Source organism: Streptopelia decaocto, assembly GCF_964273445.1.
Source record: "Streptopelia decaocto genome assembly, chromosome: 1".
Lineage (NCBI taxonomy): Eukaryota > Metazoa > Chordata > Aves > Columbiformes > Columbidae > Streptopelia > Streptopelia decaocto.
The window spans coordinates 24,155,562-24,299,740 of NC_138663.1; the positions used below are offsets into that span (position 1 = coordinate 24,155,562).

The 144,179-nt window shown below is 39.0% G+C and overlaps 5 protein-coding genes across 8 annotated transcripts in view; 3 read left to right on the forward strand and 2 right to left on the reverse strand.

The window, feature by feature from the left end:
• Positions 1 to 18,281: 18,281 nt before the first annotated feature.
• Positions 18,282 to 24,639, reverse strand: LMOD2 (leiomodin 2). Its single transcript, XM_082071459.1, has 3 exons — positions 24,292 to 24,639; positions 19,067 to 20,419; positions 18,282 to 18,718 (listed from the first exon to the last, which is right to left on the reverse strand). The coding sequence occupies exons 1-3, from the start codon at positions 24,562 to 24,564 to the stop codon at positions 18,692 to 18,694; spliced, it is 1,653 nt and encodes a 550-aa protein (XP_081927585.1). The 5' UTR covers positions 24,565 to 24,639; the 3' UTR covers positions 18,282 to 18,691.
• A 7,743-nt stretch (positions 24,640 to 32,382) lies between these two features.
• On the reverse strand, positions 32,383 to 47,071 carry ASB15 (ankyrin repeat and SOCS box containing 15). 4 transcript variants are annotated; one of them, XM_082061194.1, is made up of 11 exons: positions 46,983 to 47,071; positions 43,977 to 44,081; positions 41,758 to 41,898; positions 41,242 to 41,294; positions 41,014 to 41,145; positions 40,437 to 40,595; positions 38,112 to 38,357; positions 37,319 to 37,490; positions 36,377 to 36,947; positions 35,666 to 35,819; positions 32,386 to 34,205 (listed from the first exon to the last, which is right to left on the reverse strand). In XM_082061194.1, exons 3-11 carry the CDS (start codon positions 41,871 to 41,873, stop codon positions 34,033 to 34,035), a joined length of 1,776 nt encoding a protein of 591 aa, XP_081917320.1. In that variant the 5' UTR covers positions 41,874 to 41,898; positions 43,977 to 44,081; positions 46,983 to 47,071; the 3' UTR covers positions 32,386 to 34,032. The 4 variants fall into 4 exon arrangements, with proteins under 4 accessions (XP_081917323.1, XP_081917322.1, XP_081917321.1 ...); XM_082061197.1 differs by lacking the exon at positions 38,112 to 38,357 and having other exon boundaries at positions 32,383 to 34,205; XM_082061195.1 differs by lacking the exon at positions 41,242 to 41,294 and having other exon boundaries at positions 32,384 to 34,205.
• A 4,421-nt stretch (positions 47,072 to 51,492) lies between these two features.
• On the forward strand, positions 51,493 to 54,861 carry NDUFA5 (NADH:ubiquinone oxidoreductase subunit A5). Its single transcript, XM_082043559.1, has 5 exons — positions 51,493 to 51,646; positions 52,136 to 52,180; positions 53,217 to 53,333; positions 54,046 to 54,111; positions 54,666 to 54,861. Exons 1-5 carry the CDS (start codon positions 51,626 to 51,628, stop codon positions 54,765 to 54,767), a joined length of 351 nt encoding a protein of 116 aa, XP_081899685.1. The 5' UTR covers positions 51,493 to 51,625; the 3' UTR covers positions 54,768 to 54,861.
• A 5,054-nt stretch (positions 54,862 to 59,915) lies between these two features.
• On the forward strand, positions 59,916 to 82,333 carry IQUB (IQ motif and ubiquitin domain containing). Its single transcript, XM_082043088.1, is given in 12 exon segments — positions 59,916 to 60,437; positions 61,895 to 62,056; positions 62,161 to 62,336; positions 62,581 to 62,736; positions 64,627 to 64,837; positions 68,460 to 68,635; positions 72,469 to 72,639; positions 73,742 to 73,918; positions 75,482 to 75,730; positions 79,558 to 79,743; positions 82,055 to 82,162; positions 82,166 to 82,333. Coding segments are annotated over 12 exon segments (2,271 nt in total). The 5' UTR covers positions 59,916 to 59,995; the 3' UTR covers positions 82,223 to 82,333.
• Positions 82,334 to 91,287: 8,954 nt separating this feature from the next.
• The window catches only part of ATP6AP1 (ATPase H+ transporting accessory protein 1), a 54,756-nt gene continuing 1,864 nt past the window's right edge, over positions 91,288 to 144,179 (forward strand). The window contains exons 1-9 of the mRNA XM_082075978.1: positions 91,288 to 91,553; positions 98,649 to 98,775; positions 98,881 to 98,949; positions 105,589 to 105,782; positions 106,997 to 107,040; positions 112,044 to 112,129; positions 132,661 to 132,902; positions 133,497 to 133,550; positions 139,938 to 140,175. Coding sequence (XP_081932104.1) covers positions 91,441 to 91,553; positions 98,649 to 98,775; positions 98,881 to 98,949; positions 105,589 to 105,782; positions 106,997 to 107,040; positions 112,044 to 112,129; positions 132,661 to 132,902; positions 133,497 to 133,550; positions 139,938 to 140,175 — 1,167 coding nt within the window. The 5' untranslated portion in view covers positions 91,288 to 91,440. The remainder of the gene's footprint in view (positions 91,554 to 98,648; positions 98,776 to 98,880; positions 98,950 to 105,588; positions 105,783 to 106,996; positions 107,041 to 112,043; positions 112,130 to 132,660; positions 132,903 to 133,496; positions 133,551 to 139,937; positions 140,176 to 144,179) is intronic.

Below are 144,179 nucleotides of genomic sequence, written 5' to 3' on the forward strand. Positions count from 1 at the left end.
CTTTGACTGTAGTCAAGCTATCAAACTAAATTTAAGTTATCGGACTTGTATTGACTGAAACCCAGTGTTGACCTGATCTTGACAGGCTGGACCTGCATGATGCGGCTTGGATTTCTAACCCAGTTATAACCTAGTCTTTAGCGAATTAATTTAGTCATATGAGAAGAAAGGAAAGTTGCTGAAAAGTAGTGGGGGAGGTAAGGTTGTAGTTAAATTATTCAGAGGATGCTAACTTCCTTCCAAGACTAATTTAAGCACATTACTTGAGGAAAATATTTCCAAGTGGTCTCATTGTCTTGCAGTAAGTTTCGCCTTGCCCTCTGCTGCTGGAAACACTTCTGCTCGCTTTGCTGCTGGAATGGCTTGAGTGTTGGATCAAGTGCAAGGGCAGCCTGGGGCAGCTAATAGCAGTGGAGTTAAGAACTTGTGTATAGGGAAAATATTTGTATGGCTTTCATATAACTTCTGGCACTGCTCCCTTATTTTTTTTATTGCATATAGGGCATTTTAAAATTAAGCAGATGAGGCCTAGAGGTTTTCCTAACATGCTACTTACTGGGTATGTTTAGCTGTTATGTTCCCAGAATTGGAATTTCTGTAATATAGTTAATAATTAAGCATCACAGCTCAGAATTCAAAATTCTGTTCCAGGTTTTGGAAGCTCTGAAGTTACCTTATTAAATAAAACTTTGATTTGTAGATACTGGCCAAAGAAAGCTTTTGGGTTTTCTATTTCTTTTACTTCATACGAATAGTACACTCACGTTCTGTGGTGTCCAGGTTAATATTTACTTTAAAGTAGTGTTTTTGTACATGATAAAATTCAGGCATAACAACTGCAGTGGCAGTTAAGTTAGTCAGAACTGCATGCTTCAGCACTCCGCCACATGCACTATGAGCAGAAGATAGCAGCGTTTCATGATACTGGTGCATTGTTGCTAAACATTGTAATGAAGGCCTCTCTTATATATTCTGGTTAAATGACTGTCCAGATAGCCTTAGCAATTAAAAAGCTAGCATGAGGCTTTTGTATCTCAACACTCTATGTGCATAGACAATATCAGGTAGCCACTTGTACGTATGAAATCCGTAAGAACTTCTCAATCATTCAGTTTTCCATTTACTGAAATTTTTAGTATGTGAATTTTTGAAATGTACAGTGAATAGGATGTTGCACTGGTGGCAATTCATCATGGAGCATAATAAAATTAATTTGACCCAACTAGTGTAAAACTGTGTGGTTTTTAAGTGCTAATCGTGGCACAGCTCTTAAAATAGATCTGTATATTGATTGCACATTTTAAAAGTAATGTTGGTCGCATAGCCAAGTTCACAAAGCGGTAAATAGCTGCTGTCAAATCGCAGTAGTTTTCTTGACTCTGGAAAGTTGGATTGTGCTGGTGAACAAACACAATGAGTAAGAATGTGACACCCCGTCCCTCTGGCAGATGTCACAGCTGCTCAGCGGCTCCTCTGGAAACAGCTACTGCTGCAGGCAGCGCGGGGATCCGAACAGTTCAAGGTCAGACAAACACGGCTTTGCTCTTCAACGCTCCTGCACGAGTCCTAAATAGTTAGCTCTTGTTGATGAAGGCTGTAACCTAGGAGGTTTTTACAGATGTAAATCTTTGTCTTGCATGTTGTAATGTTTGAGCTCAGGACACTTTAGACATCAGCTTTCCTTCTCTAAAGCAGCTGAAGAGTCCAGCATTTCAGATTTTTATCTGGTGTATGCTTTCTTTTGGAGTTTAGTGCTTCTGTGATTATTTAGGCCTTAAGTGCAAGGCGAAGTTGCAATTGTTACTTGCAGGGTGTGCTGAGGTATGTAATTATTTCCTCTCCACTTAGTGAGCAGAAGCCTGACACATGCTTCTGAAAGCGGGCTTGTCTGTCTTCATTTGACAACGATTACTTTCTCAAGTAAGATGCATGTAAAATGGAAAAAGCAGGAGAGATCCTCTTGTTTTTGTTTAAGGCTGTTGCAACAGCCTTTATCTAATCACTAGAGGAATTCCTGGTCTAATTAAAGTTCCTGAAGCTTAAGTACAGTGATAAGCAGCTTTATTTATAGAAAAGTGAAAATGGTTTAGGGAAGCTTAGAAGATACTAAAGCTCTGTCTCTCAAAGGACCAGTGTTATCCTCTGGCACTGCCGTGGGGGCTCCTGTTGCTATGGAATTGTTTACTGCCTGGAGTCTTCTTGTGGGCGAGGAGAAGGAAAGGGCAGAGTAGTATGAACTAGAATGTGAGCTGTGTAGGTTTAATGCCCTTGTTTAAGCCTGACACTCCTCTCTAAGGTAGCATTTGAAAGTTTGAGGATGTTTATACAGTTGTGGAAGAGACTTTTTCTCTCTTTCTAGTCACTGAACTGCTATGGCATGTCTGCTATTTTCTGCTTGAAGAAATAAACCATTGGTTGTTTGAAACCACAGATTGGAAATTCATGCAGGTACATGTTGAGAAGTAGAAGCATTGCATCAATATCAAAATATTAAATTGCTTTCTGACATTTTATTTCTTGCTGAATTTTACAGTATTTTTGGAGCAGCCTGCTAAAATGAACTAGAGGAGTAATTTATCAGCTATTCAAATTTTTCTCTAGCATAGTTTTGTATAACAACTCCAGGAGTTACCCATCTGGAAACAGCTTAATACCCACTTGAAATTCTGAAGCTTGATATTTTACATTTATTGTGGTTCTTAGTACTGACAATCATACTCAAAGGCCTTTTTGCTAGTGCTCTGAAGTGTTTTTGGAGTCTCTTTGGAGTTAAATTCTTGAGCCATTACTTCATGTGTGGTTTTTTCCCTCCCTGAAGCTTAATCATCTTTTCTGAGTTTTGTTACTCGAGCAGTGTGAAATTTAAACTTGTTACTTGAGGATCAGATTAGGGGTGCAAGGTTTTCTGAGGGAAAAAGTCTTCAGATAATCTTTAAAATACAGAACAAGTTTGGAAACAGCCATCACTGGCATTATATTTTTGTATGTGCCAGCCAGGGGACACAATACAATCCAGAGTTTAAAGCTTTAGAAATATGATAATGCTTGTATCATATATCAGACACAAAGTATTTGCTCAAATGACATTGGCAGGCATGCAAAATCAACAATCAGCTCTTCTGGATGTTGATACCAAAAAACAGGGAACAGCCGGAGCAGCCGAGCTGGATCTGGAGCCCTTTGTCAGTAGATGGCGCTTTCCCTGGTGCCCGGGATACAAGGTGCACAGACTGACAAGCTGCTGAGAAATCTGTATCCGTTGGTTTGTTTAGTTGGGGTTCTGTTCATTCGTTTGTTTTTGTTGGTTTGTTGTTTTTGTTGTTTGTTTGGGGTTTTTTGGGTAGATGCTTCTGTGGAATTTTTCTGGTTAAAATAGTCTTTTGGACCAAGGGAATAAATGATCCTCAGCATATAGCCCTTTTTCAGGGTTGTGACTGTTCAACTGTTAGCAGAGAACATGTCTTTATATTTAAATTCAAAATGAAATGGAAAAAGCAGTCTAGACCCAGTTAACTTAAAACAGGGTTTCTGTGGTTAGCCTCCTGAGGGTAATGTGTGTAAGCGTGAAGAGCAATGCAGAAATCTGCTAGGTAGTATTAGTAGCATTCTCTTTCCAGGTCCTACATCAAGAATTGAAAGTTTTCACCAGTAATAGCTTTAGCACCTAATCCTTCGAGGATATATTATTGCAACTTACCTACTGTCCCCAAGACAGATAAGAGGAGGATGAGCTCTGGAGAACAGGTGAGCCCCGCTGCTGTCAGTTGCGTTAAAAAGCGCTCAGGCCTGTGGTTTATGTTTTAGACCATGTTAATAGCGGGTTATCTGGAACAAAAACAAATAGAAAACTCATTGTATCAAAGTTGGTGCCAAGAGCATGACAGGGAAGGTGCAGACCATGACACTGGGGGGGTTGTTTTTGAAGTGGGGATGCTGCTGCTGAGTTCTCAGCATCCCACCTGACTCCTGTCTGGGTTCTGTGCTGCCCTTTTCGTTTGTGAGTCAATATAATTCTGGATGAAAAGCACAGCGGGATGGTACCTGGACCTTTTAGTTTATTCGCCATGTCTACAATTTGCCAAACAGAAATAATACTTCTTTAGAAGTATTTCTAGATGACTTTTCCAAAACTGCTGTCCGAACGGTATACTGTGGTTTGGAGAGGGAAATACTGATTTTCGCGGCAGGAGGTCTCCCCGCAGACTCTGTTCTTAGAAAAGCGTTTGAATATGGCACATTACATTGCTAATGTGCTCCTCAGCCGGGCAACCTGTCACATGTGCATTACTCTTATGGAGAAAGTAGTTATTAAAAACCTACTGCATGTTCCTTATGAATTACTCTGATTTTAATGCAAGCTATCAGATAAAGCAGAATTCTTATCAGACCAGGAAAAAGGAAAGTTACCAACAGAATTGAAGACCTTGGCCAGCAAGATGCCTGATAAGAAGGCACAGCCCAAATAGGGTTTTTTAGTGGCCAAAACTGAAACAAATACATGCCAAGAGTGTATTGTAAGTCTGTAGAAGGGCCAAAAGAGTGCAATAAAGCAAGATGAAACAAAGTAAAAGTGTGTGATAAACATTCCGTAATGTTTAAAAGGTCCTTTTTAGGGAAGTGGTGAGTCACCATCCCTATAATATGTGTAGAATCATAAGATCATTTTGATTGTGAGAGACCCTCAGAGTAGAGTCCAACCATAACCTACCCTAACTCTAGCACTAAACCACATCCCTGAGAACCTCATCTAAATGCCTTTTAAACACCTCTGGGGATGGTGACTCCACCACTTCCCTGGGCAGCCTGTTCCACTGTATCACAACCATTTCTGTGAGGAATTTTTTCCTAATATCCAATCTAAACCTCCCCTGGCACAACTTGAGGCCATTTCCTCTTGTCCTATCACTTGCTACTTGGGAGAAGAGATCAACACCCACCTCGCTACAACCTCCTTTCAGGTAGTTGTAGAGAACAATAAGTTCTCCCCTCAGCCTGCATTTCTCTTTCTAAACAGATCTCTCAACTGCTCCTCATAAGGCTTGTGCTCTAGACCCTTCACCAACCCCTCGCCCTCCTCTGCGCTCTTTCTAGTACCTCAATGTCCTTAAGATGAGGGGCCCAACACTGAACAGAGTATTCAAGGTGGGGCTTCATGAGTGTCGAGTACAAGGGGATGATCACTGCCCTAGTCCTGCTGGCCATGCTGTTCCTGATACAAGCCAGGATGCTGTTGGCCTTTTTGGCCACCTGAGCCATGCTGGCTCATGTTCAGCTACTGTCAATCAACACACCCAGATCCTTTTCCATCAAGCAGCTTTCCAGCCACTCTTCCCTGAGCCTGTAGCGTTGCATGGGGTTGTTGTGACCCAAGTGCAAGACCCGGCACTTGGCCTTGTTGAACCTCATACAATTGGTCTTGGCCCAATGATCCAGCCTGTCCCGATCCCTCTGTATGGCCTTCCTACCCTCCAGCAGATCAACACTCCCACACAATTTAGTTTCATCTGCAAACTTATGAAGGGTGCACTCAATCCCCTCATCCAGATCATTGATAAAGAGATTAAACAGAACCAGCCCCAGTACTGAGCTCTGGGGAACACCACTCATGACTGGCTACCAACTGGACTTGGCTCCGTTCACCACAACTCTTTGGGCCCAGCCATCCAGCAGAGTACACCCATCCAGGCCATGAGCTGCCAGCTTCTCCAGGAGAATGCTGTGGGATACGGTGTCAAAGGTTTTCTGAAGTCTTAAGTACACAACATCCACAGCCTTTCCCTCATCTACTAGTTGGGTCACCTTGTCATAGAAGATATAGATGTGGTGCCTAGAGACATGGTTTGGCGGTGGACTTGGCAGTACTGGGTAACAGTTAGACTTGATGATCTTAAAGGTCTTTTCCAACCTAAATGATTCTATAACACCCTCCATGCATAACTGTCAGTGAACAATTGAACTGTCAGAGACAGTTCCCCAAGAAACACATGTGCAAATGCAGCTCGTCACATCTGACCTGTTTTATTACTGTGAAGACTGGCTGCTTGGCCCAACTGGAGGTCATTAGCAATTGTATTGAGTATCACTTATTTTATATACATATATACACATATAAAACTGTTAGTAGTGATTGTTTATGGTTATGATTATTATGTCTTGTTAAACTGTTCTTAACCCATGAGTTTCTCCCTTCTTTATCAATTCTCTCCCCCATCCCATGCGGGGAGGGTGAGTGAGTGGATACCATGGTCCTAGTTGCAGGCTGGGGTTAAACCACAAGAGTGCAGATGTCCACTGGGCAGGTATGCATCCATACTTCAGACACTTAGATGTAGGTGTCTTATCTGAAACCACATCTCATCCCAGCTTGACTTGCGCCTCAGTTGTCCATCTGTGTAACGGTGGTAACAGCATATCAAAAGTAATGCACATAAATACATATAGACCATGACACTGCAGTCTGGACATGTGATACTTAAAATACTCTTAAATGACATTTTACTTGTTAAAATATCGTTATCTCGATTCTCAGAACAAAAACATTAAGACTTTTTTATTTCTACTAGGCCTGGTTTTCAGAACCAGCAGCCATGTTTAAGCTCTCAGAGAGAAAAACAAAACCCACCAGAATCATGTCTGTAAACCACAGTTAATCCGAGCAGTTCAGTTATCTTTGTGTGCAAATATCGGGTCATATTCTAGCATTGCCTTAAACTGTGCTTTTGAATTTAATATCTCCTGTGTGACCAGAACACTGGAAACCCAGCTGCATCATGCCGTTCTGCGTGGATTTAGTTTTAATAAACTGAAAAAAAGTTTTAATAAACTATCTGAAAGACATGAGTTTTGAGACTTATAGAGCCATTGCTAACCTCGTGGTTCACAAGCCAGGTTTGCAGCACACCCTCTCACCCATCAGGAGCTCTTCACTGTGACTGACGGTGTCAGCAGCTTAACTGATCCTGAACAGGGAGTCCTGGCCAGGGCAGTCACCCGAGCCCAGCGCGGGATTCCTGCGGGCAGCGCTTGTACGAGCGGCAGCAGCAATGTATGGCCCTATCGTATGGCCACCCAGCTCCGCCTGCTTAACGCACCAGACTTCCCTGCTGATTGACCATGAACAGTCACGCATTTCTCCCTAACGATGTAACGATCATGCGTTTCAGGGGTGTAAATCATTACAAAATCACAGGAATTGTTGCCTCTTCTGAATCCCTGCAAGTGTGCAAGCCCAAGGGGTGCAGCAGTGCGGCTGCCACACTGTCAGAAAGCTCAGGAGCCTTGGAAGATTGTACATAGAGGAGGCATTCTGTTTATGGCTTGGATTTAGTGCTGTTCTGTCAGGGCTGGCTGCTGCTGGTTTCATCTTACTGCCTCGTCTGTGTCTGTCATCTCGGTTTGAAAGGGGCCATCCTGTGTCCATCAGGGTGCACATTAAAGCTCTGGCTTTATCTGAGGAAAGACAGCCAATAGCTTTGAAGTGTGTGATAATATTTTTGCTGCAGAATGACAGTCATGCTCTGTAACCCCCAGCCTCTTGGATCATTGTGGGACATGGGGAGGAATTGTGACTGGACACAGATGAAGTCAGATTGATTTATTTTCCTCTATTAAATTTCTTTTTTACTATTTGCACTTGATAAATACTGCAGCCACAGGATTAAAATGTGTCACCTATTTCAGCTTAACAATGTGATCCTTACTTACTTAAAACTGTTGGACTTGCCATATAATTTAAGATCCCAACTAAGATTTCATTAATTTTTCTGCATAATTTTCGGTGAACAGCTGCACTGTCAACTTAGAGAGGTCTTCCAAGAAACACATGTGCAAATGTAGCTCTTTAAATGTGACCTCCTGCTTTGTTACTATGAGTACAGTTGGATTCTAATTCAGCAGCATCTATTTTGCAGCATTAAAGAAGGGAGAAAAAGAAGCAAAACCTTTGTCTTTCGTGTTGCTAACTAGACTGAAACTAGCAAAATGTTTCTGCTCAGGGCAACTACTGAAGGTCCTGCTAAATGGCAGCTTGTAGACATACTAACCCCAAAGTTTTTCATTCAGTTTAAATATTGGTTGTTCTCTTCACGTGTATGCCAGTGTTTTTTTCAGGACCTCTCAGCATTTTCTGAACACTAACCAGGCTGGCCTGTAAGAGGTACTGTAAAGGGTTCAGGCAATGAGATGCTAACTGCTCAAGTTGCAAATGGGGAAGGCTCATTGCACCACGGCTTTTGCAGAAGTTCGTGATAAAGGTACATGCTCTACTCATTTCTCCTTATTTCCAGCAGTATTACATTTATTTTATCCAGTCATGAAGTCTTTCCACCAAGCCGTATTTAGAACTACCAAACTGGATTGAAGTCACGGTATGGACTCAATCAGTCACACTGTTGGTATGTTATGGAAATGGGAGGGTTGGGAGCTCTGCAACAGCAAATGCAGGGGTACAGCACTGCTTAACTAGCAATAGTCTCTGTCTCAGAGAAGAATAGTGCCTACTTGTTGTGATACTTCAACCACAGATGTGCTGAGGAACAGAGATACTAGTTTGCAGAGAGTGAGTCCCTAGAGGTTTGGTTTTTATTGCGTTCATTGAGTTGCCCTCTTGTACCATAGCTACCTGCTGGGGACACATGGTGTGGGGTTGTCTCTGCATTGCGTTGCTGCTTCCTCTTAAATGTGTGCTGTATCAGAGAAGAATGCAGCTGATGTACAAAATCCAAAGTTACACTGGAGATGGGAGCATCTGAAGCAATCTGCACGGTATTTGTGACCAAAGCCCCCAGACTTCTCTCTGGGGCACGTGAGGGTTTGGCAGAACTCATAGGGCAGAAACAAAGGCTGGAATTACAGGCTCGAGATGGGATTTGTTAGGCTATCTGAGGCAGTGACCCATTACACAGAAAGACTGTACGAAAATATATCAAGAGATCCACAAGTTCATATTACAGTTTTGGCAATTCTTGCCTTTGTAACAGGGGTAATTGTTTGGCTGTCTGGAGGCTGGAGCCACATGAAGGACGTACCCTCCTGGTAGTGGAGAAGGCTTTTAAAATAAAAATCAGGCTGACTCTGCATACTGCATTATATTTAGAAAATTCTTCCAATAGAGAGTTTTAAATACCAGAACAAGCTTATTTTCTTCTCAAAGTTGTAATTACACATTTTATATGTGGTGCAGGTGATTATGCAGCTGCTTTCCAATAAAAATCTGTAAAAGGTATTTTTTGAACACAGAAGAGCAGCAAATCTATATTAAGAATGCTTTGTGGTTTTTTTTTCTTTAGAAAAATTGGTGCCGAACGACATTAATTTGGATTCATAGTGTAAGTTTCAGTTTTATCTTTCTTTATCTACCAGAGAAATCTCTCCATTCATGTTTATCAGACTTCCAGCCACCAGGACAGGACCCTCTACCTGAAACACATTCAGAGATTTAAAAGCCAGGAAGAACTTTCTTCATTGGTAGGGAGACAAAAAGCTGTCTTGTTCTTTGTTCTTGTTCAGAGTCAATGAGAAGGAAAAAGCAGCTTGCTGGAACTTTGATTCATACTGTCTTCCTGGGTTAGTCTTGGCTTTTCCTTACCTGCTGTACTTACATCTCCCATGACGTGAGCAATGCTAGATGACAATTTAAAGGAGAAAGAAAATGTTGCAAGGTGTCTTTTGAGATGACAATGTAGAACCCAGCACAGAGGTATGATGAAAGGATTGACATTGATGAGAGCACCCTGAGCTGGTAACACTTGGATCACACTGAGTACGTCTCTGAGGGAGTTATTAGACAGACAAATGTCCCAAAGCAAACAGGGAGAAAAGCAAGCCTCTTCTATGCAAAACACTGAAACGAAGGGGAGCAGAAGAAAACAGAAGTGATGGGGCATGCTTCATCCGTAATTTTGGAAGTGGTAATTGGAGGAATGGGGAAAAGACATAGAAAGAAAAAGAAAAACTGATCATAGTTAAACCTTTCTTGGTGCTGTGCAGTGTGGAGACCAAGCTGGTGAGAAAGCCCTTCAGGTGAGAAGTCAGATCACAGGCAGCGTGGTGCCCACCTCCACGTCACAGCAAGGTGACCCCTCACACACCACCCGGTGGGAAGGCACATAAAGGGATATACCATCCTTAGTTCTTCATAGATCTTTATGCAGCCGTCCCCTGTGTGCTGCCCTGGATCCTGCTCACAGGCAGCCGTACAGGAAATTCTGCCGCTGGTCAGCTCAGTGTTTGTGTTTTGAAGCATTATGGAATGTCTGTTTTAAGAGGCGGGAAATCAGAATAGAGCTACAGCTTCAACAGCATTTCCACACTAAATCCTTAATTTCACTTAAAAGCTGACTGTAATAGATTATGTAACTCCTGATCCACCTTCATGTCATTCCCAGCCAGTTTCAACTAAATCAGATGTGCTGCTTTTAAAGTATGACGTTCTGTGTCAGAAATACCATACCTAAGTCCATTGCTTACTTCCAAATGTCAGCAATGCCCCTGAAGACCTCCCGTGACCTCAGGGCAGCAGGCAGCATCTCTTGCTGGCAGAAAGACTCTCCCAGCCCCAGCAAGAGGACTGAATGGTCCTGTGGAGGTTTACCATTCCATGGCTTGTTGAAGAACTGAACGGTTTCATCATTTGCCCCAGGAAGAAATGAACCCTAAAGACTTTTTAATGAAAAACAAATGGGAGAGAGAGAGCGAGAGAGACACTCTGAATCTGCCCAAGAGATACATTAACTTTGAATTTCAAATATGGAAATATCCTATAAACAAAGCTACAGTCAAACTGAGTTTCTCTCGAGACCACCAGTCCACTTGGAGGTGGGTATAAATACTTATCATCTCAGAAAGAGGCTGATTTGGAAAGCAGGTGTTTAAGCATTCATTGGAATATGACAGTGAAGTTCAGGTCTTCATTTTGAGTGATCTCAGGCATGTGAGTCCCACCACAACAGCAGCACTTGAGATGCCGAGGCTCAGGCTGGTTCTCTCACTCTGATCAGAAATTCCACCCTGGAAGTATCAATTGGCCCATCCCTGATGAAAGAACAACCTCTACATCTATCACACCATTGCCACTTTCTCCCAGGTGGCACTAATAGTGTCAACATGATGAAACAGCATCAGAAAACTGACAGGCAAAGCAAGTGATGTGAGAGCAATATTGGGTCATGCAGATCCTCAAATGTGATAACAACCCCATATTCCCAGTTACTCACCACTGTGTTTCTTCTGGTGGGAATACAGCTGAGGAGCTGCAGAGCAACACACTTCAGGGGCAATGGGTGACTGCTTCAGAATTAAGCATGCTTTTGGTGGGATCACAGATAACATGTGCAGTGAGCTATGGGTCCTCTTAGTTTTCAAATGTATGACCATTAGAGGACACAGTACCCTTAGCACTCAACAGGTCTGGTCACCCTGTGTTTAATTAAGTGGTAGAATAAGATACAGCGTTTTGTAGTATTAACATGCTATACAGGCACTCACAGATGAGGCTACACACCACCACTGTGAGGAAGCCAAAGGAAAAATACCCAGTGTGAATGGTCCTGCATGTCCAGAGTGGTTGATACAAAAAGTAATGGGCTTACTTTCCACCTGAGAAGATGACAAAGCACTAAGGAAGACTTTCCAGAGGATGGATGTTTTAGGGGGAGTAGGAGCTCCATCTATTATGTATTTTTAAGGACCGTTTTAATTATGTTTGACCTTCTCTTGGAGCAAAGGCCACTCTGGAAGCGCTTTCTATAATTAATTGTTATGCTCTACAGAGATAGGAAGCTAACAGGACTCACTCAGTGCCCTTGAGGCACACGATGCCTCATAGCACAGAGCTGGCAAAGTGGGATTAGAGCCCAGGATTGTCTGACATCCAGCTGTGAGCTCAGTTCTCCATGTGACCTGTGGGATTCATCTCAGTGGGAATATGAGAGCAGGAGCCCGTGCGTGCAGGGGTGATGTGGCCTGCTCAGCTGTGCTGGGCTATCAACATCCATGGTTCTGTCGTCACAAAGAGGTTAGGGTACAGACATTTAAGCCAAGACAAACCCATGCTGCTCTATGCTGTCCTCCCTCTGTCCCTGGCCAGAGGTTCCTACCACCTCCCCAGCACCAGTGAGAGGTCTGGGGAACCAAACCAGGACACTCCTCCTTTTTGTTTGGCTGTGTTTATTTGTTTGTTTGTTTGTTTGTTTGTTTTTCAGTGCTAGTTTACCCCAACCTGAACTGACTGATTTCAGGTTTAGTGCAAGGGAGGGGTCAGCAACGCACAGATAGGCAGGTATGAAGGGGGCAATAGGGACCACAGCAGTGCTCTTCCAGAGCTGCAAAATCATCCTGGAGCTACTCTGACTGGTGTTGCACCTGAAATCTGGCTATAGGCATGTTTGGAGTGATGGGATCTCACTTTGACTAGTTTTGCTCACCCTAAACTATAGCAGAGGCTGAAAAGTTTAGCTCATGACTGGCTAAACAGAAGATAAGCCTGACATGAGTTGTCAAAAGTCATGTAACAGGGGCTAGTGATGCACCCAAATCTGTGTGCTAAACTGGGATGAAAGGCAGGAATATTTGCCCTGTCTGAGTGCTGTCTGGACATCAACACACCATGGAGACTGGCGTTGGTGCCCATCTCATCAGCTCTCAATACCAGCAGAGTTTGTTTGTACCTGCCCACCCTACACAGCGGAGACAGGGCAGCCGTGGTGAAGAGCTGGAATTCATCCTAAGTGTTCAAGAGCACATGAAACATGATCACTGTTGCCTTGCAGCTTGTTTGTGGAACACAGCAACACGTTCACGCATTGCTGATTGAAAGAGCAGTATAAGCTGAAACCCAGCAAAAGGAGTGGCCCCCTCTGTGTACACATAAACACTTCCTCCAGGTGCCTCTGAAATTCACTGCTCCCACTGAGGCTCATTGACAGCCCTGGAGAACATTCATGAGTATGCTAATAAAAAAACAAAGCTGTGGCTCTGAAAGTTTATCAGGAAAAGCCTTGTAAAGAAAAGTTCAGGTAATATTTAGCCCTTTATGGGTGAATTGACCTAATGCTCTCAGCAGAAATGCATAACAGGGTGCAGAAGGGACAAGCTTCTTAACTGTGGAATTCAAACTTCAGATATCTCCCACACAAGAAAAATAATCTGATGGATACAGATTGTACTTGGTTAGTCTTGTGAAACTGTCTCCTAGGCCTCTCCTGGGAAACAGCCCCAGTTTATCCTCCTCTATGTGCATGAGGTGTCCTTTCAGTTCCTTAAATGCTTGTTTCTTAGGTGACTGACTACATGACAGAAATGGCACGTCTTCCTTTCGATGGCATCATTGCACAACCCAGTCAGCCTTGGGATTCCTGCCCTCGTGGCTTGCTGCTTCTGCATTGACAAAATTTCCTGCACTGGGTCGTGGGCTGTGCTTCTCTTACCACTTAGAAATATGCTGACACTCGTCATATCCACTCAGCTATTCAGCCAGGCAAAACAGTCCCATTAGCTTAATTAAAAAAAAAAAAAAAAGCATCTAATAGTGCATCTAATAGCTCTTGATATCCGAGTATCTCAAGAGTACATTTGAGTCCATGTGAAAGTAGCCCTGAAGTATGGTGAGGAAGATCAGTCCTATATCTCCAAGGCAAAGCAGAGGCACAAGAAATTAAGCCATTCACTCAAAAGTACACATATAGCAGAAGCACAGCCTCAGACATAACCTCCAGTTTTGGCTCTGGGATACATGTTCTGGCTTTTGCTAGAAACTGCAATCCAGAATAATATTGAAAGCTGTAAAAATCTCCTACAATTTGTAAGATGCTGGGCTTATCAAGATGTGAACCAAATTCTGCTCACTCTTGTAAGTATTTGGTTCCTGCTGGTATCAAGCATAAATGGTATTAAGCCATCATCTAGTAGAAGACTTTGGCTTCCATGCGAGTCTTTTTCTAAAGTTATATCTGACTTGCATGGGTTTGAAAATAAAGTGTTACCAGTTTCAGGCTTCTGCTGCTGAAAGCTCTACACCATACAATCCTTTTCATAAGATTCTTGCATTCTTTTAACAGTAAGTTGATGAATTTGCTCATTCCTTTTTAATGGGAACCTTCTTGTTCTATGAGTTAGGAAATTTATTCTAATTTCTGATCCAAGTGCAGTAATGGATGGTTTCTGTCCTTTCTTTTTTTCTACTGCAAACAGTGTCCTGTAGCTGAATGGCTCTCTCCCTTTTTCAGTATTTATAGACATGAGCTGAAATCCTTTTGTGATTTTGTTTGGCTAGATTGATCCCACCACTTGCTCTTGTCTCTCTCCTAGGGCAGCCTCTCCAGTCGCCCAGTTATCCCCATCATTTTTTGCCCCTCTTCCAACCCAAAACAATTTTTCTGGCCGTTAGTTACCAGAATTGTACACACTCTTCCAGATGCTCTTTCTCTTGGGCCTGAACCTCGGAACAGTTCTTGGTGCTATCTCTTCCCTTTGATCCAAGCATTGCAGGTACCCCCTTTCATAGCTAACTCATGGTAGTTAGGATGTGCTACTCTCTAAACAACCTACAGACAAGTTCTGTTTTGGCTGTGGAGCTGCTCTTCCTTAATCATTACTTCCATGTATCTGATGAGCTTCTGAGGAAACTATGAGCAGTGGTGTGGAGGTCTTAAAAACTCAAAGCCTCTCCTCTGTGCTGGGAGGGTTGTGCCTGTATTGTGCTGGTGTGTGGGCAAGGAGAGGCCTTGGCCATAACCTCCCGCTCCCCTTCGCCTCACAGCCCAGGGCCCAGGACATCCTCATCCCATCACGCCATGCTGGGACTGAGCTGCACCTCAGCCAGCTCTTCTGGCTTCCCAGCTGCGTGCAGAACACCTGACCTCCAGAAATGCATGTGGCTTCACCTGGAAGAAGCCATGTTGGCCACCTGCCCTGTCTGGTGGGAAGGAAGCACCTCTGCAGGGCTGCCAGACCAGCACCTCCACCCCAAGTAAGCCTCCAGTTGCAGAGCAACGTGGGTCACTGTCCAGAACATCTAACAGGGGGCTCAACATGTGGCAGGAAACTTCCAGAACACATGGAAATAAAAATCTATTGGGCTTTTATGAGCTCCCGCTCTTTCTATAAACTCAGACACTTCCCTGGGTGACAAGGCACAAAATAAATGGCCAAATACTGGAATTATAGGTAACAAACTCTGATATTTCTGGTGCTTCAGTAGGTCAGCTCTTTCACACTGTGTTATCCAGCTTGGGTGCTCACATGGATGGGTGTTATGGGGAAGGGCCGCAGCGGCACACGGGGCAGGGCAGCTGGGGGCCGACAGGACAACCCCCTGTCAGTCTCAACCACGGTGTGAGGCTTGTGTGATCTGCGCAGTACCCATTCCCCCCCACCCTGAATTTGGGGGAACACTCATGGGAGAGAGTTGACTGAGTGTAAACATGGAGTCAGGCTTTGCTGGTTTTCTTCCTCGAGAAGATACAGTATTTCTGCTCTTCAATGGGCTGGTCATTTCTGCAACTCGTGAGGAAATAAATAATGTTCTAAGGACATACAGACTGTTCCTAAAGAGGTTATAACCTGTTGTTCTCTCCTGTCCATTTTCCTCTTCAGTGACAGCAAGCACTGGCTTATCCTGGCAGCTCTTTTGTTGCTGACCAATTCATTGTGACAGATTTTGGTGTGCTTGTTTCTCTGACTGGTGTCTGGGAGAAGGTGGATGGCCACCCACTGCAGGGAGCCCTGTGAGTCCAAACAAGGACCATACCTGCATCCCTCGCTCCCTTGCCCAGACTCCACATCCAGCACTGATGGGGACATAGCACTGGATGTGCAGGAGCTGACCCAGGGGCCACCTTCCTTACAGGTCAAACAAGAGGCAGCCAGGCCTTCCAAAGAGGTGTTTTGCCTCCCTGTGACTCAAGGGTAGGGTACGGAAAGTAAATTGAGCTTACAGGCAGGCCCTGGGCCCCCGGGAAAATGCACAGTTGCAGGTCTTTGTTCCCCAGGTAGGAACCTGGAGCACCTCCTGGCTCCTGCTAAACCATCCTCCAGTCTGGGAAGGTGGCACAGTATCTCCCAGAGGGGTTTCATATTGTTGTCATACAGAGCTTTCTTGCCTATTTGAGAGGAAAGGAGATTGGTCCTCAGAAGCATCCTGGAGGGAGCTCGGTGCTGTTGGCAGCAGGGCTGACCCCCACCTGAGGAGGGAAGGAGCTGCCTTTTCCTTCAGCAGGGCATCAAAACCTTGACAAGGTGTTTCCTAGGACTCTTCCTCGTGGCTCTGCAAATAGGAGACAGGCCTTGGAATGTCTCCAAGTGAAACCGCTGTGAAATTTATGTAGGCAGAAGGTAATTACCCAGATTAGACTTTGGCTAAGGTGCAGGACTGATGTTTCGTGTGTGCTGCGGGACCTTAAATAACCACACAGGACCACTGCTTCCATGACTTTACATTTTAGCTGAAATACTAATCTCCACCAGCACCAGAGAGGACCCATCAGCCACTTGTCAGCAATTGCAATCAGCTGCTCCAGCCGAGCCTTCACAAAGGCTGTGCCCATTGCTCCTTCTGCAAAACAGTAACTACAGAAGCTCCTACTGACCTGAAAGATGAATCTTACCTTCTTTTTTTTTCTTTTTCTAGGTTTTCTTCTTCCACATTCTCCTATTTTCTCATCTGCCACTTTTCAGTATTCATTTTCTTCATTCACCTCTTTCAATATCAATTTTCACCTCCCATACAGATAGTTTCTTCACTTCTCACTCTCTCTCTTTCCTTAAAGGCTTGCTTTTGGTATTTTTAAACATTTACTTGTCTTCCTCCAAATCCTCTCCGTTGTGCTTTCCTTGAGTTCTCTCCATATCTTTCATTTTCCCTTGTAATTGCTCAGCTGCTTCTGGCATTTGATTAAACATTTTGCTGTTTCTCATCCTTCACAGAGCTATCGGGGACAAGGTCACAGGTCTCTTGACTGCAGTCTGGATTCCAGCATTACTTCCATCCTCAGAACATTCCAAGCTCCAGCTTCCATTTGGTCATGGGAGACTGACCACAGGTTGATTTTTATGCTATGGGAGTCTATGCAATTATAAAATCAGCTAAAGACTAATTGTACATACCACATGTCCTGTGATACTGGGCCTAGAAACACTCATGAGTTGTTGGGATCCTGAGGCAAGAGGAAAAAATGTTGCAAAGTGTCCCCATTAGTTATAAATTGGTTTAGGTAAGTTCTAGTCAATAAATACTAAAGCAAAAACAGTATCTTCACCACTTACTTGCCGTAACAGTAACCTCCCTGACAATTCACTAATGGATCCCCTCTCCATTACGCTTCAATTCCCTCCAGTAATTCATTCCTCTTTCTAGGGAAATCTGTCTCATTAACATCTCTAGCTACAAGCTTACCTGTATTTTTTCAGTACCACTGCAGTGTTGGGTAACCTTAAGTAATTCTCTTTGATGTGGTTTTATGGAAAAGAAATACTAATTCTGTTCTTTATTGTTGGAATGAGCAAACTAATATTTTTAGTAGCGCTTCAAAACATGTGTCTCCTCTTGCCTTTCAACATTTTGGCCACCGATCAGTTTTCTTCACGTTGTCGCTGCCTTTGCACTAGCTGAAGCACCCAGAACCACAGCTGATGTGACGAGAGGGAGATGTCTGGTACTACACGAAGAAGGGCTATTCGTGCCATCGCCTGTGATGTGATACCTCCAGCCATGCAGCTCCAAATGATATTGGCTCTGCTTCCACCATATCATATTGACAGTTCACACCCTGCTTGTTGTTCAACTGATATCATATGAAAGTCTTTTTCCACCTGAATGCTAAACTGTTCTTCAGGTTTCTCTGTCTGACTGAATGTCTGCACAGGGGTTAGCTCTGCCTAAATACAGCAGCGTGCACTTGTGCTGAATGGATCTCAGTTGAATAATTCTGCTGCATCCTTAAAATATCCACAGTAATTTTTAACCTTTAAGTCAACATGAACTGCAGCTCTATTCATCACCCATGTCCCCTTCTGTTAGACCAAGGTTTAGGACCTGATATGCAACACCAGTGACCTGACACAGCCCACAGCTTAATTTTACTTGTACATAGCCTTATGAACCATTTTTTTCCATGTTAGTATGAAACTTCAGTAACATACAGGCTCAGGTACTACCCTACATGCAGACTTGACAATTGCAGCTGAGAAAGATCTCAGGTTCTTTCACGGGAGACTTCCCTGATGCTCATTAACTTGACACAAAAATCTGGTCGGTTTTCACTCACAGAACCCCAGGACTATGTGTCTGCTTGAAAGCTTCAAACCACATTTATTGTAAATTCATGGAAAAAAAAAGAAAAAAATAAGAAGAAACCACAGGCTGGTAAACTATTACATCTCAGAGTGAAGAACTTGTCCAGTGATGTGCAATCAGATATTGAAAAGAATATCTCAATAAGCAGCAATTTCTCAATAGAAATCTCATTAAATAAAAAAGAAAATTGTTTCCATATTTACAGATTATAAGGTAAATGTATCCTTAAAGCATTCTTTTGTATTTAGCAGGTTTATTTCTTTGAAATAAAAGAGAAATTGTTTGAAACTAAGAATGCACTTTGGCAGCAGCTTGCTATACAGTCTATGTTACCAGCAGTGACCAGACGAGTAGCCTCCGCTCGACCACCGCAGCGCTCTGCTCCTCCTGCTGTCCAGGCCTTCACCGAAGGGCTTCTGGCACCTCAACCTATGAAAGGGGAGTGGGGAGGGGGTTCATTACATTTGCTGTACAGTCTGGATGGCAAAACTACCAGGGACACGCCTCCAAGAGCCCCCCCACTACACACCATCTCCCGCAACCAGCCTGAACCTGGGAAAGTTCCCCACTTTCTGTCAAAATCACAGTTGAACAGATATCAGCGTGCTGAGAAAAGCCCACTCAGAGGAAACCCTCCTCCCAAGTGCTTTCTTATGCTCACCTTTCTAAGAACTCTTTTTTTTTTTTTTATTAATAAAATATATATGTACTACAATTGATTAAGCTTGTGCTGTATCTGAGCCACCATCATTTACTGAAATAGGATCCCTTGCTTACCCGCCTTAACTGCTTTATGCTGCTTGCCCGAATTGCTTCCATAAGGTTATCATGGAGAGACCTTTGTGGGGTGGAGGGACGGGTGGAGGGTCGTGAACCTTCCTCTGATTTTCTGTCAGAGACCGATTTGAGAGAATCTTTAATTTCTTTCAATATGCTGTTCTCATGTTTTTTGCTTTTTTTGCCTTTTTTCTTTTTCTGTCCATTCTGTAAGGCTTTTTTTGAGCTTTCCTGCTGTTTGATGACTTCGGCTATATTCCTGGTTGGTGCCTTCTTCTCTGGAATAACTGGGGGAGGAGGTGGAGGAGGTGGGGGCGGGGGCGGAGGTGGGGGTGCAGGAGCTGGAGGTTGACTTTTCACTGGTGGTGCTTTCTTAGGGAGCTTTGGAGAGGACCAAGGTGAGCTCTTTGGTGACACATAAGGTGAGGACCGAGGTGTCCCTTTCTGCAAGACTTTGGTCTTTGGATTGGTGGCTCCATCACAACCAAAATCTTGTTGTCGCTGCTCCTGCATGCGCTTTTGTCTTTGTTTATCCATATTTCTTGTCAGGATACTTGTCATGCTTATTCTTGGGCCAGCAAGGTCAAAGTGATAGCCAAGCTTGACCAGAGTGGTGTTCTCTTTCAACAGTTTAACTATGTCCATTTCCACCTGGCTGCCCATGATGTGCCTTTGATTGTGGAACCGCAGTTCTGTCAGAACCTTGTTGTTCTGCAAAGCTCTCATGATGGCCAGCACTCCTTTGCCTGTGATAAAATTTGACTCAATATTCAAACTAGTTATGTGCTGATTTACCTTTAGCATACCAGCAATAGCTATTGCAACATTGTCATCAGCGTGCGTGTTAGCCAAGCTGAATGACTTAACCACTGTGTTGTCCCTCAGGGCTTGAGCAAAATGTATAAGCATCTGTGAAGTGATGTTTTCAATGTTGTTCAAATTAACCTCTGTGGTGTCAGGGTCATTGCTCCTAACTTTTTCCAAAGCATCCTCAATAACTGTGGGATTTCCACAAGGGTGGATGGCACTGCTTTTTAAGCTCAGATTATCAGTGTCTTTTCCATCATGGCCATTGAGTAAGTTTTCATTATCCTTTGCACCATTGCACTTTTTGCGTCTGGTGTGGTCACAGCTCCTGCCATCCTCAGATCTTTCACCAGCTGCAGCATTTTCCTTTTCCTCATCATCGTCATCGCTGTCTTCTTCATCTTCATCCTCATTTTCTTCTTCTGCTTCTTCTTCTTCTTCTTCATCATCCTCCTCAGTACACGCCTCCTCAGACACTTCACTATTGCTTTCTGTGAAATATTCTTCTTGAATGTCTTCTGAATTGTCGTCTTCTTGCTCAGAGTCCTGAACAGGAATGTAGGTGTGGGTGTTAAACATGATTGCAGTAATGTAGCTACTGCTTTTTTACACAAAAACAATTATCTTGAAACTATATAAGTTAATACTGAAAGCTAAAAATAAATCCCCAGAAACAGAGAAACTTAGAACAGAAAATGTTTCAGCACCTAACACTTTTTAAAAAGCATTTCTTTCATATTCCTTAGAAGACAAATGCTTAGCATAAATTGCAACAGCTTTACTGATGTCAATGATTTCTACCATGAGAAAATTTGATACAAGATATTGCAACATGGACATACTTCATGTTTTCTGTGTGTTCACCTCTCCACAAGGAGATGTTATCTGGATCCTTGCCAGCAGAAACCTAAGACTGCACTTTCAGAATGGACGTGATCTGCGAGCAGCAAGTTTCTTGATTTCATAAGGATTAGACGTCTGTGTCAATGTTCAGACTCCCTTGCATATTTAGTACATCTAAAAAGGCTAAAGTCTGCCATAATTTAGAATACAAATAGTGTTTGCACAGGTAAACAGTCATATGGACATGCAAAATAATATAGAATTGCAGGAGTAATGTTGAGAAGACTCTGGATGTACTGTATGGGCTATACGCACTTGGAAGCTCTTTGTGAAGTAAAGATTCAGACACATTCCCACAGGTAACAATCATGTCAATAGTTCACAAATGTTTGCCAAGAGCTAGGACTGTGCTCACTGGCAGCCGTCACAGATAGCTATCATACGGTAACTTGCTATAACTTATTGCCTGCAGAGTAAACTGGCTGTTTTTCTAAACCCCAAGGTTATTTTAGTATGTTTGATGGGTCCCAAAATAGCAAATTTGGATCTGCTTCTCAAAGCTCTGCCCAGTGCCCTCAGCAGTTATGGTGGCAGAGGACAATTCTCTGTGCAGGAACAGCAAAAGATCTGTGCCTCAGGGAAGTCTGCCTCCATCTGGAGGACTCCAGAAGCCAGGCTGCATTGTATAGGCCATGACTGAACCCACATGCTATGAACAACCCAAAAAGATCTCCCATGTCCTGTTTTGTCTACTGGCCAAGATATAGTGTATGCCTTTTTGTTTACATTTGTAAATGTTTCTAAAATTTTGGATTAAATATACTTGTTCTGTATCCACAACTTTAGCAACGTTCATATTTTAGTCTTTGTAAAATACTAGAAGGTATTTTGCAAAGCGCGTACACTCTGCAGAGACACAGCAATCCTGTTTTGTGCTTCTGGAAAATGAAAGTGTTACAAACGTGACAGCCTATTTTTAGCAAACCGGTGCAGTTTCAGGTTTGCTTAATTATCTGGCTCTAAAAATTCAGGGAAAGGTTAAAATAATTGTAAAGACAGATTGCACAGTACTGTTTCACAATCTTAAGCAGACTTCTGTGTTGGGACACGTGCAAAACAGATGGTAATTGTAATGTTTGCAGAAGAAGGACTGCAAATGAAAAAGGACATCAAGCTGTTCCAGCCTGTCGTTCCTGATTGTTCCATGCTTGGAGGGCTTGCAGGGACTGTCCCCATAGCCCTGCACACAGAGGGCTTGTGAGGACTGTCCCCATTGTCCTGCGCATGGAGGGCTTGCAGGGTCCAGCCCCATTGCTTCTCCCATGGATCATGTGCGGGAAGGACCTTACCCTGAGAGATGCTGTGCTACATACAGAATCAGGCCTGTGTTTAAGTCAGCTTTGTTGTGGGACTAAGATTTACAGCTGTAGGTTACACACACACACACACACACACACACACATATATATATAAATGCAGACTTTTACAAGCTGAAAACACCCCGCATTCAGGAGCCCACCATCATGGTTATGCTTTTACCTATCCAGGAATACATACTATGGCCTTCAACAGAGCTGCAGATAGAACAAGTTGTTGTCTCTAAATGGACTGCTAATATGCTTGATGACACTAGGTTAATTAAAAAAAAAAAATACTTGATTTTATATTTTGAATGGCATTTCTGGGGTTAAAAGGGGAATTCAGTTTCCTGTCACATACATTGTAGTACTGCTTTGTAGTAGTAACTTGATGAAAAATTAGGACTAAGATAGTCAATGCAGAGAAGTAAATATCTCTGGAGGGCAAGTCATTCACCCTAAAAGGCTATCGGTAGGATGTTTGCCTTCTGGAGGGGCTGATCTCTCACCACTAACTATAGAAGGAGCACAAATAACCACCTTAAATAAGGTGTCTAACTTTCTGACAGTTCAGGGCAAGAAGAAAATTACATTCAAGAAACTCAGAAGGAGTATTCTTACTGCCTCCAGTGGAGAGAGACTCTGTGCCCACTACATCAGTGTGTCAGCATTTTCATACTTACAGAGGCATTTAGGAAGTTTCTTCTCAAATCAAAAATTATAGAGACTCTTTCTAGCACTTTGATTTTTAGCCTGTACCCATTGTTAATGCTGCATAGACATGGAAAAGGAAAAAAAGAATCCTGCCTTTACATAAGACACCAACCAGACCTGTTCAGAGGAGTTTTTGGAAGTGTCCAGGTTTTGAGTTCCAGGATCAGCTGGAAATAAACATTAATCTTGCCATTGCCTCCCTAGGACTTGACAAACAGGGAGTGAAGTCAACGTCTGCAAGCCGATACTAATGGTCTGATGACAGCTAGTGGTCTGTGCGCCTGCCTACAAAGACATTACACCACCATTCACGAGCAGGAGAGAACACTTCAGTGTCAAGAAATCCTGGATATTATTAGTACAGGCTAATTTAATCCAGGTGATTTTTCTTAAAGAGCGTATTTAATCTATGTACAAACTGCAATTATTGCCTTGCAAATGACTCAAGCTCCTGAAACAAGGCTGTTAGAAGTTCTGAGTCCAGTTTTGCTGTCTTTACCTTTTTTGCATTATTTTCTACTTAAACATGGGAAAATTTGCCCTTTCAAGGAGAGCCAGAGCTTGAAGCAGTTCTTGGAAATCAAAAAGTTACTCACATCCCCAGCTCCCCACTTTGCCTTGAAATAATATGGAGCCAATGTGAAAACAGAAGTTGCTTTTTGATAGAGCTCAGTCTCACAAATTGTTTTAGCAAGGCCCTGGGGGTGCCGATGTGTATGTGAGCTTGGGCTGGGAGCGCTCATCACCTGGGGGGACTGAGCCCTTCCATCCTGCCCAGCCGTCCTGTTCATCTGCACTTCAGGGAACAGCTTTTCTTATTAAAATTGTTACTTGGGGGGACAAATTGTGTAACAAGCACTATCAGTTGGGGTTTTTTTTGCATTACAGATAAATGTTTTGGTTGATCACTCTACCCCAGGCCACTTTTTAAATAATTTACAGTGCACCTCTGACAGCAGTTTCCAGAAGGCTCCCGAGCCGTGCCAGGGATCCTCAGCAGGAACAAAGCAACATCAGCTGCCCGCTGCAATGCAGGTCCTTCCAGCGAGCACCAAGCCAGGCAGCTGCTGTCTGACTTCTGACACAACATGTATTCAAAATTATCTTCCTGACATGCTTCTCAGCAGTCAATACTGTGTGGGTTTTTTTTTTGAAGAAAAGGAAAAGTCGATTTTTTAGCTTTTAAACAAAATCAAAAGTTACCCCAAAGTCTGCATCACTACCTGGCAAAAATTTCTAATGTGCCTGTTAAAATTCATTCCTATTTTAATTGCTAGCAAGAGTTTTTATAGTTTTCTGTTCTCAACTAAGCTTTTAAGGTACCTCCAGAGAGAGACCAAAACCTCCCTGAGCTAGCAGAAAGCGCTTTAGCAGACACAAAAGGATGGCTAACAGTGTTCTTACAAATGCTACTGAAAGAAAATGAAAGCAGTGAGCAAGATTATGCCAGGAAAGAACAAGCCCAAATATTTCTAGGGAACTGTGAATGCCTCAGCATCCTACCTTGTCGCACGCACCCAATCTCTCTTTTTCTAAGAGTTTCTTGGTCTCCCTCTCCCAATAGGCCATCAGCGCTTCCCGGCTGAAAGTCCCTGTCGGTGTTTTCTCTGTCAGGCTCTTCTGCCGTTGTCCCACTGGAAGGTTTCGGTCGGGCTCTATGTCCTCCAGCTCTCGCTCCAGCTCCTTCAGCTCCTCTTCAGTGAGAGAAGCCAGGAGTTCATCTTCATCAATGTCTTCATATTTACTGAGCTCTCTTCGGTAGCCAAAGGTAGACATGGTCCCTCTCGGTCAGGCTGGTACAAACCTGAAGTGACTGGGCATTCAAGAAGGCTGAAGCAAGCAAGCGGTGTCTCGTTTGGTCAGCAGCTGTTTCCCTGTGTAGCAGAGGCACCCTTTTAAGAGTAATCATCGGGGGCTTACGACAATGCACGGAGGGATGAAAGCATGCTCCGTTTTAAGCATCAGACGTCAGCTAGACATCTGAACAGCAAGAATGTCCCAACACTAGTGTTTGCAGGTCCCTTAAAGAGGGGGATTATTGACACACTGGCCATGGCCATATTTAGAGCAGGCGGCTCGCAGGAGAATACCAGCCTCGCGGCTGGGGGAACAGCAGCAAATAAAACCCCGGGCGCATTTACACCGACTTCGTGTCCAAACTGCAGTAGAGAAAGAACATTGCAAATCCATTTAATCCTGAGCTGCCACAGGGGCTGGAAATAAATCACCCTCCCTGTTGTTCAGTGGACTTCCTCTCATTTTCACGGTTTTTGAGTGGAACCGCGCTGTGATCCCGCTGAGGTGTCGGAAGGCAGGAGGCTGGGGTTGGTGGGAAGGCAGGAGGTCAGTCTGCTGGTACCTGTCATGCTTCGCCTGTAACAAATCACACAACTGGATTATTTATTAATTCCCCCTTTTATTTATTTTTTTTTTTTTTTCTGAGGATGATCAGAGGAAGACTCAGTTTGACATGTCCATCTGGAGCTCCTGTGAGGTTTATTTTCAAGTGGAGAATTGTGCTTTGCTGGGGGAGTGAGCAGAGAACCCAGAGCTGCTGGGGAACCAGCCCTGGGTGGGCTGTGAGGCTCCGTCTTCATCACTCCGGACAGCCCCTGGCAAATGAAGGCCTCTAGTGGCTATTTTAGATAATGGCTGTTGCTTGCTGTAGCTGAGTGATGTGCAGCTGGAGGGTGTCCTTCAATGCCTAATTTTAAACGTACATCTATATTACCATGCCCACTAATAAATGAGATATTATTCTGATATTATTTTTATAGACAGATTATCTTCCAGTGTAAGAAACCACAGAATAAAAGGTTAAACTTCACACTGGTTTGGGTTTTTTAACTTTTTTTTTTCTATTAGCACCAAATGATGGTGAACTAGTGATGCTTTCTGAAATGTACAGGCCAAAAATATTTGCAAACTTGTGTCATGAGAGAGAGAGAGGCAGGAAGAGAGAAAAACAGAGAAAAGGTTTGTTTTGGTACAGGGAGGTAACTACACATCTGTGGTGATCAATGTCAACCTTATTAAATTACAAGACACAGCGGTTTTATTTTTTAGTTAGTCAAGTCAGTATTTAATGAAAAATGTAAGTGGAAATAATTTCAACTATTGTTCTTGTCCAGCACCATCTCTTTTTGGTTAGTATGGACTCAACACTAGAACTCATGTGTGATGCTTAGTCAAATTGCTAATTTAGTTTTATTATTATGCATATTGCTTTACTGGCAATGGGGAAAGGAGACAGTGTGATTTTCATGAACAGATTGGGCAAATAAATGTATTTTTCATTTGATCATTTTTCTATATGAATTTCACACAGTTTACCTTGCTCAAGAGGTGGGACGAAAGCTTAAAAACTTAAGCTTTCCTAATACATGAAGCATATTAATAAAGCAGACTGAGGAATATTTTGCATATGTAATGAAATTAAATAAATATTTGCAGGCCATTTACATTGATCAAATTTGCATAAAATAAAAAGGAAGAATATGCAACACAGTTTGGCTTATGGAGCTAAGAGCGTTACTTTCATGGTATGAGACACTGTGATAAGTTAAAAAAAAATGTGGGTTACCTGTGTCTGGACAAGTCAGTGTGTGAGTACAAGTTCTGTTCACTCTTTCAGCTGCACTCGAAGAAATGATGCTTGGGCCAAATTCTGTAAAATGTGAAACAGCAGGAAGAAATAAATATGTTTCTTCTTTTAACTTTGCATTGTGAATGCTGATGTTGGCATTAATTAAATGTATATAACAATGTATATAGCAATTTTATTTCTTCGGTGTGTCTAGGACAATGTTTCCCTGTGTTATCATTCAAATTAGCTGGAAAAGCAGCATGATAAAATTATCTTTCTTGAGCGCATTTTTGCAGACAATATTTTGTTGCACACATTTTTGGGTGGAGTTGGTTAGAAAATGTGTACTGGACAGATTTTGTGTTGAAAATGCCAATTGAAAATGAAATGCTTTTAGAAATGTGCTACATTTTATTAGTACAATGTTGACATGTACGGCATTGAGATATACAATATTAAAACTGAAAGTATGCTGATAAAAATGAAATCTATTCAAGTATAATATTTTCCAGACAATTCTGAGCAGTCTGTTGGCCCAATTGCTGAAATGGCGCGAGCGACACCTGTGGGGTGGTGTTTACCCCCCCAGCGCAGCAAACCCCACAGCTTAGATTTTACTTCCACTTGGGTGAGAGCAGAGAAAATTAAAGGCGAGCAAAGAGAGGGCTGCACAACCTTGTCCTCAGGGGTGGGACACAGCCGGCCCCAGCATGGTGGCTATTTCAGTCACGGCTCCTGAGGACAGCCTGTCAGACAGATGCGTTGGCTCGTACCGAGCTGCAGTCCCACACTGCAGCAACAGGTTTAATTTCCATAGAGCAGGTTAAAAACAATGCACCACAGCATGCCCGGGCTTTCCCCACCTCTCCTGCTGCCCTTCTGCCTGCAGCCCTCGCTCCCGCCTCCCCCCATGGCTTCTGCACCCCTCATTCCTCAACCAGCCCCTTCCCTCCCACTGCCCCCTCTCGCAGCCCCTGAGCTCTCCCACCTGCCCCTTCCCCACCTCCCTGCTGCTGCGCTGCCTTTGCCATCCCGGGCCCTGCAGGACCCCTCACCTGCCCCTGCACAGCCCCTCGCCGCCCTCTCCCCCACCTGGTTCCTCGCCTCTCCTGCCCTCCCCTCCTCACACATCCCCTGTCCTGCCCCATGCTCCCCGCTGCCTACCTTCCCCCTTCTGCCTCTGTCAATGTTTATAGACATATATACACACGCACATTACATATATAACTACTATATGTAATTATAGATGTAATAATTATACATAGCACATATAGACATTCTATTTACAATTTGAATATATATATATATATATATATATATATACACATGTATCTCAATTTCTGTATGCTCCTTCTACAGGCCCAGGTGGAATGCAGAGCACAAACTGGCCTGAAGAGACAAAGGGTCAGCAACCTGGCATTGAAGCAGGACCATGAGGAAGACTGATGGAACAAGCTGGAGCTCTTTCCCCCAGGGAGACTAGCGTAACTTGTGAAAATTGTGGACACCATACTGTTCCTGAAAAGGATGTGTCATCACCTACATTTAACAGTGGTATCAGCAGAGCAAACGGGATAAAGCATGCACTGAAGGCATTTGAAGGAACAATTTTTCAGCTGCTTTTCCCTACGCCAGATGATTCTGTTGTCCAGCCCATGTGTCCTGGTGATGCCATAAACAGGGAGTCACAAGAGAGAAAGAGATCCTTCACTTCATCCATGCTGGGGAAACAAAAAGTGGGGAAAATTTAAAGATGACCCTGATCCAAAATCAGTCTTCACTTGGGAATTGGATTCAGTTTTCCAACTCAAAGATGGATTTTTCCTGCTGATCCCCTGCAGCAGACCCAGGCTACTGGGAGGGAAGATTCCAGGTCCAGATTGTAGCTTAACGACTCTGACCCATCACAAACAGTGATCAGATTTCACAGAAAAACATGTGCATGTCGGTTGCCTTATTACTCAGATTAGTTTTGAAAACAGGATTCCCAACAGCTGCTGGGGACATCACCACAAGACTATATACATTACTGTATACCAACAAGCCATGGGTAACAGCTAATCTAACATATTTTGACGGCCTGGGTGTTTGGGTTGCCTTGCTTATCAAGAAGACAGAAGAGTCACACGCAGTGAAGAACTGAATGGGCTCTGACAGTGCTTGCTGGTGGGAAAAGCGTTAGGATGCTTCTTGGGAGGCAAGAGGTTGACCTGGCTGCAGGGAAGCAGCGAGGAAAACATTATCTGGGTGCAAATGAGAACATTTCTGGACTACCAAATTCCTCAGTCTTTGAATAAAAGAAGGAAAACTCACTGTGCACATTGCACAGACACCCAGTGTGCCTTTCATCCATGAATCCTGAAGGTCTGTTTGGTTATAGAGAGACATGCAGCTGGGTGCCAAGGGTGCACCAGGCTCGGGTTTATTGCTCCTTTTGCCTACCTGAGTCACATTAAAATAGTGAAGGTGAGGGAGACAAATACATTTTACTGAACAAATGTCACTCCTATCCCCAGTTTTCTTTCTTTCCTACACAGCTGGTACTTTTTAATCATCTTGTGCCTGTACAGTGTCATATTCTGTAAAAAGAGCACGAAATGAACCTGCCTATCTTAGCATGAGCTAATCCTGCCCGGGTTTTGCTCAGAGCAAGTGCTTCTGCACATCCCTGCAGGTCGCCCGTTTCCTCACTACCAGTTTCTGCCGCACCAAAAAGATAAACTGCTTTGTATGCAGTGATCATCCTAATGCTCTTGCTTTCATATAGCTGCTCTTATCCCTCAGGAAGAATCTCAGTGTGCTTTACAAATGTTGCCAACAGATTTCCAAGCTATATATAGAAATCATTTCACCCGCTACTGATGTACAGACATAGGGTGACCACAGCAGCTGTTTGGAATTACACCACAATATTGCTCAACAGATTCGGACAGGAAGTATAGAGTCCACAGTATTGAGAAGAAAGTGGCAGAAGAACTGCTGCATGCATAAAAAATGTGGGGTTTGGTAGTGAAGTTCGAATGGGATGAGATTCAGGAATCTGCAGTTAGCCTATTCTTTCCCTAAAAAGCATAACAAAATAGGTAACATCTGCCCATGTAAGCATTATATTATTTGTGGTGGTATTTGCAAATACATTATAATTTGCATGTCCAGGTCAGGTACTTATTAAATTATAAGTGGTTCTAAAAATTTAATCCCTGGTTAATGCGTTAGTCCCAGACAGTGCTCTCATGCAGCTTAGCCAAACCTACAGTTTGTCATTCAGACTTAAAAAACGTTCTATTTCTTTATACACAGACAGCAATAGAGGTATTACTTCTATACTTAGCATTTTGCTGGTTTTTGTCAAGTTTTTTAAACAGGGTGTGTTTATTAAGATTTTTTTTTTAAGTAGATCCCAGAAGTGTAAAAAAGTGATGTAATTCATAGGGAATTAAATAAAAGCAGCAGTACTAAGTATATTCTCAGCTTTATTGTCTACATGTCTATTTTTCAAATAGCCCATATTCATGGCAATGGGAGTTCTGGGCACCATATCTACCATGAGCAGAATATGCAGATGAAGACAACGATTTTGCCCAAAGACTCAATCAAGTGTAAAGATTTCTACTGAAAATGTGGATTTTGATAATTAAGTGTAACTACTTTGTACATGTCACCAGAACTACAATGTTCTATCAATCTTATAACTACTAACGATTTACTAATATATCTTCTGCAGCTTTTCAGGAGAACCACAAAACACAGCTTCCTTGGAGAATATTTCTGCTGATCTAAGTACCTATTTTGCTGGTGTGAGTGAGAGAAAATGCTTCCCATTGCAATATACACTTTTAAATATTTATACAGTTATTTGGTGCACTTACCCATGTACTTATTTTTTATTTATCCAGCAATTGTCCTGGTAAAGAATCGGGGTGGGTTTCTATGAAGACTGTTCCATGCATTTGGAGACACACAGTGTATTTTTGAACCAAGATCATTATCTGCAGGGTGCAGAAGAAGACTCTGAAGGATAGACACCTTGGGTGGCAAGGTGTTAGTTTTAATTGTTGCAGCTTAAACAAATGATTTCCAGTGGAAAGGTCAGGGAGAGAATAAACCAGAATAGGGCTGCTAAGGGTGTTCCACTTTGGCTGGAATTACTTTTCTTCATAGCATTTTCCTGAGCAGAGATCTATCCATCCTAAGACTGATAGGAAAAAAAAGTGGGGAGGAGGCTTTAAAGGGCCTGATTTATGGGGCAGAGAACAGCAGGGAGGCAAAGCTGGCTGCAGGGGAGAGGCGGGGACAAGAGAGAGGTGATCAGCTGCGCATTAACAGGAGGGATGGAAAAGCAGAAGAGATGAGATCTGTTCTCCAGAGATAAGCGACCATGAATTTATGCAACTTTTCTTCATGCAAACTATAACTACACAGCTGGATATTTCAGAAGCCTTTTTCTGCCCCAAGTAAGGGTCAGGAAAAATCCCTTTGCCCTACCCCAAGGTAGAGATAAAAGAGTCTGTGTCTTTGCAACTGTTATTCCATGCATGACTCCCATGCTATCAGCAACAGTCTGAGAAAGGGCAGCTCAGGCACAAAGAGCCCAAGCCAGAACACTGACTGCTGCAGGGAAACAGTAGAATCGTCCCTTCTTGATATCCAAAACAAGAATCTGCTGTGCCAGCCCCCAAGATCAGATGGTAGCCAGTGTATTGAAGTTTTATGGATGGCACACATGACTTTATGGCCCCTACAGGGAACAGGTGCTCAAATACAGAACTGATGGCTACACTTCGGTCCTTCACTGAGCTATGAAAACACAGCTACAAAGTCCATCTCACTGGTGCTGCGAAGGCTGATGTAACCACTGTTGAATGTCTGGCTCCTCGGAGAGCTCATCAGGCTGGTGCAGCTGCTTGTGTCAGATTTTATGAGAAACGGAGACCAAATGATACCTCTGCTTTCAAGTATTGTCCCCAAACCAATAGGAGTTCCTACCCCAGAGCATGCCTGAATCGCTGCCAGGGCATTTAATTACTTTTAGCCAAAGTTGCCCATGGGGTGGACATGCCATGGAATTGGGTTGTGGTGGAACACCCCAGGGGTCACACCCAAATAGCAGAGTAAATTAAATCCCAGTGTTGCAAGGGTTCAATCATAGTCCAAGCAGGGCAAAAAAGGTGTAGTTTTTCCCTACCAATTTCATCTTCCAGCTGGGGCTGTTGCCTTTGCCTCTTTTCACACAACCACCAGTCCTGGACCAGTTACATTTCCTGCTCCCACCGGCACATACTCAGCTCCATAAAAGTAGTTTTCAGTGGTCTGTCTGCCAAACACAGCAGTTGAAAGACTTGTGTTCAATTCCTAGCTGTGCCATAAGCATGACATGGGGGAAACAGCTCACTTTCCCTGTCTATCTTGCCTTATCTTCCATTTAAAACAAAATCTTTTCCCTCTTGCCTCTATTCAGTTCACGTGTCTTGCAAGCATTAAAGATGCTTTCTCATGGTGTTGTACTTTCTTTAGCATCTGGGGAACGGGGGAAAATTCTTCAATAAATAAACAACTTGAATGATGAAGGACAGAAAAGCTTTAAAACAGAATAAGGCCACCTTCTGTAACAGGTTACCAAACAACAAAAAGAGCCCAGATGTATTGTTTAAAAGATAAACACAATAATATAATGCCTTTTCAGTTTACCTAATGATATTTTAAGGACTAGTCTACAGTATTTTAAACACGTGTGGCAATGGTCTGTCCTAGAGCTGCATGCTTTGATGCCACAGGCAATGTAACTATTGCCTGAGGCGTGTATAAAGTCCTAAATATAAACCTTGGCCCATGAACTAAAATTACTAATGGAATTTGGCTCTAGCCACAGAAAGGGTTTAAAATCTCCTGTCTAAAGCCCTGTTTGATCATGTTTCCTTTGGTGGTTGCAGCCTGCTGTATCAGATATGTGACCACTCAGATTCTTGTGTTGTGCTCACTGTATTCATTAAAATTTCCACTATTTAAGTCTTTTTATTATTAAGCTCACATTTCTGTTCAGGAATTCCCACACAGAAATATCAGTTCATAGGTTATGCAGCATACATGCATTTAGCCTGGTATGTCCAGGGTGTTTTGATCAGTGGAGCCTTGACTGTGGGCAACCGTGTTGAGCTGATGCCTGGAGTCACCAGTCACCCAGGACATCCTCCTGTCAGGGACCCAGCCCAGATGCCAGATACCTAGAAACTTTGCGCAAATGAATAAATTCTTCTTTTTCATCCTGGTCAAAATTTCTGGCAAGAAAACAGAGACCATGCCTTGGAAAGCTGCATAAATAGTAGCCCTAGCAAGAGCAGAAGCAGCAGTTAAGCCTTCTGCTCAACCCTTTACGTGTCCCAGACCAGTAATTCTCACTCCTTCCATTTGCTCCTGTAAATCTGTTGTGAGGAAGGACAGATGTACAAAAGACTGATACAGCTGCCATCACAGTGGAATCTACATTCCTGATTGAGGTGTTAGTAAGTTATATATGACAATGACATCCAGCAAATAAGGAGAAATTCAGAAGAACAGGGAGAGCCAGTGTAGGGAGCAGGGCAAAGGATGCTTGAGCTGACTTTTAGTTTGTGTGTGTATGTGTGTGATAAGCAGCATATCTCTTATATCATGTTTAGCTAAACTCTTGACTATGCACTACATAGTTCTGACATCCACCAACTGAAATATTTTCTTAGTTTAGGGGGTCTGGATTATTATTTTTTTTTTCTTTTTCCCCGCAAGATGAAAGGATGGAACAGCAAAAGGTGTAAGTGCAATTCACTTTTAACAGAATAATTTAAGGAATATTTAATCAGATGTGCTTTTCTCTAGATGTGCAGAAGCATACTGCCAAGTGCATCACGGCATGACTGAGGATGTTGCTCAGTCTGGTCGAGAAGTGATCTGCCAAATGTCTACAAGAACCATAATTCAATTTATCACCTTGCAATGTTTCTCAACCAAGGGGATATGCTGCTTGATTTTCTGGTTTCTTTGTCCGTCCAAATCTACTCTTTCTTCAAAATAGCCTACTTAAAGTCCTGCAAATTTTGCCAACCCTTGAAACGTGCAGTACAGGCATCCACAGCAGTCAAACCTGGTAGCAAACACTTTGCCAAAATAGCTAAAAAGAATCTTTTAAGTGTTTTGAGAATTTTATAATAGGGCCATGATCTTCAATGTGCTACATTTCAGGCCAATTACCTGAAAGAGATGTGCATCTAGTAGTTTAATTTTCTTTGCCAAGCTAAATTACACATGTATTGTCTTTTACAGATAAACTAATGCCACAAACCAAGAACAGCAATTGTACTTATCATCTTCTTTAGGAAGTCCGCCATGAAAATTTTTATTTTATCCTTTATTCATCTGAATTTCCATTTCGAGTGCACTGTTCTACATAATTATTATAGTGTCATTATTCTGATTTTAGCCTATATTTGGATAGCACAATGTTGTGTTAAAACATAAGCTTTAACATACTAGTTTTGAAGAAATGTTTGTTCCCATAAAAGAGCTATTAACAACACATATCAGAATGTTGTGAATGCACAGGAAACAATAAGCAGCTCTTTAGCTAGTAAGAAATAGTGAGGAAATTAGTCAAATTACAGACTGTACAGAGTTATTTTTAAAATCTATTCTAAACGTATCCCTTCTCCATACAGATCATACTCTTTATATAGGATATAATTCTTGAGAACTGGTGGAAGTGGAAACTTCTTCAGAGACGAGAGGTTCTGGAGTCTCCTTAACCCCAAGAGTTTACGTATTTTCAGACGACACAGATGTTTCAATGGGCGAGGATTATCTGAAAAATAACAGTGAGAGATAAATAGTGGAAAAATCAGTGTCATTAACAATGATCATAAGCCAGTTCACAGCCTCAAAACATGCTCTACTAAAATAAATGTCAAAATCTATTACCTTGGGGCATTATTTTGCCATTTCTGAATAAAATACCATTCTTTTCACTTCAGAATTGTGACGATACACAATGCTGATATCAATTAAACTCCTTCTGTCAGATATCTGTGTAACATTATTGTCTCACTTTTGGAAACAGGCACACTGTACTCTGTATCCAAAGCAGTCATCTGAACACCTAAATTAGGACTTTATTTAGCATAATCAATGGTAATCAGATAATGATATCTGTGCACCTTATAAAAATTGCATGCTGAGGTCAGCTACAGCACCTTCCATTTCTGCTGTAGAATAAGGCACAAGGACCAGACTTTGCCATCTTAGGCCTGCCGAGTCTTCTGAACAAACACTTTTTATCAGAATGGATGTCAATCAAAGAGCTCAGTTTAATTTAGCCTTCCTGAACATAACAGAAACTTTCAACATACTTGAAATATCAGTAGTAAAGACTACCAAATTATTTGGATGTTCCTGTGACACGAAAAAAAGGAGTTCCTCTGCATGCCCATGTAAAATAATGAAGCAAAATTAAACATAAGGTACCAGTTTTAAACCTGTTTTTTTAACATAGTATGTTAAATCAAACTCCAGTTAAAATTTTAAAAATCAAAAGTAAAACAAAAATAATTAGTGCAAATAGAACATTTAATACACTCCCCAACACCTTTTTTTAAGTTAAGGTGGGTGAAACCTATCTCTGGTGCCAATGGTGGTGAAAGGTCCAGGCTAAAGTGCAGAACTTCAGAAGTAAAGCATACAAAAGAAATATTATTCAGTTATTAGCCATGGCAACTCTAGATGTCTATCATGTGAATTAGAGGTAGGAAATGATGGTACACGGATTGTGATGGCACACTCATTGTCGCTGCCCACTGCCTTGAACATAATGGGATCTAAAATGTGCTCTTACGATAATCCTTGAATGCTTAATAGACTTCAGAGATCAAGGGAACAAAAAGAAGGAGGGAAATGTGAGCAATATTGCTCAATGAAAAAAGTTGTGTGCCAATGCTGTGCAATGACTGGAGTCACAGGGGTTAACAAGGCGTTTGAGACGTACCTCAGAGGGTGCTTAACTAAAAGGGCTTCCCATACCACAATGACATTCCTTATGGGATTAATTCTCACCAGGTGCATGTTTGCCATATTCTAGTCCAATTGACTCATTTTTGATGAGTGGCAATACATAAAGATCTGTCTCAACCTGAGGACTGAATGACAAGTACAGCTTGGTTCTTAGCTAGTATGCATTTGCACTGCTGAAACACTTTGGATCTTACCTGACACAAGCAATTAAATTATCATATAATAAATCATAACATTAACTGGAAGTTAGATATTTACCCAATATCTGACGTATTTCTGTCCATTCTTTCTGTGTCTCTAAGACAAGCTTAATTTTTGTGCATAAAGGAACGTAGTCCATGTAATCTATAAAAACACGAACCACTTTTCCTGCTAAATGTTTCAACCAAGGAACAGAAATAAAGTCACAGAACTGAAAGGGAAAACACATCAAGTCATCATTTCAAAATCTGTGCAGAGGAACAACACATTTTAAAGCAATTACTCAAGATCATTTAAACAAAGAATTAGCAACTACCTTTAACACTCATAAATTAATGCCTAGGTAGGTTACTTTAAAAACCATTTTCTTCCATGTTTAACTTTTGTCATCCCTTAATTTGTCTGGACAGGCCCGAAGGCCAATAATTGTTATACTATTGCTATAATTTGCAGCACTATTTTGTTTTACAGCGATATCTCTTTGGACACACATCTATTCCGTCAGTTAGGATAGGAACAGAAATTCCAGAATCCTGCTTTATGATTTCTTAAAACTTCCTTCCTAAATCTCTAATATATGAACCCCAAACTAAAACAACTCTATGTACATAATTTTCGCTATCTCAGAGTAGAAAATGAAAAATGGCTGCTTTATTTTTAGGGTGTTCTAAAAAAGGACTTTGCCAGTGTGTTAATCTTAATTCTGCACGATAATCTGGCTAATGAAAAGAAAACAGTGAAGAGAAGGAAGGAAGGTTATGTATTTACTGGATTGTCCTTTATTACAGAAGAAGTCCACCCAGGGAGAATGTCTTCCTCTGGAGTTGACCACACAAAAGAATTTCCAAAGATATCTTGATGCATACAGTCAAAACACATCTCCACGTTATATCCATGATTGAGCAACAGCCTCAGCATCACCTCATCATTCAAAGCGTACTGAATGGCGCTGGGGAAATGTGTGTCATTAACCAACATGAAGTAGCAATTGACGTTTGCTCCATAGGATAGGAGCAGCCTTACAATTTCATGGTTGCCAGCTCTCACTGCCACAAGCAGGCAGTTTAAAGGATCCTTGTTCGGATTTGCCCCTGCTTTGAGCAATATCTCAGTACAAAGAATGTCATTGTTAGAGACAGCAAAATAAAGTGCAGTTTTCCTTTCGTCATCGTAACTGTCTGACATGTGTTCAGCCAAGAGAGTATTGACATCAAAGCCATTTTCAATGAGGAGCTCTAGACACTGTGAATTCTGGCCCTCTGCTGCTGAGTGAACAGGGCTTAACCCACTTTTCTCGATTGCAGTTTGGGATGTGACCGGAATGAGATACTTCAGGGCCCTAAAAAAAGAGTGAATAAGACTAATTAGGCAGTGCTTCCCTCCATGAAGAAAATGACCCTCATACAACTCTATGCTAAATTACCAGCCAGACACTTTACACAACAAGATCAAACACAAAACACCAGTTTTGAGCACTGTTAAATAGGATCTTGTGTTTAAGTTGTTTCAGTGGTTTTCACTAAGGAGTATGTTTTGCATTTTGCTTTGTTTATGATAAAAATACTCAGAAGTTAATTCAAACTAATGTAACATAGGCACTTCTGAAATAGAAGTGATCTATACATTCGCAAGTTTACCACAAACTTCTTCAACGTGACATTGTACCACACTATGTCTTAATGAAAAAGTGAAGTCTGAGCTCATACTCACAGGTAATGCCCCTCAAAAGCAGCTTTGTGTATGGGAAGCAGTCCTGCCCTGTTAGGCACGTTGCCACTTCCTCCATATTCCAAGAGAAGGGCGATGCAGTCTGGATTACCTCCTCCTGCTGCATCAAACAGGATCGATGAACCATCATCTGCTACGGCCTGGACATCTCCACCTTGGAGGAAGATATAGAGTTTATAAATTATATGCAAAGTGATTTGCAGATCACCCTAAAAACTTTCCTCTTAATTTTCAAATGTATATAAGTTAAAACTCTACTAAAACAGTAGATACTTCTTGTGGAAAATTTAAAACTCAAAGGCAAAACAAGAGTCGTACAGATACAAGTTCACATGCTCAACTGTGCAAGGTCTGCTTTTACCATGTTATAACTGAGGATTTTTTAAATTCTGGTATATTATAAAAATACTAAATTTCACTAATTAATACCAATATAATTCTGTCCATGGGAGAAAGGGAAGAAGGGAGGGAGGAGAGGGGAGAAAAGAGAAATAAAGAAGGGCAAGAAAGGCATGTCTAGCAGTAAGTCCCTTCTTGATTGAAATGGCTTGGTATAAATTCTGCCGCTCCTCTCACATGCATAATGGAAACATGTAACCATCACTCCAATCTAGCAGGAACACCCATATATGCTTCCTTGTCTTATGAGAAACCAAATCTTCTAATTCATCACTATTCTTTCTTTCCTTTTACATGATTACCCTAAACAACCTCAGCAAGCAGGCAAGATGTATGCCAGGGCAGAGGTATACTTCCCTTTTACCCCAGTATATACCTTTATGAATAAGATGCTCCAGCACTTCACAGTGGCCATACTCAGCAGCAACACCTAATGGTGTTACTCCATATCCATCCTTAAGGTTCACATTTCCACCATTCTTCAGAAGAAGAGCAACAAGGTCTTTGCGTCCCTTTTTTGCAGCTTCATGCATTGCTGACCAACGTTTTACACACGGCTGGTTGATAATACAGTTATGTTTAATCAGAATGGACGCCATTTCAAAAGAGCCCCTTTTTACAGCTTGAAGATATTTTAAAAAGGAAGAGAATAATATGATTACATTTTCAGGTATGTTATCTTGAAATTTAGAGGCATCTAGTAAGTTTAGAAAAGCTTTTCCTTGTGTACTGATATGAGGAAATTAAAAATATTTGCAGTCCTAGAAATCTGGGAATCCAATGTAGTGGTAAATAAATAGTAATGTCAGCTGCTCAGGAAAACAAGGTAAACCAACACAAGTTCGAAAATATGTCAGTCTGGAGCACGGATCACAAAAGCAGCACTGCTTTGATTCTGAGAAAGCAGAAGCAGGTGTATCACAATGAAAAGCAACAATAAAAGCATAGTATTTGAATAATGGTCCTTACTTCTAAAGTTGCTGCAAACATTACAGTGTCCCCAGAAAATTCCACTTGTGACTTTGTCACCTGGTAACACTAATCCAGGCATGTACTCAGTGGCTGCTGTTAGCCAAAGTGCAGTTGACATCTGTCACACTTAAAGGCCATGTTCTGCCCTTTTGAGGTTCCAGGCTAGAAATTTTCATGGGTAACTATGCCTGCAAATTATTTACATCTAAAATAGTGATCCTGAGCAAGAGTCTAATTTTACTTCTGAACGGCCCTTTGGAATAGCAGATCCCTCCACTGACTCAAGGGGCAGATGAGAGATATCATTGTTATAGGATTAGCAAATTTAATTTTCGTGAATGTCCCATTATACAAGTAAGAAGATTTTTAAGATGCAACAGTCTTCATAATTATCCAAAATTGCTTTGAAGCAGAGTATTACCAACTGTACCTGGAAGCAGAAATCATCCCACTAGCTAGATACTTCTTCAGCATTTACCTTTGTACTGAAGAGCTCTTTGCTCCAGAGCAACTAAATCATGAGCATCACCTATTAAGTGTCAGGCACTTGATCCTCTACTTCACTGAGACTAAGATGGAAATGTATGATGCACAGCAGCACCTACATCCACATTTTCAGTGTCAAGTGACACAAAAACATAAAAAGCATCACAATACATACACAATACGTAACTGACAAACCTCATTTTCAGGAGTTTGTTTAGAGAAATATTTAGGAAAACAAATTGTCATTATAAGGGGTAAATACCCTTTTCATAAGCTCTAGTTACTCTTTGCAGGATTCATTAAAAGCAAAGCCTGAAAATGGCTTAAAAGTTTCCCAGACTTACAATTATTGAAAAGAGCTGAAACAACACAAATCAAGACATCGCAGAGGAACCCTCTAGAAATGCCTCAGGGCCTTAAAATGTTAATACAGTAATTGCATCTGATGAAAGTTAACAAAAATTCAGAGAACTGAATATTTTAATACTGATAATTTTATTATATATTGCTTTTTCTTATATGGTATTTTCTTGTATTAATTTCACAGATTGTTTCCCTTCAGAAGAATGGAGATGTTTTCACATTTGGCAGAAATTAAAAGCTGATATAGCTGAATAACTCATGTATAGAAAAGCTCATTTAAGTCTACCAATAGCATAAAATCTTCCAAAGGAATTATCTTTCTTTAGATTGGTGTATTACTGAAAAACACCGTTGAAGTTTATTTTCAATGCCAGAGGGGAACCAAATGAGATGGGCGATTTTGAAATTGAAAATACCTGCCTACTCCTGAAGAAATAACCTGATAAAACTAAAAATGTCCAATGATCTCCAGATTTCTGGAAAAGGTACATTCAAGTTAAAGCAACAGCTTATTCTTGTACCATAGTTTTACCTTAAGATGGTAAAAAAGGACCAGGTTACTAAAGGTCTTGCAGCACCTGAAGATACCAAGAAGGTACCTTGAACAAAATAGGTCCCATGGTTTTTTAGGAGCAGCTCAACAATCACCTAAAGCACAAGGAGCATCTTTAACAGCAGCTCAGTGATGACCTAAAGCAAAATGAGAGCTGAGCTGAACAGAATGCTGGGTACATTTCACCATGTGCTTGGCACTTAGTTTCATCTAAAAAGATGACCAGCATCTAAACCACACAACCAACAGGAGCACTCAGGTGAGCACTCAGTGGAGATGAAGCGCTGCCATTCACTTTGCTTAAACCCAGGGAGAGGAGGCAATTACCAATGAGAAGTGGAGTTTCTCCTTTATCATTTGTAGTATTTGGCCAAACACCCTTTTCCAGTAACGTTCGTACATTTTCCACAAAGCCAGCTTTTGCTGCTAAAGTTAATGGTGTTTCTCCATCGGATGTTTTGTATTCCCACATTGTCTTATAAGATGCTAGAGATAAGAAAGTGAGAAAAGATAAAATTAAAGCACAAGGCTGTTAACAGATGCACATATATTAGAAATCCTTAAATGCTACGTCTTTACAAAAATTACTTGCAATTATGTTTAACGTAACCTAACTAGCACTGTCAAACACACTGAATACTCAACAGTAATTTTTGCTCTGTCTGTAGGTTTCTGAATAAAACGTTATAAATGGTCCAAGTTCTTTGCTGGTGTAAATTGACACAACTTTTCCAAAAAGAAAATTTGCCTGAATATTTATGCAAGATAAACAAGATGCTCCATGGAGGATTTGATCCTACTTTTTTCAGTAAGCAGTTCTAGCCTGCTGTCGCAGACAGCTGTTTATTGTTCTATGTTTCTTTGCTGCTCCCCTTATCTTGTGGGATATTTTTACTTTACTCACCATCTAAAATTATTTCAAGTATTTGCTGAATTGGTTGAGCTGCAGCCTCATGCAGTGGAAACCACCCTCTTTCATCAGCTTCATCCAAAGCATACTTTTGTTTCACAAGTTCTTGGAGCCCAAATACTTGACCTTAAAAAATGCAGTAGATACATAAGATGCAGTTGGAAAAATAATATAAGGGAAGGCCAGTTTTGCAAAGGGACTGTTTTATTTTAGGGTTTTTACCTTGCTTTATGGCTGTTACAATTTTCCTATTTTCCTCACTAGGTGGTAAAAAACTACCCAAAAAAGAGCAGAAAATAGTAAATATAAACAAAAAGTAGATGCATTATATTATTTATTCAATATTTTCCATTAGGTTCTCATCTGAGCCAACTTTTCTTTGAATACATCAGCTACAATCTTGATGAGCCTTTTGACCTCCTAAGTTATCCCTGTACTCTGCACATTCAGAGTATGCAAAGTTATCAAGCAAGATGGAATTTCTGCTGCAGGTTGACCTGATAAATCTCCTAATTTAGTGAAGACTTCTGACGTGGACTAAAAAACTGTATTTGCCCCACACTACAGAAATGAGCCCTTCAGATTCAGAAACCTTAGACAGTGAATGAGAATGTAATGTGCTTCACTGAGAAAGAGGTATAATAGCCAAACTAAGAACTGCTTTAAGCATAAGGCACTAAACATCAATGTTAAACACTGTTAAGGCATAATCTCTAACACCTATTGAATTGAGAGTACCTGTCATTATAGCTGGAAGATGTTGGTGCTTTGGCTCCATTTGATTCTTGAATGCTAAGCTGTATGGCATACTCAGTGAGCAGATCTTCAACCAAGTCTTCCCTTTCATCCATCATTTTTTATGGTGAACTATAACATAACCTATTTTGAAATGCACACAAAAATATACTGTGAAGGATCATGTCCCACTTAAGGTATTTTTTATAATTAAAATCAGGTGTTTCCATCAATTTTGCCTAATTCAATAACATTTCTGTGAGTTTATTCCTATTTAAAAATTATAAAATTGCTGTTGAATGGTGACAGAAAACAATGTTGGAAACATTTAGTACTACACATACCGTTTAGGAAAAGTTCTTTTTATTGTTCACACGCTATGTTTGTCATCTACAGACAAATACTGGACAATTTGTGAACCATAAAAAGAGACGTTGCTGCATTAGAAAGCTGTGGTCATCAAGTCAGTGAATATATGATTTCCACACAAACATGAACAATGAACAGTTATCACCTCATGAATGATTCCTAATCAAACACAGGCATTCATAATGATTTTATGAATGTAAACACAAACACACACATATACATCCAAATAATTATAGAAACATAAAACACTCAAATTGTTTGAGAATTATTTACAGAGAGGGTTTGAAGTTTAGAAGGGAACACATGATCAGTTCTAAGGGTGATCACACATCGTGCTTATACAGTATTTAAAGAAGCATCAAATTATTTCAGAGAAGCTATGAACTAAGTTGACTCTTGCATGGGGAAAGAGCATTTTTTCCCCACTTTCTTCACCCACTAGGGCACTGGGAGCAGATATAGGACGGATCCACCAACTAGCACCATTTGGACACAAGATTTCAGCAAGGCAAATCCCACGGCATGTCACTATGGTTTAGGTGGTGACACAACATTCAGTTCTGAATTACAAAAAAGACGCTACTAACAAAGTTTCCAGCTGTAACCTGTATCCATCCCTCCTCTCCTGGAGCTGAACCCAGCATAGGTGGGTGGGTTAAATAAGGGATGTGAGACGATACCAAATGCAAATCCTATTTTATGTTAATATAATAATGTACAAGATTTTGTACTTTTTGGATAGGTAGTTGTACAACAAAACACTACAACGGTCCTGTGTCATTATCACTTTTAGTCAGCATTAATATATTAAAAGCAAACCAAACCAAACAAACCCAACCAAACAAAAAAAACCCGAAACCTCCTTGCAAATCTTGGTTTTGCACTGCTAAGGCCTGGTCTATCAAAGCAGACTAAAGACTTTGAGTCTCTGCTGCTTCTGCAGTCACAAGGTTTAATGGCCACTCACAGGAGCTCGGTGCACAAGCCCAGGTGACGGTCAAGCTGTGCCAGTTACAGTTCTCAAGGGGTAAGAGTAGTTAGGATCAGTGCATCAACAACAGAATATGTCCAACCTTTTAATAATAGTCACCAGCTTAAATTCAGACTGCTCATATCACCAACTTTAACTGTGGCTTAGGTTCTCTAGGCTTTTTGCTAGAGACCTCCCATCAACGCAATGCCTTGCCAGTAAATTATAACTGTAATTGGAAAGTCAGGAATGTTGCTTTTTAAACCATCTTCCTGCAGGTTCTTGAAGAGTGAAATGTGGTATTTATCTATCACAAAAGTTATATAAGTAATAAAAACTTAAGTTAATATATGTATAACTGTACCTACCTAACTTTTTCCAGGTGAGCTTTGGATTTTGCCAGAATTTCTCTGTTTGATTCAATCTCAGTAGCCTAACACATGTGGCTTTCATGACTGTGAATACCAGATGCTGAATTTTTTTCTGACAATTAAACTAGTATTCCCACAGTTTATGCAGTAAGTTACTGTATCTACCACACAGAACACTTTGTCATTGTCAAAGTATTGCAGAAATACTAAACAATTATATAATACTAAGCACCTCTTTTATGTTTCTCACAGAACAATCATTGTGGGGTCTCCTAGTAAATTTGCAAATAGACAAGGAACATTGTAGAAATCATTTGGAGGCCATTTGCTGAAAATCATCTTCAAAGGAAAGTGTTAACCAGATTTCTTTTTGGACTAATTTCTGCATCATTCCAGTAAATAATAAATCAATCAAAGTACCATAGCCTACATTATAATCACATTCACAAATCCTTTACTACTTATTAAAAAAATAAAACTTGCAAACCAAAATTAAATTAGTAAGGGCTTACAGTCAGATTGACTCAGAAGCTCAAGGTCTCTTGGATTCAGTTTCCCACATAATGCAGATTCCCACCTCTTTCAGTATGTACTGGAACCATGGCCCAGGTGTTTATCTGCAAGGAAGGACAAGGAAAGGAAAGTGGAAAAAATCCCCACTTCAGTTTCATTTTCATCAAAGGAAAAAATACACAACTTTGGTCTTGACTGCAACCTCTGACTGCCAAAAATCTTCCACAAATAATTAAAATTTAAAAAAATAACTGATACATTTTCTTTTTTGGCATAGAACAACAGACCTTTATACTGTTCAAAACAAACTGCTTTTCTCAAAGGTTCTCTGTTCCTTCCTTTTGAGTCTCTAATCAAGGCTTCAGCATAACACTACAAAATCAGATTTCATACACAAGCTACACTGATGAACTGGTCAGCGCAATGCAGACACATGTACCAAAATCTTTCACATACTACCTAATATTAAATCTGCTGTGCATCATATTAAAGCTCAGAAGTTTGGGAAGTCATGTTTTGGCATACTGTGGTTTAGGTTGAACTTCTCATGCAAAAAAGGATTTCGGAAATGACTGAGAATATTGAGTGACTGACATCCTGTTGGACATGATGGACAATAAAAACTTCCCCATAATTTTAAAAAACAATGATAATGATGTTCTGACACTCTTATGATCAAAACAAGCTTATGAAAGCCTATCAAGTTTGTTGTAGCAAAAAAAACAAATTAATAAGAAGTGGGGGGGGTTTAAATATAGTTTGTCTTATGCAGAAAGGAAAGCATCCCACATCAAACTTCCAAGGTATAATACAAACCATAGAAACTTCAAAGAGCTAAACAAAACAAAGCAGCTGACCATATGTTTATCTAAAAGCTGCCACAAGTTTCTTATTAACCAGAATGTAAGATTTTCCTTATCAGCAGTAAGGCTGTGAAACTGAGCTTCTCTTCCTCCTCTCTTGTTGGTACTCAGTTGACAGGTGGGGAAATTCTGAGTCAAGGTGCATTTATCTTCCCATTTTCATAAACATTTTTCTAATTTTGATGGCACCTTAAAGTTTCCATCATTTAACCCACAAATATACACTGTTCTGAAGACTGACAAATCTTCTAAACAGCAGAGACAAAATCTCTCTTGGACTGGCAGTTTTAGAAGTATATCTCAATTAAAATATCTACTGTATTCCTGCTATTAGCTAAAAGGAAAGTATATTTTAGAATATATTAACTCTTCACTGGCAGATGAGAGGTGCTCCTAATGAGACCAAATAGTTCATTTACACAAAATAATCTATTAAGGAAAAATGTGTAACATTCATAATCTCTTGTTTCCTCCACAGCAGCTTAAAGGCAATCAGAAGCTACAGTCCCTTTCTTCCCACCTTTCCCTAAGTTTCAAAAACCTTCCTTTTGAAGACTTTAGGCCAAGCCTGAAGTTTTTGAAGCATGTTTTTTATGAATCATGCTTAACCTATCAGATCTGCATGGATGGACCTTCTTGCCCTGCAAGCCCTAATGAAGTTGCTGTCCTTAGAATTGAGACTGAAAATTACTATATTGCAGCCCATCATATTATACTTACCCTGGAGCCTGAACCAAAAAAGACTCCTGAAGACTCACATAGGCCGTAGGGTAGACCCTCACACTGCAAACTCTCTGAAAGAAGGCTATTTCGATATATTACAGTATCTTTATGAAGATGTTCACGTAAGGTTTAGTCCTGTGGGGTGATCAACACCCTCTAACATCACTGATTCCAAGAAGAGTTAAGAGCACAGAACACTTTGCAGTATAGTAATTTCATAAGAAAATCCTTTTATATTCAGAAATATGTATTGCCTTTCTACCTATCCTTTCTCTCCTAAAGATTACTGGAAGAAATCAGTTTACAGGTCACCACAGAAACTTGTTTTATTTTCACATAACTTTCACATAACCCTTAGGTCAGCTATCATCTCCTGCATTGCTGCATTCCCCAGACTAGTTATGCCACAGGCACCATGAAGCTCTGCTTTAACACAGACTTAACCACAAAGGTCTCAGATAAGCATTGTTTCAGAATTGTTTTGTGTACTGTTTTCAAACTATCTCATCCCACAAAAGTTAGTAATATACTATAAAATGAGAAAGTTAGTAAGGTAGTAAGTGACTGCAACATGGCAGGGAAAGTATAGGGCGACCAACTCACCACAGCCCAAGTGCTGGACACATTGCCAGGGGTCTACACATACTTCGAGAGCCTGATTTGCTATATCACTGCTGGTAATACACTGTGCTGAGGTGACAAGGGCCGACAGAAGCATGGATGTTCCACTCAGACCACAGTGGAACATACCGGCATGGCTGGAACACTCAGCAGCAGCAGAGACATCCTTACCACACTACCTGATGTGGCAATGAAAAGGCTCAAAAGCTCAGCAGCAAAATCCTCTCCCATTCACCTGTGAAGTTTTGCAGTTACCAGACCCAGGCACTAGATCACTAGACACAATTGCCAATGCTTACTGTAAACAAGTTTTACTTTTTATATTACCGAGAATATTTTCCTTAACCAACATTTTGAGTAGTCCAATATTTTTCTGGTTTTTTTTTTCCATTTATGCCTGAAAAACTAGATGTTACTTCTTTCTCTTTTCCGTTAAAAAGTTTTTCTCTCTTAAATAAAGCTACTGTTTTTTTTATTTTAAAAAAACTCAACTACTTGCTAATCACGGAAGTTGCATCTTTCCTTAGAAAGAAGTGTGTCAAGTGTTCCTCACTTTGAAACACATAGGTATAAAGTTAAAGTTATGTGAGTGTTAATGTTATTCTAATTTCTTATCCTTAAAATAAACTAGACAATCCTAGCTTTACTGTCTATAAATAGAAGGCCCCTAGGCATGCAAAGAGGTTATTCATAGCAAGAAAATAATAGCAGTCTAAATTTGGACTCAGTCTACTAAATATTATAGTTTTAAACTATTTCTCTGTTAGTCTAATTGGCAAGCATACCATATATTCTCACCTTTTCAACCCATTATCTTGCCACTGTTACTCTGGGGCCTGCATTTTGAACAGCCAGGAATGGTGCCCTGCGAGCTGATGTGTCCTGTGATACTTCTAAAATTAAATACGCAGTTGCTAGATAAATTAAGGTCTGACCTTGTACAACTGTAACATAAGCAGACTCGCCCCACAGGAAAGTATTACACATGACTTCTCTAAAATCTTGTCAAATGTAACATGAGGTCTGGACAGTATAATAAGATTATTTGTGCCCTCATTGGTTCAACAACGCTCATTAAGAAAATAAATTATTTGCCAACTTAGTCTCAAGGGCTACATTAACAAAATCCAGTAACATATTTACATAAATTAAAACAAATCTGAGAAGGTTTAGCCTTTAACTAGTTGTACATCCTGGAATATTACATCACCAATCACTAATCTCTCTCTCTCTCTAAGGCTGATATGATGCAAAGCTTTATAGAGTCAATGAAAGCCAATTATGGTGCTTATTTGACTAGATTTAATAACTAGAAATTGGACAAAGAAGCAGGAGGTATGACACCACAGACAGCAGTGACAGCCAAAAAGTAACACCAAGAATAGCAGTACTCAGCAAGTTAAATCACAGCTATGAAATGAAGGAGAAGCTGGATACATATCACTGGTGCAAAACCTCTGTCTTGTTTTGGTTTTAACTAATTAGCTGTCTTTACCAAAACAAACAGACAATAAGGGAACATAACAAACTGAAACAACAAACTTCCAACATATCTTTAATTGATCTGATGAAATTAGCTTGTACACTGTGAACACTTCTGTGCTTTATGATTCACTTGCATGTATAGAACCATAACACTGTAAGCTTAACTAAGGCACTACATGCATCTCATCTTTGGAGACAAGATCAGGAAAAACCTTTAATGATGATAAGTAGCATTCATTGAAACTTCTTTTGCCAATGTGACCTAAGTAAGTGTGGTGAGGCTAAAAAACCAAACCAGTACAATAAGAAGCAGATGGAAAGACCCTGCTTTACTGTCAGGTAAGGGATTATAAGAACAGAAATATATTCTTATATAATTTTTAAATTCTAAAATATGTATTTATAATATATAAAGAACACAAATGTTTTAATTGCTTGAGTTCTTTCCTTTCCTTTACACAACCAGGATATTAGCAAAACTAGTATATATCCATATGATAGGCACGGTATTGTTTTGCTTTTCAGGTATTTTTAATACTATTTGCATTGCTATTTAAACACTAATTCTGCTCTTACATAGTTACTAACTAGAAACCCATCAGTCAATTAATGATTCACACATGTAAAGACAGAATAAATAAGACTCCTGTCCAGATATCAAATCATATGGCAATTTGCAAGACTTCACAGTGAGATAAATCCATTGGTGAGACAAAAAAAAAAAAAAAAGGAAGAGAAGCCACAGCTATAGCAAGACCTTCTCAGGGTGCCTACATGCTGTATATTAACACACAGAACAACACCCATCACAGAGTCCCCAGTGCTAAACAGATGATAAACCATGAAATTCTATGTGGATGGTTTGGGGTTTTCTGTTTGTTCAAAACCATGTACTTCTTAGGTTTTGGAGTTTTATATGTTAAACTATGTATTGAAAGTGTTTGGCAATTTGGGGAACTTCCTACTGTATGACTTTCCAACTGATTTAATGAACTGTCTAATCAACATATATTACTATTTTTTTATTCCTTGTACTAGAATGTGGCAAGGAAACCTATATGTTTGGGTTGTCTGAACAGATGGTTAGAACTACTGTTTGAGCTGTGCTGAGCTAATTTGGCTAAAGAAGATCGCCAGGCACAGAACAATTTGTGCTATGGTCAGTTTGCGTAATCAGGAGATAGATCATCTGGCTTGACCATCGCAAAGAAGGGAAAAATACAGGGATGACCCAATAAAAAAGGGCAAACTTTTAAAAGAATATTATTTTGATAGGAGAGATTCTCAATGCCTTGGAAAGAAACCCCAGGTCTCGCTGATGTAATCTCAAAGAACACTCAGTAGTGGAGGAGCATGAACCCTAAATTATGATATAAACTGTATTAATCACTTTGCTTCAGTTATGGAACAGAGGTAGTACATATCTTAGTAAAAGACTGGCTTTCACTGAGAACTCTACGATATTCTGAAACTCAGCTTGTTGGGTTTGCTAACAATTATGGAAAAAAGTAGCTCAAAAGCAAGCCAAATGAATTATAAACAAAAAAAAACTGATCAGAACAAATACAATATAAAGTTAAAACACAATTATTATCAAATCTTACTCACTATGGAAAACTTACCCTTAATCAGTAGCTAGGTCATAAAGATAAGACTTAATACAAGGTCAACTGGATTTTCAAACTAACATCATGTTTATCCCCACTGATTTAAACTGCCTTTTATTGCTTATTTCTCTCACTCTATCTATCTCAGGTCTCTTAATTAAGCTTTCTATTTTCTGTCAGTATTTTAGGTTTTTTTTCTTTATTAACTGATCACATTAACTCAGAAATTATCTATTTGCCATTGTCTAGTATAGTAATCCTTATTTTTTAATCTGCTGTTGATTAGCTACTTTTAACACAATTTCTCGGTCAAGCCAATTTCACAGCTAAAATTCATAGGCAGCATATGCATGCTTTTGCTTATTACTCAAATTCCAGAATACTCATTCTTATGACTGTTTCCTGAGGTAGAAAGTTACCAACCTCAGGAGGACTTGACTGATAAATACATGCACGTACAACTCTTTTTTTTTTTCTTAAAAAAAATCTAAATGTTTATAAGCTGGCCACTATTTCTAAATTAGACCCTATTCCCAGACATACAGAACAGACATAAAATGCTTAGTTACACACTGCATCAGTTATCAATCAGAAGGTATTTATTTTTTACACATACTTTGCAGAAAACTAGAATTGATGTACTAGAAACTTCTGCAAAGCCTAAATATGTTTTGTGAAAAAATGACAGAAACTGACACATATTCAAATCACACCTGCTACACCAAAATCTCACTCTGAGTGGACATAAGCTGTGTTAATTCCAAGTACACAACACACAAGACGGCTCTCAGTAGCAGCCAAACATACTTCTGAAGCTTTAAGGCTTGACACAATTGTTTGACTCATGAAAGGGAGGTTTGAAATCAACTCTGAAGCTTGCAATAAGATTGGACTCTGCAAAACACTTTGGAAAAACAAACAAAAAAGACTCCCCACCCCCTATGGACTTATAATAGTTCTGAAAACTCATTACTGGCAATTAATTAGCTATCACTTGGCAAATATCAGTTGGCTTCAGGTACTGTCACCAGCCATACGGACCACCAGCAGAATGTGTGTTGCATCTTACTAGAGACATGCTGAAAATAGAACTGCAACATACGGCACATATGACTTGTGTGTGATGCACTTCTAGCAACAAAGAGTATTCCTCATTTGGAAATTGCAAAGTTCTGCAAATTGATCATAAGCCGTCTTTAGCAATTTCACGTAGACAGCTTCACTAACAGAAAACGTGTTTATGTTGAAAAGGGAATACTCAAACCTTTGCAAGTGCAGCAAAGCAAACAGCAGTATGGAGATGCTACACCCAGCCCATCTAAAAGTACCGGGCTCCGAAACCTGGGCTGCGTTCAGACAGGCACCCACTCCTGGGCCAACACAGTGCCCAGCCAGCCTGGGTGGTTCCGGGGCAGGAACCTGGCTGCCTCTCCACCGCAGCGACGTGGTTTCTCCAGCAAACGAGCCCTTCCCGGCTGGGCCGGCCCAGCTGGGCCCAGGGTGAGGCACGGAAATTACTTTACAATCTGTGAGGTTCTAAAGAAGGTATGTTTATTCAGCACTGGACACACGGGGGATAGCTCTGCCCAAGACCTGTGTAAATTCCCAGCAGCTGCGAGCTTGGTTAAATGCTGTGAAGTACTGCATATTCACAAAAGTTCTAGGAGTGCCTATACATATTCACAACCTGTCCCCGAGAAGGTGGTTCTTATTACAATAAGTTCTGGGGAATCATTTCCACAGTCTCTACCTCGGGCCCGTCCTGGTTGCGCCTGTGCAGTGATCGTGAACTGGGGTCTCCTTCACTGTACACTTTCACCTCCGGCCTGATGTGCTGGGTTGGCTGGGACTCAGACTGGTGAGTTGGTTAGAACTGGCCTATCTCTTGTCCTGTGCCCAAGATTCTGTTATGTAGTTCACCCAAGGATGCAGCTAGGGTTTTTTTTTTATATTTGTGGAGCCTGTGAAGTCGTCAGTGAACTCCTACTTATCATACAGTAAGTTACACAAAACTCTAAGTTAGCGGGTTAAGGGTTAACTCCCAAAGTGTTAGTTCTTTAAGCTCTAGTTACTCACTTCCCTCTATCAAGGGCCCAACAGCCGAGCCGCCCCCGCTACTTAGCGCACGCGCCACCGCGCCACCCGCAGGCTGCGCATGCGCCGCGGGATCGCGCGTGCTGCCTCCGGTTTGGCTCATCCTTCGCCCGCCGGACTGGGAGCCGAGGCGGCAGCGGCGCATGCGCGGCCCCGCGTCCTTCGCCATGTCCTCTAACCGGCGCATGCGCCCCGCGTCCGGCGCTGCGGGCGGTGGGTGGCGGAGCGGCGCGGGGCGGCTTGGGGAGCACGGCCATGGCGGGGGCGCTGCGGAAGGTAAGGCGGGGGGGCCGAGCCGAGCGAGGCGGGGCAGGGCAGGGCAGCGCAGCTCAGCTCCCGGCGGCCGCGCCCCGCGGTGGGATCTCACCCTGCGCTGCCCCGTCGGGTTTCGGGGCGGGGGGTTGTGAGAAAGGGCCGAGGGGAGCGTGGAGCCCGGCGGGCCCGGCGGCAGCTGCTGGCGGGGCAGCAGCGACCGTTAGCAAAGGGGGCGAGCCGGTCGTGTGGGGAGGAAGGATGCGGATAGGCCCGGGGTCATCCCTCCAGGACGGCTGAGCGTCGGCTGCTGGGGGCCGTGAGCTGCTCCCTCTCCTCACCCTCGCCTTCTTGTCCCGTGGTCAAAACTCTGCAGATTGGTGTGTGCAGTGGGGGGCGGAGATCATATCACGGAATGATCCCCGTCAGGTATATCTCGAGGCAAAATGAATAACCAGGTAGCATGGAAATAGATGATTTAGTGTATTAAATATGTTCATGCTCTTTGTGCAGACCAGTGGACTTGTAGGACTGGCTGTAACTGAAAACCCTCATGAGGTATGTTACTTGTCTTGTTCTGTATTTAATGGAAATTAAATGTTTTTTGTTACATGCTTGCATATGTAGATACACTGTGCACCTTAAAGTGGTGCCAACTTAATGAAGGTGTAAAAATATTCCAAAATGACAAAGGAGTAAAATTAATTCCTAAGAGTTTAATTCATAAAATTAGGGGTTATTTTGCATATGTAGTTTTTGTTGTATGTGCTGATTTAAAAAAACTCCTTTGTACTTCTATGTACCTCCTATAGTACTTCTATGAAACAATATTTCTCTCATCTCCATTGCAAAAGCAAAGAACTCTTTAAATTCAGTTCTTCATAAATGTGATTTCTACTTCACAAACATACAGGTTATTTCTGCCTTACTATGCTGTGTTTCCATCAAGTACTGACATAACATACAAAGGGGACAGGCTGGTCTTATCTAATAGGGGAGGTGTGGTGCAAAGCCACATCAAGGCCCTGTGATGGCAAGCACTGTTGAGGTTGGCATACTTCAGTGGTTCTTGGGAACCATGTTAGATGCTTCTTGTAGCAATTTGGCGCTTGGTTTTTACCTCCTCAGGCTCAGTAATGAAAGTATGTTTGTGTCATCTTGCTTGCTTATTCTGGAGGCATGGGCTTTGAAAGGACTTATTTAATTTCTCTGTGCTTTGAGATTTCCCACTATGCAACGATTCTATTTCAAAAATGCTTTTGCCACCAAAAGTTAGGAATAGTGTCAAAAAGAACCACTGAAAAAATTGTTATTATTCTGTACAAATGATTCTAGCTCAGTCTACAGCTTTGTCAGACGCCTTCTGGGTAAACTTAATAAATTTGACAGTGGTAACTTCCCAGTCCTGATAAATCCCAGTTTTGCCCAAGACAGGGTTCTCTGGTTCAGACTTAGTTATTTTGTTAATCCTGCATTTCTGGATTGATTACCATAACCCTATATATTTTGTGTCTATGTAGCTAGTAGCTTAAGACAGACCAGCTGTTAAATACTTGTACCTGTGTATTTTAACCATGTCTTGCAATCACTTCAGCGCCTGAGGATACTGTACACAAAAATCCTTGGTGTCCTGCAAAACATTCCCAAAGATGCAGCATATAGGAAATACACTGAGGATATTGTAAATCAGCGATTTAATTTGGTGCAAACGGTAAGTACGGGGCTGTTTCATAAATGTTACACATGAAAAGATTTTTAAGATGAGAAAGATTATTTTTTTAAAATGACTACCTGTTTTTCAGAAGTAGATGTAGCTTTCAGATATCAGATCAGAAATAATTGAAGTCTTGAGATTTATTTTTGTTATTGACTGGAATATTTTGATGGTATATTAAGAAGAATTGTAAACTTCTTACTGGTGAAAATTAGAAGAAAACAGTTTTTTGAAGATTTGTAATTTCCACACTCTTGCACAAAAAATGCATGTGCTCTTATCAGTGTAGTATCTTAGCGCAATCTGTGCCTTTGACATTTCAGAACACTTTTTGATACATTAAACTATGCAATACTGGTATTGTGTATTTAAGGTGATAATTGGAAGTTTGCATATCATTTCATAAAAAGCTAAGATCAGAATTTTCTTTCAAGATACGTACTAAAGTACTTTGCTGCTAGTGCTTCTTTGGATGTCATTAAGTAGTACTTGGGTTTTGTATTTATCACTGGAAGTTTGATGTTTGTTTTCAAATAAGAAAAGTGTGTGAGATTTCTTTGCTAACAAAATGACAGAAGCCAGCTAATTTGATGGTAGTTCTGAGGAAGACTAGGGTGTGATCTAGTTGAATTATAGTTTTTGTGTTTTAACTGGACTTTCTACTTCTCAGTAAAAATTAACATTTGTTTATATGTATTTGAATACACAGGAGACTAATGTGGAAAAACTACAGGACAAACTGAATAGTGGTCACATAGAAGAAGTCATTCTACAGGTAAAGTGGGCAAACGTAAGGTTTGGGAGCAGTGGTTTATAGTGCTTCTTCGGCTGAGCTTCTATTTAGAAAGTTGGCGGTTTTCCATAACTTTTCTGCAAAACAAACAATCAAACAGGAAAAAAAAAAATCTGAGAATGAAAGGTCATGTGGTGATTAGGATGACCATACTGAAAGCTAACACAATTAACGTGTGTCTACTGTATTACACTTTCATACATACCATGTGTACTTACATTGCTTCTTACAGAGTCTAAATCGGTGGAAAATGCAGAAGATGATTGAATAATATTGAGGGATAATCCAAATAGACTGGAAAATATAATGAAATTGTTTTGGGAATGGCAAGGTGAACGGTTTGGGTGTTTTTTTTTTTTTTTTAAAAAAAAAACAACCAAAACACAGAGTTTCTTTTGATATGTATAGGTGAAATTTGTGGCAGTCTGTGACTAATAGGTAATGACATCACCGAGACAATGAACTGAAATAGAGGTAATTTAATACTTTGGCAGTTTTATAGAATTTAAGAATTTGTTTATGGTGTTTATTAACAGGCTGAAAATGAGCTTTCCCTGGCAAGAAAAATGATACAGTGGAAACCATGGGAGCCTCTAGTTGAAGAACCTCCTTCTGACCAGTGGAGATGGCCAATATAATTTTCAAGAGAGTGTAACCTCTTGAAAGAAAAAAAATAATTAATCTATTGTTGCTGACAATTGTCTTTAAATTAAAGAGATTAGTTCATAAAAAGATGTTTTGTCCTAGTGTCCACTTACATTTAGCAACCTAAAGACTGTTTCCAATTTGTTGCAAAAATAGTTTAAGAAAATTATTTTCAGCTCTTGTACGACCTTTGTTTTATTTCCTGTTTTAATTTCATTATTAACAGGTTATTTGTGCCTTGTGTTTATTGACAGAATCCTGAGTGTCTGTAAGGGTATGAGTGAGACACTGGATGCCCCGTCCCTGAAAGTGTTCAAGGTCAGGTTGGATGGAGCTTTGAGTAGCCTGGTCTAGTGGAAGGTGTCCCTGCCCATGGCAGGGGGGTTGGACTAGGTGATCTTTAAGGTCCCTTCCAACCCAAACCATGCTATAATTCTATGATTGTGAGCTATTTTTATAATCTGTGTTTGTATGTTAACAAATATTATAGGCCATTTGAAATGAAAATCAAAGTTGTAGGAAAGTGTGATCCTGCCCTTCACTCCCAGCTTTGGTTGTGTATTTTTGCCAGCCACTGCCAGTGTGTTAATGATCATGTAGTTGCTGAGATCAGGGGTCCAATGTGATGAAAACCAAGCCTACCCAAAATAACAGGATTTTAGGTTTCAGCTGAGTCGGTCCTGAACTGGCTGACTCTGCTGCCCACATAAACGTTGACTGTCAGAAGCACTGAGAAGACCCAAGATGGGAGGGCTGAGGGGGAGAAGGAAGGCCACCTCTCAAGGTGACAGCAGGAACATTTTTTTCATTAGCAGGAAGGTTACTATACTTAGCATAAGACATGTGGTACAAACTCTAGTATTGGAGTCTTACAAAGGTTTTATATGTAAATGTGTACTGTATAGATTTATTTGTATATTATTAATTCAGACCTTGACCATTGCTTAGTAATATGAAAAATTCGGTGGATCTTGACAGATCTGGCTAGTTTCTTTGAAACATTTACATGGACATAGTGCCTGCTTCTTCTGAAAACTTTTGTTTACAGATTGAAGCTTATAAGCCCAAATTAAAAATATACAAACTAGATCTAACAATACTGTACAAGTTTGCCTCTACTCACATTTTTTTGAGTACCATTAATAAAGCTCTTGCAAGTTTCATGGTAAGAATATAGTTGAATGACAAAAATCTGCAGTTTAAGTGTTTGTGGCAGACTGACACTGCACTACCTTATTTACATAACATTACAGCTACATGTCATAGGTGTTTTCCCATTGTCATTAGGCCTACCTGTGACAATTATTATTAATGATTAGTTACATCTTTATATAATATTTCATACAATCAGGGTATTAGGGGAATAGGACGGTAGAAAATTAGTAAGTACAGCTAGGGTATTGACTCTGGCAACTATTTTCACTGAATTCTTTAGCATTGTTTTTTTCAACTATCACTGTAATAACAGAAATTTTTACATTTTGAAAATTGAAAAAGTGGAAAATATTTTGCTTCTTTAGCTGTTTTTGAAGGCCTTTTCAGTTTTGAAAAAAGTAGAAGCTGGTCTCTTCTGAGAGAAAACCACTAGGTGGCAGTCCAGAAAAGTGGTTTACTACGAAGTCAACAAACACAGTTTTCACATGAGAAATATTAAAGGATTACAAACTTGAAAGAGGGTGAATTATGTAATAAAAAAACCCTGAAGTCTAGTGTGAATGCTATTGGCAGGCAGTACTTGAGGCGGGGGGGAAGAAGTTGCTGGAATATGGTGATAATTGGTGTTGGAATTCTTTCTACTCTTTCATAACTGAGACATTAGCTGAACTCTCTTTTTGCTCTGTTATTTTTTCCACTTCTAAAGCCATATTTGTTGTCTGACTCAATAGCTCCTATGAGCTTGTGAGTTGTGTTACAGAGGAGAGGAAGTCTCTTGTCCCATTGCTGCTGAAATTTTGTATCTGGTCTTTTAAAACTGAGTTTAACTGATTGAAAGCATACCAGTATCTTGACAAATGCAGGAATATATCCTCGGTACAGACCCTAATATAGGTTGTTTACTATCTTGAGGGGATTTTTTTGAGAACTGTATTTCCTAATTTATATTCTCAATGATTTTTCTGGTCTGTGTTTCTTTCATGCGACTCAAAATAGGATCATTTTCTAAATCTTTACCCAAAACACTGGATTAGACTTCACAAATGTTTTTGTTTAGGAATCAGTTATCTTGAGTCTTAAAAAGGTTCTACTGAAACCAGCTCTGGGAATCATTAAGGATTTCTCAGCTTTCTGAACTTTTTATCTAATTCTCAGAGTGTCTTATTAATTTTCATTATTTTTAATTAGTTAAATTTGATTTCATTATCTTAGCATAAATTAATTACTATGCTACACAAGATTACTCAGTTTTATGTTGTAGCATCAACTTTAAATAGCAGTTATTGAGAACAAAGGTAGGAAAAAAAAATTGATTGCAATTTTGAGGTGTAATAGTGTGTGCCTTTTAGACATTGTTGTGTAGTCACATCATCCTTGTTCCTGCCTGATTTAAAAATACATCTTTGCTAAGAAGAGAAACAGTAATTTTTACCTTGCTATTAACTCTGTAACTATGTATCTGATATTTAAATTCACACTGTAGCAACAAACCACTACACACATTTTACAGACAAGAGAGAATCTATATTAGGAGTACTATGTTACAAATAATTTATTTTAAGATAAGTATGCTAGCAAGGCATAATTTGGAGACTGATTGTAATGATTTTGCTTGATTTTTCTCCATTAACTATGTTGGAAATACATGATGATGTGAAAGATTTTATCATTATTTGCTGTAATATGGTAAGTTAAATCACTGCAAGCCTTAGAATTAACAAATTGTAGCTCTTTAAAACAGTTTGAGATCATCTGATTGAAGTTGTTAAGCAAGTGAAAATCAGCCTGTCTGCAGGACAGAAAAGCAGCACTCGGATTGCCGTGCAGCGACAGTACTGAGGGGCTTGTTATTGCCAATGTGCTCTCTCTGCTACTTAGCCTATTTTGTGTGGTTGTGTTCTGAGCAGGGCACCATTTTAATCTTTGACATAATTTCTGATTGTGTTCAAAGGGAGATGAATGAAAACTGCTTTTTAAAAAAAAATACAGCATATATGCTATTTCATCAGAAAAAAATGAAAAATCATCTTGCAAACAAAATTAGTTTTTTGAATCAAGTTGACTATAGAATAGTGAAAGAGTGGCACAAAATGATGTATCTTTCTATAGTTACTGCTGGTCCTGTTCTACCCTGTTCAAGTTCAATTGAGATTTTGGAAAAAAGAGCATTAACAGCAATAATGGGAAGTTTCTGTCCTGTTGATGGGAAGCAGGCCCATGTTCATATGTCGAACAATGTCTGTGAAACATGGTAACAGTGTCCATGGCATATTGTTAGTGAGTATGGATATAATGTCAATGCCTACTGAAATATAACTTTTTTTCAGCATTCTCCTAGAGTTGTGATACAGAACTGTGTATTTCACCTCTGAAATGATTGGGTGAAGTGAGCGTAGTCTCAGTGTTCCTGTAGCATGCTGAAACGCTTTTAAGAGTTGCCTCGGAAATCACACATCAAACACCAGGAAATTCCATTTCAGATGGTTTCAAACACCAGGAAATTCTGCTTCATATGGTTTTAGTTCTGGTATGTGTGTTGTAATTTCCACTCAAACCGCCTCGGTGCTTGCAGCAGATCCGCAGTCCTTCTCAGGGAGAACAGCACCATTGGGCTGAGCAGACCACACAGTGAGGATGCGAAGGGCTGCAGGGCAAGGGCTTTCGGCATCCAGACACAGCAGCTGTTGCTAATACACAGGAAACAGTTTGGGGTGTTAGTGTGATTTCTGCTACTATCTGCAGTATAAACTGGAAAGAAAAATGCCACTATAAATGGTAAAATCTTCACCTCGCTATGGATGACAATATAGGACATGGCCGTTGTCAGGAACACGGGTGTGCTCACACTATGACACCGAGGCACATGTGCCCACCAGAGGGACCGGCATGGCAGCAGGGAGGCAGCGAGCAGCTGTTGCTGCAGGTGCTGCCTTCCCAGGTGCTGTGGTGCTTCTGCTCACTGTGGCGGGGTAAAGTGCAGCCAGGGAGGTTTCTGTGCCTTTGCCCTTTCGCAGAATCACAGAATGGTTGGGATTGGAAGTGACCTCTGGAGATCACCCAGTCCAACCCACCTGCTAAAGCAGGTTCACCCAGAGCAGATCACACAGGAATGTGTCCAGGTGGGTTTTGAATGTCTCCAGAGAAGGAGACTCCACAACCTCTCTGGGCAGCCTGGTCCAGTGCTCTGGCACCCTCAAAGTAAAGAAGTTTTTTCTTATATTCAAATGGAGCCTCCTGTGCTTCAGGTATTGACCCTTGCCCCTCATCCTGTCGCTGGGCGCCACTGAAAGGAGGCTGGTCCCGCCCTCTTACCTCTGCCCTCATTGCGCATGCTCCTGGTGCTGCGGTCCCGGCCTCCGCGAGGCACCGCCCATTCCCGGTTGCTATGGCTACCGCGACGCGCCGCCGACGCCAGACGCGGCTGCTCCAGAGAGGCCGCCCGGGGTGAAAGTAACGGCTGCGGGGCCGAGCGGGGCGCGGGGCGGGGGAGAGAGGCGCGCTTGTACGCCGAACCGCCACCGAACCCCTCCGGCCCCGCTGCGCCCTGTGCCAAGGGCCGCCTTCCCCCGCGGGACCGGCGGGCCTGTGCTCCGCCCACCGCCGCGTGCCGGGGCCGCCCTGTCCTGGCGCCGGGCGGAACAGCTGCCTGCTGGCTGGGGGTTTGCGTGAAAAGGGGCTTGAATCCTTCCGGCCCGCGTCATTTCAGTGGCAGCACGGAAAACCGTAGAGGCGTGCTGACTCTGGGTGACAGTCCTGCATCAATTCTTACCTCTATAAGGGATTTATCTCTATGTATTCTTTATATAAGTTATGCTGACTGCCTGCTGTCAATGCTATGCGTCATTAGCACTGTTAAAGAGCAATGAGATGTTAAATGTTTTGCGTTTGGTGGAAGCAAAGACCTCGTGCTACTCTAAATAGGCTGTTTGGGAATAGAGGAAAAGCTTTTCAGGTTAGTAAGTCATCCATATGCTTGGTGGTAGAAATGTTCTACTATGCAATTGTAAATAGATACTGTGAATGTTTTTGCAGAAAGGTTAAAAATGTGCAACTGATACTTTAGGAAATGGAAGATATATCGGATAGGTGCTTTCACGTTGTTGGAACAGAAGGGTCAGGTGCAGAGCAACCATCTGCATCCTCAGAAAGAGCAGGCGGAGAGACCAAGAACGGGGACCCGGCAGAGGAACCTTTGCTTTCAGGAGCTGCAGGCACTGTGCAGGCAGAGGAGGACAGCGAGCAGCAGGCAGCTCTCAAGGAACAGGAACAGTCAAGTGTAACACAGCAGGGACAACCTAGAGAAGGACCAGGCAACCCAGAAGTGATTGGAAATAACAAACAAGATGTGTTTGAGCCAGATGCCCCATTCAGAGCATCATTTGAGAGCACATCTCCAGTTACAAATGAGAACTGTTCTACTTTACCTGAAGTAAGAAATTCAGAAAGAGAAGAAGAAACATCTCAAAACTCAGTACTCTCAGAGAATACTGCAAGTGGGGCAGTAACAGGTAAAGAAGTTATTAAAATGGTGAACATTAGGGCTTTTAAGAGGTTTCTTTTTCTTCAACTTGGTTATGGCTTCTTGCATGCCACACACCCTCATTCTGTTCATGTTTGCTGTTTTTTGGTCTTGAAGTGACTTCTCAAATTCTTATCCAAAACATACTTGTAAAGGTGAGGAATGTACTCTTTATGTCAAGTTGCAGTAGCAATTTATAGACTAATATGGCATTTTATAGAGTGATCTTCATTTCCAGAAACGTGTGTGGGTATGTATATGTGCTTTGTGCACATTTGCTTTGTGCACATTTGCAAAACATTTGTGTGGGCACATGGGCTAGTAACAGTTTAGACTAGAACATAGCAATCATTCAGTGGCAAACAATGATAGGACAAGGGGTAATGGGATCAAGCTGGAACACAAGAAGTTCCACTTAAATTTGAGAAAAAACCTCTTCTCAGTAAGGGTGACAGAGCACTGGAACAGGCTGCCCAGGGAGGTTGTTGGAGTCTCCTTCTCTGGAGACATTCAGAACCCGCCTGGACATGTTCCTGTGCGACCTCACCTAGGCGTTCCTGCTCCAGCAGGGGGATTGGACTAGATGATCTTTTGAGGTCCCTTCCAATCCCAAACATACTGTGATACTGTGAATCATCTTACTATTTTACCTCTCTTAGATTCCCCTGTAACTTACCCACCACCTTTCCGTTATCCATGCCTTTCTCCTACAGTCCCCAAAACGCTCCATCATCTCCCGCGTTCTAGGTGTCCTGTGTTACTTCCTCTTCCCAATTCAGTGCCTCATTTTCTTAAGTTTTCAGAGTGGGAGGTGGCACATCACATTCAGCAGGTGAGCGCAGTGAGTGACTCTTGGAGTACAGACCTGCTGACCGCTGCCTTCTTGCTGGGCTGCACTCGGGCACTCTCACTGCGGGTAGCTGGCAATCACAGCCTAGGAAGGGCTCTGTGCCAAAGCCAGATAGAGTCTTATCTCTAAATCAAAAAGTAGAGATTTCTGGAGCTTTGAGTTAAGCGGGTCTGGTTCAGAATATAGTTTTTAAATAAACACCACAATGTTAAGTATTGTGTGAAAGACAACAGTGATTCAGCCACTGTATGCTTAGATCAGGTCTAAATTGGGGCAGATTTAGGTAAGATTTTTCAATAAAAATTCACTGTACAAAAGGATAATTTTGATTTGAAATTATGCATTTGAAAATAAACACATTTACTTACTGTAACTTTTAAGAAATAGTAATGTGAGTGACTTTATGTGGTGACAATACTATATTAGATATCCCTTTAAAAAGTATGTGATAACGCTGTTTCAACTTTCAAATAGACTGCCTTTCCAGCTCAAAAATCTATAATGTTTCTGCGTTGCAATGTTTCAATAAAATCGTCTCAGGGTAAACTTGAAATAATTATTAGCTGATTAGGAATTAATTTTGGTTTTATTTTTAGGAAGTGTGATTGAGGACAATGAAACTCTTAGGAGCACTAGGGCTAACCTTGATGAAACTATCCAGTCTGAGAAGTTGTGTCTTGATCAGGAACATTCTCCTGGGAAAGCAGTTCAAGAGGATTACCATATGCCTGATGTCATAACTGTTAGAGTACAAACAGGTAAATGCTGTTCTTAACACCTGTATCGATATATAATTGTGCTTTAATCTCAGTCTGTTACTAAATGAAACAATGTTTTTATATTGAAACTTCCATTTTAACAGATTCTGATTCATTCCAAGATGTAGTTGTAAAAATTGAAAGACCTACCTATCAGAAACCATTTCTGGGTGGATTTAAAAACAAGATAACAGGAGTGGAATTTCATAATGCAGGATCACAAACTATACCCAAAAAACAACTTGACAAAGGAATTCAGTTATTCTGTAGGGAAACTCAGGTAATGGCTTTGTGGCGTCTTTTTGAAATGTTGTTTTTGCCAAACGAAATAGAATGTTGACACCATTATTTCCAATAGGAATGAGGAGGTAGATCAGAAATAAGTGTGCAACTGAAAGTATTTAGTGGATTAATATCATTAGTCATGTGATTTTTGTTACAAATAAGTAATTTTGTCACTTATTGTAATGAGACAAATCTCTGTATATTTTGTAATAATCTGACATGCTTTTTTTTTTCCCCAGACTGTTTTTGAAAAAAATAAGCCACAACAAACAAACAACACAACATCAACACAGATGACTAAAGTTGGCCTGTATGTGTCAGTCGTGACTGACAAAATAATAAGTCCTGGAAAGTATCTTACAGCAGACGAATACCATGAACGTAGACTGAAAGCAGTAAGTTCTCACCTGTTTGAAACTATCTGTAAAGCAAAGTATTATGAAGGTTATCTGAATATTTAATAAGTGTTCAAAGAGGGTATTTAAAAGTGAACTGCAAAATGTCTGCTTAATCTTCACATTTTGTAATCTTCCACATATGGGGGAAGCGTGTGTTTGCTCTATGTTTTTAGTGACATTTGGACTTTGTGATTTCTTAAGAATTCTCAATTTACTGTTTTCTATCTTACAGTGACAGTTAAGCTTCCATATAGAGCATTAGGGATTACAACAGGCTCGTCCCTATGGCGTTCCCACGATGTCTTTGGAAGGACCTGAGCTATATGTTTAATGTATGACCTCAGATGCATGGAGTACTGGGTTAGGGTTTAGGACACCTGCATTCAGCTTTTGTGTTTTCTGGGGTTGGTTGGTTGTTTTGACAGACTTGGTAGGTTACCTTTGGCAAACTGTTCCTGTTTGGATTGTGTTCAAGTTACCTGCTTTGGCACTGAGGTAGAACCCCTCTGTTCACACACATGCGATGGGTCTGTGGGCTTTTCTGGTGCGCTGAGTTGACTTGTGCAGGTGATTCCAGTGACAGATTCTATATATTCCTTGTGCAGAGCATGCCATTTATGCATTCCAAATTGCTTTTTGAAAACCATGTCTACAGTGGCTGCACATCTAAATTAAGTACGCCCAGCATCATGTTAGGTGAGGCACTGCTTTGTAAATGCTGTAGTTATTAAATTGATGGCTTAAAATAGACAGACTGAATCTAACTAAGTGGAGGAACAGTTGATTCCCCAAGTGTGTAAGTAGGATAATTGTATTTTCACGATAGACAAGGTATGTCGAAATCTTCTGGGTAGAAGTTTTCTGTTAGAACTTCTTATTTGGTCAGCATCAGCTCAGGGCAATAAGCATCTTGTAGAAGTGGAACTCAAATAGGTAACCATTTCCTCAGGACTGCCAACATGCTTTGCTGTGATCATTAGTGCTGTGTACTGAAATCTGTAATGTATCCATAGGTAATCTATAATGCACAGTAGAGAGACATCAGGATGGTCTTGGTTCCAGTTGATGGATTTGCACAGTGCAGTGTAGTTCTGTATTGAAATACTCGCTGAAGACATATTCAGGAGAAATGTTAGGTTAGGATATCTCTAGAGACAGTGTAACTGTATTAGTGTGTGTTTGTGCTTGACAGCCTTTAGTGCTGAGCAAGGCTTGTTAGCTCCTGATATTGACCTGGTGAAACTGCTTGTGGTGTGAGTGCTGACCCAGCTGGCAGGAGCTTGAACTTGTGCCTTGTCCTCCCTTAGCACACTACAGACATTTCCCACGTCTTCAGTAGCCACACCCTGGGAAGGTGGATTTTATAATATTCTTTTTTAAGTTCTGTCATGACAGCACTGGTAGCATCCATTGTTTGTTTACAAAGAAATTGCAGCTGATCTTCTGTGTACGTGTTGATTTTTCTATCTAGAAATGTAAAAGAAATTTTGCAAATATGTGTCTAAAATTCCCAATCTAAACAACTTATAAATTGATAGGAAGATGGGGACCTCTGCTTACAAATCTGGAGAGAAAACAATAAAAACAATACATTGCAAAAGACCTTTTTTAAGGGGAGGTGGATTTTGTAGTTGCATTTGATGTTGCATTTATGTTTCAACTTAAATATTTGAATTAGTTTCTACACTGTACTCACTGGTTAAACTCCTGCAGTTACCTAAGTAAGTAAGCATACTAGTGTTTAAACTGGTTTTGTAGCATTTAAATGATTTTGAGTACAAGTCTTAGAAACTATAGTTAAATAGCTAGAAAAAATAACAGTTAAGAACAAAATGTTATGCTATTTTGTTTTAAATTCATGATTCTTTGGTGTCGTATCACATATAGGTAATAGTATTACAGAAATATTTCCGTCGCTGGCATGCTATGAATATAGTACAAAAGCTGAGGGAAAAAAAGAGGTTAAGGCTGGCATGGGAGGCACAAGAAGAGTTACAGAAAAAAAAAACGAAAGAAAAAAAGCTGAGAAGGGAGAATGAGCGAAGACTGAACCCTAAAACAAAAGAAGACTTTGAGCTACTGTACCATGCTTTAGAACGTAAGTTTTTTTCCTAAAGAGGCACTCTTAAATCTGCAAAATAGTAGTATGTTTAAAACAAACTTAAGTTTTTTACATTTCTTCAGATAACTTCCTTGATTTTTTTTTTTTAATTTATGGTGGAATTTCATTTTTAAATAATTATTTGACTTCTGCATATTAGTAGAAGCAGAAAAAAGTCCTTGGCACTGTGTAAGCACTGTTCGGCAATAAATAAAACATCTCTGTGTTATCAACATCCAAAGCGTAGCACCATGTAAACTGCTATGAAGAAAATGAACTCTATCCTAACCAAAACCAGTACATCTTTTTTTAGAAAATAATCAGCTTGTAGAATAGTGCTACTTGGCAGTTTTATTACTCTTTTTTTTTCATTCATCTCTAATATTAAGGTCAGCTAGAGGAACAGGAACTGTTTGGTTTTTTTAATCAGTTACTTTAGTCTTTTTATTTTACATTTTAAATGTTGAAAATAGTGCCATGAAGAAATTAGTATTAAGATCCATCATATGACATTTATTATAATACAGATTTCTTTATAATGGATAAAATTTTTGACCAGATTTTACAATATATGACTGAGGTTATTCCTTTTGTCTTAGTTATCTTCTACTGATGCTTTTTCTCCTTTCTTGTTTATTCAGTGTTTCACAAAACTGTGTTGTCAAAATTTTAACAATCTGTTAGGGTCCTATAGGGCGTCCTGATAGTCTTACTTGTCCACCTGACCTACCTTAAACTATCTCAGTTATTTCTTCCGAGGTAAACTGAGCAGAAATTTGGCAGCGTGTGTTATTCATAGAGCTAGGGATCATGATTCAAGAATTCCCAAGTTATATGTTAATCTTTTAATGCTGTCATGCTTTGTGTGGCATTGAACAAATCACTTTGTCTGAATTTATACGACTCATAAATATTACTGTTTGTGACAAATGTAAAAATTATTACTGGTCTTAAACTTTAGAATTTTGGGAATAGTATCTTCATTACATTTGTAGTTTGTTAGGAATTGTTTCCCCTGCCCCCTTTTTTCTTCATGGATAGCATTTCACTTCACAAGAATCAGTCCTTTTAAAGGTGTGTCTGACTTTAATCAAAAGCCAATGTACTCAAATAATCATTTTTTCCTCTCCACTTATGGCAAGTGCTACTATTTGGTATCTGATTTCCCACAGTATTTTATTTAAAAAACCTGCTTCCTAGCTAATGCACTGTCAAATGTAAGATCCACTTATTTTTTTTATTTAGGCTTGCAGAGTCTTATTTGCAATAGAGTCAATAAAGCCAAATTAAAGCTGTGAATGAGCACTGCTATTCCCAATATTTTCAGATTTAAACTTAGGGTTATATAATTGTCTCTTTTGCTTATTTTAATGTCATTTGCTTCACAAATAGTAAAACCTGCAGCTATGCATGTTCAGGAATTTAATATCCAGGCAACCTGAAAAAGCATGTGCCATTTCAAAACTGGAATAGAGCAAACTCCAGTATTTGAAATGTCTTTTTAAGGTTTTGTTAAAAATAATTGTCTGGTGTAAAAATTTTCTGCTTTGTTTTTGTTTACCATTGTTGACTAGTTGCTTCTCTATGTGGAGAGTTGCAGTCATGCTCTTTATTTTAAGAGAGCTTAGTGATTCTAGGAAGTTTTTTTTCCTACCTGCATGTGAAACTACTTTTACATTCTTGTAGTGTCAACAGTCTACACAAGCTAAATCATTGTGACAGTAATAGAATGAGACTATTGTCCTCCAGGGATCTGTGAAGGTTATTGCTGCTGATCACAACAGGGGGATCCTATTACAGGGTCAGCCAGTACAAGCAGTTCCTCTTGGTACAAAAACTTGCCTGTTGACTGTATGGGACAAATGAGATGTATCTATATATTCAGACTGTCTGCATATAAAGACACTCATTATTTATTTTAAAAGTATGATCTACTTTGTTTTATGAAAACTGGAATAAAAATTGTAATGAGTAAAAACTCTGCCTGTAGAACAGATAATCTAAGAGGAATGTTTTTAATTTGGTTACATATATATGGTGAATCAGGAGGTGAGTATTGATGATAACTGGCAGCTTCATTTCTGTAATTACAAAATTGCTTGTTGTATTTATTAGCTCTACCTTTGAAGTTGCTGCCCCCTTCAGGCATGTAAAGTTTCATGTAAATTAATTATATACAGTGCTTTTGTTTACTGAAATGGCTTTATTTAAAAATATATCTTTGACTACTTAGAACTTGTCAAACAGCTGTCATATTAATACCAAAGCTTGGAGAGCCTTAAGGAAATGAATTGAAATATTTTAGAACAGGAAATGTAAGGTATTGTACAGATAAGGAAGCCACAGGCAGAAAATAAACCTTATTCCTTTCCCTCTTCCTGCCTCTAATCTTACCTGATACAGGATGTTATAGGATTTTTCACTAAGTGTGCATCACATATTGGATTGTTTTCTTTTACGCTGGATTTTGCTTTTGCATAACTGTTCAGTAACAATAACAACACTTTGAGATATTATTCAGGAATGTTGAAGTTTTGGAAATAACCTACAGAACTCCAGAGGTATTTGAAATGGAACAGACTCTTCAGAGATGGCAGGAATTGTTATGATGTATGAAAAGGAAAATACTGTCTATCCAGTAAACACAAATTGATTTTACTAACAGATTTCTGTAAAGGCATGTAGTCTGTGTATCAGCAGTTATAGTCAAGAAATGGATGCTACAAAATAAAGCATGAGAGACACATATGTATACATCTGTATGTTTCTATCATGAAGTAGTCTAACATAAGTGCAGTGTGTACCTGTGGTTTGGTGGTTTGACCGTAGGAGTCAGAAGGGCAGATTCTTACACTTGTGCTGCTGTCGCACCACTTCCTTCTGCTTGGAGGGTTCTGTTGGAGAAAAAGAAAGGGAGAGTAAAGCAAAGACTGTCTAGTTATTAATGTGCATCCTTCTGCCTTGGGTGGCAAAAGGGGATGCCACTGAAATATTTGGTGTAACACCTGAAGTGCTGAATGTGACTGCCCATCACATTTTATCTCAGTTTTGGAGGACTTCAAACTTCTTTATGTTTTACTCATTTGTGCAGGGAGAAGCATTGATACCCTCAGCACTGAGTACTGGTGGTACCACAGTAAGATGGTATCCTTATTTGTTTGAGATCATCTCCATGGTATCTTTCTTGTGACTTTGATGAGCAATTGTTTAAATAGTTCCTATTGCTCATACCTTTTTGGAGCTGTTTGACAGTCAAACAGTGAGTTTAGTTATTTTAGATGCAAAATTATGAAGAAATCATTTCATCACACATTTCCACAGGAGCTAAATCCTTTTTCTCACATAGAGCTTCTTTCTACCCTAACCCATCTTTGAGTGTGGAGTACGAATTGCCAGTTTAGGATTGATGTACACACACACACTCTCACAGAACATCTGTATAATTTACATTAACTTCTGGGCCATTTTGCTTGTATTGAAAGTACGCATAACAATCAATTACCTAACATAGAAACTGACTTTTAACAAATATTGAAAATTATGTTATTTCTTTAATATGAAAGCAGAAATTTCACTTGAAAACATATTGTAAAATTACTCAAAATATTTATATCTGTAGTATGGAGGCAGGAGGAGACTGAACGAATTAACAGAACTTATACTGGAGCTGAAAGAAAGGCAGCATTGTGTGGACTTCTGGAAGAAGAGGCACAGCTGATTGCTTCCATTGGGAGACACAAACTAAATGCAGATGAGGAGAATCAACATAAAGCAATACTGAACTTTCTGGATAAGGTCAGTGCTGTAATTTTAGGCTGAACATAAAGAAAACAAAAGTAGAGGAACAGAAAAGACAGGCTACTTGCCAAAAGTAACTTTTCTAGCTTTAACAGTTAATCATGTGAATTCTAATGTTATAAATATCCAAACTATCTAGTTGTTCATGTCAATAAAATTTGGTGCATTTCTTTTTCCAAGCTGAGAATTTCTTAGCTCTGTGACTGATTGAAGGACCAAAAGAGACTTTTAAAATATTTTTTTCCATTCTTTTTACTACTGATGTATGGGAACTGGACTGTAAAAAGTGGTTTGATAACATCTATTACTTTTCTTCATTATGAACAAATTATGTATTTGAAATGTTGGTGTATCTATTACCAAGTTTACTGCCATGATGTGATGATATTCTCTATTTCTGCTTTCAAGACTGAAAAGACCCAGAAAACTAAATATTTAGGAATGATATCAAAACCTTGAATCACTTCTATATTAAATATTTGCTTCTATCATTTGCAATCTATTCTGTTATCTTCTCAGAAAAAGAAGCCTGGAACAGTCTAAAGCAAATATGTTTCTCAACTGAATCTCTATTTTTCTTTTAAGGACTGTTTTCCAGTGTCCCACCTTATATAGCTTACTCCCAATATTTATTTTACAAGTGATACTGTTTTCTTGCATCTAGGAACCAGAAGCAAAATGTTCTTCAGTACCATAATTCCTAGTGATAGTTGTTTGGAGATTCAGGAGTCACATGAGAGACAAGAGACGCGCTCTCCAAACATTGGACTTGTTTCTGAAGCACTTAATACTAATTTATTTATTCATATTTTACATTTATAAATTATGTTATTCAGTAATGAGATTGATTTCTTTTTAATTTGAAAATCTACTGAGCTTCTGAACTGCAACTTTTTATTTTCATGGTTTTTATCATGGCAGCTATAGGGTTTTGACTGTTGTTCTAAATTGTTGACATATGTAGCAGCCTAACTCAGAGGTAAAGAAAGTAACAATTTCTGCATTTCTTAAAAAATAAATAAAATAAATAAAAATAATTTGGGAAATCTCAAAATTCAATGGGTGGCTTGTTATGACAGTAACACTGTGATTTAAACACTGTAAACTGTACTATGAAATTTATCCTGGGAGTGGTGGAATATAGCTGCTTTATTGAGTTATTTCTTAAACTTTGAGCTGATAATGTTAATCTGGACACTTGCGAGTTAAAACTGAAATAACACCTTTCACATCTGAGGACTACAAGCATTTCATTTTGCTGCAATAGCCAATGTGATACAAATGTGCTTCTCTGTGGAAACTTTCGTGCCCTTCTTTCCTACTCTAGGCATGTACCTCCTCATGCATATGTGCTTTTACAGTGGTTTCTACTGGTTGTGTGTGCAATACATTCTAGGGAGTTCTTTTTCACACTGAGCTCATTCTTCAGCATTTGTGTTTTGAAGAGGAAGTATTTAATTAAGCTTTTATACAGCAATCATATTTTCTTAAAGGAATTTGTGTAGTTATTGCTCAGTTTATACCTTTCATATTTTGTGCTATTTCTGCACCCATCCTATGGATTTTCTTTTGCTCTTCTTACCTTTTTCTCTCTATGTCTGTGTTGGTGTGTTTCTCTCCTCAGGTGTTTTTTGTTCAGCTTTCATGCATTGGCAGCAGAGTGCAGTTAAAGTAGTCTTGTGCTCTGAAGTAATACAGATAACAGGATTATTGTAAATTCCACAGCAGTGCCAGCAGACTAAAAGGCAAGAAAAAGCTGGCAAAAAACTCTGGAAGTTTTAGTTTTCTCACATCAGTCTTGAATACATGAAAATAGTCCTGAAAAGAGAAAGCTTGGAATTCTTTCTGAAATACTGGAATGTTCATATTGATGAGACCTCTGTATTTTTTCCCAGTAAAAAGCTGCATAACTTTTTTTTCTTTTTAATTGTTTTATGTGATATCCAGTTATGATGAGGTAGTAAGAAAAATTACAGAAGTTACAGATATGTTATCTTGCTTTTAATAATTTAAACATTATCATAGTATAGTTGGTCTATGTTAAGGGTCACTTTGCAGAGTAGAATACCCAGACTGTTACCTCATATGGGGGTTGTGCAAATTTATCAGGAGAACCCACTTTCAATAACCATTTCCTAGGGTAAACTCTGCCCATTGACTCTCCCTAGCATAAGCAAATGACATTCTGTCTTATTATAAGTGATTACAGGATCAAATGTACATACTGAATTAACTACTCTGTGGAAAATGGTGATTTTTGCCAGTCTGTCGTGCAAAGGATTTGCAACATTGTATAGCTTCTAATGTGGTGAGGGCTTTTTTGTTGTTTGCTTGTTTCAGAATTTCTAGTACTGTACAAAGACAGTGAAACCAAGTCACAAAGTACAGGAGGATGCTTCTTTTTTATGACATGGAGAAAATCGCCTCTTTCTAGTTTTGCAGAAGTTCAAAGATTCCACTAAGGAATTAAGTTTTTTATTTTTTACCAATGTCTGGTTTTGCTATTGCATCTTAATCAGTTTTGGCTCTGAATTGTGACCCGTGATTAACAATACCTCCTTTAATTAGCATTCCACCTCCACTGATAATGTTACTAAATCTAATTATTCAGTGTTAAATCTTTTTTTCAATTATTTTGTCTTTCTTTTGCTTACCTAACTTTATAGTTTATTTATTTTGAAGTGAGAAAAGCTCAATTTTTATTGTGTTGTTATTAATCCTGTCTGTTCTAACTATCCAGTATTCTTGGTATTTTTATTACTTATCACCATAGCAAGCCTATGTATTTGGTCAAAATAATGATTACATCAATGCTGGGATCTTGTCCAGAAAGCTATTCAGCATGTGAATGCTACATGAAGTGTTGCTGTATGTAGTTAACTCACACAGAGATTGCAAAGTGAATTTCACAGTGTTTGTGAGCATTCAAATTCCAAATGCGGTGAGAGGGAATAATTAATACTCAGAAAGATGTTCCAAGTAGCTGTCCCAATGTGTGACTAAGGAAAGGGAGTGGAGTTAGGTGATGGTAGGGAGCAGGTTTTGAACACCATCTTTCTACTGGATTGAGATATCTACTTCCAGGGTGACCTAGTCCCCATGGAACAGTGTGGTTTGCAGCCAAAACCAGACCTCTAGAAAGAGGAGAATGCTCGGACTTTTCAAACGGAGTGGGGCAGCTGACACCATGTAACTTCTCACTATCTATAGAAGTTGAAGACATGCAAAGAGACAACTGAAGTAGTAGGCATCTAGTAATGGGTTACATTAGCAAAGAAGCAGCTATTTGAAGTGTCCGAGAAGCTGTAAACTCATGCTTTGACTTAGCTGTAACAAAGTCTATGCCTTCTATCCGTCTGTATAGCTAGCATAAGTAGAACAGTTCCCTGGAGATATTTTGTATTGAGTAGACTCTGAGGCCTTAAATTTGCAATCTTTATACAGTCAACAGTCCCATTGATTTTTACTGATAGTTTAGAGGGATTTATGACTGCAAGATGAAATACAGAGCAAATGTGTTCTAACACTGCTTTCAGTAAATTTACTTTAAAGAAGTAGAGCATATCCCTGTAGGAGAATATTAATTACTTTTAATATACTGTAAGTCAAAATTTTCGTGACCTGCAACTTTAAACAAAGTGTATAATTGAATACTTACTCTGGTGGAAAAGGTACTGTATAAATATCGACAATAGAATAAGCCTTTTGTATTAGGCAAGCATTAATGTTAAGTCCCTTTTTGCTCTGGTGAAACTTGATGTAACATAATGCACTTGTTCAACTGGTGATCAGATTATAATAGCTCAGAGTTATACAAATTGTTTCTGAAGTGTGCACAACCTAAGAGATGGAAAGCGTATGATGGAAAAATCACTGAAATGGATACACCGAACATACTCCGTGCCAGAGAACTACTTGAAATCTACAACAGCATTAGCATGAATGACATCCCAAAAGATGAGAGAATGGATGTGCTGGGAATACTCAGACTTACAATGAAGGTATGTTTGATTTTTCTATTTATGTTTAGCTTGAAGCTGTACTTCCCAAAGATGCAGTCACTTGCTTATGTTGACACATAAGCAACGCTGCTTCTGGCAGACAGGTGCCTGGATGATCAGCTGTCAGCAAGAGAAAACCTTGTGTACCACCTGGCATGACAGTGGAATTGACATTCTAGATATACTCTGAATTCATATTTCGCTTTGTGATGTGCACGTTTTTCTTCAAGTTGTCTTAGAATTTTAACCCCATGGTCTTAGACTTTTTGATACATTAATATAGAATACATTTTTAGTACAAAGTTTATCTTAATATTTATAACGATGAACACCATGGCACAGATGTAAGTGCTTCTTCATATTTTTTGTTTTTTTAGTTCTTTGAAATGTCTGTTCTGAACCTTATCTTTGTGTTGGTTTGGGTTACCAGTTTTATGCATGGTAAATACTGATTTATTTTTTTTTCCTTTGCCTCTCACTCCCAACCCTACTGCTGCTGTTTGCATTTCTTTTAGTCTTTCACATGTTTTATTTATTTATTAATGTATAAAAATAATGCATTTCAAGGTACTTTCAGGATGATACTGTTGGCATCAAACTAGAATAGAATGCTGCTGCCTGCTCTTACGCCTCTTGTGTGGGTTTTCTTTTGTTTTGTTTGTTTGTGTTGTTTTGTTGGTTTTTGTTTGTTTGTTTAACTGTCTTCTGTGTTTACACATTACAAATCCAAAGGAAGCTTCTTAGGGAGATATTTCTTGGGGCTTTTGGAGACTGAAAATTTTGCATGTGTTGTATGCCTCTGCTTAGCATTTTTTAAAGCCTCCAGGTTTACAGCTCCTCACAGCTTTGGTATCTATACAGGCTCCTAAAAGCAGAATCTGTAAGCATTCTCAGTTTTGTAGTTCTTTACATTAGTTTTCTTGGAGGTTGTTTTCCTAAAACACTAAGAACCTCCTGTGAACACATTCTTACCTGAACATACAGAGATATGGATTCTGTGCCAATCATCCACCCATAGTTTGCTTTCATTAGAATTATTTTGTTTGTCTGCTACCTTATTGTTGTGGAACTTGTTTTCCTTTTTCATTGTGTTTTCTTTCAGGAACATGAATGTAAATTAACACAGGAAATATTGGAATTAATTGACAGGGAAGTTGATCTTATGTCGAGAGAGGTGAAAGAATGCAACTTAGAAGGACTGAGGAAAAGAATTTGTACATTATTTCTTCAGTATGTTAAAACTCCAAAGTTTAACCCTGAAGTTGCTAAGATACTTAAGGTATTATTCCTATTTTACAGTCTGACACAGTAGTCATTGAACTAAGGATGGTGGAGAAGGAAATGGAAAACAATGAAAACTTTTTTATTTTACATTTTGCTGTAGAATTGCTGGAGGAGTTCCTCAAGAAGTTAAATGTTGCAAGCATGCAGACCTTACATAAATAAGCTTATATAGTCGTATAGGAAGCATGAGGCATTAGACATGGCTGTAAGAACCTGACAAGTGGCTGGTAGCACTGTGAGAGCCCAGGAACCCGATGTATGAAATAAAATGGTAGATCTTATGGGATGGTAACAGTAAAATGTAATAGCAAATGGGGAACACACAGCAAGAGAAATTGTCTCTTTTTTTCCACTGGACAAGGTGCAGCATCCCATGTGTCCAGAAAGGAAGACGTCTAGTGAGCTTGCCAAGAGCTGTTACAAGCTTCTTTTGCACAACTAGTTGCTACTTCATGAGAAGAAGATATAGCTAGGAAGTGGAGAAAGCGATAGACATCTCAAGTTGTGTGATTGTTTTTCTATTCTGACTACAGTTTACAATTATAAACATGATTCATTATCATATGTTGCTGCTTTAGGCAGCAACATGTATTCTGTGTCTGTCAGAAAAGGATTCCTCTTACAGTGGTTGATGGTATCTCAGAAATAGAGGATCAGTAAATGTTAGATTTAGAACTAAATAACAGTTATTTTACACAAGGTTTATGAACGGAGTTACCTAGATGTGTCAGAACAGAGACTGGAGATGGGAGACCTTTGTCTTCTGTAGCTTTTGGTTAACTGTATCTTGAGTTGAAGGCTGACTTGCACCTATATTTGTATTTGGATCTTGTAACTTTCTGTAGACCATGAAAAAGATGGCAGTTTATTAACAGTCAAAGTGACCCAATTCTCAGGGTACTTTCAGAAAAAGGCAGATGACCACAATAGGTGTCTGGGTTTCCAGACTACTCTAAGCTACCCAGTTACAGGCTTGAACCCTCTGCACACACTACATTATATTCTTTCCAGAACTCATGAAGCAATATGAGGATGGGGAGTTAATTAGCAAGTTTAGTTTATTATCTTCCCCTATATTGTTTTTTTGGACATGTGGCTCTGACGATTTTGTATTCTTATGCCAAAATATTAATATGTCAATCTCAAGGTTTTAGCTTTGACATAAAGGGCAGATTCTATATGAAAAATTAAATGCTGAAGAATTAGTTTCTTTCTTCTCTTTGTTATCATCTTTCCAGAATGGCTGACAATCTGCGTATGTAAAAGCAGCAGCAAGAGCATTGGAGCATAATGTCTAGGATCTTCATATAGCTTAAAAATAAATTGACTGATTTAAATAGCTGATTTTAACAAGTACAGTAAGAAAATACAATAGCTTTTGGTCTTCTATTAAAAAAAGCCCCACACTATTGGGCATTTTAAAATAAATATTACTAGCTTTTACATATTGGAGTACTTGCATGAATATATGTAAAATGTATTCTGACAGAGGTAGGGTGACACACAAGTAATACAAAGATTGTGGTAAATTAACTTTTTTTTTTTTTTAATCTTCTAGGTTCCACCAGATCCCTTAAAGCTTTATAAAAATGTTAACTTCTGTCATAGTTGTGAAAGTTACTTACCATCTACTGAGTTTCCTGTTCCTGCTAATTCCTGCACCTTTGGCAGATGCCACTTGTGTTGCAAGCTTGATAATGAAGCTCGGCAACGAGATGCATATTTGAAGTACAAACTTCTACTAGAAAATCTCAGAAGGTCTGAAGTTGATTATCAGGATGATGCTAAAATTGTTTTCTTAGTTCAGGTACTGTCCAAAAGAGCGTTGTTAATAATGGAAACCAATGGCTTTGACTATAATTTTTCCTTTATTTTGTGTATGCTGTTGACAGGTTGAGAATTGGGCTAAAAGCTACAAAAACTTCTTCCTGTGATGTGGAATGTTCCACACGTAAGGAAGAAGCACTTAAGCTCTTGAAGTATAGTACTTTGGAAACTAATTACAAGCTATACATTAAAAGAAGGTAGATGTCTCACTGATAGGTCAAAGAATCACATGATCCAAATTCTTCTTCTGGTTCTGCTATGGCAGTCCTGTTGCTTAAAGATACTAACATCATCTGTAAAGATACTAACATCATCTGTTTTTGTGACTATAATATTGTTCAAGACATAATGCTAGTAAAACATTTAAAACCCCATTATTTGGGCTGTTTTAATAATACAATGAAAATGTTTTATGTTCTCAGATGGAAAAAGGTAAAGGACCTGATGTTTTGACATTCCTATTCTATGTCAGTAGAATATCTATATAGTTGGAAGTTTTACTGCCTTGCATTTATTAGGAGAGGGATTCACTAAATATTTTAATTTTCTAAACTTTTTACCATCATTGCATCTATAATCTTCTGCAATATTACTAAGTGACTGATATTTCTTAATAATCATTACTGGAACAACCCAGTTCAAAGAACTTCTCGCTTCTGTCCTCAGCAAATTCTCTCTTTTAGTTATTACTTATTTTGTTAACAAAAGAATTTTACATCCAATATCCACTGGGGAAGTTTTAAATCTGAGATAATTGCAAAGTGTTATTTATTGAAAATATGGGACAGCTGAGTTTTATTTGAACTTTCTGAGATTTAGTATTATAATCTCTGCAGCATCAACTTTCATAGAATAGTTTTTGAACTGTATTTTCAGTAAAAAGCAAACAAAAAACAGTCATCAATATCCTACTGCTACCAAAACAAGCCATGCTGTGGTTTAGTACTTTGCCAGTGGCAGCTCCCAAAAGGAAGATTAGGGTTCTTTAATTATCACGCCTGTGTTAAGAAATACAATCAAAGAACCTACATTTATTTTCACTTAAGCTGAAAGGTTTTTTGTCTCTGTCCAACTTAGTTTATCTTAATATGTAAACATCCTCCAAAATCTTTTGGACCTCTGACATGACATCACTTGTGATGGCTGGTAGCCATTGATGCACTGAAACATGACTGCTGCTTAACTGCTGACACCAAAAGCCCTCACAGTTCTGTTTGTGGTTGTACCCCTGCAACATCTCTAGATACTGTGTTATTTTCATCTATATAAACATATTTTCTTTAGAGTTTTAAATATCTAAGCAAGATGTTAGTATCTTAAATCACTAATTTCCATGGGATTTTGCTAACATTTCCTTAAATTATTACTTTTTTTCTGAGCTACTTGTTTTTTTTCCCTTCTCCTCCCGACAACCATCTGTCCCCTTCTGCACTTATATCCAGAAAACAGCTCTGAGGCATCTAGAAATGAATTGGGCACAACTAAAAGTCTTTTGCAAGCACCTATGTCAGCTTCATTCGTTGCCCAGTGCAGTACCATTACTGGGTCTGATTGTATTGTATGTGGATAGATGCAAGACTTTTGTGATAAAAGTTTTTTCTTCAGATCTCTTATATACTGATTTGAACTGTGTTTGGGTTGACCCACTATATGAGTGCTGCTAAGGTTTAAAAGGCAAAAAGCCATTGGTTGGTGTTATGGTACCTCCAGTAAGTTCCACTTAGAGCAGCTTAAGACCCTTCTCATATCAAAAAGAACTAGTTCAGCAAATACGTCAACTCCTGAGGCTGCCCTTCACTCTTTCAGAGGGTTTAACTATGCCACACTCCTTAAAATCAATGGTACATACTATGGCTTTTATTATTCTTGATGAACAACATCCTAATGGCAATGTCATATTCATTTGAAGTTACAAATACACTTTACTCCTTTATTGGATTTGCTGCCTGCCCTTCTTTCCCAGCCTCACCTGTTGAGCATTCAATGATACTTGCTCCCAGCCTGCCAGTGACAGTACTTGAAGGCTGTTCCTGTTTCTTGTGAGCACAGGACAAACTGGGGGCGGGGGAGAGAAGGGAAAGCATTATTTGATATGAACCGATTATAAAATTTCACAGCAAAATGCATGCTTACCTTTACAAAGTGCAGAAGAAGTCTCTTAAATTAAACTCTTCCGCATTACCTGAGAAGCTTGAACAAGCTTTTGCCTGTTTTTCAGGAAAAAAAAAATGTAATCCAGGAAAAAGGAAGAGTCACATTGTGGATCTGTGTTATATGGACCCTTATATGCCTCAGTATAGATTTTTGCAAGTTCTGGTAACTTTTCAGATGTGTAGCTTGGCACAAAAATAGTACTTGCTAATATGCCTACTTGCAAATCTGACTTCTAAGAAGATACGGAAGTTATTTGGAATTTTGAGAAAAGGAGGAAATACTGAAAAAAGAAGCCAGTTAGTGCTACCTAATAAAGGAGGCCCTGTAAGACCAGCTTTAAGAGCAGCTGTATGACACTCCTGTGTTCTTGGAATCAGTAGGCACAGATTTATTACCAGTGGAGGTTCTAAGCCCAGCTTTTCTCTTACATTCTCTCTGGCAAAAATTTACATGGGCTTCTGGATTTTGGAAGCATGATGGATGAGAATACATGAACCTACTTTTCACTAAAGCACTGTGTTTTTATAGTTTCATTCATCCTTTGTCAGAAATTGAATAAGTAACATGTAAACATCATTATTTAGTTAATTAACTTGAGATTTCTTTTTAGAGAAATGAGTCTTCTTCAAATAGCTAGCTTGAAGGAAAATGTATTTAACAGTCTGTGGTTTACAGACTCCTGTAGATAAAAATCTTCCAAGAATTTTTTATGACCAATACTGAGAAAAATTCATGGAGTGTGACAGAAAAACTTGCCAAAGTTCAGTGATAACTGCCATCCCATTTTTTTTTTTCCTTCATTCAGAAGACTGTGTTGACTGTCTTTATCAAAATTTAGTAGTGATTTCAGATGGCTAGTAATAAATTAAACAAAGTAAGACTAATGTAAATTAACCTTAGACATGGGTTTAAAGTACATTTAAAGGCCTTTCTGTGCTAGAGAACTTTTATTAACAGACCTCCTATTATTTTTTTGTTAGTATTGTAGCATAACTATTTATCATATAAACTCATTTGGTAAAGTGAGAAACAGCATCCTGGGGACAATAAACTCTCCATATGTCAACAGCAGAGTGAGGGGAAAAAAACAAAGCAGGCAGTGATTTGGGGTCTGTCACAGGTGCGAGTTCTTCTTGTCATAATTTTCTGCATTTTCCAGACCAGATTATTCTGATTATATGTGAACTTCAAGTAATTAAGTAGTGCAATAACTCATTTATTGAATACCTTTAATTCCCAATCTGAGAATGAAATGGGGAAGTCATCTCAGTAGTGACAGAGATGGATAATTGTTATTATTAACCAAAGAGGTGTGAACAGGCTTAAACATGACAAAAACCATGAGATTTAAGAAGCTTTATAAGAACAGTTAAGCAATCAGGATGTCAGTAGAAGATATGAATTGCCATTGGCAGAGACAATCAAAGTAAGAATGTAAAATTTTAGAGATGATACAAGAAAAATGCAGTTAATAATTGCCCCACCGTGCTAACAGAAGATGTGTATGTCTAGACATTCTTTAACCAAGTGATTATGTGACATGCATAGAAAAATGTTTTACTCAAAACTTCATTTGTAATCTTATATGGTTACAATGCTTTTGTTGTCAAATGAAACATGCTTCTTCCTTCTTTACCCTGTTTTCCATTTCAGCATCAAGATCTGCAGTACATGATTGAGAACATATGGGGCTGTCAGTCAGCTCTCAGTGCCTGCAGTGACCTCTATGATTTGGTTATGGTCAGATGGGATAAGCGGCATGAGTGGTCTCCGTGGAACACTATTCTCCTCACTAAAGATGAGGCAGATGAACATCTTAAGCTGTGTGACCTTGAGAAGGTAAAATTTGATGCATTTAATGTTTTACAATATTTATGTTATGCTTTAATAGACTCCTGTGACTAATGAATTTGGGCCAAATTTAGTCCTTACACTCATCCATGTTTAAATTGGCCCATTGAGACTATATAAATGATTGCATCTCTACTATTAAATATAATAAAACACACAGTAGTCTGGAGGACAGCTAGCACATACAACTCGCATCCATATACCTGAACTCTGTCTTCTCCCTCCGAAAAGGCAAGAAGCTAGGTGGCCTTATCCATGTTGCCTACTGAGAGTAGTGCCAAGAATCATAAACAGAAACATAGAATCATTTTGGTTGGAAAAGATCCTCGAGATCGTTGAGTCTAACCGTTAACCTAGCACCATCACTAAATAATGTCCCTAAGAACCTCATCTACACATCTTTTAAACACCTCCAGGGATGGTGACTCCACCACTTCCCTGGGCAGCCTGTTACAATGCCTGACAACCCCTTCAGTGAAGAATTTTTTCCTAATAGCCAGTCTAAGCCTCCCCTGATGCATCTTGAGGCCCTTGCCTATGCTCTGCCTTCAGCTGAGGTCAGACAAGAGCTGACCTGCATGAGAAACATACTAAAGACTAACCATAAATACTGTGACAATTGTGTGCCTGTGCTCTCGCACATGCTCTGGCCTCATTAGTTTCTGGCCTTTTAAATTTCTCATAAAATAACAGAATGGCTCTTGACTAGAACTTAAATTGAGACAAATTTTATTGTGACAAATGGTTACTTTCTTACATAGATGTCATTTAAGTACCCCTGACAATGTAATCTTAAAATTCGCAGTTAAGCAATAGAAATGTAATTGCTGTTCTGAGTTTTAAAAATTAAGAATTTGTTAAAGAAGTCATTGAAACTCTGTATTTTTACAACACTCTCCCCAAATTCTGTATCTAAACATGGTAGTCTGGTAAATATCTCACTCCACTGGACATCATATGGTAGACTATTTAGTTTTCTAAGGCACAGGAGAATCCTGTGAGCTGTGTTTGTCCTGCAATTAGTAAGGCATTATTAAGCCTTTCACCTCTAGGTTATTGATTTATATAAGTAGTGATCTGAGGTCATTACTGTATAGTGTCCTTTTATTCAAGGTGTGCTTTATTTAATTTCTAACACAATATATGTGCATCACAAATACAATTTCAGCTGTTACCTTTCTTTACTCAATTGCAAGTTGGAAATTCCAATATTGACTCCTCTGTGTCACTTTCAGTCAACAAGGTTGTTCAGGCAGTCTGAATCTAGAGATGCTTCTCTGCATCCATAAATTTATGTTACTAGCATTATGGCAGGCAAAGATTCTGCTTATGCACTTATCTGGATTAACTTCAAAAGTCTGAATGTCATAGAGAGATGCCATTAACCTGATTAGGTCCAGAGCTTCAGTGGAGGTGGGAGTTAGGCCAGAACAACAACAGGTGAGGTATGCAAGCCTACCTTAAAATTCTAAGGTATTTTCACGTAGCTCTTGCTATAAAAATAGCAGTGGACCAGCTATAGTGAGGTGTCACCAAACCTAAAGCATCGTTAAAAAAAAAAACAAAAACAACCAACCAAACAAAACCAACCAACCAACCAAACAAACAAACAAACAAAAAAGAGTGTGAAATAAAGAAAATGAAGCAGTCAGAATGTCGTAAGTTGAATCATTGTTTCTCATTCACTGAAACAAAATAAGGCATCTCAAGCACTTTCATTAATAGCAATTATTCATAATGATGACTATAGCAATAGCAAAGAGTTTTTTCAACTAAATATTCTGGTTGTTTATTACATAATTGGAACTACTGCTAATCCCTAGAAATTTAAAGTGTCATCACTGAATGCAAAGCCTGACTAAAATGCTGCAAAATGCTTGCTTCCATGATTATTTTTAAAGAATAACTATGATTCTTATCAGGGAAATTTCCTGTAGTCATCACCTTGCAAATGTTAATATTAAAGCATTGCCTTTTTAAATTTTCAAACATAAGTACAAATGTTCTTACCTGAAAATAAACGCTTAAGTTTTATCTTGAATGGATAAAAATTGCCAGAAGTTTTACTTGTTTTAAAAGGTGACTAATATTTCACAAGGAGTGGTTAGTAATTTTCACTATTGGGCCATAAGGTAGCAGTATAGAACTACAAAATATTTCATTATCATATATGAATAAATGATCTGGCTTAGTTTATTAAAGGGTCACCATTTATACTGTTGAAAGTAGGAAGCAATATGTAAATTGCTAGATATTTTTGTTGTATTTAATGAGATTTGTTTTTTTTTTTTCCTTTCAGGCTTATGAAGCAGTATTTATAAACAGAATAAAGCGTAAGCATATCCGCACAAAAAAATACTTTGCTCAGATTCCAGCGATGGCATCATTTTTGCATAGGAGTGACAATTAGGCTAATGCAAATGAATTTTTAGTAGCGACCTCTATTCCTACTGGCACAAAACCATAACTTGCAGGCGAAGTTAACTGAAGTTAAAGAGATCAACTGAATTATTGATTAATACCATTTCCTTGGTTTTAAAGAAATGTACTTTTTCATTAATACTTTAATTGTATTACACAGACCAAAATAAACTTCTGACGATAAAGTAATTTGTTCTTGACCAGTCAATATAACTGCATTTCATGTTTCATAACCTCATTATTTAAAGAGCAAAATGTTGTTGATGAGCTTTGTAAATTCTGTATCTTTTAGAGTGGCTGTCTTTCTGTGTATGCCTGTGTTGCCTGGAACATTCTGTCTGCCGTGTAATATTCCTCTTGGGGAATTAACCTTTTAGTTAGAAAAATAATACTATAAGCACCATATTAAATTTGTTTTTCTTGTCTTTAGCATATAAGCCAGAAGACCCCTCAAACCTGAATTCCTGCAGAAGACCAGAATTGATATGCCCTTCCAAATATAGCTGCTTTGCCTTGCAAATGTTTGTGCAAAAGAATAACTTTACTTTTTATAGCTCATCTTGATGGTCATAGTGGCACTGCCACTATATCCAAGATCTTGAAATTATTGTAAATCAGACCCATATTTTGAAATACACAATACAGACTATTTGGAACATGTTCATTTTTTGAGGAGCTTGTGTAATCTAAAGTAGAAGTAAATTCTCTCCATAAACTTATTTAGCTCTGTTTATGTTTTATTATAGTCACAGAGAAAAACATGATATGGTGTATATTCAATTAAGTTCTACAGAAAGTAGCAGAGTTCTGTTTGAAACCTATAGTCTAGATGTGGTTTTGACCCAGGAAAAGCCTTTTGCTCCAACAAATAAAACTGTCTAGGAAAAAGCAGTAGCATTTACAAACAGAAATAAGGATATATTTGGCAGTAGAGAGCTGGAAACTATATTGACTCGCTCAATAGAATGTGAACTGTAGAACCAGTACCTGACTGACCAGTGCATTCTAACTTCAGTGGAATCTTTCCATTGATTTTACCATTAAATTCAGGTCTGGATTTTAAATCAGTACTGAACTCATTATAGAGTTGCAGCACCTGAGCATTATGGTTGATTTATGTACTACCAGGTTCTGAGCCTTAAGATAGGAATGGCTGCTAAGACTGGTCTCCTGCCAGAGTGATAAAAGGTTTTTTGAAGAAAATTATGGGTTGAATGGCGAGAAGGAAAGCATGAATCATATAGATAGTAACCTACCTCTTTATAAGTTTGTTGCCTTTCTTTTTAAACAGCTTTTAAAAATTGTACTTTACAACCCAAGAAGGATGATTTAAATAAATGGTGAGGAAATAATTCAAGCAAATGTCAAAAGCCACTAGTCCATTAATTTCAATGCATTGTGCTGTCAGAGATTTTTGGAATCATAGAATCATCTAGGTTGAGAAGGGCCTTTAAGATCATCAAGTCCAACTGTTAACCTTACACAGCCAAGTTCCCTGGTAAGTCATGTCCCCAAGAACCACATCTACATGTCTTTTAAATACTTCCAGGAACAGTGACTCAACCACTTCCCCAGGCAGCCTGCATGGGGTTATTGTGACCCAAGTGCAGGGCTGGGCACTTGGCCCTTTTGAACCTCATACAACTGGCCTTGGCCCAATGATCCAGCTGGTCCAGATGCCTCTGAATGGCCTTCCTACCCTTGAGCAGATCAGCACTCCCTCCCTCCCAACTTGGTGTGTGCACTCAATCCCCTCATCCAGATAACTGATAAAGAGATAAACAGAACTGGCCCCAATACTGAGCCATGGGGAACACCACTGTGACTGGCCACCAACAGGATTTGACTATGTTCACCACAACTCTTTGGGCCTGGCCATCCAGCCAGTTTTTCACTCCGCAAAGAGTGCAACCAACCAAGCCATGAGCAGCCAGTTTCTCCAGGAGAATGCTGTGGGAAACAGTGTCAAAGGCTTTATTAAAGTCTAGGAAGACAATATATTCTGTCTTTCCCTCATCTACTAAGTCAGTCACCTTGTCATAGAAGGAATGTAGAGAATCATAGAATAATTCAGGTTTGAATGGACCTCAGATGTCTACCTCCTACTCAAAACACAGTCAACTATAAGGTCGGACTGAATTACTCAAGGCTTTAACCTTCAAGGATGGAGAATGCATAAACTCTAGTGGCAATGTCTTCCAATGCTTGACTGTCCTCATCTCTAAAAAACAGTTTTTCATTTCAATAGGGTATGTTGTCTCTCACCCTCTACCATTGCCCAGGTTTTGGCTAAAATGGGCCTAATTCTCTTTTAGTAACTTTTACTTTCAGTTAAGTTTCTTTTAAGTAACTGCAGTTTCTGAAGTTGGCTACGTGTTTTTCAGACAGTGTCTACTTGCGGAACTGACAACACCTGCTGTTCATAGTTTTACTGAGCTAATGATAGAAATGGTATGCAAAAAAGGCCTGTGTTTATACTTATTACTACAGCAGCCAAGGACACTGATCTCATGTTCAAGTATACAAGTGAAGGGCCGTAAAAGAGTCACACCTGCAGGATGAGTGGAGAGAACAGGTGACCTGAATTTGACCAGTGAAGCATTGCAACCCATACATGTCACACTCCATTTAAAGCTGAGGGAACATGAGGGTCTCGCTCTTTTCTTTCATGGCCAGCATCTGGGGAGGGCCCTGCCTGTTGTTCTCCTGACTCTGGTTCTGATCCGTGCATCCCTGAATCTGGTTCCCATCGGCTGCTGAGTCCAGTCCAGGACTTCCTGGTGTCTGCCCTGCAGCCACTGGCTCAAGCAATTCTGTGATCAGCCAGGAGATCCAATATTGAGTTTGTATGTTCTGTGTTATTTCTCTTAGTAGTAGTATTATTAGTAAAGCTATTTTAATCTTCCAACCCATAAGTCTTTCTTCATTTTCTCTTTTTTCCTTTATTTTCAAGGAGGGGGCAAGGGGTTAACAGAGAGCATCAGTCACTCCATTTATTGCCACCGTGCCTTAAACGGTGACAACCATGCACCCCTGGAAAGGACTTGGCTCCATCTTCTTGATAATCTCTTTTTAAGGTTTTGAAGGCTGCTATCAGGCGTCCCCAAACCACCTTTTCTTCAGGCTGCACAAGCCCAGTTCCCTCAGCAACTCCTCAGGTGTCAAGTGGTTCTGCCCCCTGAGCTTTTTGGACCTCTACAGAACTTGCTCCAGTCTATCAAAGCCTTTCTTGGTTTCAGGTGCCCTAAACTGACACAGTATTTATCCTTGAAGAGTGCTACATTTCATATTTGGCCCAGTATTCTCGAGCAAACTAGTGCCATTTAATCACTCTGTGAAAGCTCTTGTGTAAATGGTTGAAAATTTGTGTTGCAATTATAGTGAATCAGATAACTGACTGATATTTGGGACATGGCTGTCCACAAAATAAGTGACTGCCTGTATAAAGTGAAAATTAATGTTTTCTGTCAAGTCATTGTCCAAAAATGGCTATTGAGAGCACAGGAGTTTAGTGTGTTGGAGTAGATGATGTATTAAAACAAAGTTGCTTAGAAATGGAAAAATTATTTTCAATGTTTTGGATATCTAATTGCATCCTTTTGTTATGGCAAAGCCAAGTGAAGCCAACATTATTCAAAAATAAGATAACAATTTAAAAAAAAATCTAGCATGATTCAAATTAATATAAAATCCTTCATGTTATTTTTATTTAAATGTTACTTTGATAATCATAAATGTTTTGTTGATATGGTTACTGAATTTAAAAGCAATGATTTTTTTACCCCTTTTTGTGCATAGCATTTATAATTGTATTATGTTTTGAAAATGAATTAACACTTTCCTTTAATAGTTACTGTGTTGCTTCACCTCTTTCTGTAGCTTGCAAATGGTATTTAAAAAGATACTGGACAAGTATGAAAAACCAAATTGTTCTCTGTATCAGACAGTGGTGAATACTGGAAAAGCTGACTGAAAAGATCAGAGTCATATTTAAGATACTGTATTTTTTAGGAGAAGTCTATGCATTTTATCAGGAAAAGAAAACTGTTCAGATAAAGGGTCAGATCTGCCAGTTTCTATTAGAACTGAGTAAATTCTTTATAGGTGCAGCTGAGCATCTTTGCTTGAATTTTGGAGTTACTCACAAGATAATTTTGGAATCTGTTAGCAAAAAGGCCTTTACTTTGGAGCCTAGATATTTCCAGAATAATGAAAACAAATGATTGCAAAGTGTCAGTGCCTCTTCAAAGGAGAATAGACTGTAAGATGAAATTCCAAATTTCTCTCTTCACTTCTGAGAAGTGGCTAAAAGTGATAGGCTTATGAAGTCTCTTAAATTGTAGCTTAGAGGTAGAAACCATGAGAAGTCCACACTCCTGAAACCCTGGTGAGAAATACTGGGCTTGCCTCTGTTCTTTCCCAGATGTAGATACTCACTACCAGGAAAAGAAGATCGGTCCATATAGTTTTATTTCTCCTTCTGCACTAAAGACAAATAGCCAATTAACATCTGCAGCTAATTTCACAGGACTCTCTTTGTTCAAGCACAAAGGAAACTTGCCTTTCGCCCACCTCCAACACCACTGGTAAGCCATTTCCAGGGGAAAGAGTTCTGTCTTTCTTCCCACATGTACAAGTGGGTAATCTGTTAATTTGTCAAAGAAACACATGCATTTTGCCTCCCCACTCCCAAGAGGAAAGTCTGTACTTTTTCCAGGATGTAAATTTCCCTATTTATGTCTCAAAGGAAGAAGAACTCAGAATAATTGCTTCCTTTACCTCCTTGCCCCAAAAAGATGTCCCAGTGGACAAAGCATTAATGCCCTTCGCAGATAAAAAAGTGATAGTAAAAAGTGATAAAACAGGATTATAAATTAAATATGAGAGGGTAGTAAAGTAGTTGCTGACCAGTACTTGGCATATGGAAAATAGTTTTTCAGTAGGAAATAATACTAATAGTAACTGAGATTTAAAAAAAAAAAAAAAATCATCCAAATCTTGGATTCTTTTAATCATTACATATTTTTTTAAAGAGCTTAAATTTGAGTATGTTTGTTGTCTGAGCTAGGGAAAGAGGTTCTTTAATATGCTGCTGTAGTACCATGTTAGATCCCAGACCTATTGCTCAGGGATCAAATTTGCATGCAATGTGGATGGCACTTCATTGTTTTCATTGACATGGTTTAAGCCCAGCCAGTAACTGAGCACCACCCAGCTGCTCGCTTACTCCCACCATTGGGTTGAGGGAGAGAGTCAGAAGACTAAAAGTGAGAAAACTCTTGGGTTGAGATAAAGCCAGTTTAATAGGTAAAGCAAAAGCTGCACACACAAGCAAAGCAAAACAAGAAATTCGTTCACTACTTCCCATAGGCCCACAGGTGTTCAGCCATCTCCAGGACAGTAGGGCTCCATCACACGTAATGGTTACTTGGGAAGAAAAGTCTCATCACTCTAAATGTCCCCAATTTCCCTCTTCCCCCAGCTTTATACACTGAGGATGACACCATATGGTATGGAATACCAAACTTTGGTCAGTTGGGGTCCCAGCTGTGCCCACTCTCAACTTCTTGTGCATCCCCAGCCTGCTTTCTGCAGAGAAGCAGAAAAGGCCTTGACTCTCTTTACGTGCTTCTCAGCAATAAGGAAAACATCTCTGTATTATCAACACTGCTTCCAGCAACACCCAAAACATAGCCCCATACTAGCTACTGTGAAGAAAATTAACTCTACCCCAGCCAAAACCAGCACAGTTGCCTATCTAGAGACAGTTTTGGTTTATCTTGCACAGTAAATTGCCCTTGTTACAACAGTCATCCCTTTTAGCTTGACTTACAGTCCTAAATTTACCTTCATCTGGCATTCACACTTCTTTTTATTCCAATTTTTAATGTCAGGAATGTAGAATTCTGATGTTGAGAGGATTTTAAGCAAAATTTAGTCTCCATCACCTTGGTCTTTCCTCTCCAATAATTTTTTATGAATACTATACTTCAACTTTGACAGGATAAGAAATATGTAGGATATGTGATTTCCAGAGAAATGGATATGTGTAGAATGTACATATATGTTATAGCTTCTTTTAATAAAAATATTTTAGTTAAGTGGAAACATATGTTAATAGAGGTATTTTTTTCTTCATTGCAGTTTCATAATGATTTTACAGTAGTCTGAGTTTCAGAATTTTGAATTTGTGTTGGATTTAAAAAAATCTTCATGTGCAAGCAATTTGAAATCTAGACTCAAGATCACCTATGGCTTTTCAAGGAAAAAGCCCTGTGGAAAGTGCAACAGTAAACTGTGTGTGCTTTTGTGTATACTGATAGATGTGAGTCAAAAAACTGGTTTTAGGTTCCTGCTCACAGATAAAAAAATAACTGTGATCTCATTTTAATTAAATGAAAGAAAATAATATTTTTGAAAAATCTCTTTGCAATAGGTCTATTTTTTCGTATCATTTGGAAAAAAAAAAATCTTTAGGAGTGAAGAAAAAAGAAAAAGGAGAAAATATATGCAGATGTATTTGCGAGCCAAATTTACTGAGGGAGGCAAATTAAAATCCCACTCAATAGGTTCTTCTCATTCCTGTTTTTTTCAAAGCTTTCTTCACTTCAGTTGTTCCCAAACTGTGGTTTGTGGAGAAATATTAAAAAGGAAAATTCTGTTTGTTTTCAGTTAAAAGTTTTTTCATAAGTAATATAGAAATCTGAAAGAAAACAATCTGATTTTGTTTCAAAAAGCTTTAGGACTGTGTCTATAAGGCAGAATATGGAGACTATACCCACCAACTGTGCTCCATCTCATTGCAAACACCCTCCAAAGGTTCCAGCTCAAACCAAGGGGTAATTAGTTTTTGAGATATTGCCAGCTAGAAAGAGACAGGGACAATATACCTTTCTTTCATATTTCTGTCCTTTTGCTTTCATTAATCTACTTTAAGTCAGCCATTTCAGGTGCAAGAAGACAGGACTGTCTTACATGACTTAGGTTTTTCGTTCAGGGTGTTAGCAGTTGAGTATGAACTTGTACAAGAAGTTGTACATGCCAGCAGTGGAATTTTTGAAACAGTGTGTGTGCCCTAACCCTATGAAAATCCTCTGTAATAACAGAGCTGAGGTTTAGTCACCCATTTAAAAAGTACAGAGTTGTCAAACATTTCCTAATGAATCATATGCTCTTGTGGTGAGGTTTCTGTCAGGTTACAACATGTTTCTACAGCACTGTGTATTTGTTGGTCTTGATTTCCATACATTCGGACCACATTGTTGAGGGTTTGTTCTGATGTGGAAGTCTTGTGAGTGCTGGTCATATTTATCCATGGTATTAGTAATGGAGGAGACCCACTACAACATACTCTTCATCCATTCATGTTAGAAGAATAGTAAGACACTGCTTTCTTACTTTGTTTGCAAAGCAAAGGTCTCTGCATTGTGCAAGATAAAGAATGAAAGGAGTCACAATCTGAGAAGGCATGGGCTTAGTGTAATAAAAGTGTGGTAGTAATGCACTCTTTCTCTAGACTGCCAACTGTGATGCAAATCTAGCAGGTTCTGCAAAACTGAAAGTTTTGCTGCAAATTCTGTGATTCTTTAAGTATTCTGTGGGCAACCAGATTATGCACTCTTGATTTGTATAATCCTGAGCTTCAATTCATCTTCATTTCTTACATGTAGGTTAACTGTAAGAAGCAGGCAGGAAGACTTAGAGTCAATTGGCTTTGTGAGCAGCAGATGCTCACAAAAACTGGCAAGACTATTCTCGACAGTCATGTGAGAAACCAGATCTTTCATGTCCTGGGAGATGCTGTGGAAAAGTCAACCACTTTGAGAATTACAAAGCGTTTTGCTTGTGTTGACCAAGCTATTCCAATTCATACTAAATTCTCCCTGGGGCATTCTATTCTACCCCATCTTTGTGCTCTGGATTGCAGACCAACAAACACGGCTTGTGAAAAAGCTGAAGAAGAATTTCTAATGCATGTCTGAGGAGACGAGGAAAAAAAAGTGCAATTAAAGAGTTAAATTTAGTGTTATGTAAAGGTAACATGGAGAAGAAAAGGAAAATGTAGATCATTGGTTTTATTGCTTACCTCAAAATTATTGGTTTTGTCTTAGAAATCTGATTTCAGATGGAATTGATGAACAAGTTGTGTTACATTAGACAACAGCACTGTAGCAGTATGCTGAGAGTTAAGGCAAATGGATTTAATTAATGTGCTACATGTGCTCAGATTCAGAAGTGCATGTCTTCTGACATCTGTTTATATCTTCTGTTAAAATTTTCATCATGCTTCCTTATTTTTCTTTGTCACAACTTGTTTTAACATATCTAACAATTTCTTTTCTGTATTATCCCTAACATCTTGTTGATTGTGAAGAGGCACCCGTGCTCTGTGCTGAACACGTGCCAAGTGACTGCTGCTGCCTAATGTAGTCACAAGGTGCAGAAACAGCTCAGTGCTTGGCAGGAGCAAAAAATACTCTGGAGGAATTTGGTTTCCAGCATGAAGAAATTTTCTATGACTATTTTGATCTTGCATGAGACTCGTGAAATGCTGAAACTGTGTCAGGTCCTAAAGTGATTATCATTTGCTCCTGACTTTTGATATTTTTGATTTTTGGGACAGCATTGCTCTATGCAAAAGTTAGCTGAACAATTCCATGTTTCAGTGCATACACTACAAACATACCATTTTCTCACTTTCTTCCTTCTAGCTGGAATCTGCAATGGGTAAATTTACTTCAGATTTCAAACCTGTCAACACCCAAATGTGTGACACCAGCTCTCAATACATGTGAAAGAGCTGAGGGACATGCTAACATGTAGGAGGGGAAGAAGAGAGAAGTTCTGCAGAATACATTTTGTGCAGTACAGAAAACTTTTCTATAAACGCCATTTTGAAGTTGAGCAACTCTGTTATGAACCTGCCTGCAGTTATCAGGGAGTAAGGAAACTGCAGGGCAGGAGTTTGAACTTCATGACTCTCCCTTGTACTAGAACGTGGGAGGAATCTGTCTGTGCTTATACGACGGGGAGTTTTACAAGCTGCTTGACTCACAAACCTGGAAGTTATTACACATATGTATACCTCCCAGCTTCAAGATAAGGAAGTCCGTGTTTTGAAAACTCCCACTGCCGTCAGCGAGCAGCCTCCCCCAGCAGCCCGGCTGGAGCCGGATGGCTGCGGCCGCAGCGGGAAGTGCAGCTGTGCACAGCCTGGGACTCGCCTGTGCAGCTGCCCAGTGACGCTGGCGCTCGCCCGGAGCCATGAGGCAGCTCAGCCCCGCTGCTCCAGCCCCGCTGCTCTGCGCCCTCGCTGCGCTGCTCAGAACGGCTCTGTCAGTGGAACATGTGCCGATGCTGCTTTGGTCAACTCAGAGGTAAGAAATCTAATAAGAGAGCATCTCTACCCCTGCTATTTCTCTCTCTGTGTGTGCAGAGTATATTGTATATCATCAGTTGTGGTAAATAACCGCTGGGCAACAAAATTACCCATTAAGTAAATTTGCCTCTCAGCAATCAACCAACCTAACATAAATTTAATGGATTTTGTTTACACTTCTAGTGTTTTAAGCTGGGCAGTAAGAAGTAAATAAACCCATATTCTCCAGTTCTGCAGCAGATGTGCTTTAGTCACCCTAAGGCAACCTTGAACTCCACCGTTAGAGATGTTGTGGCCTAAAGGCACCACATAAAGCAGTCTCACAAGGAGCTAACCAAAAACTGTGTGGGCAACCTTAATTCTCGCATTTCTTAACTCTTGAATCCTGATTTTTCACTTTAATATTCTTTCTAATGCAGTTTTTTTTAACACTGCTGTATGTATAGACATCAATTGTTAGAAACAACTGCAGAGTCTTGACAGAGCCAGAGACATGTGAAATTCAGGAGTTTGCATATACTTATGAAACAATACTTTGAACCTGTATTGAAATAGCCAGATAGAGACCTTTTTTTTTCCACCCAGGAATTTTATTCATACAGACTTTAAGGATTTTCTCCAATTACTTAGGATTTCCAGGAATACAGCAGCTTGGACAACGCAGTAGCTTCAGGAGGGGTCCTGGGTGTGTGGAGCTGTCAGAGGACTATGTACCGCTCATTCACAAGGCTGTCTCTGCAGGGCATACACATTGGTTTTGTCTGGGAAGTACTGCCCCAAAATACAGTAAGCCAAGGTCAGAGATTTGTAAATAAAGGCTCCTGAGGGTCTTATGGGATCACAGGACTGATTGGAAGGCCTAAAGGCAAAGTCTGTTCTGGGTGGGAAGGCGACAATAGACCTGTCATACTCTAGGTTTGCTTAAGGTGTGCTTTGGCCATCACTTGATTTTCTCCTCCTTATTCCTAAATGCTCCACATTCTTAGCCTGATTTGTTTAAATTGTAAACGTTCTCGTGGAGAGTTCATCTCACACCCTCTGCAAACACATGCATATTATACCTAGTTCAAGAGACCTGATCTCATCTGGGTATTTATTAATTTCTCTAATACAAGTAATCCATAACACCAACAGTATTTTGAATTTGGCACAATCCAGCTGAATGACTTCCGAAGCATAAAATGTTTTCCTGTATTGTGAATAGTCTCGGTGCACAGGTTAAACCCCGTTTTTGTTGTAAGGAGGGACAGAAGGGGCTGCAGTGACAGGGGTTCCTCTTGGGTCCCTTTGCTGGTGTGACCAAAGTGTGTGTGCCTGGGCAGGGGGAGTTTTGCTTCTGAACTCTGTTGGTCATTGACTCCTGTCAGGTTTTAATTCATGGGACTTGATTATTTTATATCTTTATTGCTTTGTTAATTCCCAGAGCATTAATTGTGATTTACTGTTCAGTAAACTGAGAAAAGAACCAAACCAAGGGCTTCTTGGGAAGTAATTATCCTTTCATCTGGTTGTGCTGGATTCACTCTACCTTTCATGAAGCTTTGAGTCATTCTTCAATACATTTAAGACACTGTGAATTATCTAGCTGTCTCTAGGAAGAGAATTAGACTAAATGCTGCTCTCATTTATCTGAGTGTAAATCTTTTGTCTGTAGGCAAGATTATTAAGTTTTAAATCAGAAAGGTAAATCTTGTTAATTTTTTTTCCTGTTGCTTCTCAATGTGGTAATTTTAAGACAGCAACCGGAGGATTCAGAAATTTTACAAACCTCAGAAGCTAGATTAAGTTCTTCAGGAGATCTTTCTCCACATATAGTGCCATATAGACAAGCAGGCTCCTTTTTTCTTTTTTTTTTCATATGTTGTGCTGTAATTGTTGAGGGCCAGCAAAAATAGATGTGCAGGGTGTGTTGATTGTATTTCCTTTGTACATGTCCTGGACATGGTATTCTTTTTCCCAGCAGTAATTAATACCAGCTTTGATATATGTCTACCCATCTCCTAAGCATTTCCAAAAACTGAACCTCTGGTCCTTGGGGAGCTACATAATTTAGCTATCTACAAATTTTGATTAAGTTTGTTTTAGAAACATTGATTTTTTTTTGTTTGTTTCCCCTTAAAGAAAGAAATGGATGTCTCAACATAAAGGCTTTTTTTAATATTAAAAATATTTAATCAATTCACCTCTATAAGTAACAGTCATGTGTATGAGTACTCTGTATTTAAAAGCAAAGTAAACATTGGGAAGAGTTGTTCTTAGGGTAAAAATAATCCTTAGAGTCTAAGAAAAGATCAGTGCTTCCTTTGTCCTACCTTCTAGTTTATATAAGCAACACACCTTTTGTCAATATAAGCAAAATCTTATCAGTTAATCCCAGGTGGTCATAAAAGCAAATTTTTCACCAAGATGCAATCCGCAACTTGCTCCACTGCAGATCATTCAGGTTTATACGAATTAAGAGCAAGAAAAACAGGATCATGGACTGATTAAACCAGTTTCATGTTTCTACAAATAGACCATTTTCTGGAAGAAGTGTTCCTCCTACCATGACCTTGCAGTTTTGAAAAGGGAAGTTCTTGTGGGGCAGAAATTAGTTCTGGTGAAAGTCAATGAAGGCAACTGGAAAAAAGATTTCTGTTATTTTATAAAATAAAGAAATAGTAACAACAGCTTCTGGTTGCTAACCCTTAATTCCGTGCTTTATATCTTAGTACTTTATAGTGATGCAAGTTTTGTAGTGTGTGATCTACAGGCTTATGAAATCTGGAAGCTACTAGTAAGAGTTTTAGGAAGGGTAACTAAAGAAGTGCTGTGCTTATGGATGGATTTCTATTCATTTTGTGGAAACAGGTTCACTGATTCATTGATCAACAGAAGCTGAGATTCACTGATCTATTCCATTACCCTCTCCCAGGTTATGTTAGGATATATCACATAGCTGAAGGATAATACGTTTTGCTGTTCTTTGGAACTAGCCGGTGTTTGTAAAGCCATATCTCAGAACAGTGGTATTACAAGAATGTAACACTTTGAAGTCTCTCTTCTATGCATTATTATTGTACTGTAATCATGCTGTTAAAGATAATGTTAGATGTCAGATACAGATGAAATCTGCAACGGACAAACACATGCAGTGTGCAAATCATAAGGCAAGTGTGATACAAATCCTTAGGGGGACATTAGTAAAACAAGTACCTCTTCCCTCTAGAAAGAAAAATGCAGTCTCTACTTTGAGAAGAAAAAAAAATTAAAAAAATAAAAAAAAAAAAAAAGTGTTTTCTGCCAAACAATGATCTTTTTTCCATTGAACTTGGGAGAAATTTGAAGTGGGAATAACTCAGCAGGTCACAGTGTCCTGCTTTTCACAAAGGAATATCAATATATCAGTGGACATTCTCCAAATAACTCTGGCCTGGAAAAATTGACCTTTATCTGAAATTAGCCTTTAATATCCTCTGTTTGCTTCTTGAAGCAGGAGAGATGGAGAGGTTCCTCTTGCATTCAATAAACAGCAGAAACTTGATTTAGCCGTTTTGAACCAATATTCACAAGAATTTCTTTCCCTCCACAGATTAGAGAGGGACCTTAAGGAAATAAGTTAATGAAAACTAGCTTTTGTGATTGCCTTCTCATGTGTTTGTTTTAGGAATGATTTTTGCTTACAGTAATTGAACATATATTACTACATTCATTCGTGTGATACTTACACTGGGAAATTAATCCTTTTCTGGCAGATCCTGATTATAAGTGGCTTTGAGAAAGTGTTAATACCAAATAGTACATTTGCAGTGTTTCCTAAAACTGTAAGGAATTTACTGAAAAATCTACTGGAAGAAGGTGGAACATAAAAAGGATACAGTATAACAGAAAAATGTTTCAGTTGTATCTTTATTGGATTTCTGTGGAGATACTTTGTGCTAGCACGCATCCCAGGTTACTTCTGCTGTGCAGGAAAGAATATTATTTCTTACAAGGTAATTGCAAGATGACTGAAAGAGACAACTGAATAACTTGTAGGAAAGAGTTTAGAAGCCAGGTGCAAAGAGAAAATGTAACTTCTCAAGTCAGAGCGATGGAAGTGCTGTTATGTTACCATCTGCCCTTCTGGTGGGCCCACATAGGAGAAATCTTTAAGGCTTTCATCAAAAATAAGTGCTCAAATCCTGGTTCTACCTAGGCAGAGCACCGGTCAGAGAAGAATCTGTATGCTTAAACTTGTTGGCACGCCAGAGCAGTTAGGGACAAGGAAAAAGAAAAAAAACAAGCTAAGATTTCTTTCCCCTCTTTCTTCAGTGCATTGCCTGGCTACTGGAAGAAAGGGAGAGTAGTTGAGCTTTAAATTTCCTCCTTTCTAGCCAGCAGGAAAGCACATACACGAGCAGAGATGCCCGTCACTTTGAGCCCCTGTGGCTGAGGACCCCAGGATGGCTCTACAGTGGGGAAATTAAGTCTGATGTGCTTGTCATGCAGATGACTGCAGAAGGCTGTTTGTTTTTTCACATAAAATTTTGTGTGAACAATCAATAGCAGTAATCAATACGTGTGCTGCCCTACTGCCTGTTTCCTCCTATGCCATCCTTTACTGATTGCTTGCTGACCACTTGAGGTGAGGAGTTCAAAGGGATGGACCGCGTCATTGCATTCAGTAAAGCACATCGTCAGCATGTCCATGATGTGCTAGCTGTGCAGTTCACAGTGAACCAGCCTGTCAAACATGCTGACATTTCCCATCTGAACCACGGTGGGAGCACTGCTGCACCCCGCTGACAGCAGTAGCCCACCCGATGAAGGGTGTAGCCTTGCCTGCTGCCATGCATACTGCTCAGAGAACTATTTAAAAGAAGCAAAACCACATGTTTAATATGTTTGATGTAAGTATTAGGCAAATGCTGCATTATAATAGAATTTTAACTAACTAATGTAGATTTATTTTTCTAATGATGATGCTGGAGTTACTGAAGTTAACTACTTGGAAACTGAAAGGTCTCACAAAAGGCACTTTTCAAGGTTAGTTAGCTAGCAAGAGCTGCTTCAGGGAACAGGAAACACCTTAGAAGCAGGTATGCTTTAAAGCAGGATCATTAAATTTCTGAGGTTTTGAGTTGACAACAAAAGCCTTTGCCATTGTGCTGCTGCAAATAATTTTATTTCATGTGCTGTTACCTTTTATTCTTAACTACAAGTCCCCAAAGCTCTCAAAAATCTTTGGTTTTGTTCCTAATATTAGGCACGAAATAGATTTAGTTATTTTTTTTAAATAAATATAGCAAGATACTCACTATCATTTTATTTCACATAGACCATTTTTAAACATCTTTTAACTGAATCTGTCTTTCTTTAATCTCATTAGTATTTTTGTGTGGCCATGCAATTCAGGAAGTCACTATGAAATAGTGACTGAAATAGTCCCTGAATAGTCAAATATTTGAGATCATGAAGTTTGACTTTTTTGAAAAGTTTAGGCACGTGTGTTACACTGTTAAAATTTCTATGTTGTTTGTCTTCATGAATATAAGTTAATGTGGATTTCCAAGGACAAATTAACAAAGTGAAGATGCTGAGTAAAACTAAGAAAATGTCAAATGATAATTTCAACAGAAAAAAAAAAATCTTTCCTGCACAGCAAGGTTTACTTCTAAAGCTTGAAAAGTGACAGGCGGACGATCTATTAGAATTTAATGTTAACATCTGCAGCACGTTGTCCTGAAAGAACCTCCCACATGTGCGGTTTGCTCTAACACTCTCCCAAACCCCAAAATCTGAAGTGAGCTGAGTATCTAGTACTGCAGGACTGCATTGTTTTTATCTTTGCCGTGAGTGTAATTAGAGGCTTTCAGTTCACTCTTGGCAATCTTCACTGGAATTACTAAGATGTCCTGTAGTGAAATATAGATTTTCCTCATCCAAGAATCAACATTGAAACCTCCCTATGTGTTCATTACCCCTGTTCAGCTTCCATCTTTAGAGAGTGCAAAAATTGTTCTCATTCATAAAAGCTTGTTGTGCAAGGGTCATTTCTGAATTGCTTTTGGGTTAGAAAATTTAATCAGCATCTCAAACTCAACAAATTGCAATCACATAATAGCTGATGCTACAGCACACAGACATTCTCTATATTCTGTTCTTTGAAATTAAAACCAATTAGGGGTTCTGGAATACCTGATTTCTCGGGCTTCAGCAACTGATGTGTATTTGGGGAAGATGGGAGAACATGGGAGATTACGCTGCAAGCTCTGGCTTTTCTAGAAAGTGACAAGTTTACCTCAGTCAAAACACCTAGGACCAAAATTTTCATGACAAATTTCACCCCTATAGACTCATGTTGCATACTGTTAAAATCCCAATCAGGTGCTGAAAGAATAATGCCACTTCTTGTTTCATCCATAACCAGTATTTGTAGCAGCAAAACTACTACTCTGTCCTATCCTCATAATGACAGTTTGGCAAAAGAATCATGAGCTTTTCTTGGTGTCTCGAGCCGTTCTGTTTAGAAGAGCTCTTGTTTCTGGAAAGGTGGCTTTTCTGAGCTGCTTCTGCAGAATCAGTCCTTCATCTTGGACACCTGAGGAGAGAACATGTTGTTTACAATAGCACTGAAAAGCTACTTTTACTTAACAAAAGGTTTATGAAAAATACCGGTTTATGGCTGTGGCCTAGCCTGAATTCCACTCCTCACTGGCCACCGAGACATCTGACAGCACTGGAAAGCATCTTGGATGTCGGGATTCCCTCTGGGAATTCTCTCTGAAGGTTTTCAACATATTCTTCTTCATTCCACTTAGTAGCTTTTTTTTTTTTTCCTTTAAAAAAGAAAAAAGATGTAATTGTGCTGTTGTACACAAACAAGAAAGCAAAGAGACACAATTATCTTGATTTGACTAATTACATTCCTGCTGTAACACAATTACTGTGATATAGGCATAAATGGGTGAGTTCTTTTCCTCTTGAGTAGAATTAAAGTAAACTGAACTTTAAACCTGATCTTAATCAAAAGGCAACAACAATATCATTACCTGCTGCTGCATATTTAAATAGCGGTGTCATCATTGGCAACAAATTTCACACACATTACAAAAAAAATATTTCTTTGTAGATCACAGTGGAATCCAGATGCCACCTTGCACGAAGGACACATTGTCTCAGCACAGGAGCTGACTGTACTCTTGCAACCTGTTTTTACCCAGAATTCCAGAAACCTCATCTTGTTCCTGCAAGACACAGTATGTAACATTAATTCCCTTTCTCTCACCAGTGCCAAGTGCAAGTCTGTACTCAAATGAGATTCCACGGCTTCTTCTCACCAATCTACTCTCTTTGTTTTTCAGCTTAGCATAGATGATTTCACATACCTCAGTGAATCCTACGGTAACAAGAATCCATTTCAAAATGTTCAGGCAAGCATTTTTCTCTTCTATTCCCTTATATTCGGTATTTAAACTTTAAAAAGACATAAGAAAGAAAGAAAGAAACAATAATTGGGAAAATTAAACTGAATTGCGTCAGATTTCCTGTTTAAGTTATTTATTAAGATTATTTCAGTTGAAGCAGATGGCTTAAAGGAAATGAACTGATTTGCAGAAGTGTTTTGTAGCTATTTTATTTCTGAAGATCAAGTTTTCAGAATTCATCGTCACTGAGAAAATTGGTCCTAAACATGCTTCAATTTTGTATTTAAAAAACAATATAAACTTCCAGACTGACACCCTGGAATTCTGTTTTGAAGCCATGGGAAGAAAAGTTATAACAATCATTTATTTATTACCGATTTTCAGAACTGAACATCTATTTTATTTTCATAGAAATTGAAGCTCCCTTAGCTCATGCAGGGAGTTAACTGTTTCGTATTTGAATGTAGTTAATACATTACTAGATACTGCGTTGCTAGAATCCTCATGAAAAAAGTGGTGCTACTTGAGTAATTTGAAATAAACTCCAGGCACAGAATCTAAGGTGGGAATCCTCCTGAGCTGGTCAGCAGCTTCAACGTCTCACTCCAGAGGTTTACAGATGTTGTGCACGGCATCTCTGGTTATACTTACACAACGGTTCCTTGAACTGTAACTAGACAAAGGAAGTGTAGACACATGACAGTCACAAGGTGCTCCTGTAGGCAGAGCAGGATGAAGACAGCTGTTAGTAATGTAACTCATATCAGAGCACATGATGAACTGTAAATTCCCAAGCAGAACACAGCAAGCTGCATGTGTAATTAAAGAGATAAATATTCACATGTTACTGTCTAAGAACCTCACATCTTCCTTTTGTCAGTGATATGGGAGATTTTTGTCTCTGCCATATATAGTGTTTTAACACTGCTGCCGTAAGAAAAAACAACTATTCAGAGTATGAACACAGTTTTTCTGAGGAATGAATGGGAGTAATATTCATTTGTAATGTAAGGGTCAGTGATTGCACCCACAGGCAGATGTGCTGGTACTTCTCTGGCATGCCTTATCTTCTCTGGGTTTAAAATCTAGGCAAGGCTGTGTCTGGAGCAAATTTTGTTTCTGCCAGAATTCAAAGCTGCTTTGATTTTAGAAACTGTGTGAAATGTGCATGTGACACTGCAAACTCCTAATGATCTGGTGGTCTTATTTAAGTAGGCCCTGGGTGTTTAAAAATAAGGAATATGAAACTAGTTAAAACTTTCTTGTTTTTCCCTGTAATCAAGAGTCCATCAGCACTGTAGATAGAGCTTATAGCCAAATGCTAGAGATGAGTCCAGAAGTTGATGGATTTAGAAACTGGGTGGTATACTGGGTAGATTGGGGACCTACCAAGTCCTGGTGAGGAGGTACTCAGCTAAAAAAAGATCATATTTGAATAAATATTTGGTCTGTATCTGACAGAATAAGGATTTAAATCTAGGTTTTCAACAAGCTGAATAAATGTCAGTTACTGTTTGTTTGCTTTCTGACCTTGCCTCTGTTCCCTTTCTGTCTGGGAGATGAGAAAGTTTTCACATTTCAGCTTCTTTAAAACTGGAAAATTTCTTTTGATAAATTGCTCACCTTAACTCCAGCACTTCGTAGTTTTGTTCTGCTAGACTTGGCAATCTTAACGCTTTTCTAGCATGGTTTTGTGGGAGTGCAGTGCTCTAACTTGAGTGAAAGAAAATGAGATGTATAAATTAAACATTTCTTTTTCACGTAGGTGACCGTATGAAGAATTTTGTCAGTATCTGTTGCATAGACTTGTAGCTTTTAGGGCCAGAAATGATCTTTATAATTATCCAGTTCCATCTTGGACGTAACAGAGGCTACAAAAATTTGCTCAATTACTGTCGTATCAGTTGCACTCCACTTGAGCTACTTTGGCAAAGAAACCCATTCTTAATCATGCTGTGAAACACTCTGTCATAATATTCACAGAACACAGAACAACGTGAAGGTCAGGTCTGAATTTTCTCACTGGGGAAATTAGAATCTTTGATGTTGCATAATCACAAATTTTTATACCTTCACACTCTATATTATACAAATGATTCATTAAGCTATAATAGATGTTCCATGTCACTTGAGTATGCTTCTTTTGAGCTTCAGAAATGCAAATTTATTCTCAAACTGAAACTGGAGATCTCATTTAGAATGTATATGAGCATGTACATGTAGCAGCATGTGTACTACAAGAAGGGTTACTTTTAAAAGAGTTATAGGCTTGTAAACCACTGAGACATTTGCAGATATTGGATTTGTTCAGCTGCATTAGCAGCTGTTTTGAGCTTTGGGATCAACGGGTTTGTATGCAATAAAAGAATTCTATTTCCAGTTAATATAAAAGGAATCTTACAGGTAGACGATTTATCTTAAACATTCAAAGAACTTTTTAATTAAATAATAAAATACAAAGATTAGCACTTGGGGAACTTTTTTGTCAAGCACCTACCCTGCAAACTATTTTTCTTTAATATTAGCTTTGGCTTCCCCCGAACAATGCTCAGCTCCTTAGAACTGCAGTGTACGATGACACACTCCAATTAGTGGCCAGATGTGCACCTGCATAATTATTATTGTAAGTCATTGCCATTTGTGGTTCTATATCTGCATTGTGTCCTCACTCAGTGGTTGCAGACTGAGAGTACTATTTACTTACATGTGATACTTAGGTCCTACTATAGTTTTGATTGCCTTTGTTTACTTTCTTTTTATGTCTTGTAGTTTCATTATATATATATATATATATATTTTTTTTTTTTTTTTAATAAGGGGCATGCAGAACTACATAATAATCAAGACTTAAGTTTATTACAGATTTATTCAGTGACATGATGATATTTTGTTCTCTGGACTTTTCAAAAAAAACTACTATTTGATTTTTCAATTCCAATCACTATCAGCTACTGATATGACATTTTCAAAGAGCTGTTGTGTCTCTTAAAGTTTCATTACTGAAGGATAACACTCAGTTCTCAGTCTATTATCTATTATTGTGTACGTAAAATTAGTGTTATTTTTTCCCTCATCCTATGATCTGCTAAAATCAATTTACATTGTATCTCATCAGTTACTTTGTTGCCCAAGAGGTTGTACCAGAAGTTGCTTCTGCAATTCATCAGTCAGCCCTTGCCTTTACTATCTTAAATAATTCAGTGTAATCAGCAGATTTCATTAGCTCAATATTTATGCCTTTTTACTAGATAATTTATGAGCATAGGGAACAGAACAGACCCTAGTGCAGTAGTAGACACTTTTTCTACCCCTTGCTTGCTGTCTCTTTAGCTACTCTTTACCTATCCTGTACCCACCTCCACATGAAGACTGCCTCTCCACACTAAAGCAGCTTAATTTATTTAGGAGTCTTTGCTTCAAGACTTTGCCAAGTGCCTTTTGTGGATCCAAGTACATGCCATCAGCTAGAGCTCCCTGGTGTACGTGTCTATCGACTCCTTCAGAGATTTTCAGTAGAACTGTGAGGCACAACTTTTTGCAAAAGCCATGTCAGCTTTTTCCCAGTGTAATTCTTCCTTGTTGTTATACTCTATTTTATTCTTTAGAATAGTTCCTCCCATTCTTAAACTTCAGGTTTGCTTCTCTACAGTTCTTCAGATCTGTTTGTAACCCTTGAAAACAATCTAGTGTCATGTTTCCCACCATACAGTACAGTGTTTTGGAGGTTTGTTCAACAATAATTTCTGTAGCTGCAACATATTTTATCAGCTGAAGTACATTGGATCAATTTTCATTAAAATAATAAAATATAGCATTTTGCATACATTTGAAGAACACAGGTACAGTGTAAAAGTCTGGAAGATTAATAGTAGTAGGAAAGTTAAAATGCACCAATGATAATTGCCTTTGCAGTTATCACCGTGTGTAGAAACAGATGTGCTTCCAAATCTGTTTGAATAGACTTTTCTTTTTAATAGATAACCCATTGACCAATGCTGTAGAAAACAAATACAATACTTTAATATTTTAAATGACATGCTCACAGGTAAAAGATGAAGATTTAAAAGATCTCTTTTACGTGGAAGAGCTCTGCCTATTTCAGGTGTAGGTTCCCAGATGTTTCCAAAGCTGACACAGGAGTCTTTTCCCCATCTAATATTTTTTATTATAGAACTGTCTATTGGCTTTGATGCCAAACATAATCTAGTTCATAATAAAGAGTACGCCTACACGATCTTTTATAGATGAATGCAGAAATCTTTAACAAAGATTTTAACAATAATGACAGACTTAAATTTACTCCACTCCAGCTTCAAATTGCTAAAGTGTAATATCAATCAAGTTAATGTAATACTGAAACTGGAGCTGGGCAAGTAAGTCCAAGCACGGCTTTATTGTAGCACAGCTACTTGGCTTCAGGATGGCTAGAAGGTGGACAGTCATCTCACACCTATCTGCAAAACAACCTGAGCAGCATTCTATGTAAACCAAGAGTGAAGTTTCTTGTAATATTTAACTCAAGAGACACTAACAGGAGGTACAGGAGACAATAACAAAGGTAAATGTGCTCATAATCACAGTAAACCACTCATAGACAGGTTATAGAGTCTGACATTTAATGTAGGATGTTCTGCTGTCAGTCCAACAACTCAATAGGATGTTTTCTTCTCTTTCCCTTTCACTTTCGCTTTACCTTTCCCTTTCCTCTTCCCTTTCCCCTTCCCTTTTTCACCTCCTCTCCTTCTCCCTTTTCCTCTTCTTTTCCTAACTACTGCGTGGTTGTACCTCTTTATTTAGTGCTTTATCAGAATGCAAAATCAGGTGTTTCTCAGCAGTCCTCTTCATTCTCCACCCTCCTTTTGGAGTTCCCATGTTTTGAACATGCATGGTAGTTGAAATCCTGAAGTGCATAGTGCAACATCTGAGTATTGTAATGACAAGTGTGCAGTGGCCAAATGTCAAGAAGGACAAGGAAGAGGCACGGGATCAGAATAGCCATCTGGGGCTACTGAGTAAATATCCAGTTGTGTGAGATGGAAAACAGTTGAATATCAGTGGCTGGAAGCTGAGACAGATGGCAGTGCAGGACTGGTTAGGAACAGAGGCATAATTTAGATATTGCTCAGTAATGGTGCATTTTATATCTTATTGTACAATAAATGAGTAATCTGCTTAATGTATATCATTGGGAGAACTGGCTCTGCCATTCTGGCTGCTGCTAGGGGGCAAGGGATTAAAATATTGAAAACAAAATAATTGACCATTGCTCAGAACTTTAGCTCTAAATTCATATAACCAAATGAGCCAAAATGAAGTCTATCATCCTTTCCTTCCAGGTGGTGCTAAAAACCCTATTCAAAGACCTGTGAACCAGATCGGTGCTTTCTGCTCTATTTAATTTCTACAGTTATTTTTCCATCAGTCTGGCAAATCAGACTATACTGCATAATCTTCCCTTATGAGCATCTACAGAAATGTCAAAATAACTAGCCTTTGCCTGGGAAGGAAAACATGTGAGCAATTAGAAAGAACCAGAGCAGGTCAGAAAAGTGGTAGGCAGTCGGAGAACAGACAAAAAAGAAAAAGAGTAGGAGGAGAAAAGTGCTAGCAACACCACAACACTTGCATCAGTTAGAGGGGGAGAGAGTGTCTATAACAACTTGAATGTCTGAATATTGGATCAAGTGATAGACTCAGTCTAGACTTAAATGTAGAAAATGGGAAAGCAAACTTAACGAGTTGTAAACTAGGACTCAATGAAAAAATGTCTTCTAATATTCACATTAAATTGGGCTTACATTAATTTTGATCACTCTCAAGTCTCCATCTTGCATTTTCTTTCTCTGAATATTTCAAATTAATTTTATGCAGGTTTCAAATTTATATTTTAAATTCATTTCACTCAAGTATTCACATCAGAAACTCAGCTATGAGAATTACAAATAAAATGATAAGTACCATAATGCCTGATTACCTGAACCAGTTCAGCCTGAGCTTTATAATCAGTGTTCAGAGTAGAAAGACAGAAAGTACATGCCATGAAGTTCGTTCATGTGTGTCTGCAGGGTCTGTAGATCCTGAAACATGTAGCTTTCTTAACGAATAGTTACAAATTAGACACTTCTCTATACCATGTGCTGTGCCACCAGGATGTACAAAAAGGAAGGGTATTTATGATGCAAAGTATGACTCTGTACTGAATGGTGCTGGAACTTGAAGTGTCTGACACTGATCCTTCTCACCTCCAAGGGTATTTATTTAGATGGTCATCTGATGAGCTTTGCTTCTGGCAGATGTTCATAACCTGCCTCTCCTTTCTCCACGAACATTCTCCACCTTTCTCAGCTTGAGAACTTCTACATCATCTGTCTCTCCTCTTCAGCCACACATGTGGAAAGGACAGTAAGAGTTTGAAGTCACTGAATACCTTAAGCTTTCCTCAAGAGGTGCAGAAATAAGATTGACACAAGTACCCCTTCGCTGCCCCTTTCGAAGAGCAGCCTGCAGCCAGCACCAGCCTGGTGAGAAATCACATAGTGATTACCATGGTGGTTCCTCACCTTGTGTATTAAATTAATGATATATTAAAACAGCTTGTGTTTAACTATTAATCTAGTAAATAAACTGTCCACAAATTTATTACAGGAAATGCTTCAGTCTTCTCCTTCATCTTTAGTTTTGCCAGCTGTTGACTGCGAGGCTATCAGGTATCTTCTGAGCTTTCTTCAAGAGTCGGGAGACTGGAAGTTAACACACACAACTAATCTCAACTTCTCTCAGCTGGAACGAGATACATCTAAACCAAACTTACTGGTGGTTCAGCTACGACCTCTTCTCAGGTAGGAACTTGCCACAAACAAAACTGACCCACATGTATGCATGATTTTTAAAGCTTTTGAAAATGTCACTTGTATTCAAAAAAAATAAAAAACAAAGTGGGAGCTTACAACATGGTTAGCAAAGTTGTTTTTCTTGGAAGGGTGAATTTGATGTCCTAAAAGTCCCCTCATGAGCTCAGGTGCAATAGATGAATTATGTCAAGAAAGTCAGTCAAGCGTTCCCATTTTGTCTCTCTCATTACATAAGGAAAAAGGGACAGCTAATAAAATTAAATGGCAACACATTTTTAGCAGAAAAGCTGAATTATTTTATGCAACACATGATTAACCTGCAGAATTAATTGCCAGAAGGCATTTCAGGAGTCAAGAAAATGACAGGATAAATAGGCCCACAAACATACAAACAAACCTGAAGATAATATGAATAAAGTGACTGTTTTTGATCACTCTGGAAGAAAGAGGATTCTGTAATTCTTCGTGTTTCCAGGCCTAAAAGTGGTAGAGAGAGGCTGTTCCTCCAGGTGAATGTGTCTGACTGCTACTTCTAGGGCTTTTGCATCTGTGTTGAGTGTCTGGCACGGGACACTCCTGGCCACTGGGTATGGGTCACTGACCTCATCTAGGTTGGCAGCTGTTCTTAGAATTTCAGCAGAAAGCTGTGTGGTCTGTACAGTTATACTGAGTACAAATGGTGTCAATGTATGCTTAGGAAATATAAGGCATGGGTGTATCAAATCCCTCTGCTCAGTTTCTTCAGCTCTTTCCTCTTCCTAGCCTGTTACTTGGGCATTCAGACTTGATGGTATATGGTGTGTACATCAATGGGTCCCAAGGAAGTGCAGTTATAGGTATCATGTCACTGCACAAATAAATACATGATATCTATTTTGAGGAGCTCACATACAATTGTTAGACAAGGGGACAATAACCACTGAAAGAAAAGCTGAGGAAAGAATGGTCAAAATAACATCAGAAGTCTGGCTGCTTGGCAGCCAAGGAAGTTTGAGGGGTTTAAGGAATCAGCTGAGGAAGTGGTCATTGTACTACTAATGGCTTTGCAGAAGGAAAGGGTCATAAGGAGAAGATAAAAGCATGATGGAGGGACTGATGATGAAAGTAATCCATTTACTAGTCAGTATCTTTGTACATTTCTGATTCATGTTGTTCTTGCCTAGAAAAGATTTTTAATGATTTTTTTCTCACTCTTTTTGTAGTGGTTTAAATGAGATTTCCATCCAGGAAGCAATTGCTGAAAATGGTAAGCAGTATGACCAAGATATAACTAACATTTCATCATTTAAGTCTGTGTTTTCACTTACACAGATTGTATTCTCTAGTTCCTAGGTTTTGCTGTAATACTACTATTTAAAGGTCTTCTTTCCCTCCGTCTGTAGTATTTATAAGCAGTCAGTTATCATAGTGTTGAAGTACCAAGTGGCTGAATCAAATCCACCAAAATGGATACAGGTCTGTGACCTGAAATGTAATGATAATTCACTTCTGCTTCAGGCATGAGCCTTGGATCTCACCTCCCATGATGGCAGCTGGAGGTGTCAGGCTCATCCAGCATTTTGAAGGTCTTGGTCTCAACAAGAGGGTATCTGAATGAATAGGAAATGTTTTTCTAATTTTTGTAAAACATTACTGATGTCCTCCAAAGCCTTTGACTTTAGAGTCCTTTAATGGTTTTGCAGATGTTGAAGACTTCTTGTTAATGTTCAGTCTCTTCATACAACACTATAATAAAACTCTTCTTGCCTGGCATCTGGCTGAAAAAGAGGTGCCATACACCAAAGAGGCACCAAGAGGCACGTGGGATTTTTTAAGGGTTTCTCTTACTACTCTAAATTAGAGATCATGTTATAAAGTCTGCAAATCACTGTAGTGGTAGTTTCAGGGACACATTGTGGAGTGGTGGAGGCTGATAATTAAACAGTGTCCTATGTTCTATGACTGATTCTGCCCAGAGCTGCGGGTGTAAAATCAGAAACACATTTGAAAATCAGGGAAATACCTCAGTATTGAAGTCAGTGGTATGTTCTTTTCTCTCTGTTTTTGCACTGCTTCGGTGTGAATATGTTTTTTATACTCAAATAAGTAGCTGCATTTCCATAGGAGTTTTTTAGTTCTCACTTCTTGTTCCCAGAACATACTTGATAGGAAAAGCCTTGGTGTAACGTTGGCCTTGGCTAAAAATTAGCTTTTTCTTTATGAGACATTTATTTCATCAGCTGCACAAACTCAAGAATAAGCTTCCAAAACCCCGTCTCAGACCCCTTTTTTTTGGAACAGCAAAGGCATCAGGGGACCTGTGTGGTGATGGAAGAACAGGCTATACCAACTTTCTGGTTAGTGACTACTAGCTGTTATCAGGAAAAAGGTGTGTGGATCAGGGGAGATGTGCCACTTTGTATGGCCAAGTGCAAAATCTGCCTTTGGTATTCTGCATCTCAGCTGTGCTCTAGAAAAGTGGAAATGTGAGCTGAATCCTCACCTTCTGGTTTATTTGCCAAAGCAGCCACTCAATGCATTGCTGAATAAAAAACTGGAAATAACATCAGTAGGAAGTTTTAATTCAAAATAAAATTAATGAGCCACAGTTCCTTAAAATTATCCCACTGAAGGTCTGTGCAGCAGATGGGAGAGAGTCGTAAGAGTATCATTCCAAAAGTAGTAGTAAATGTCCCAAATACTGTCTTCCAAGTCAAACAATCTGGGCTCCAGCAGGTCTCGGTGTCTAAGTACTTTTTGCAGCACAACCCAGTCATCTGCCAAATATTGCTGTCAGGAGACCCTTCAAGATCAGAACTGCTTGCAAGGTCATGCATTACTAGTCCTTGTTATGGAGTGAATGCTCCTAGATCCTACCTGGGTAAGCAACAAAAAATACTATTTGCCACTTACCTACAACGTGACAAGAAAATTGTTAACGCATAAATATTGCTTGTAGGCTTTTTTTCACTATCCATGGTAAACTCATAGAAAAACACTGCAGACATGTAGCATGCTGCCTAGAAGTTCACAAAGCTTCTTACATTTGTCACAGCAACTTCCTTCCTTTCCACTGTAGATGGTTTTAAAATCTGATGTAATAAAATGTCAGAGAAATCTCTCCTGCTGTTTTACTCAGTGCAGACAGGAATCTCTGCAACAACAGAACAAATGGGCTCAGATTCTGCCCAAGGGAAATGTGCTGTTCTGAAATAGCTAGAGGCTGGAGTAAACAGGAGTATTTAGCACATTATTGAAATGAGGCTCATTATGAAATCCAAACTGGAATTCAGAATCCAAATCTGCTCATATTTCAAGGGATTCAGACTTACTGTTTTCATTATGCTTCTTTTCAGTATTTCTTTATTTCTTTTGCATGAGGTAGATTTTGAGATTATTACTCAGTTTTTGCCCATGTTCCGAAATGTTTCTCTACTCAGAAGGTTGAATTCTGTCATGACAGTCTCACCTGCTGGATCCAAAATCAATGGCAAAGCTGCCTATGACTCCACCTGCATAAGATGAGACACTTAAGTTGCTATTACATGTATTCCTTTTTCCACTCTGAGTCTCAGTGCATTCTCCTCCTCTCCCCCTTCCCCTCCCCCTCCCCCTTCCCCTCCCCCTCCCCCTTCCCCTCCCCCTCCCCCTCCCCCTCTCCCTCTCCCTCTCCCTCTCCCTCTCCCTCTCCCTCTCCCTCTCCCTCTCCCTCTCCCTCTCCCTCTCCCTCTCCCTCTCCCTCTCCCTCTCCCTCTCCCTCTCCCTCTCCCTCTCCCTCTCCCTCTCCCTCTCCTTCTCCTCTCCTCTCCTCTCCTCTCCTCTCCTCTCCTCTCCTCTCCTCTCCTCTCCTCTCCTCTCCTCTCCTCTCCTCTCCTCTCCTCTCCTCTCCTCTCCTCTCCTCTCCTCTCCTCTCCTCTCCTCTCCTCTCCTCTCCTCTCCTCTCCTCTCCTCTCCTCTCCTCTCCTCTCCTCTCCTCTCCTCTCCTCCCTTCCATTTCCCCACTCTCATGTTGCTCATTTCAGTCCCTCTTGTTCATAATTTCTACTCTTCCTTTCTTTTCACCTACTCCTTCCAGAACATTTATTCTCAGTTGGTTTCTTCCATCCCATGTGCAAAATCACACAAAAATTAAGGTTGATTAGAAAATAATAATGACATAATAATGCGCTCCCTGGTGAAATAATAATGCACTCCCTGGTGAAATTCAAGGAATATGTCTTCAATGAGTTAGAAAGGTTTAATCTTTTCACCAGGCCATAGATAAAGGTAGTTATGCTAATTAGAAGGTGTTATCCTAGGCAAACTGTTTTATTTTCATAGATCTACCTAGTGATCTATGAAAAACAACAACTAAAAAAACCCAACAAACCAACAAAACAAAACAAAAAAAAAAAACAAAAACAAAACCAAACACAACAACAAAACCCAAACCAAAACAAAACAAAAAACCCAGCCTTCAGTAGAATGACTCTAAAGTCACTCTAACATCAATATCACCATCTAGAGATGCCTCTTGTTCCATTAAAGAAAGAGCCTGGGATGGCTAATGTTCCCATGCAGGCATGCAATTTAGGTGCTTTAAAATATGGTGGACAATCTAGGCCCTTTTCCTTGGAGAATTTGCAAATACTTCCTAATCAAGGTAGAGTTTTGATCACAGGCAAAGATCTATATAATTTCTGTTTTCCTAAGGTTGTTCACCACAGTTTCTCTGGATGAAAGAATTGGCTCTAGAATCTTCCCAAAGGCAAGAGTTATACATGTTGCTGGTAACTATAGTTACATGTATCTCCTTACTGAAGTGAAATGCAAATAATGTCTTATTTCAGAAAGCAATTGGTTTCTTTAATGAAAGAAAAATCAAAGACTATATACGGATTTTTCTATGTATTTTTTTTCTTCCTCAAATTTTAGCTGAGGCTGCTGAGAATTTCCAGTGAGTTGCACTCTGTACAGATAGAATACAAAATCTACATTATGTAATGCCTTGCACCTCCGCAGCCAATGTAATTACACTAGTAGTATATAAGCAGTTGTTTTTCTAAGTCCATTTCTTATAGTAGATCCTTTTAGCAATATTGTTTAGAAGTAAAATTTACATACCTATGATTTTGAGTGATATGAGGAAATAAATTGAGATAAAACCCTGCAGAAAAAACAGTTCTTGCATTTTCACAAAAGCTAAACATTTTACTCAGCCAGGAGACCATAATTACTGTAAACAGAAGAGGTTTAAAAGGATAATAATATAAGCTCCACTTCCAGTACATGAAAATGAAATACCATTTCTGTAGCATGTAACCTCAAAATCTGAGCAGCCTGTATGTCCAAGCTATAAAATATCTGTTCATCAGACTGGGACACTGATGAGAAGTGAGAAGGCACTGAAACAGTAAATGTGAGTCTGCTTGCTTATTACTCTATCAGTCCCAATAACAACATTGATAATTATTCTTTATTCACAACTATTATGCTCATTATCATACGCAGATGTTAATATTTCTTCATATAGCTTAAAAACATTTCTCAGTTGTAAGTATTCGTCACAACTGCTTGTGATTTTAGAACTAAAAGAGAATCTTCTGTAGAGGCATTTGGGACCTCTTTGAAAGGTCTTCTCTTCCTTAGGTGACTTTTTCTTCCTTTTCAGAAATATTCCACCATATTTCTCCTTTGGCCTCCACTGTAGTCAACAGCAAAATCTTTCATATCCTGCTGAGGGTGCAGAATCAGGCTTTAAATCCACTGAACCAAAAATGAATGTTGGTGCCAATATTATGCATATTATGTCTCAAACTAAGCACTATGTTTTGAGTATTGCTTCTCAGTGGGTGCTTCGGTGTACTTTGTAATTCAGAGAATACTACTACTTATGCTTTATCATTTGTTTATCAACTGGTCACTTGGCTAACAGTGTATGAATCCTGCTTTCATCTCTTAAGTAATTTCTCTGCTCTTGCATCTATTTGCCTGAAGTTCAACCTTTCAGGTGTTGTTTCTATGGGACTTACTTTTCAATTTCAAAATCACCCTCTTTTCTGAACTGTTGTAATGTATTTTTTTTTGCATTGTCTCACTGAAATTATGGATTTTTCAAGACACTAAACATGTTGTATCCCATTTGTACCTATTGACACAAAAATGACTCCTAAATTGCTTAAATAAACTAAATAAGCTTAAACATCTAGCTCATTACTTCTCCAACTACTGCAGGATTTTAGCTTTCTCAGCTTACAGAGTTTGTTAAATTATAAATGTTTCTATTTATAGACAAAATAATTGGAAGACTGACCATGGATTTGCAGGAACGAGGGATTCATTTTTCAGTAATTTATACAGCAGCGAGACCTTCAAGGGTGAGTAATCTTCAGTGCCTAGAACTGTCAACTTTTTGGCATCTAACAACTTAATGTTTGCTGAGGAATGCTGTAGATGATTTTCAAGATTACACAAGCGCGCAATCTGTATTATATGGGGTTTTGACCGGAAAAGATTGCATGAATTTTCATGTCTAATAGCTATCACATAACTATTGAAGCTTTACTGTTCTAGGAGACCATAAAGCTGCCATTGTCTTTGGAACTTATTGTTATCTTTAAGGGCTGTGATTTTAGATTTTTTTCCATTTAACTCTAATGGTTTTACAGTAAGTTCTATGTGGAACTTTATCGAGCTTCTCAGTGTGGCTAGTCACTAAAGACAAATTTTTGTTAATTAACTGAAGGCTACTAATATAACAACTTTAAAATTAACTGTTCATTCCTTTTAGTCAATACTTGGCATTTACAACTGGGAGGTAAAATTTTCAGCATCACTGGTAGTCAGAACATCATTCATAGATCACATCATATTATGTTAGCAGTAAGTGGCAATACAGAATAGTTATTTATGCAGAGCTATCTATTTTGTATGACATACAGGTTGTGGTCAAGAAATATTCAAATTTTAATTTTAATGTGATGAAATGGAAGACAGTCATGCCTTGAGGAAAACAGAATATAGTTCCCAGTAAGAAGACAGGCATATGAGGGGTGGGCTGCATCCAAAAAACCAGCAACTTTCAAAGAAACATATCTTTTCCAGTGGTAACACATCTGAACTTCTAATATGATGCTTAATTTAATTTGAATTTTAATTCAAACTCAAGATAATGTAATTTGAGAATACAGAAGATATCATTTCCTTGGTTTAGGAAACAGGAAAGCCACTAGTGGGGTTGTATAGATCTAATGTGAGCACTGCAGACAGGATCTTGAGAAGATGGAGGGTTTTCGGGAGAGAACACTAAGAACAATTCAGAGCTATTCTTCACACAAGAATAACACCTAGAAAACCTGTTTTAAATGGGTATGGAGTTAAGTCCCTTTAGCTTATCCAAAAGAAGAGTAAGAGGCAACTTGACGGCACTTTATAAATGCTCTTTAAGCCAAAAGTAGATCAGCCTGATGAAGGTGTTCTGTATTCAATCAGAAATAATCTGGGTTTTTGCAGGGAGGTAGGATCTTGAATCTCTGGCTATCCAAGGAGATGATCAGAATAGTCCCTTCAGACTCTAGGAAAAAGGCTAGTTCTACTGAAGAAAAACAAGAACTTCCTGCATTAATTCTCCCTCTGAAATTCATTTCTAGAGATAGGGTTTTGAAGACCAGAGTTAGAATACAAATACTCAGCAGCATGAAGAATCTCACCTTGATATTTGCTCTCTGTGCTCTGTGTTTCTTGTGGTAAAGGAGGGGACATGAATCCAAGACTTTTGATTTTTTTTTTTATAAATATTGTGTAATTTTTTAAACAAAGTTCCAAAATAAAAATAAAAATTATTTCGTTATTGTGGCTCTTCACTGTTTGAAACCAAAGGGACATGGGCGTTCTTAACTGCAGATTGCATTTAGAACAATTGAAATGAAAAATATATTTAATTAGTGAAAGAATTGGTGTCGAGAGAAGGAATTTTTCTAGCAGTTTTTTAAGTTTGTTGAATTTTAGATCTATGCATAGTTCAGCAGGCTTTCTAAATTAAAGTGACTAAATCTGAGCAACTGGAGCACCTTTAAATAATTAAAGCAATGTATGTAAGATGTTCTGCATTTTTAAAAAATAAGCAATTTAAACTTTTTTTAATTCTTTAAATTCAATGCCATATGAAACCATTTGAAGCAATTTTTTCCCCTCACAAAAAGCTTTAAGTTATTTCAGTGCATTCAAGGTTATCAGCTTCTGTAGAGATCTGGAAAAGGCAAAATGGAAAGTACCTTTGAGGGTCCATCGGTCTGTACATTTGCATGTAACCTCTTTTTAGTATGTATTGCGTATCTTTGGCTCTGCTTGAACTGTAGAAGATGAGAATTCTTTCATAACCTTAAGCTAAAGGACTAACACCATTTGCTTAAGCTATAAAGAATAGATTCCATGATCTATAAGTTACAGGGTCACTCCCCAGTGATGACCATGATCACTATATATGAGAAGTAAAAGGCTTTGATCACATGGAAAAAAGATTTTGCATTACTTAGTACATTTAAAAATTGATAGCAGTCATACAGTATGGAAGATTTCCATTTACTAAGTTGGCTTTTTATTGCTGCTGAAGAAAATGAGCTTTTAGAATGACACTTAAAGAAAAAAAAAAATACTGCTCTTTCTGACCAGGTAAATTAATTGTATGAAATGAAGCTCCCAAACACTGAGGCTATGAAATACTTCCCTCCCAATAGCTCTACCTCCTTGCTGTTGGGCAGTTGATGGCTTCATAGCATCATCTTGATATATTAATTCTTGCATTGTCTCAAGCAGAGAAAAACAAATGTGTGAAATGCATATATTGGAAAAGATTCCTGGCTGGTATTAGCTTCAGAGAAAGTGAATTAATGAGACAGGAAGAAAAATTCCCCTATGATCGAGTATATTTTCTGATTTGATGAGCAAGAACAGTTTCAGTTTAGTCAGTGCAACCCAGATCTCTTTGGGCTATCATGGTTATTAGTTAGTAACCCAAATGAACGATGGAGGCAACTTATTTAGGCTGGTTCTTGTTCTGTTCCAGTTTCAGAATTTGAAGCTAGGAGACAGAATTAAGGCCCTGAAACAGAGGCTGTTTGGTGACCTACAGGAAATGGTTTCACTAGCCAGTTGAGGAATCCTCTGGATAGCCCATCATATTGTAAAAGAGCAGCCTTCCTCCAACAGGGCAACTTCCATGTCTTGTGACTCTTGTCCTAAAACGCTTTGCCTTTGAGGTCTGGCTGAGTTGAGCTGACATTGAGAGTGATTTGTATCACTGAATTCTGGGCAAGTGAAGTGTAAAAGTCTACATCTGAAGTCATCAGCCACGGTTCTCTTTCCAATCAAAGTCTTTTTAGGATATAATCCTTCTGATCTACTTTGTAGGGGGCTGCTGCAGGATGAGATGATATTCACCCTTCATAATCTCCTTTGTCTCTGACAACCATGAAGGCAATTCTCACGCTTAGATCAGATCTCAACACACACATTTAGTCAGACAACTCTCATTCAACATTTGTAATCTTCTTTTCCATTTAAACCCAGAAACTTATACCAAGAATTAAGGAATCTGTTGCCAAGACCTTTCTTACCCTTGAAACTCATTTGATAGCTTATTTCCTTCAGGAGAATCAAATCCTTCTGCAGCCCTTGTTTCACTCCTGGATCAGGGGTTGTCATGAATATATTATTTTTGTGTTCTTGTGAACTATGATGAAAGTCATCCCTCCTACTTGTGCTTGCTGCTAATTAGTGTTTTGGCCTGTGGTTATAATGCATATTACCTGTGCTGTTGGAATTGGAGAGGTTAAAACCTGTAGTGATTGAAAAATAGATATGCCTCAAACCTTAAATCTCATAATGTTTCTCATCCTTCAGATCCTCATGGTGTCCATGTTACATTTTTACAAATTTGCTTCTGAAACTTCTGCAAGATAGTTTTACAGTTGTTATCTCTTCCCAGTTAGATTGGATGCTGAGAAACCATGTACTGCCAAAAGGAGATTTGTGACTACTTTCCAGCCAATATTCATTTTGCTGACTCCGCTTTTACAGATGCATTGTGAAGTGATGTTTAAATCTTCTCTACTGCCTCCACATTTTCAGATAACTTCTGCTACCATGGGCTTTTGGCTGCTTCACTCTACAAGCTGTGTGCTTTAGTTGGTGTTTAAGTGTGTTAAGTCTTTGATCACACTCAAAGTCAAGCAATATGAATTACAGGAACTTTATTCAGCCATAAGTAACATGGGCATCTGCATCACAAATGGTTGCATTTGACCCTAAAAGTGTCTCTTGAAGGTATTGATCCTCAGGTGCTATTGATGTGCACCCCAGCTGAAAAGAGTGTGAAAAGGTTTAATCTTTGACAAGTGCTTGTGGTTGCATTTTCTTTGTTTCTCTCTTTTACCTAACTCAGTTTTCTAAATGCATTACATTTTGCAGTGCTGTAACTTCCACTTAAATCCAGCTCCTCTCTTTTTTGTTGATTTCATCATAGTTTAACCCCAACCAGGAACTGAGCACCACACAGCTGCTCCCTTAATACCTCCCCTGGTGGGATGGAGGAGAGAATTGGAGGGTCAAAGTGGGAAAAGTTGTAGGTTAACAGAGTTTAATAGGTAAAGCAAAAGCCGTGCACTCAAGCAGAGTAAAACAAGGGATTCATTCACTACTTCCTGTGGGCAGGCAAGTGTTCAGCCATCACCAGAACAGCACGGCTCCATCACACTTAATGGTTACTTGGAAGACAAACACCATCACCCTGAACATCTCCCACCTCCTTATTCTTCCCCCAGCTTTTATTACTGAGCGTGACATCATGGTATGGGATATCCCTTTGGTCATTTGGGGTCAGCTGTCCCAGCTGTGGCCCCTCCAAACTTCTTGTGCACCCCCAGTCTACTCGGAGGTGGGGTGATGTGAGAGAAAATACCTTGATGCTGTGTGGGCACGGCTCAGTTAAATAAACTTTAACTTGTAGATGAAGGATATACACTTAATTATTTCCTAGCTAACTCAGGTGTTTTGTTTGTTTGTTTGGTGGTTGTTGTTGTTGTTGTGGGTTTTTTGTTTGTTGTGGGGTTTTTTTTTGTTGTTTGTTTGTTTGTTTTGTTTTAAACTTAAAAGGGGTAGAGTCTTTTTAAATAATTGCGACAGAACTGCTTAAGGCTGGTTGAAGCTAGTTATGTGTCACTCTTGTGGAAACAAATCTGAACAAACATTTAGCCAAATTAGCCTGGAAATCTAATCCTAGGGATGTGAGAAATGCTTGCTAACGATTCTGTATGATTCATTCCATGTGTCAGTGGGGAATTCAGAGGAATAACTGAAAACCAATGTTTTACCTTTAACCCTTCACTCTGCACAAGGGCTAGGGCACTAAGTTTCACTTACTTTGAACATTTTTTCATCTTTAACTTTCATTTTATATTTATGTTTTTATATATATGCTTATTGACTTCAGTAGGAAATGAAGGGCGGCATGGAAATAAACTATTATTCTCATCTGATCAGAACAATGTTTTTATTTTCTGTTGCTTGCTAACTTTTTAAGGCATAGATGAAACCTATAAAGGTTTTCCGTATACACCAAATTAGGAAGTTGTATTTATTTTGCATTTAAAACTAAGGACCAGGAAAACTGTGGTGAAGGTGGGATGGTGCAGAAAGAGATGAGGACTAATTCTGTCTCAGAAGAAAACAGAACCTGGTAAAATGCAGGTACAAAAGTTGCAAAGAATAGTCTTAAAATACTGTCATATTTAGGCAGAGGTCATAAACATAATAATTACGTTAAAAAATAAGATATAATGATAAAATAGGATAGAATAGGTGGAATGTGTAACTGTAAATAAGCATATAGATATGGCATGTTGATAGGCATGCAAAAAACTTTCTGCAGGGAAAATGCCAAGGTGAAATAATGATTAGACTGACAGATTTGTAAAGGCCTGTTGTATCTTAAAGGAAGTCTGGGTTCAAGGACACAAAGTTAAGTATTCTGGGAATTCTGGAGTCCTATCCTAGGAACAGTGTCTTTGAAGACTGAGGCTGAACATAGCATCTAAGTGCTATGATTGTTACCTAAAGATTGGAATGATCCATGTATTTGTGATTTGGTGGATTGGCTGGTAAGCGTCACTAACTATGTCGAGTGACACTTTTTGTAGATGGAATGGAAAATGCTTAAACACAACATATTAAAAGCTCAAACTGGATATCAAAAAGCATATTTGAAAGACTGCTGCTTTCTCCTCATTCTCCTCCCTATATAGAAACATCCTAAACTCTGTCATAATTTAACAAGAGTGAAAGACATGAGACTATTAAAAGTAATAAAGCCATGCTTCAAAAAAAAAAAATCCTGTATACAGACAGAAAATTGAAGGTAATATAAATTCTTGCAATTTCAGTGCAAAATCAGTTGGCATACTTATAGAGATTCAGATGAATAATGTGCAAAAGACATAAAAACTGTTAATAAAAACTCATTAGACTGTATTCTTTCAGAGACCACTGAATATAATAAAAAAGAGGAACTCAGGAAAATGAGTGACAACACAAAGCCACATGACTCTGTGTGTTGATCATCTCTGTGGTGGAACATAGAGACATTCTTACTTCTATGACTTTTTCAGCAATCATCCAGCCTCAAAAACTTGTTTCAGGCTAAATGAATAAAATTAATACTATATTATCAGCAAGGTCAGATAATTTTCATCTAAGTTTTACCTAAAATAAGAATCTGCAAGCTATGAATTGTCAGGATTTCTAATGTACAAATTATAATTTTTATAATATGTATGTGTGTATAAAAATTATAAATTAGTTTGGCCTTAATTTTGGAGGAGCAGGAAGTGACAAGTATGACATGAGGTTGGAAAAGAGGCTCCATATCTCTGGAGAAATACAGCCAGAAAACCTATCCTCTGTACTGACAAAACTGGTTGAAATTCAAGTAGTAAATATGTGGATACTTGAAGAAAATACAATATGAATAAGGCATAAAATAGATAAGTAAAAATTATCCTGTTGCTACAGTAAAAAGGGTAAAAAAGTGAAATTATTTTGGTGCAGAAATAAAAAAAAATTAAGGTAGGAAACAAAGGATAAAAATAAAGGATTCATGTTTGCAGAGCAGAGTGATTACCAGAGGAATTCCCTGGAGATTGATGTTGATACCTGCACTGTTCAACAGAGTCATTGTTCGTATGGAAAGAGGGCTGAAACCCGGAGGTGCCGAAGTTCGCTGATGTACTGACAAGCTGGAGAAACCACTCACAGCCCCACATTAGTGGGTGATACAATCACAAATGGAATCCAGTATGAAGAAAAGCAACACACATAAGAAAAACCTTAAATATGCATATTACACTGTGGTGCATGGTTGCTATTTCTCAGAAGTGAGATGACGGTGTGAATGTGGGTAGATCTCTTGGAACATCCCAGCAGTCAGCAGTAGGATGAATAGCAAGCAGAATGCTACCCATAATTTGGAAAGGAGGAGGGCAAAGCAGCAGACATCAATCAGTTCACTAAGCCCTTGGTGAGTGCAAGTCAGCCAGTGGACTAGTGTGTGTGATTCTGGCCACACCGTCTCCAAACTGATACTGTAGAACTACAAGATGAAAATATTTTAGCTAGCAAAAATTGGCAATTCAAAAGGGAAATAATAAACAAAAGCACCAATAACATGAATGGGCTAAACAGGAAATAATTATTCACTGTCTCTGGCCAGTATTCATTATTATCACCACTCACAGACCATAATACAGAAATTCAGGAGCACTAAATTACTTTAAAGAAACAAAATAAACTATTTTTGTGTGTCAAAAATACATAGATTTTAGTGATTTTATGAACTAATGAAAGAAATATAAGAGGGATGGAAATAAGATCCTATTACATGTGTTCATTTGAATGCAACCTTTGTCTCTGAAGGTTTCTAAGCCAGAGACTACAGAAATCCAGGAGGGCATCTTGGGACGAGTACTGTTTGTATTTACCTTTTTCTCAGTTTTAGCTGCCAGTTACTCTTATTAGCACTCATTGTGAGCTAGGTGGACCTTTGGTCTCACATGGTTTAGTTGGTTTTGTGCCTTGGCAGTGGAAGGTTGGGATATTGACACAGCATTTCTCTGGAACAGGAGTGTGAAATGTAATGTGTAACTTATTTAACTAAAGGCCATGAGCCAGAAAAGGAGCCGAGAGATTAAGCAAAGCTCCACTAAAGGAAGCTCACGGACTTTCCTCCTCATGCTCACCTGTAAGGTTGTTGTAGAATTGTCATTCTTGAAAATTAAAATAGTTGCCATGTAAAAAAAAACCCTGTCCGCTGCACATAAATCATTGTTCTGCTGGCAACCAAGAAATCCATAACAAAAAGTGATGGTGTGAGCTGGAAACCGGGTAGGTAGCACTCCATGCTTTGTCCAGGTTTCCTTACTTTCAGTGTAGTGAAACCAACTGGATATTTAAAATCCCTGTGATTAAGGATCTGCAAGCTGCCTCTAGGAACTCTGAAACCTTTCCCTGTTTATTGCTACTGCTGAGCAAAGAGACTTGTATCTTCATCACCTTCTCCATACACCAAAGGCATGACCTTTTTCAGAGGCAGACATACATTCCCATTTTGAGAAAGCAAACATTTAGAAACTGTAAATGATCCCATCCACCCAGAGGATCATCACAGCATATGTGTTGTGTCTCCCCTCAATGTGTCCCTAGGGCTGAAGAGCCGGGAGCTCAGTTCAGTGTGGGTAGGTATCTCCTGCATGTGGTCAGAGCAGCCTTGCCCTAAACAACCACCTGCAGTACTTTTTGTCTTCCTTCCTTTTGTAGGAAATGAAATGAATAAAGCTGGTAAAAAAAAACAGCTAGTGCAACCACAGAGATGTCCCATGTACTGGCAAAAGCATTTACATCCTGCATCATTTGATTTCTAGTGCAGCCTCCACTGTCTGTGCTAAAGGAGCAGCTGTTAGATGAACAAAGACAGTCTTTACCATCACGTGACATAAAAATTTGCCAGTAATTGGTAAAATGCAGGTCCCTGATCCTGGGACAGCATGTTAACAGAGTTAAGAGGAGGTAGAAGAAACCTGGATTATTTCATTTTAGTCTCAACTGACATATCAGATTCTATCTTTCTTTTTGATTTACAAAATAATTTATTCACTCTATGTAGTGCTACAAAATGTTTCAATTTTAGAAATTCAGTGTTTTGTGGTAGGAAGACATTTTGTTGTGCAGTTCTAGACCTGCAAATTTGTGCATACCGTGGTTGTGTTTTTCTCTAATTTCTAGCTCTCACCCTGCCTGTGATCCCCTGAAGCATTAGACTCTGTTCAAAGCCATCAGCTAATAATTGTTTGTCATTTGAAAGAGAAAAGAGGGTCCATCATTATTCATACATAGCCATTGTGCATATGTAGCCATTAAACAGCATACAAGCCTCAAAGATTAGGGTAGAGGATGATAATTTTTTGTGTAATTTTCAAGCATACTTGTGACTTTAACAGAGAAATATATCTTTACTTAGGTGATGGATAGTTCTATTGAAATATTCTATCTAAAAGTTAATTTTATTAAATCCTACAGGCTTTTCCATAAAAAATATGTTAACCTGGAATTCCATGCAAGCTTCTGTTCACAAAGATTGCACATTAAAGCTTTAGCAGACAAAGCTAAGAACTAGGCCAGGGTGTTAATAACATGTTGACAGGTTGTTACGGGAGTGTTTGTGTATTGAAATACAGATCTTATTGCCTTCCAAAGATCATATTACCCCATCCCTTGTACCTAACAACTTTAAATTGAATTGGATTTCAGTCACCTAATATATGGTATCTTTCTTTTTATAAAGTTGCCAAATTAGAAATTAACTGCTTACAGAAACTTGTGGCACTAGTATCTTTTGAGGAAATAGCTCTGTGCAGTCAGATCCCTGTGTAGTCACTTGTGTTAGCACCAGCCAAGCTACAGCAGACCCAGAGTAGATGGTGGGGGGACTCACCCGTGCACCCCAGACAGTTAGCCCTGTGGGGTACTGGAATACTGTAAGAAAAGAGGCAAATTTGCCCAGCATGAGGTTGACAAGGCTTTGTTTCTTCTGGGATCCAACCTGGTCTCATGGCACTATACTGATCCATGCTGGCTTACCAGCTCACTCCACCCTAGTATGGCAATCTCTATTATTGGGCTCTTGCACAACATATGTCTTTAGTATCACTGGTAGGCACACTCCCAGTAACCAAAAAAAAAAGCAAGAAATCTATCCTTTTCCTGCAAAAAAAGGTTCAAGCCTCTTCTAAATTTGTTAATGGAAACATTGCTGTAAAACCCATACACGAAGTGGTGTCTGACATCCAATATAATACTACATGGCATACTTTGCTCTTGTTCTGTCCTTGTCATTTTAATGAAACCTCAATGTTTACAATTTTATTGAAACATTGCTGCTGTTCTTCTGGGATGTGATTTCTGGTTTAACCCAAATGATTGAGTGACTCCACAGACATATTTAATGAGTCATAAAAAGTATCACTCTATATTTTAGTGCACTACAGTATGAAAGTTAAACCCCAAGTATTCTAACAGCTAGATATCTCTGCCTCTAGGTCTTTCAGCCAAGTCACTTGCAAAATCATGATCTAAAATAAGGAAGGTTTCTTGCCTTACATTGAGCAGAACTACTGCAAGGTGAAATTTAGATCCCCCTTTACCTCCTCACTGTTGAAAACTCCTTCCTCCTCCCCAGTACATGATTTCCTTATGACTCTAATGATATTCCTTGCTACTGCCCCACTGTTTTTCTCAGGATCTGAACTGCCAGCAGGAGCACCTGATTGTAGCTGAACCAAATCCTGAGCTAGACTGGCCAGGACCTGGAAGCGAAACTTGGCTATGGGGTAGGAACAGCAATAGACACCAGGTTGCTATAGCAAACCCATAGAAGTGCTGGAAAGAACTTGGTCTTTGCTTTCTAATACCCCTCACCTTATAAAGTTCAGTTTTTCTAAGTTTAATATAAAAGCATCATGACAAGGGTCAGTAAGGACCAGCCACAGAAGTGACAGTCACATCTAACTGCTGACAAAGGTTGCGTGCTTTGGTCTCGCTTTGTTTTAACTGATGAGCTGGAAACTGGTAGGACATGAAGGAAATTATGAAAATGAGATTGATGACATTGGCTTGAGGTGTGTTAGCTGTAAGGGTTAACTAGGCTTTAGCAGAAATATGTCTATTTGAGACAAACTTGAAAGAGGAAAAAAAATTATGAATAGAAAAGAAAGCATGGTAATCTCCTTCAAAAATGCATGGAATTTATTTCTAAGATTAGCTGTGTCTAGACTTCCTGATGTCATTTTCATTTATATATATATATAACTCCTACTACTGTCAGAAAAATTAAGTGGATACTGAGTGCAAGAATGCAGAGTAGAAGACAAGGACCTTTTTATTGATTTTCTGGGAAAAAAGTTGCTTGCTTTCACCTCCCTCTCAAAAAGGTCCAGTTTGCTGGAATTATTTGCCTTTGCCTTTTGATTCGGCACAACTAGGAAGACAGAGATCAGTTCCCCTCAAAAGTTTTGCAGTTCAAGTTCTGACTTTCTCTGCTTTCTCCAAAAGTGTTGTCATACACAGATGGAGAAGCCAAAAGTAAAGGATGGTGTTGTCACATTGAACATGGTATTTTTACAGGAAGAATCTGACCATCTGAAAAACATACTGGTATTTATACTGTCATTTGTTACAGACAGACCTGAGGAACTGTAAGAACGATGTGTAACTTTTTAAAGTTAAAAATTCATTTCCTTCAAGTATTAATAAAAAATTTAAGTGTAATATATAATGCTATTGTCCTGACCACACCTCTTTCTTTAAGTTAAGAAGAAAAAGGGAAATAGGCTTCCCATTTTGCAGATTAATCCTCCAAAGTGCTGCAGAATCAAAATATTAAGTGGAGGGAGGGAGACTTTAATAGATCTTCAGGTTTTTAATCCACCTGTGACTAGCCTACATCTGGGACAAATAGTGCTGGCAACTCTTCTGGAACTGTGAGTAACACATTTTGGCCCCTGTCTGCATTTTTCAATTAGATAACCCACCAAACCCCTATCTAACCTCAGTCCAACCGTCACTACGTGTCTGTTTCCTCTTATTGCAGCAGAGGCTCCTCATTCTTTTTCACATCTCCCATGGCAGCTTGGATTTCACATATGGACATAACAAAGTGGGGAAAAGCCAGCTGGAGTGGGTATTCCCCTTAGCAGTCTAAAAATGACATAAAATCTGTAACTTCTTTTATCTTTATGGCAGAATTGCCAGAAACAGGGCCCAAAATCCTATGTAAAAGCTGGGGAGATTGGCATCAGCAAATGCTCTTTGAATTATACATCTGGTAGAATCCTTTCTGGTTTAATTCTGGTATAGAATGCAAGCTCTTAATACTTTTTTTTTTTCCTATTTTGCATATTAGATTGATTAGTTAAAAGGCTGTAAATGAGTTAACGATCTGGTAGAGAACCAAGATATTGTTTTGTTTGGAATTAGTGTATTCAGGTTATTTGTCCTAAGTGAAATTCAAGGTGGAGAATTTAAGTGTAGCAGCTCCTTCCACTGCTTCTCCAGCTTGTACATACTCTGTTTTACTTTCTAAAATCAAGATATTTTTACATGCCAATTCCTACTCTTCCTTAAATTAGCTGAAAGAGTTTGGTATAAAACCTGTTAAAAGTTGGAGCAAGAAAATAGCAGGAAATATCAGTATTTTCCTCAGAAAATTGGGACTAGTGTGGCATTTATGGATGTGCTTGGATGTCCCATACATGCAAAAATTTCCCGCCTCATTTGAAGGCCTTTCAAGTGGACTGATTATCTCAAGTGCTGCTCTGCTCTGGGTTCTGGCTCTTGCATGGTCCCTGCTGACTGACTTGTCTCTGAACCATGTTCCGTTACACAGAGTGGTCACATTCTTTGAAAACGGAAGTCAAGAGATCTCTTACACAGACAAGGACAGATCTGTGAGGAAACACATCTAGCCATGAACATCTGAGCTGACTCTGCAGATTGTGTTTACACAGACCACCAAACTGAGCAGTATGATAAATATTGCAGTTTTATTGTCTCTTCTAATAGAAGAATGCCAAGTGCTTGGTCATGACTTGGGTACTCTCTACAAGGTGTGATATCAATTACAAAAGAGGTCATTAGCTCTCACAGTGAGATCATTATCTCTTATAGTGAGACTTATATTTTGACTTTTAACACTCAAGTCCCTGCCTCACTTTTGTAAAATCCCTGGGAGATGCAAAATGCCAGTAGGAACTGAGTGTCATAGCCCCTGAGCCTTTTGGCTTGCTGGTACAAGTATGCACAGTTGGACAGGGGAGCCATCCAGATGATAATGCGGACCAGCAGGCTTGGTCACATATCTTGCAGGGCACTAAAATGGTAGTAATCATTGGTAATCACAGTATCACAGTATGTTTGGGATTGGAAGGGACCTCGAAAGATCATCTAGTCCAATCCGCCTGGTGGAACAGGAACGCCTAGGTGAGGTCGCACAGGAACATGTCCAGGCGGGTTTTGAATGTCTCCAGAGAAGGAGACTCCACAACCTCTCTGGGCAACCTGTTCCAGTGCTCTGTCACCCTTAATGAGAAGAAGTTTTTTCTCAAATTTAAGTGGAACCTCTTGTGTTTCAGCTTGATCCCATTACCCCTTGTCCTATCATTGTTTGCCACCGAGAAGAGCCTGGCTCCGTCCTCGTGGCACTCACCCTTTATATATTTATAAACATTAATAAGGTCACCCCTCAGTCTCCTCTTCTCCAAACTAAAGAGACCCAGCTCCCTCAGCCTTTCTTCATAAGGGAGGTGCTCCACTCCCTTAATCGTCTTTGTTGCCCTACCCTGGACCCTCTCCAGCAGTTCCCATGATTGCTGTTGACAGAATGTATGCATCTTACATATCTGCTTGCTTTTTCTGCGTAGGCTGGTGATTCTGGTTCATTTAAAGTTTCTACTTCCAAAAAAAATTATTAATGTTGACAAGAAATATGTTTGAGCAAAAAATGTAAGGGCTTGGCTCTTCCAATCCAGAGCTTACTGTAGCTTATATGTGCATACGAACATTGATTTTTCTAAACCAGGTTTCTAAATTTTCCTGAATCTACTCAATGCACATTTTAACCTGTTTTGTTTCCCTTCAAAGCTGTACTGTAGCTTTACCTTGTGCTGTTTGCATCAAAGAGAATTAATATGGAAGGAAAAAACAATTTCAGAAATTAAATTCTGCTTCTGATAACACCTGCAGGTGCATTTATGTGGGATTTGTGCAGTCTTTAGATATGTAAGTTTTACTGTATTATGTACAAGTTATAAAATTTCAGGTGATTTAGGATGAACAGAAATTTCAAATTTGAAAAACTACCTTTAAGTTGTGATAACGTACTACCTTGAATGAGATAAGTAAATGAGCAAGAAAGGCTCATTCAAATGAGCTTCTGGTAATTCCTGATAAGCTAAGCAACTCCACAGGAAATGTCTGGGGGATTCCGAGTATAACCAGATCACCCTATAAATGTTCCTAGTGGAAAATGCACTTTAAACATCCTCTGCGTTCAGTTGCAGCAGAGCAGAAATTTTGTTTCTGTCAGTTTTAATTATAAAGAATGAAAGTCAAAACTAGTTGCAGGTAAGTAAGATCCTTTGCAACAGAGCACAAAAGACTGTAGTTGCTGCATCAAAGTTTGCATTTGAATTTAAACTTACTCAAAATTCTGTGCTGTCCTGGACCAGTGGGTTTTTTCAATACTATGTCTGATTTCATATCTTTGTAGATGATGTACAGACACTATCTTATGGTTCACGTTTTGTACTGATATGTGTGGGACTACGGTCCATCCTTGGATTCCCTGATGGAGGGCATGGGAACAGAAATTAGCCTTGAAGATATTAAGGCCTACCCATGAGAAAGATGGGAGTAAAGGAGTATCTGGAGATGTTAAGGATGTACCCGTGAGAGAGAAGGGAGTAAGAGAGTAACATTGATGATAGCAAAAATAGCCAATGAGATGTTGATGCTGTAACTTGTAACCAATAGTGAAGAGACACATGAATTGGTAAAACTGCGTAAAAATGCAGTTGTGGCAATAAATGGCATCTACTACTTTCATCCTGGAAGAACTTAGTCTATGTCGTTTGTCTGTCTCAACCACGACAGATGTGTTAATTCAAACAACAGGACTTGAAAAAGTAGTAGGTAAAATGTGTGGTTCACTTAGTAGACAGGAAAATATATCCTAACAAGATTGGGCTTCTAACTCTTTTGAAATCTACGAATCTAGGGTTTGACCATTGTAGTGAAGAAGCCTTCTTCATCCCCCTGGGTCTAGTTCTGTAGATAATTCAGGACAGAATCACAGAGTAATTGAGTGTGGATGTGACCAACTGGAGGTTTTCTAATCCATCCCTCCTGCTCAAGAAGGGCCACCTAGAGCCAGTTGCTCTGTGCCATGTCCAGTTGGATCCTGAACACCTCTGAAAACGGGGACTCCACAACTTCTCTGGGCAACTGGGGCCAGTGCTCAGTCACCCTCACAGTAGAGAAAGTTCTTCCTGATGTTCAGACAGAATCTCCTGTGCTTCAGCTTGTGCTCTTTGCCTCTGATCCACTGAAAAATGCCTGGCTCCGTTTTCTCTACAACCTCACTCCTAGTAATTATACACATTGATAAGATTCCCTCCCTGAGCCTTCTCTTCTCTAGGCTGAACAGTCCCAGCTCTGTCAGCCTTTCCACATAAGAAAGATGCTCCAGACCTTTCCTTATCCTTCTGGCCCTTTGTTGGACTCTCTTCAGTATGTCCATCTCTCTTGTACTGAGTAGCCCAGCAGCTGACCCAGCACTCCAGGTGTGACCTCACCAGTGCTAAGCAGAGGGGAATTGACCTGTTGCAATTGTCTAATGCAGCACAGGACACTCTTAGCCTTCTTTGCCACATTGCTGGCTCACATACAGTTTAGTGTCCACAAGGATCCCCAGGTCCTTTTCTGCAAAGATGCTTTCTAGTTTCATGGACCCCAGTGTGTACTGGTGCCTTGGGTTATTCGTCCCCAGGTACAGGACTTTGCAGTTCTTCGTGTTGAACTTCATGCAGTTCCTGTCAGCCCGTTTCTCCAGTCTATGGACGTCCCTCTGGATGGCAACACAACCCTCTGGTGTATCAGAGGATGAATCCAGGATGAATCCACGTCTCTCAGTAAAACAGAGGGACACTACCTGAGTTATATATGGAATGCAAGATTCACCCAACCTAGGACCAAAATTGAAATTATATTTTAAGACAGCCTAGAGAGGAAGGAAAAACAAAACCCACAAAACATTAGAAATCATAAAAATGTAAAAAGTTCAAACTCTCAAAAATAGAGATAACTGGTAATTCTTTACTTAATGTTTTAGATTTTGACAGCTCAAAGCACTGTTATGCTCCAGTTTTGCACCAGCAGATGACTGAAATAAGTGTAATCAAATAGATTCTTTCTGCTTTCTGTACGTGTGATTTTATAAACTTGACACTGCAAGGAACATCTTTATGGTTATTCAAAATTGTAATGCTTGCTTTTAAAATTTTTGACCTTTAGCAGTGAGATACAACCAACCGTTGCCTGCATCACAGATTTATGGCACTGTATCTTTTTGAAAAACTGGTGTATCAGCAGAGGAGGTGGCAGCAATGGTGATGCCATCTGTAGTGAGGCTGTGATGCTACACCAGTTAGAAAACATGGAGGAAAAGTGACCTGTTTGTGTGGGAAGGATTTGAAATGTGCTGATACTTGGCTGGGGTATGAATGCTGTGTGGCTTCTGATGTCCCTCAGCCAAACCCCAGCAAGCAGCATGATCTGTCATTCTGCTGGGAGCAGCACCCCTGCACTTGTCACACGACAGCCTCCTACCATCATTTTTAAATGATATTTCATGAAAAAAAAAAGGATTGTAAAGAACCCTGTTAAAGCAATTTGAGAAAATATAAGTGTACCATCAACTTGGTATCCTGTCAAAAGAATTACTGATGAGTATATACAGCTCAAGCTACTAAACTCAAAATCCGGTTCAGATAGCAGGTATCTGTCTTTGAGGTGCTATGGGAGCAGCTACAGTGCCTGTCCTCCCCTCCTCAGATGTTACACCTCATGATTCAGCCCTTCAAATTCATAAGTGACCAAAAGGATTTTTTGACTTCAGCTTTCACAATGTATTTTGAGCTTTTCTCTTTGTCATGAATTTCCTAAACATGTGCAGGTTCTTTTCTGCATTTATGAAGTTTAATACTAATAGCAATACATGATTCTTATACTGGACTTTTTTTTTTTTTTTCTTACTAGAAGATAGGACTACTATGTAGTTCTGTGACTCCAGCAACTGTTTTTATTGTGTTATGACTAAATTCAGAAAAAGTACAATTTGCCATCTGAGTAGACTATATACAGAGAACGCACTGTAGCCCACAGTACAAGTATGGAGGCAGGAACTAGGCTAAGGTACAACCTAAAAAAAAGAGGAATGTACCCTTCTTCTTTCTCCCAGCCTCCCTCCCTGCAGGTACAGAAAGACTTTCATCTTCCTCTAACTCTTAAAATAAGAACAACAACTCCACAGAGAGGATATGACCACAGATAGATACTGTTAGAAATGAAAAGGTGCAATGAACATCACCAAGACAGTTTTGTTATGGATGTGCACACCTAAACGTAGCAATAAAAAAGTCAATAAGTAGAAGATACATAAAGAAGACATAGCCATCTGTTGAACTAACATCCAAAAATCCCATGTTGTAACTACCACAAAATGTAGCTTCTTTCTGTGGTTCATTACCATTCATCGTTTCAGCCAATGAAAATTTTATTTTCCCACTATTTTGTATTTTTCTCATATGTGTTTAGAAGCATCCAATTTATATTTGTTTGTGCTTTCAAACATATAAAATGGCCCCAAATCTTTTTTTCTTGTGTCTAGCCATTCTGTTTTGGAACAGCCAACAAAGGCCCAGCAACAGCAACAAAATAAATGAATAATTTTGGATCTAAGGTCTGTTTGCTTTGAAAAAAGATCGGTAGTTGGTGCATCAAAACGTTGCCAGATCAGCTGTCTTTCTCCTTTCCAAGAGAGATTATTCTGAATTAGAAGGCTTGTAAAACAGATCAAAGGGAAGAATTTTGTCTAGGCTACTTCTATTACAGGTTTACTTGATAATTACAACGTTCACTTCTGGTCTTGAAAAATATAAATTGCACCCTTTCTTTTCTGTACCTTGTTTAATTATGTCTTGTGATAGCTCACTGCATATCTGAGATCAAAAGTGTCACTGATAAATCCAGAGGAACAAGATGGCAATCGTATGGTTCAGTTTAGGTAAAGCGGGCACTGAACAACAGAATTTAGTGATTAACAATTCTGCCACTATGGATCGTTCCCAAATAATGTAATCTGATTTACCATAATTCAACACAAATCTAATGCATTTCTGGAGCAATTACCTTGTCCTATATAGTTTAGTGTTAAATTTATGGTATGGGGAGAATTATTTTAAGTCAGTGAACTCATGTTTGTGCAGCAACAAGAGAATAAGAAACATGCCTGAAACAGAGAGGCAGGGATGTGCTGGGGAGCTCAGCCTGTGGCTGCTGGTCAGCTGGAAGGAACCACTGCCGTCCTCAGGCCTCTGGTGGGTCCCAGGCTGGGCTATTTCAGAGATCCTCCTTCCAACCCCAAGACTAAATTTTCTTGAATCTCTGTGAGGTAATGCCTTCTGATTTTGAACAAGCTAAATTACCTCACCCACAGGTAACTTATAGAAATGCATCTTCAGGCTGGAGGGATGAATGTACAGGCTGGTAAACACTTGAGGGACATTTCTGCAGGAAGCTGATACGTTCAGGCCCCCATTTGGCATAGCTGTCCCGCCTGCCTATAGCTGTGCAAATACAGACTTGCTGGGCTACCCAGTCCGTGACTGCCCATGTTTTCAGCCACAAATACAACCAAAATAAAGTCTGCTTTTAGAAATGTGCTTGGCAAGCTGTGTTAGCTCCCTGCTTCACAATGGGTAAATTTGTTTAAAAAGGTTTGATCATGGAAAACTAGTGGATTTCTTAGTCCCTGACATCCCTTCTTCACAGGCAAACACTCTTTCAGTTAATATGCTTTTTCAGAGACGAAAAGGAATCTCTATGTGTGAGCCTTACAACAAAGTACTGGCAGCAGAGCAACAGAAGTAAAGCTGGAGTCTCATGATTATATTCTAATAGCTTTCTTTTTATTTTAAGGTACTTCAACCTAATCCCCTAAGTTAGCCCAATCACAGTCTCCAATGTAGCATTGTTTTCAGCTATTAGCAGGTGGTTTTTAAAGCCCTCTTTAGACGATATGCGAGGCCCACATAATGAAGTCAATTGTTAGACAAGATATAATTTAGGCTTCAGCTTTTCCTCTCAGTTTGAAATAAAATGATTACATTTCAGGAGGGCCTAAGGGAAGATTAAAAGTTTTATATCAAAAGTTGAATATTTTCTTTTGTTGTACACTCTTCTTTTAAAGAAAATGGTATTCATTTAAAATAATGCATGTTCTGATGTATTTGAAAAGGCACTACTCTGAATTAAAAAGAAATTCATAAAGTATGCATGTATGGGAGAGAAGATTGCAATCTTCATTTGAGCATTTAGTCAAAGGTTTTTAACTCAGCCCATTCTGCTTTGTTCATAAAATGAGATATCTGCAAAGACGCGTTGTAAATAACAGATGGCCCATAACGTTTAGAGAGCAGCGGTTAAGGTGACAAAATCTTCTGGGGCTCCTTTCTACAGGCAGGTTATAAAGTGATATTATAGCTTCTGTTCCAGACTGGAAAATGATCCTTGCCTGTCTTTAAACCCATTAAAAATGGTTCCAGGCAATAGCTCCACATAATTACAGTTCTGGTAACCCCTACGATACCTCTCATTTCTTGTATCCCAAAGTTATCCAAGGGCAGAGGCCACTTGTAGAATAAAAAATTGTAAAGCTGACATGGGTCTTAAAAATAAATGGAATAGCCCAGATATGAACAGACTAAAAAGTCAAGAGTAAGATATGAACAACAAGATTAAGTTATTTTCTGATAAGGTCGTCTAGCTTTTACCGTTGATATAAATGGGGCTGTTTTTCCAAGGATGCCCTGGGCATATTTGTAAATGGGCATATTTGTAAAAAAGCATTGCCTATTAAAGGGAATTCCTGGAAACCACCTAAAAGCAAATATATATATGCATTGAAGCCTCTTGTAGGAGTTCATCACATCAGCCAAATTAGTACAGATCTTCTTTTTCCGGAAGCCATCAGAAGAGTCTAAATATAACACTGTTGTAGTTCAGTAGCCTGTTTTCATGCCTGTTGAAATGAAGAGTGCAAAAACTGTTATTGTTACTAATGGGGGTGGTCACTGAACTGGCAAGCTGAAGTTTTCTTGTGATTTTATCACAGAAATATAGTTAATTTCTTTCAGTATATTCTTCTGTTAAAAAAAAAAACAACATTCTTTTACCTATTACCTCCAATGCATACTACTATTTTAAGGCAGCATTAACAATATGGTTTTATGTTTATTTGCCTAATGTCACTGATACTTGTTTTCACATGGCCACCTGACCATGGGAACCTAGATTACCAACACCCCATTTGCCTCCATACTGCTAATTAAATAAACAGAAAATAAAAATATTGAGGTTGACTGAGGATTTAAAAAGGATGGGTGCTTGTGGCACAGAACAGTGAAGGTCTGTGATTGGCTGATATTATCTCTTGCAAAGGAGATGAATTGTTTCTGTGCTGTTATTCCAGATTACTAGAAGAACTGATGTGGTGTGGGAATTAAGACGACAATTAATGGCCACTGAGGACGAAGACAGTTTATCATATCCTCCTCTGAACATGACCACTGGAAATGAAACATGCATCCTTTTTTATGCTAGTAATTTCAGTCTCACAGCCAATGGTTCAGTTCCTATAGATTTGACAAATGCAACATTTGTAACCCGGAATGTGGATATTTCTTCCTCTGAGTGCTCAGATGCCAACACAACGTGAGTAGTCCAAGAAATTTCATATCATAATATGTGTGTTTCTGAAAAATAATAAGAGATGGTACAGTGTCAAGTTAATACTAATTTAATTTTATTCTTCTAAGTAATCCAAAATAAAGAAAATACTAAATTGAATATTCTTAGAAGAAAAAGATTGACTCAAGACCCCAAAATGCACATGCAGCCTCTTATTTTCACTTTTTTTTTCCTCCTTAGGTTCCTTACTTCCTTGTTTGTTTATAGTTGGTTTCTCTATGCCTGATCTTACAATCACAGAAATCTCCACTGGCAATAATAAGATCATAATTTCATTGCAAAATTTCCTTGAAGGGGAGTATTGCCAGTTACTAGGTGGTAATTCAGCTGGAAGTACATTCATGGAACATGATCTCTGTTTTCCTTTACTTTGAGGCACCTGTTCTTGGGTAACAAAAACTCTAGAAATATTTTGTCATATTTTTATGTGTACTGAACCTTTGCTATATGACTTTTGTAATTGCCTGTTGATTTACAATATTCCCTCTGATTGAAATGTCACAATGATCTAATTAAAGCTGAGTACTCTAACATTAAAAATCTGTTTCTTATTCTTAGGCTGTCATTAAAATATACAAATCCAGTGAATGGAATCAGAAGCCTGGAGATAAGGTAACTTATGATTTATTCTTAAACAGACCTTCGTGATGTGCAAAGCCTGATTGTAAATTAGAAGAAAAAAAGAGGAGGAGTTAAGTGGAATTGGTTTTGAAATTATTATTTTCTTTCTGTTCTGAGGATTTACTATATAGGAGAACAATAATACAGTCTTTATAGAGAGGAGATATTAATATGCTCAGGTAAAATTCTGAAAAAGTGATGTAGGCAACCAGCCATACTGTAAGATACTGGTATATGCAACATCGTGTTTTGCTGATAGGATCAGACCACAATATATCTGTGATTTGCAAACAGTTCTAGGAGCTGAAGTGTACTTGCATGGCCAGGTTCGTACTTAGTTCTAATGCGGATTACCAGTGTACTCTGTGAAAGCTACCTTGTGGCTAATGAGGAGTGCAAAAACTCATAATTTTTTCTGCTCCATGGATGGTGGCAAGACCAGGTTTCTCTTACCATTAGAAGAGGGAAGAAAACTTAGGGAACAGGAAGAATTGGGATGAAAAGTCAAAAGGAGAAGTTGCTGCTGAGGCTCTCAGTAGTGGATTCTAGGGATGGGACAGCATCTGCTGTTGCTGTGAGGGATGCCATACAGCTGCTGCTCCACCAACCTGAATTCTTTCGTGAGCAGCAGGAACAGCAGTTAAAATTATTGTCTTAAGATCTGGCAAAGATAATGTGGCCTGCTCTTTTCATTTAGGTGCCTCAGTTGATTGCTTAAAGTTATTTAGGAAGGAGTTAGGCTGAAGAATTTGCACTGAATTTAATTTGTTTATATCAGAGAATGAACTGGATGTTTGCTTCGGCAGCAAGAGGTTGAATGACTTCTTACAAAACGCTTTTGACATTTTGAGTAAGGGAAATCAAAATCCAAAGAAATGGAAGAAAGGAAGTTTAAAGAAATAATGTAGGAGACAATCAGAGTTTGAGCAACATTTTAGTAGGCAAGTAGAAAAGGCACATGGCACCAAGATGATAAGTATGAATTAATAAATACCATTATTTACATTGAGATAGAAGGTCATACTACATCTATGTAAAAGGACTCTCAGAAGAACTTGTCCTGAAGAGAGTCAGTCATGTGTTTGAACTTGTATTTGGAGTACATAGAAACACTTCCAGTCACCATCATAAGACTATGATAGATGGTAAAAAAAAGAAACATGCTTTGTTATTTAACATTTCCCCTCCCATCCAATCATCTAGAGCTTTCTGAAAGAATATAATGTACAGAGAAGATTGCTGTTAGTATAGTATTTTTACTTTTTTTTTTTTTTGACAATTGCAGTTAGCTGTGTATAGGATCCTTGAGATGGTTGTCTTTGGCAACAGAGGCAAGCATTTCTTGGTTTCAATACCTTTCATTTCTTGGAACATCACAAGGAATTAAGGAAACAGTTTCCTTGAATCCCATTTCAAAAATACCATTCTCAAACCAAGAATCTACCCAAGTTGTGCCTTTACTCCAAGTCACAAAATATCACTTGCTCTGCTGCTGCCCTTGTGCTCCTCTGTCTACTGTCTGCTGCTCCTGCTTCACTCTTGTACAGACAGACCCACCAAAACAGTGCCCTGGATTCTCGTGTCTTTGCTCATATTGGTGAAGGTCTTAGCTGCTCTGCTGTAATTTCCTTCTGTATGAATGAATCTGGTTGCCTCCTACATTTGTCCTAAATGTGACCATCCTCAGCATAACACCAGGTTTTCTAGTAAAATTACAGTTCCAATAAAATAATATGAATCATAAAGCACTCAAAAATACTATGGATCATGACACTGTGCTGCAAAACTATCTACCAAGCTAACTGGTAGAACTTAGAGGGGTTGTTTTCTTTAAGGCAGTCAACAGGTTTTGCTCAATGTTAACACAGCAAAATGCAAACCTTAGGATGCTACTATAGAAACGAAACGCTTTGGCAGTTGAAAGGTTTGTCTGTAGCAGGCATAAGAAGATCAAATGTGATCTTGGTGCATGCATGTGGACTTAATGAGGATTATTCAGATTTATATTTAGTCATTTGTTTGTTAAAATCTTATCATTTTGATTAATCATTGGGAGAAAACATTAATGTAGTCATGAAGCTGAGATGCATCTGGAGAGAAGAAATTTGAAGCAACTCTGCAGACAGACTGATTGTAAGTTAAAGGACAACATCAGCACAAAAGGTGAATGGTTCATGTTTTCTCTCTTATTCTGGAATATGTTTTACATTCTTTGAGCCTGTTGTAGTAAAGGCAGAAATGCTCACAAAGTTTCTCTTGACCTGTGCTTCTACTTGAATACATTATAACTAAATACCAAAATCCATTAACAACCCTTGAAGCTGAGATAAGAAACTCGGGCTCCACAGTAGATTAATATTTGAAAAGAGTGTAGGTGAAGTCCTACCCTCCATCATGCCCAGCAAGTAATTAAAGGAGCTTAGGCTGGCTGATTTTTGCAGAAGAATTTGATTTATTCCACTGGGCTAGGTGTGATCCAGAGCATTTAGATGCAAAAATGTGTAAATTGATTATTTTTTATGAGTAACACAGATGCATAGTAATGAAAAATGGGGTAGAGAGAGAAGGTGAGGGGTGGCTTGCATGGTAGTCATTGCTTGGGCATTCACTCAGCATTGGCCTGCCTGTGGGAGATAGAGAGGGATTGGTTCTGCATTGCTTTTTTTCCTCTTTCCTTCACTTGTTAAGCTGTTTGTGTCTCGACCCACAAGTTTCCTCATTTTTGCTCTTCCTATTAACCCCCTGGACTGTTGGGGACGGAGAAAAATAAACAAGCATCTATATGGGTGCTTGGCTGCTGCTGGCTGGCATCAACCCACACCACCTCAGAAGCCTTTATTAAGAAAATTTTCTGCTTAAGACACACTCAGTTATCTGTGATGTTTTATGTTGGATTATCTCTTGATTTAAGAGACAATTGTGTCATTTTTAGGCCTCTATTAGCTACTGTAATACAATACTGTATGGCATATAATGCAAATAACAAGATAACCTCAGCAAAACCAGAACCATTGATCTTTTCATGATTCAGGAGCACTTTATTTCTCTCGTTTATCTCAGCAAGTCTGTTCTCAAGGCCTTCTAAAACACGCAGAGATACATTAAAACCTCTGTTTTCCCTTATGGTTCACTTTGATTAGTTTTTGTTTTCAAGATGACTTCTTGGTAAGATTACAGTCTGCTTCAATAAGCAGGACACAAGCAGGGCAAAAAGGTGGGAAGGAACAGAGCTCAGAGCCATGACTGCATTTTTTTCCACTGTAAAGCCCATTTACTTAGGTGTAAGAGAGCATCCCCTGATGACAGAAAGTGATACCAGAGAGGAACACATTCAAACAGCTCAATTTGTTCCTCAATAGAAGAGGCTCTAACTTCAGCAGCATGAGCTGGATCCAGAGCCTGCCCTTACCACCACTCATCTACCACCTCATGCTGAGCAGTGACTCGCATCCCACCTCCTGCTCGCAGCTGCAACAGCTGCTTTGTCCTGTGCAAACAGCTGCCACCTCCCTCTCCCTCCCTCTAGCAGGAGCAGCCATCCCACTCATCCTCCTGCCCTTGCCACAGGGAGGGAGCTGCTGGGAGTGGGAGCGGAGAGTGTTTCTGGTTGTGGTAGGTTTAGGAAAGTGAACTTCAGCAGGGGTAGGAGCAGTGCGCAGCAGGTTTTGTTGGAAGAAACATCACCTCAGCTCTCTCAGCAGCTGGTGACGTCCAGCTGTTCAAGCACCTGTCTGTCATCTTCTCTGGGACAAGGTGTCAAAGTGGGTGGAAAAGGAGGGCATTACTATTTTCATCACTTACGCTGAAAAGTACTCGGCTGTTGTTGTTGCTCCTAGCATGTGTAGAAGGGAATTGACCCAAGAACCATGCTTTAAAGTCTTTTACCTAACAGTTGTGTTTCTCTTTGAACCTTTGAAACAATAGTAATTCCACCTAGTTTTATTTTTAGAAATCTCTCTCCTTGTGTAATGAACGGCCGTGTGTTATGGTGATTGATAACAGGTGGTGGCATTTAGAGTTCATACAGTTATCTGGCACAACAGGTGCCTGGCCTTTGACCGGGAATAGTTCATGCCACAATACATAAAGTTCATGATGTCTCTGTGAAAGTTTGCTTCCTGCATTGGCTATAATGTTTAATATGCACACAGCATTTCCTATAAAATTCAAGGTACTTTCAGTTTTGCAGATAAAATCATTGTTATCTCATCTCCCCTTGTTGTTCACTTGCTATATTGTGCTCATTCTATTTGCTATCTACTCATATGAGAAAATATTAAACTAAATGAAGTAATTCCATTGATTTTTGTTGTTTGAATGCCTTTTCTGTAATTTAATGAATTGTATCAGTTATCAGCTGAGCACATGCTTACTGGAGGCTATTCACTATCAGTTGTTTGGAAAAATATTAAGGATAAAAGCCTGTGTTATTAAGTTAACCATGCCTGACTTGTTCACTAGTTGGAATGCTAATTCTCATAAATCTGCAAGTAACACAAAATTTTAGTCTTTGGTGCAATGTGAAGAGACAGCGATCTCTTGCAGGTCACTTTCAACTGTACTCACATACATAGCCTTACAAAACCCAAAATCTATGGTTGGCCCAAATTTTTAAGTAAACTTCTTTGTGCTTATAACTGGCCTTCAGCTAGTGCCTATAGCATTGCTACTGAGGAACCACAGAAATTCTGTTCAGATTGTGCTGCATATCAGGAAAAGATTCATTTCTTCTTGCAATTAATATCTAGGCTAATACATGTTTTAATTTTTTAACTTTATCACTATAACAATAGAATATTTTCCATAAGTATTTGCAAATGTGTACTAGATTAATTTTTTTTTCACTGCTGCTTGTAGCTGAATGTTGCATGGAAAGAGTTGTTTAGGTTCAAAATGTAAAGAATTCCGTAAGTCAAAACATCATTTTCTGACCTGAAAGACACGTTGAGTTTTAGGATTCCTTCTGAGAATTTTGGAACTCCTGAGGATTATGAAATTATAGGAATCAAAAGCCACAGTTTATTAAAAAAAAAAAAAAAGGCTCAATTACTGTATTAGCCTAACCTGTCAAATTTTGATACTCCTAAGGACCGTTGTTTGAGTTTAGACTCTATGTTATGTGGAAGACATGCTACTGAAAGCAACTGATTTGACCAAACAAGCAAAATTCTGCAACAGAGAATATTCTCTCTATAGATACATACACCCTATAAAACATAAAATATTCTATATTGTGCCACATCTATAGATAATTGCTTATTTTTCAAACCTGTTATAATTACATCCAAATATTACCCCAAATTTTAAAATCCACATTGTGGATTAGACATATAGAACATGTCTAATGTGAATAGACATATTAGAATATTTTATTTTGTAGTAAGGGTCACTTATTGCTTAAAAGATCAATCTTCTAAATTCTTTATGGTTACCAATAAGGAAAAAGAAATCTTCAGCAAATAATAGAGCAATACATACATAGACCAAATAGGGTAAAAGTATTAAGCAATAAAAGTATAAAAAAGGATAAATGTTTATTGTTTCCTTATTAGATAACTTGCATACCTAAAAGTAACTCAGTAAAAAGTGTTAAGGGTGAGGTCATAGTCCTGATCTCTAAAGGATCAGGATGTACTTCTGGATGTTCTCAATTATTTCTGTTTCAGAACATTTGGGAGGTGTTCAGACTGCAGTGGTAGTAACAAATATGTACAAATCCTGTGTTTATAAACTACTGGAAACTGCTGCAATACTGCACATACACAGAACTTTTCAAAATGAGAAAATATTTATTTGTACCTAATCTGCTACAAATTGGGAAACTAGGGCTGGTGACCCTTCCCTACCCTCCAGTGAGAGAAAACTCTGTCTTCTGCTGCAAATTCAGACATTTTCAAAGGTAAATTGCCACTTAGGCATCTGGGCCAAGGAAGAATTGCAATGATAAATAGGAATGGTTATCATGCCTCTACCTATCATAAAAGCAAATTAAAAAAATCCCATAAAATGTTCATTGGGAGCTGCTGCAGGCCCACTGACAGTCTCCCAGGTTCTGCTCCACTGATTATAAACTGTTGGTAACTGATGAAATACTGTACTGGCAGAGGCCCTTCAGGAATGAAATTGCATTTGATCCTTGCCTGCCACAGCTATGGGAAGATGTGCTTGCGAGACAAAACTCTAAGAAGTCGTAAAAACACCTTCACAGAGTCTCTTATGAATAGTCCTAATGATATGGGAGATCAAGCTCAGATACCATCTGTGATTCTTGCAGCTAGCAATAGTGAACCTTTGTCTGTCACCTGTACTTTATCAAGTGAACATAAACTTTTTCCTTCTGTCATTTTGACTTTTTTTTTCCCTCTCTTGTTCTTCTAGGTTTTTAATGACCAAGAAGTTCTATACAGGCTCGGCTAGATATTGGTCCACTCTTGATTCAGTTGAGATTGTGCAAGATGGAGAAAAGTTTGCTAAATTTAATGTTTCTGTCATCTCTGCTCCTGCAGAGTATTCATTTCATTGTCAGCTGGTGGGAACAGACAATCTCTATCCTGCAAGGCTGATTCCAAACAACGACGAGGCACAAAAGTGGGATGTTTTCATTTCCAGGTTGCAAGTGAGTACACATTGCCATTTCAGAGATCATTCCAAGAACTATTACTTGCTATTGTAGGTGCTGAACGATGCACATTCATAATGCCCTTACTTTCATTTCAGCCTGAGGGAAAATGTAAAAGAAAAGCTGTTTCCCCTAGTTGGGCTATACAATAAAGGGGTAAAAAAGACAACAGTTGCTGAACAATAAGGACATGAAACAGAGCTTTGAAAACCAAAAAACTCTGAAGTTGTCCACAGAAAAGAAAAACTAATAAAACCAAATATGCTTAATCAGGCAAAGAATTACGAAGTCCTCATGCTTGTTTAATGAACTGGGCTGCTATTAGAAACATGGGCCTCTTAGGTGGGTGGCTTTATGCTGTTTACTTTGTTTTTATTTGATTTCTTTGTACTTTGTTTACTTAGGAAAGCGCAACTTAGTGTGGTTGCTGTTTTCAGTGGCACAGGCTGTCTGAACTCCTACAGACAGAAACAAAGCCCAGTGCAAATAGACATAATGAAAGGTTTGCTAAGGACTTCAATCAGGAGCAATACTAGGTCCTGCATGGCCCAGAAGGAAAGCAGTTGGCTTTTTTTTTTTTTTTAATGAGGTATAAGTTTTTTGTGTACTTAGTGCAGTAGTACAGACTATATATGTGAGGTGTAGACTATTGCATCTTTATAGTTTTGAACATTGATCTTGCCTTAGGAGAAATACATCATCATTTATCTCTTAAAACAATATTGCATTAAGGGATTTCTTTGATTGAAGAGATAATGGAACTGATAGGAAAAATTCCAAACTTTACTCTACTTGTCAAAGATGATCTAACCCCATGATAACTGGATGCAATGCTGATATAATTGTATTTATGATTTCAATAACAAGCCAAATCTCAATAATCTGAGTCCAGATTTGACATTTCTGCTTAAACAATGGAAACCTCAAAGGAATAGCATTGGTGCTGAGATTTATTTTCCAGAAATTCCAGGACCAAGTCCCACAGATTTCTGAGCAGCAACATAGCAATACACCTCAATGGTGTGAACATTCCTCCCAATGGTATTTTTTATGGAAAGGCCTGAAAATACCTGAGTCCACACAACTGTGCTTTGCCTAGTCAACTCTTTGAAGTAGACTTGAGCATCACTAGGCTATGAAAGTAATTGGGCTATGGCAATAGAAAATATCTACTTACCGTGTATCTTTTCCTTGAATTTCTATATACATTGATACCTGCTGCCTTCTCAAAGCTCAGAGGCCTTGGTCCATCCTTAGTAGGCATCCTTTCACTGGTGTCTTGATCAAGGGTAGAAGTAATAGGTTTCCTACCTTCCTCACTGATTTGGAGCAGCAGCTGCTTCCAGTGTTCAGAAAACAGAACTTACAGTTCTTCTTAGGAAAGATCTTTTCCTCTGATCGAGTCCTAAGCATGGAATACAACTTGAAAAGTCCTGTTCTGATATTTTCTGTTGTGCCAGAAAACAAAACATCACCATTCTGGTCTCATTTCTCAGTTCTATCTAAACTAGATCATACCTTTCCAGATATCTTCCACTGAAATGTAGTGAAATCTGACTAAATTCACTATCAGTCTTTGTTCTAGAATGAAGTTTAGAAACCCCCAAAGTCTGTTGCAGGGTGAAAAAAAGCACATGAGATGTGCTGAGTGGTTGCAACCAGCACAAAACCTTGTTGCTGAAACTTCATGTCAATGTTATACAATGAATTAGAAACCAGGATCTAATGCCAGACTGGCTGGTACAATTGCACTTTGCAATGTTGGGTCCTGAAAACAGTGTCTTTATATTAGAGGGACATGGCACCTGCACAGTGAAGCCTTGCACAGCTTTTTCCAAGGCAAAGCTGAACTGATGGAGCCTTTTACTTTAGTTGTGAAGCTGGCTAAGTCACTACCATCTAAAGAACCTCTGTGGGATGCTTTCTAGGTGTGCCCATAGCCTGGGATGTCACCACTCATAGCTACACACAGTACCAAAACTGCTCTGGTTTTGGTGGGGGGCTTTGTTGGTTTTGTCATTGTTGTAACAGGAATGGTTGTTCTACCATACCTTCTATCATATTGAGGAGCTCACAATTGTCTATGAAGTTTAAGAGAAGGCTGCCATCAAAAGCACTACTTTTCTTTCGTATGTGTCATAGTGGTTTAGAAGACCTTTTGTTTCTAAGTAACAAAAACTTTAAAATCAAGAATATTAGGATTCTTTGTGGCCAAAATATTTCTAAGTTTAAAAATTAGTTATTCAGTGTACACTTAAGAATCATTAAAAGAACAGATGTTACTTGAAGTCTTTGTCAAAGGTCAAATGAGGAGAGAACTCCATTCAAAAATATTTTTAAAATTTAAAGTAAATGCAGACTAGTATAACCAATAAAAATGATGCTGATCCAAACACTAAAATTAAAACTTCCACAGTACAGAGGTCTGTATCCAAAATGCTTTTACATTCATAAAAATCAAACAACCACATGCAAGTATTTTTAACTTTTCTATAGGTAGAAATACTGCTAGGAGTCACATTTTCATCTCCCACCTGGGATCTAACACCCCCACAGAAATGATAAAGCTTTAGAGAAACAATAAAAGAACCCTGCATATACTTTATCTCCCACCTAAAAGTAGACACAGCATTTTAAGAATGTACAATTAAAGCTTTCACCTTGAAGGTTCAGTAAGCATAATCCTGCTAAAAAAAACACAATACGATTGGCATAATAAAATCTAGTATTTCTGGCTCTAAAACTGACGTGCTAAAACCTTTCTAAACTAAGTATACCTGTTAAGGGCTCCAGAGAGTTTTTGTAAATGTAGCAACAAGTGTGTGTTGTGTTCTAGAATTTCAATCAATTTTGTGAACGTAAATGACATAAAACATCACCTACTTTTTGTGTTTATTGTAAATAAGTCTTTCGGACTACATTTCATGACTCCCGTTCACATCCTCATCTGTTGTCAAAGAAATAGCTTAACAAACGAAAGCTTTGGTATTCACCTGTATTCTATAAAGCTCTGCAAACAGTTATCTAACCCAAAAGCTTATTTTGACTAATCCTGCTTTAATCAGAACTCTGCCTATAGTGAGAGCAGGCAGTATTTGCAAGTTAGCTACCATGATCTGACTGGTAAAGTTTCTTCTAAGAGGCCCAGAAAAGCTTGAATTGCTGCAGTTGTCTTCACCTCCACAGTGCTTAAATAGCCCTTAGTTCTGCGTATGATAATAGCTTTATTAATCAGCATTTTGTATGGTATAGACATTGGTCTTAACACATATATTTAGTACACATTTACTTTAGATGCCCAAGCCAGCGTGCTTACTCATGTAGCATTTTACGCAAACCATAGACTAATTTTTCCAGTGTTTGTACCAACACCTTTCCTAGGAAGCACAAACTCCTTTATTACCACAAAGATTTCCATTTAGTTTGTCATAAAGCATAGAGTAATCATGGAATGGGAACGCAGAAAACTAGAAACCCATGATCTTCTTCCTTTCTTATTGCCTGGTGAGGGAGGTGCTTTAAATAAAATAATCATTTTTATTTTATTCTATGATATATTATAGAAAATAAGTTCTTGTTTTTTTACTGGTGGATTTATGTTTTTTGGTGCTTTCCTTACACAGTCATTTCAATGAATCAGTAAATACACAAAAATTCCAGTCTTCATTTTTCTTCATAATATTATTTAAGAAAGATTCAGAACCACAGATCAGATTAATTCTTCCATCAGTTAGATGCCTTTCCTTCTGCAGGAATCAGTGTTTGTGTCACTCTGAGCATGTGTGTAGAGGGGGGATTGTCTTCCCATTCTTCATAGTTTTCTAATCCTTTGACTGGCTTTAGCAAAATTTTTAGAAGGGCAGTGGTCTCAAAGGCATTCCGTTCTTTGCTGCTTTCTGCAAAATTGGGGGGTAGGCAGAGAATAGACCCCCAAATTAATTGATTTTTCTGAGGAAAATGACATGATAGGAGCTCAGTCAGTAGAAAACCTCAAGAATCCA

What these genes read in the sequence shown, in the direction of transcription:
- ASB15 (XM_082061194.1), bottom strand. Translation starts at nt 41,873, where the DNA reads ATGATGGATGAAAGGGAAGACTTGGTTGAAGATCTGCTCACTGAGTAT. An exon ending in TCTTCCAGCTATAATGACAG is followed by an intron (nt 41,295 to 41,757) that starts GTACTCTCAATT and finishes TTTTTTGGGTAG; the next exon opens with TTTTTTACCACCTAGTGAGG. An exon ending in ACTTGAAATAATTTTAGATG is followed by an intron (nt 40,596 to 41,013) that starts GTGAGTAAAGTA and finishes TCTTATCTCTAG; the next exon opens with CATCTTATAAGACAATGTGG.
- NDUFA5 (XM_082043559.1), top strand. Translation starts at nt 51,626, where the DNA reads ATGGCGGGGGCGCTGCGGAAG. An exon ending in TAACTGAAAACCCTCATGAG is followed by an intron (nt 52,181 to 53,216) that starts GTATGTTACTTG and finishes CAATCACTTCAG; the next exon opens with CGCCTGAGGATACTGTACAC. An exon ending in TAGAAGAAGTCATTCTACAG is followed by an intron (nt 54,112 to 54,665) that starts GTAAAGTGGGCA and finishes GTTTATTAACAG; the next exon opens with GCTGAAAATGAGCTTTCCCT.
- LMOD2 (XM_082071459.1), bottom strand. Translation starts at nt 24,564, where the DNA reads ATGTCTACCTTTGGCTACCGAAGAGAGCTCAGTAAATATGAAGACATT. An exon ending in GATTGGGTGCGTGCGACAAG is followed by an intron (nt 20,420 to 24,291) that starts GTAGGATGCTGA and finishes ATTCCTGTTCAG; the next exon opens with GACTCTGAGCAAGAAGACGA. An exon ending in GCATAAAGCAGTTAAGGCGG is followed by an intron (nt 18,719 to 19,066) that starts GTAAGCAAGGGA and finishes CCCCTTTCATAG; the next exon opens with GTTGAGGTGCCAGAAGCCCT.